Here is a 144,179-nt window from a genome sequence, read left to right as displayed (position 1 = left end):
ATTGGAGTTTCCGGGCCAGGCCAAGTCCAGTGTGTCAGGCGCCACTCGGCGGCCGCCCGCCCGTCCACACAGAACGTCTGGTTGCCTAGCAACCAGACGCATCACTTCCCCTTCCGCCCGGCCGGCCAGCTCAGACCCAGAAGCGTCCCCGTTGCTAGGCAACGGGACGCTGCTTGAAGAGAGCGCTACGGCGCTACAGGATGACTAGCGAAGGAACGGGGGAACCCTCAGCCCGGGACCTTCTCATTCATTTGGCTCAGCGAGTAGAACAGCAAGAAGCAGCCCAAGCACACCTCCTACAATGTGTTCAAGGTATCGCTACACGCTTCGATGCCTTACAAGGCTCCCTGCCTGCTGCTCCTGCCATTACCACTGCCCCAGGGGCGTCCTCTAGTGTGGTTACTGTATCCACTGCAACTTCTGGCATGCGTATCCCCACGCCTGAAAAATACGATGGAGATCCCAAGAAATGCAGGGGTTTCTTGAACCAGTGCTCCATCCAGTTTGAGTGCAATGCAGGAGCATTTCCTTCAGAGCGAACGAAGGTGGCGTTTATGATCTCCCTCCTGAGTGGTCAAGCACTAGCCTGGGCTTCGCCTTTGTGGGAAAATGGAGACCCTCTTCTTAATAACACCGGCTCCTTTATTGAAGCTTTCAGGAGAGTCTTCGATGACCCTGGGAGAGTAGCCTCTGCTGCCACCAGCTTGCTGAACCTGCGTCAAGGCAACTTATCGGTTGGGCAATATGCCATCCAGTTCCGGACCTTAGTGTCAGAGCTGAAATGGAACAACGAGGCGCTGGTCGCAACTTTTTGGCAAGGTCTAATCGACCGTATTAAGGACGAACTAATTTCTCGGGATCTTCCCTCTGATCTTGATACTCTAATTGCGCTATGTATCAAAGTAGACCTACGTTATCAGGAACGCACCCAGGAACGTCCTGTCTCTAAGCGGGTGGTTCCTCGTCTGGCTCCTCAATTTCAAAACCCAGTTTTGCCTATGGATGAACCCATGCAAGTAGGACGTTCCCGTTTATCCCCAGAAGAAAGAGAGAGGCGCTTCAGGCAGCGTCTCTGCCTTTACTGCGGCGATTCCGGACATGTTCTCAAGGTCTGTCCTAAGAGACCGGGAAACCCGTCCTCCTAAACGGTAGCAGGGAGGCCGGTTTAGGAGTATCCACAGTTGCTCCCTACTCAAAAAACACCCCTGAGCTTCTTATGGCAGTCACCCTGAGCACCCCTAGAGGTCCCTTCTCCACCACGGCCTTTGTGGATTCCGGCTCCTCCGGGAAACTTCATTTCTGCCACTCTCATTGCTGGGCTTCAAATTCCAACTCTCCCCTTGCCTCAATCATTATCATTAACAGCAGTGGATGGGAACCGTGTCAGCAGTGGCTCCATCTCCTTCATCACTTCACCTATTCGGTTAATGGTTGGAGCCCTCCATAGCGAGATGATTCAGTTGTTGGTGTTGCCAAAATCCATCAATCCCATTATCTTGGGGCTTCCATGGCTACGAAGACACTCTCCGCAGATGGATTGGGATCGAGCTCAGGTTACTCGTTGGGGTACAGAATGTCATCATAGATGTCTACCTAGTGTTCTGCCTCCTGGTTCCCAAGTTGTTGCTCAGTCCACGGTTACGGAAGTTAGCCTTCCAGCTGCATACACTGACTTCCAAGATGTTTTCAGTAAAACTGAGGCCGAGTTATTACCTCCCCATCGGCCCTGGGATTGTTCCATCACTTTGCTTCCCGATCAACCTATACCCAAGGGGCGAACGTATCCCCTTTCTCGCCCAGAGACCCTGGCAATGTCCCAATATATCAAGGAGAATCTGGAACGTGGTTTTATTCGCAAGTCTACCTCTCCTGCTGGGGCTGGATTCTTCTTTGTCAAGAAAAAAGATGGGTCTCTGCGCCCATGCATTGACTATAGACCCCTGAATCGTATTACCATCAAGAATCGGTACCCGTTACCTCTTATCTCTGACCTATTTGACAGAATCAGCGGGGCTCAAGTGTTTACTAAATTAGACCTACGAGGGGCCTACAACCTCATTCGTATAAAGAAGGGTGACGAGTGGAAGACCGCCTTCAATACGAGGGATGGTCATTTTGAATACCTGGTAATGCCCTTCGGTCTTTGCAATGCCCCTGCCATCTTCCAGAATTTCGTTAATGACATCTTTCAAGATCTGTTGTACACCTCCGTAGTCGTTTATCTAGACGACATCCTAGTGTTTTCTAAAGACTTGAGTTCTCATCAAGAACAAGTGAGGGAGGTCTTACGAAGACTGCGCAAATATCATCTTTATTGCAAATTGGAAAAATGTGTTTTTGAAGTTCTCCAAGTGTCCTTCCTTGGGTTCATTGTGTCCGGCTCCGGGTTACAGATGGATCCCACCAAGGTGTCATCCATCTTGAATTGGCCTCAACCGCAGGGTCTTAAAAGTATCCAAAGATTCATTGGATTCGCCAATTATTATCGACAGTTCATCCAAGATTTCTCTTCCATCATTGCTCCAATTACAGCATTAACTAGGAGATCTGCCAATCCAAAGATATGGTCTCCAGAAGCTGTTTCTGCCTTTACTACTCTGAAGAAAGCCTTTTCCTCGGCCTCTGTGCTCTCTCAGCCAGATCAACAGCGACCTTTCTTTGTGGAGGTAGACGCCTCTTCAATAGGCATTGGAGCCGTGTTATTCCAAAAGACACCTTCAGGTACCCATTCTCCATGCGGGTTCTTCTCCAGATGATTTCTTCCCAACGAGATTAATTACGGAATCGGAGACAAGGAGCTTCTCGCTATTAAAGCAGCTTTGGAGGAATGGCGGCACCTATTAGAGGGAGCCCTACATCCGGTTACCATCTTTACAGACCACCGAAATTTGACATTCATTCGGGAAGCTCGCTGTCTGAATCCTCGGCAGGCCCGCTGGGCATCATTCTTTGCTCGCTTCAACATGATTCTTACCTTCTGTCCAGGTGCTAAGAATGGGCGGGCAGACGCTCTATCTCGTTCTTTTGATGATACAGACCGCCTGAATCCATCGATTCCTCATTGCATTATTGACCCTTCGAACATCATTGCTATTACCAATACTGTGAAGGATGCTCCGCCCACAGGACGATCATTTGTGGAACCACAATTACGACTCAAGGTATTACGTTGGGCCCATTCGTCCTGTATTGCGGGTCACGCCGGCATAAAGAAGACCACATTCCTTCTCTGCCGTCGTTTCTGGTGGCCTACCATACGCGCTGATATACGGGACTTTATTGCAGCATGTACCATTTGTGCCCAACACAAAACTTCCAGGAAGGTTCCTGCTGGGTTGCTCCAGCCCCTACCCACGCCTGATGCTCCCTGGGAGAGTATAGCCATGGATTTTATTACTGACCTTCCCTGCAGTTCTGGATTCAATACCATCTGGGTTGTCATTGACCGATTTTCTAAAATGGTGCATTTTATTCCTCTTTCAGGTCTACCTTCAGCCAGTCACTTAGCCGACACATTTATCAAGGAGATCTTCAGACTTCATGGTTGCCCTAAGGAAATTATCTCTGACAGGGGAGTGCAATTCATCTCCCGGTTCTGGAGGGCTTTCTGTAAAAAACTGGGTACGGAGTTAAAATTCTCATCGGGATATCACCCCCAGACCAATGGTCAGACCGAGCGAATCAACCAGGATTTAGAGACTTTTCTCCGTTGCTTTACCGCTGATAATCAAAGCAGATGGTCACAATTCCTTCCCTGGGCAGAATTCTCACACAATCACCATGTCCATGAATCTACCGGGTTTTCTCCATTCTTTATTGTGACCGGGATGCATCCTATTATCCCAGAGCCATTTCCCAATTCTTCCTCCTCTGTTCCAGCGGTGGACTCACTTTATCGAGAATTCTCTATCATTTGGGCCACAACCAAAGCAGCTCTGCAAAAGGCATCACAGCACCATAAGATCTTTGCAGATCGCCACCGAAGAGCTACTCCCCTATTAAAGGTAGGGGATCAAGTATGGCTTTCCACTAAAGATTTAAAACTCAAAGTACCATCTATGAAAATGGCTCCACGTTTTATTGGTCCTTACATCATCTCACAAGTTATTAATCCAGTGTGTGTTAAACTAAAGCTACCGGCTTCTTTACGATGTCATAATACTTTTCATGTGTCCCTACTCCGGCCATTGGTGCTTAACAGGTTCTTTGTACCTCCATCTCGACCTCCTCCTGTTCAAACCTCCTCTGGAACAGAGTTTGAGATCAGCCGGATTCTGGATGTCCGCATTCGCTACGGGCAACAACAGTTCCTTGTGCACTGGAAGGGATTTGGCCCGGAAGAAAGATCTTGGGTGGATAAACCGGACCTTCACGCTCCTCAGTTACTCAAGAGATTCCTCCAAACAAGGGGAGAAGGAGGAGGGCATACTGTCAGGCGCCGCTCGGCGGCCGCCCGCCCGTCCACACAGAACGTCTGGTTGCCTAGCAACCAGACGCATCACTTCCCCTTCCGCCCGGCCGGCCAGCTCAGACCCAGAAGCGTCCCCGTTGCTAGGCAACGGGACGCTGCTTGAAGAGAGCGCTACGGCGCTACAGGATAACTAGCGCTACGGCGCTACAGCTATGACAGCACTACTAGTGCTGAGGGCATTGGCTAGCAGCACTATTTAAGTCCCTCTGACCTCACCTCCTGTGCCAGAGTTTCAGGTCCTTTCCTGTCCTCCAGCGTTCCAGTGTTCCTGTGTTTATCTGTTTCCTGACCCTTGCTTTCCTCCAGTTTATTGCCGTTTGCCTGTGACCATTGTGACCCGGATTGCCTTGACTACCCCTTTTGGATCTCCCTTTTGTACCTCGCTGTCAGAACGTTATCGACCCGGCTTGATTCACACCCCGCTCGGATTCTCCTTGTGTACCTGCATTGCCCGCACCGTTGCCGAACCTGCCTGTCTGACATTCCTCTCGTGCTTCGCTATCTGACTCGTGGAAGGACCGCGACCTGCGTGTTTCCTGCAGCTAAGCCCATACCTCCTTGCGGGGGTCCCTGGTGAACACCAGGGGCACGTTAGACTCCGCGCCTTCCTCCGAGTAGTGCCAACGATAGCAGGTACGCTATACTAGTCGTGACACAGTGCTATCACCAATGGCACTATGATAAAGAAAAACCGGACAGAGCGCAAGTCGCTGAGCTTTCTAAAATTTTAAAGAAATGGCTGCAGCCTGAGGAGAATTCGCCTTCTCGGATTATTGAAGTTCTGGCGATAGATCACTGCATCCGGGGGCTGAACCGCGATTTGCAAAGGTGGGTGCTGCAATCAGACCCACAAACTTACGAAGAGCTTGCCACCGTGGTAGAAAGGTTTTGTGCGCTACAGCAAATGACTAAAGAACCTGCATTTGTGCCAAAGCCGCTGCCGCGCCAAAAGCCAGGTTTGACAATCCTTGCTACAGGGCCCAATGGCAAAACTGCTACGGACAGAGGGCCAGGTGCAAAGCTGTCTAATCTGAAGTGTTTTGAATGTTGTGAGCCAGGCCACTTTAAGGCAAAGTGTCCTAAACTACCGGAACCCATGGACTGTTCCGTGGCACGTATTGGGCCTGCATTTCCAAGCTGTTTTACCATGAGTCCCACATCAGGAAGTCCTTGTTTGTTCCGGGTGACTGTGCTAATCAACCAAAACCTTGTTCTGGCCTTGGTTGACTCGGGGAGTGAACTCTCATTGGTTTCCAGCTCTGCCTTACCCGAAACCATAACTTCTCGGTTGCCCAAGGTGAAGGTTCTTTGCGTACATTGCACGACAGAGGAGTATGAAAGAACAATACTAACAGTTACAATCAAAGACAAAACTGTTATGGTGGTAGCTGCCATAGCACCTAAACTCCCATATCCACTCATTTTGGGGCGAGACTTCCCACTGTTTAATGATGTCCTTGGTGAGCGGATCCGGCCGGACATGCCGGCAACTGATGCAACGGTCGGAAGCCCGGCCTTAAAGGAACCGCCTAAGAATCCACAACATCTGGACATCGATCTTTGGGAACCGCCAAACCGGAACAGCAGGAGTTCCACAAAAGCATCCAACTGTGGGGAAACATGGACAGTCCAAACTAGCATTGGTCGGTGATGTCGCAGATGAGCCCACCCCGCCTGTCAGTGAGGATACGGACTGGTCCGCAATACCAATTTTGTTTCCTTTGCAGGACTTTGCTCGAGACCAACTTAATGATGTCACTTTGGAACATGCCTTTAAAAGTGTGACTGAGGTAAATGGGGTAGCGAAAGCCGCCCAGCCTGCAGAAGGTATACCATATTTTATTGTTAAAAATAATTTCCTGTATAGAGTTGCTAATGTACAGGGGGAAAAAGTAGAACAATTAATGGTTCCTCAGGTCCATGTAACCCTAGTGTTAAAAGCAGCACATACACATGTCTCTGGGGGACACCTAGGGGAGGATAAAACACGGGAACGAATTCTGCTTAGGTTTTACTGGCTCGGTGTTCACATGGCAGTGAAAAAGTATTGCCGGTCCTGTCCCATTTGTCAGAGAACCTGTCCCAAACCCATGTACAGGGCACCTCTCATTCCAATACCAATAGTACAAGTTCCCTTTGAACGGATAGCTATGGACCTTGTGGGGCCATTGGAAAAATCAGCACGTGGGCACCAATATATACTAGTGGTGCTTGACTATGCAACCAGGTATCCAGAGGCAATTCCCCTACGAAACATAAAGTCCAGCACCATAGCTAAAGAACTGGTATTGATGTTTACACGCTTGGGAATACCCAAAGAAATTCTCACAGACCAGGGTACTCCATTCATGTCTAAACTGATGAATGACATGTGCCAGTTGCTAGGGGTTACGGCGCTTCACACCTCTGTATACCATCCACAAACAGATGGCTTGGTGGAACGCTTTAACCGCACATTAAAGCACATGCTCAGGAAAGCAGTGGCTCAAGAGAAAAAAGATTGGGACACTCTTATTCCCTATTTGATGTTTGCCATCCGTGAGGTACCTCAAGCTTTAACAGGGTTTAGTCCCTTTGAGTTATTGTTTGGGAGACAGCCCAGGGGTATCTTGGATATGTTAAAAGAAGGGTGGGAGCAGCAAGGTCCCAGGGAGCCAAATCTGGTACAATTTGTGTCCCAAATGTATGAGAGGCTAGGAAAGATAGGGCCCATTGTGCAGCAACATGTAAAAGAGGCTCAGGAACGACAGAAGAAAAGTTATGACAAAAGTGCTGTTGTTCGACCTTTCAAGCCTGGGGACAAGGTCCTAGTCCTGGTTCCTACCCAGGAAAGCAAACTTTTCGCCCATTGGCAGGGTCCATATGAAGTTCTAGAGGCTGTCAGTCCTGTCAATTACAGAGTCCGCCAGTTAGGTAGGAGAAGGGAGGAGCAAATATATCATGTGAACCTCCTTAAACACTGGCATGATGAGGAAACCTCTCCTCAGGTAGTGAGTACTGCCATTGAAAAATCTGAAGTGCCCATAGAGCCAGCCTTGTCCATTCAGCAGAGACAACAGACTGAAGAAATGATTCGCCGGAACAGGGATGTCTTCTCTTCCATTCCTGGGCGCACTACCTTAATCGAACACGACATTGTCACTGCGCCAGGAGTCATTGTAAAGCAGAAGCCGTATCGTATTCCAGAAGCCAGACGGGTGGACGTGAGAAAGGAGGTTGAGAAGATGCTCCAGTTAGATGTAATTGAAGAGTCAACTAGTGAATGGAATAGTCCCATTGTGCTTGTCCCGAAACCCAATGGGACAATTAGGTTCTGCAATGACTTTAGGCGCCTAAACAGTATGTCGCAGTTTGATGCCTATCCGATGCCACATGTGGATGAACTAGTGGAAAATCTTGCTGGTAGCAATTATTTAACAACCCTTGATCTAACAAAGGGTTATTGGCAAGTTCCCCTGACTTCCATGGCCAAGCCAAAGTTGAGGCGGTCTTAGCTTCATTAAGGTCAGCAGGGTTAACAGCTAACCCAGAGAAATGTGCCATAGCCATGAGAGAAGCCAAATATTTGGGGTACATTGTTGGTCGAGGGCATGTAAAACCCCAGCTAGACAAAGTGGAGGCAGTCAAAAGTTGGGCAAGACCAGAAAAAAAGTCGCAGTTAAGAACCTTTTTAGGCTTAGTAAGCCACTTTGCCACTAGAGCTGCTCCACTTACGGACAGGTTAAAAAAAAGTTGTCCAGATAGATTAACTTGGTCTGATTCTGCAGAAACCACCTGGTCTGATCTTTGGTTAGCTCTTTGTTCCTCTCCAGTTCTACAAGCACCGGATTTTACCCGGAGGTTATTCCTCCAAACTGATGCTTCTGGTGTTGGCTTAGGTGCAGTCTTGTCACAGGAGAAGAATGGAGTAGAAAATCCTGTCCTGTACCTAAGTTGTAAGTTGCTGCCAAGGGAACAAAAATATGCCACTGTGGAGAAAGAATGTCTCGCCATAAAATGGGCTACAGAAGCTCTGCGCTATTATCTTTTAGGCAGAGAGTTCACCTTAATAACAGACCATGCACCATTGAGATGGATGCAGAGCAACCGGGAGGTAAATGCCAAGGTAACCCGCTGGTTCTTGGCACTGCAACCTTTTAAGTTCTCAGTAGAACATAGATCTGGGATTCTTCACAAGAATGCAGATGCATTGTCACAAAAATATGCGCTCCTCGCGAAGTCCGCGTCCCCCTACTTGGAGACGCTAGGGGGAGGGATATGTAACAAAGGGAGGCATTTTTCTGACAAGAGGCAGATAAAGTATACAAACAGAATAAAACATTGGCACAGTTATGCACCTAGGTGGAGATTAAACCAGGTAAAAACATGTGTAGTTTGGAGTGTGTTAACTTACATGATTTAAAAGCTGCTTCCTCTCAGCAAACAGACAGGGTGTGTCTTAGTCTAAACAGAGCCAGGGATGGGCATTTCCTTTTAAAGGGAAGGTGGGTGTGTCACCTGCCCATCAAGCTAGGCCTGTGGGAGGAGTGTCAGGTATAAAACCCTGCTTGTTTCATTGTTCAGGGAGATCAATGCTGGGATAGCTGGCTGATCTGGACAGAGAGCTGGACTATGTATAGTAAGTGTATAGGGTCTCCATAATTGCTGTGCAAGTATACGGTATCAAAATATTATTACCATCCTGACAATAAAGAACCATAAAAAGGAAGAAGTTATTCGCGTGTACTTCACCAGTAGCGGGCTCTTGCCACAATATATATATATATATTTATATATATATATATATATATATATATATATATATATATATATATATATATATATATATATATTATATATATATCTATATATATATATATTATATATATACACAAACACACACACACACATACATACATACAGAGCTGCATAGAGAAATTCATGGCCCCAGTACAGCAACTCCATGGGTCCTCCCTTATAGTTAAGCATAGTGAAAAAAATGTTGTGCCGCCGCTTTTTTACCATTATTATTATTATTATTAATTTTTATTTATAGGGCGCCACAAGGTAACCGTAGCGCCGTACAAGGACAAACAATGGCACAGTACAAGGTGAAACAGCACAGTACAAGTAACAGTAAGCACTAGAACTCTGGGGGCTCAGGCACAGCATGAAAGAGAGGGAGGGAGGGGAAAAGTGAGTACAGGCAGGTAACTATGGCCCAAGAGGGTGGGCACGGATGACAGGTTGAGAGTCACTGAGGGGAGCGGAGAGAAGCGAGAGGAGACAGAGGGCAGAGGGACTGAGAGAAGGTGAGCTGAGTAGCTGGAGAGCGCAGTTAAAAGTGATGGAAACAGAAGGTAGGAGAGCCCTGCTCAAAGGAGCGAACAATCTAAAGGGAGGGGAAGACAGACAGACACATGGATGAGACGGAGAGACGGGAGGAAGGGGGAGAAGGGAAGAAGGGATGAGAAAGAGAGGTAGCCGACCGGTGGGAGTTTAGGCATGAGACTGAAAGGCTTTAAGGAAAAGGTGGGTTTTTAATGTTCGTTTGAAAGAGGACAGATTAGGGGAAGTTCTGATGGAGCGGGGGAGCTTGTTCCAATGGAGGGGAGCGGCGCAGGAGAAGTCTTGGATACGTGCGTGAGAGGAGGTAATCAGAGGGGAAGAGAGTCGACGATCGTTGGACGATCGCAGTGAGCGGGAGGGAGTGTGAATAGAGATAAGGTTAGAGATGTAGGGAGCAGTGGAGTTGGCGAGGGCCTTGTAAGTCAGAGTGAGGAGCTTGAAAATGATTCTGTAGGGGAAGGGGAGCCAGTGAAGGGCTTGGTAGAGTGGGGATACAGATACCATGCGAGTGGTCGTACAATTGGGGGTGTGGCAGTACATCATTGGGGGCATGTCTAGCAGGTGAAAAGCACCAGGCCACCCTCTTACAGAAAAATGCATTACTCACACATGCCCCCTTGCTCAGCAGCTTTGTTCACATATGTCCCCTCTGCCACATGCTTTAATCACACGTGCCTCCCTCTGCCCACATGCTTTAATCACACTTGCCCCCCCTCTGCCCATCACCTTTAGTGACACATGCCCCTCTCCATCACACCTTCTTCTTACCTTATTCTCCACTGCACAGCATGGGAAGATATCCAGCAGCCCGCCGAGTACCATGTAACCACTGCAGTCACATGACCTGGCGTCTGAAGGTACCTGAGCTGAAGGGGATTTAGCCACTACCGATCCCCCTGCACTCAATAAAAAATGCCACAGTTGCCCCAGAAACACATAATATGCCACAGTTGCCCCCAGAAACACATAGTATGCCACAGTTGCCCCCGAAACACATAGTATGCCACAGTTGCCCCCAGAAACACATAGTATGCCACAGTTGCCTCCAGAAACACATAGTTTTCCACAGTTGCCCCCAGAAACACATAGTTTTCCACAGTTGCCCCCAGAAACACATAGTATGCCACAGTTGCCTCCAGAAACAAATAATATGCCACAGTTGCTCCCAGAAACACATAATATGCCACAGTTGCCCCCAGAAACACATAATATGCCACAGTTGCCCCCAGAAACACATAGTATGCCACAGTTGCCCCCAGAAACACATAGTATGCCACAGTTGCCCCCAGAAACACATAATATTCCACAGTTGCCCCCAGAAACACATAGTTTTCCACAGTTGCCCCCAGAAACACATAGTTTTCCACAGTTGCCCCCAGAAACACATAGTATGCCACAGTTGCCTCCAGAAACAAATAATATGCCACAGTTGCTCCCAGAAACACATAATATGCCACAGTTGCCCCCAGAAACACATAATATGCCACAGTTGCCCCCAGAAACACATAGTATGCCACAGTTGCCCCCAGAAACACATAGTATGCCACAGTTGCCCCCAGAAACACATAATATTCCACAGTTGCCCCCAGAAACACATAGTATGCCACAGTTGCCCCAGAAACACATAATATGCCACAGTTGCCCCCAGAAACACATAGTATGCCACAGTTGCCCCAGAAACACATAATATGCCACAGTTGCCCCCAGAAACACATAGTATGCCACAGTTGCCCCCAATACATTTTATGCCACAGTAATGTCCCCATTGACTCTTATGGCCTCAGAATTGGATAAAAAAAATTTTTAGGACACTAATAAATTAATAAAAAATGATATAATTTTATACTTACCTCTTCTAGCAGTGAAACGGTCCGCAAAGGTGCTTGGGAGGAACTGCGCTGCCGGCACTGCAGTTCAGCTCTTCTCCGGCTGTCATTTTTAATAAATGACAGACGGAGAAGTGCTGAGCTGTTGCGCTTGCGCAGCAGTTCAGTGTTGGGGAAGGAATGACAGCCGGAGAAGAGCTGAACTGCTGCGCTTGCGCAACAGTTCAGCTCTTCTCCGGCTGTCATTTAGAACAGTCGGACGGCGTGCCAGGACTCAAGGGGCTGCGTGCCACCCCCGGCACACGTGGCGGGGGTTGCCGACCCCTGTCATAGTCGGTAACCCTTGGCAACAGCATGAGATGATATACAGTTCAACGCAGTGATGATAAACAAGAACACTAGGATCCAATAGAGAACCACACAGCAGATGAATGTGAATCACTGGTACAGCTTACAGTCCAAACAGAGTAGTATATAGAACTTAGCTGATCCGAGAGTAGAGATGACTCAACATAGCAGGTGGTATTGGAAACACTGTGATTCTTATTAAGTAGAACAGCAAGCGTTAAACATCACCCAAGGATTTGGATGAACACTGACACGTGCAGTAGAATGTTGCCTAGAAGTAGCAGAGACGTGAGTAGTATCTGTACTATGCGTGGAACTACAGGTAGCAGGATTCGTTGTAACTGCAATGGTAAGTTCGCTGTAGTATGAAGCAAATGAACAGAGACACGTAACTTGAGCCCAAGTACGAGCCACCGGCACAGCAAGTAGTTCACAATAACAGTCCAGTAAACAGGTAACAGCAGAGTAAGGATAACCCGTGTCAGATGTGGAACTACAGGTGACAAGTAACTTGATAGTAGGTCTTACAGCGAGATGCAGCAATCTTAGCCAGCCAGACGTAAAGGTGAACCAATAGATAAGGCACAGGTTTAGCAACAACTCACGATACTCGTTCAGCGTGCAGATGAATAGCGGAGAGGAGTTCCAGCTTGCAGGTGAACAGCAGTGAGGAGGTTAGAGATGTAGGGAGCAGTGGAGTTGGCGAGGGCCTTGTAAGTCAGAGTGAGGAGCTTGAAAATGATTCTGTAGGGGAAGGGGAGCCAGTGAAGGGCTTGGTAGAGTGGGGATACAGATACCATGCGAGTGGTCGTACAATTGGGGGTGTGGCAGTACATCATTGGGGGCATGTCTAGCAGGTGAAAAGCACCAGGCCACCCTCTTACAGAAAAATGCATTACTCACACATGCCCCCTTGCTCAGCAGCTTTGTTCACATATGTCCCCTCTGCCACATGCTTTAATCACACGTGCCTCCCTCTGCCCACATGCTTTAATCACACTTGCCCCCCCTCTGCCCATCACCTTTAGTGACACATGCCCCTCTCCATCACACCTTCTTCTTACCTTATTCTCCACTGCACAGCATGGGAAGATATCCAGCAGCCCGCCGAGTACCATGTAACCACTGCAGTCACATGACCTGGCGTCTGAAGGTACCTGAGCTGAAGGGGATTTAGCCACTACCGATCCCCCTGCACTCAATAAAAAATTTTTTAAAATATTATTTCTTTTTTCAAAATTAGGTCTCCAGAGGGGACTCGGGCCACCAAGCAGGCCCAGGCAATTTGTAGCCGCCCCCTCCTCTCTCCGTGCTATATATATATATATATATATATATATATATATATATATATATATATATAAAAGACAAAAAAAGAGAAGCGCCACGCATAGTGTATTAAATGACCAACAATTAGTCTTCTCAATGTGGCAAACAAGTGAATTGGCCTCGTACCAAAAGACAAATAATAAACAGCTTATCTGTAATTAGATTCCCGACATCCTATATAGACTCCTTGATGTCCAGTCCTTATGGCTCCAGAAGTTCAGATCATTCGACTAACACTAATCAGTGTCCTCTTTCCATTAGGATGTCACTTTGCAAAGTGAATGCGATTAAACGGGTTGCACTGATGTCTCCGCCGACTGATCGATGACGGAACCCGGTCTTCCGGTCTGCCTTACCTCAGCTCAGAAGGTCAGTAATTTTCCCGCCATTCTACGGATTCCTTAACCGTTACATCCGGGTGTTGTAGTCACATGATCTCAAAGGCTAGATCCGCGCGGCTAAGAGTGTTCAGCCACGTCTCGCAGCTGTCATCAAAATTTTGACCTTCTGAGCTGAGGTAAGGCAGACCGGAAGACCGGGTTCCGTCATCGATCAGTCGGCGGAGACATCAGTGCAACCCGTTTAATCGCATTCACTTTGCAAAGTGACATCCTAATGGAAAGAGGACACTGATTAGTGTTAGTCGAATGATCTGAACTTCTGGAGCCATAAGGACTGGACATCAAGGAGTCTATATAGGATGTCGGGAATCTAATTACAGATAAGCTGTTTATTATTTGTCTTTTGGTACGAGGCCAATTCACTTGTTTGCCACATTGAGAAGACTAATTGTTGGTCATTTAATACACTATGCGTGGCGCTTCTCTTTTTTTGTCTTTTAGAATTATTTGAGCACTTGCAAATGAGTGCTTGTTTTTGAGGAGCTGCCTGCTGCGTAAATTTGTATGTTTTTATATTTATATTGTGTATGAGGTACACACATATACATAAATATTATTGTCACAAATTTGGTGTTTTTCTAATAATGCACTAAGCGCCTTTTGCTTATTATTTTCTATATATATATATATATATATATATATATATATATATAATTATCTCTCATTTTATGAGGCTAATATCATATTAACAGTAAGGGACCAGCAAAAAAAACTGTATTGCCGCACAGTAGTGCCCCAGTTCACATCATACCTCATAATTGTGCCCCCAATTCATCTTATGCCACATAGTTGTGCCCCCAATTCATACTTTTCCACAGTTGCCCCCATAAATACATAGTATGTCACAGTTCCCCCAGAAATTCATAGTATTTCACAGTTGCCCCCAGAAACACATAATATGCCACAGTTGCCCCCATAAATACATAGTATGTCACAGTTCCCCCAGAAATTCATAGTATTTCACAGTTGCCCCCAGAAACACATAATATGCCACAGTTGCCCCCAGAAACACATAATATGCCACAGCTGCCCCCAGAAACACATAGTATGCCACAGTTGCCCCCAGAAACACATAGTATGCCACAGTTGTCCCCGAAACACATAGTATGCCACAGTTGCCCCCAGAAACACATAATATGCCACAGTTGCCCCCGAAACACATAGTATGCCACAGTTGCCCCCAGAAACACATAGTATGCCACAGTTGCCTCCAGAAACACATAGTTTTCCACAGTTGCCCCCAGAAACACATAGTTTTCCACAGTTGCCCCCAGAAACACATAGTATGCCACAGTTGCCTCCAGAAACAAATAATATGCCACAGTTGCTCCCAGAAACACATAATATGCCACAGTTGCCCCCAGAAACACATAATATGCCACAGTTGCCCCCAGAAACACATAGTATGCCACAGTTGCCCCCAGAAACACATAGTATGCCACAGTTGCCCCCAGAAACACATAATATTCCACAGTTGCCCCCAGAAACACATAGTTTTCCACAGTTGCCCCCAGAAACACATAGTTTTCCACAGTTGCCCCCAGAAACACATAGTATGCCACAGTTGCCTCCAGAAACAAATAATATGCCACAGTTGCTCCCAGAAACACATAATATGCCACAGTTGCCCCCAGAAACACATAATATGCCACAGTTGCCCCCAGAAACACATAGTATGCCACAGTTGCCCCCAGAAACACATAGTATGCCACAGTTGCCCCCAGAAACACATAATATTCCACAGTTGCCCCCAGAAACACATAGTATGCCACAGTTGCCCCAGAAACACATAATATGCCACAGTTGCCCCCAGAAACACATAGTATGCCACAGTTGCCCCAGAAACACATAATATGCCACAGTTGCCCCCAGAAACACATAGTATGCCACAGTTGCCCCCAATACATTTTATGCCACAGTAATGTCCCCATTGACTCTTATGGCCTCAGAATTGGATAAAAAAAATTTTTAGGACACTAATAAATTAATAAAAAATGATATAATTTTATACTTACCTCTTCTAGCAGTGAAACGGTCCGCAAAGGTGCTTGGGAGGAACTGCGCTGCCGGCACTGCAGTTCAGCTCTTCTCCGGCTGTCATTTTTAATAAATGACAGACGGAGAAGTGCTGAGCTGTTGCGCTTGCGCAGCAGTTCAGTGTTGGGGAAGGAATGACAGCCGGAGAAGAGCTGAACTGCTGCGCTTGCGCAACAGTTCAGCTCTTCTCCGGCTGTCATTTAGAACAGTCGGACGGCGTGCCAGGACTCAAGGGGCTGCGTGCCACCCCCGGCACACGTGGCGGGGGTTGCCGACCCCTGTCATAGTCGGTAACCCTTGGCAACAGCATGAGATGATATACAGTTCAACGCAGTGATGATAAACAAGAACACTAGGATCCAATAGAGAACCACACAGCAGATGAATGTGAATCACTGGTACAGCTTACAGTCCAAACAGAGTAGTATATAGAACTTAGCTGATCCGAGAGTAGAGATGACTCAACATAGCAGGTGGTATTGGAAACACTGTGATTCTTATTAAGTAGAACAGCAAGCGTTAAACATCACCCAAGGATTTGGATGAACACTGACACGTGCAGTAGAATGTTGCCTAGAAGTAGCAGAGACGTGAGTAGTATCTGTACTATGCGTGGAACTACAGGTAGCAGGATTCGTTGTAACTGCAATGGTAAGTTCGCTGTAGTATGAAGCAAATGAACAGAGACACGTAACTTGAGCCCAAGTACGAGCCACCGGCACAGCAAGTAGTTCACAATAACAGTCCAGTAAACAGGTAACAGCAGAGTAAGGATAACCCGTGTCAGATGTGGAACTACAGGTGACAAGTAACTTGATAGTAGGTCTTACAGCGAGATGCAGCAATCTTAGCCAGCCAGACGTAAAGGTGAACCAATAGATAAGGCACAGGTTTAGCAACAACTCACGATACTCGTTCAGCGTGCAGATGAATAGCGGAGAGGAGTTCCAGCTTGCAGGTGAACAGCAGTGAGGAGTTTGCAGTGAGGAGTTTGCAGCTTGCAGGTGAACAGCAGTAAGGAGTTCAGTCCAGCGAGCAGGTAACTGACACACGGAAGGAGAGGTATACAGCCAGATCCAAATGCAACCAGAGTAATACGAAGAACAGGCAATGAGCCCATAACCTTGGGAGGTTAATATAGTGCTCCAGGACCAATGAGGTTCAGGAGGAGGTCAAGATCACAGTATCCAGGAACACCTGTGAAAGTAATGTCTCTGAGGCAGAAGCAAGCAGAATCATGGTTCTTAAAGGGAAAGTCACAGCGCCGGCACCTAACAATGGGACCGGCGTGTGACAGTAAGGTTGGCCACCAGAATCGTTGCTGTAGGAACTCATACGTCTTCTTGACTCCAGCATGTCCAGATAGTTTAGAGGAATTTGCCCACTGTAGGGCCTTGAGTCGCAAATTCGGTTCTAGGTAGGAACATCCTCTGGGGAGTGTTTTAGCTGAAGTTTTAGTAAGAGCGATAATGCTGGTGGGTGTAATGATGGGTAGCGGCTCCAGAGATCAGAATTGTCAAAGGAGCGAGAAAGAGCATCCGCCCGCACATTTTTAGACCCGGGATGGTAAGTCAAGATTAAATTAAAGCTGGAAAAGAAAGATGCCCATCGTGCCTGTCGTGGGTTGAGACATCTTGCTTCACTGATGTAGAGCAGATTCTTATGGTCTGTTAAGACCGTCGCAGAGTGACGGGAGCCTTCCAAGAGGTGATGCCACTCCTCCAAGGCTGATTTGATCGCAAGGAGCTGCTTGTCACCGATGCCGTAGTTCTTTTCATGACTCAGGAATCTCTTAGAAAAGAACCCACAAGGGAGGTGCATGCTAAGTTTGGACTTTTGGAACAGAACCGCACCAATACCAACAGCGGAAGCATCGACTTCTAGATAAAAGGGTTGCAGTTGGTCCGGCTGGGAGAGAACCGGGGCAGATATGAAGGCCTGTTTCAGGTGATCGAAAGCCTTTAGGGCGTCAGGAGGCCAGTTCCTAGGATTGGCCGATCAAGGCAGTTATTGGAGCAATTACAGAGGAAATGTTCTTGATGAACTGCCTGTAGTAGTTGGCAAACCCAATAAACCTCTGGATGGCTTTGGTACCCGGGGGACGGGGCCAACTAGTAATGGCTGATACCTTTTGTGGATCCATGCGCAACCCGGAGCCTGATACGGTGTATCCAAGAAAAGGAATCTGTTTGACCTCGAAGATAATTTCTAATTTACAATACAGTCGATGGGTTCGTAAACGGGATAAGACCTCCTTCACGTGAGACCTATGGGAAAGAATATCCTGTGAGAAAATTAGAATATCGTCCAAGTAGACAACGACAAAACGAAATAAAAGATCCTGGAAGACCTTGTTGACAAAGGACTGGAAGACTGTGGGAGCGTTACAAAGCCCAAAGGGCATAACTAGATATTCAAAGTGTCCGTCCCGTGTATTGAATGCGGTCTTCCATTCATCCCCTTGACGAAGACGCACAAGATTATATGCCCCTCGTAGATCCAGTTTGGAGAAGACTTGAGCTCCGCTGATTTTGTCAAAAAGATCAGTGATAAGGGGCAAGGGATAGCGATTCTTGATGGTAATTTTATTCAATTGTCGGTAATCGATACAGGGGCGAAAGCCCCCATCCTTCTTCTTAGCGAAGAAGAATCCTACACTAGCGGGAGAAGAGGACTTTCTGATGAATCCACAGGATAAATTTTTGGAAATATATTGTGACATGGCCTGACTTTCAGGCAAGGATAAGAGATAAGTCCGGCCACGGGGAATCTGCTTACCCGTAATTAAATCGATCGGGCAATCCCAAGGGCGATGGGGAGGCAGAACCTCAGATTTCTTCTTGGAGAAGACATCCTTAAAAGCCTGATAGACCGATGGGAGAGTAGTCTCATCAGGAAGTGTATGAGTAAGTCAGACTCGTGGATGAGATGAGGAGATGCACTGGCGATGACATTGTGGACCCCAGGAGATAACCTCGGCTCTGAACCAGTCGAATTGTGGAGAATGGGCTCGAAGCCAAGGAAAGCCCAGAATTAGAGGATTCACAGATTGTGGTAACACGAGGAATTGGATCCACTTTTGATGTAAGGCTCCTACCAGTAACTGTACCGCGCTCGTGATGCTGGAGATGGTACCGTTGCTGACACGGTTACCATCCACGGCTTTGAGAGTAAGTGGTTGGGGAAGATCCTGGATAGATAATTGGAGCTGTGAGGCAAGAGAGGCCGAGATAAAATTCCCTGCGGCACCAGAATCCACAAAAGCAAAAGTTTGCTGGGGTCCTTTGGTGCTCACAAGCTGAACAGGCATCAGGAACTCAGGGTTGGAGCTGGAGCGGCCTCCCTCTTACCGTCTAGGAGGAGGCGTTTCCCGGTCTCTTAGGACAGAGACTTAAGATATGACCGGCTTCCCCACAGTATAGACATAATTTCTGCTTGAACCGTCTCTCGCATTCTTCTGGTGTTAATCTTGAACGGCCAAGCTGCATAGGCTCTTCCGTGGAAGATATGGGATTTTGGAAGTGGGGTGCCAATTGAGGGGTACGTTTCGTAGAAGATCTCTCCGAAGTTCTCTCCCTGAAGCGGAAATTGATCCTGATACATAAAGAAATAAGAGAATCCATTTCCGAGGGGAGTTCCCTGGTGACAAGTTCGTCCTTGATTCGGTCAGTAAGACCCTGCCAGAGGGTGGCTATAAGGGCCTCATTATTCCATCGAAGCTCTGAAGCAAGAGTGCGGAATTGTACTGCATACTGGCCGACTGACATGGAACCTTGTCGAAGATTTAGGAGACTGGAAGCGGCAGAGGAGACCCGACCAGGTTCATCGAAAACCTTCCGGAACATATCAATAAATGCAGCAGAATTCTCCAGCAAAGGATCATTGCGCTCCCATAACGGTGAAGCCCAGGCCAAGGCTTGCCCACTAAGCAGAGATATCATGAAGGCTACCTTGGTACGTTCAGAGGAGAAGGCTGAAGAGTTGCACTCAAAGTGGATGGCGCACTGATTGAGGAACCCTCTGCATCTTTTCGGATCTCCGTCAAATTTCTCCGGAGGGGGGATCCAGAGCCCAGAAGAGGAAGGAACTGCTGGAGCTGCAGCAGAGGGAGAGGGAGCTGCTGGGCGCTGTTAAGACCCTCTGCAAGGAATCTAATCGAGAGACCATTCCTTGGACACACTGGAGTAATTGAGCCTGATCCGCCTCCTGCTGTTCGACTCGGCGAGCAAGATGGAGAAGGAGCTCCCACACAGAAGGCTCACCTGTTCCATCTGACGTCATGGCCAGAGTATACTGTCACGGAACTTGGAGTGCGTAGCTTACTGGTTTCAGCACTACTCACCAAAGAGGCGCGGAGTCTAACGTGTCCCAGGTCTTCGCCAGGGAACCCCACAAGGGAGTATGGACTTTGCTGTGGGAGACACGCAGGTCGCGGTCCTCAGAGGGAGCAACCAGCGAAGCTTGCGAGATGGAAGAGGAGTCAGGCGGTCTGGGTCAAGCCGTGCGTATCAGAAGGAGCAATAGGGAAATCCGAAGCGTGGTCAGTAACTAGCAGGGTCAGGTACTAGGAGCACGGGAGACAGGAGAGTAGTCCAAAAACGTAGCCGGGTCGATACACGAGAAATGAGAACAGGAGTAGTCAGGAACAAAGCCGGGTCAATACACTGGGAACACAAGAATACAAATAACGCTGGAGATTTCAGGGGACCTAATACTCTGGCACTCATTAGGTGCCAGAGTCTGGAATATATAGAGGAAGAGGGCAGGGCTACCTATCGGCGGTGGTGACGCTGAACACCACCGCCGGAGACTGTGGATAGCCTCCCATTGTTAGGCAACGGGACGCGCGGCTGCCGTGACCCGGAAGTGACGTCTGGTTGCTAAACAGAGACAGGCACCCGTCCCTGTGCGGAGGACACGGCACAGGGACGGCGCCTGACACACAGCAGGGGAGCAGCCCGGGCAAAGTCCTGAAGACGAGAGTGAGAGGAGGTGATCAGTGAAGTAGTGAGGCGGCAGTCACAGGCAGAGCGGAGGGGGCGGGTAGGAGTGTAGGTAGAGATGAGACTGGAGATGTAGGGATGTTTTTTAAATGAACAAATTGTCCCATCTATAACCCAGGTCACCCATAACCTGGGTACACACTTATGCAATTATCATGTAGATCACACGATGAGTGACCGTTTTGGTCACATTGTGTGATCTGCACGATAATTGCATAAGTGTGAACGCTCCCACGAGCATGTATTATTGTAGAAAAGCATGTTGCATCTATTGATTTGGTTTTCTAAATGTCCTAAACATCACGGTCAATGATGGAAAATGTTGGGCAAATGTTAAAGTGTGTATGCACTCACGACCGGCATTGTAGGCAGATATCTGTAGAGTGTGTACGGAGACACAATCTTTTCAGCAGATGGTTATGAGAGATGAAGATCACAGATCTGAAGCTAAATTGTGTAGGCGTGTACATGTGAATCAGCATGCTCATTGGGATTTTCAGTCATTTGTGAAATCGTTACAGTAAATGCATAGGTGTGTATCCAACTATACTCTATGGCACTGGATAATTTTGTATGAGTGTCACATTTTCACCATCAACTTTGTCCATCCACATCGCAACAATGAGAAATTACTTTTTGGCTCCATTTCCAAGAAAAAAAAATTTCCGAAACAGCGCATCAGATAGGAGTCTGTCCCGGCGATGACTTTTCTTACCTTTAAACTGCGGTAGACTGTCTCTCCACATCGGTTACTATCACAAAAAAGCTTTGCGCATGCAGGACTCTACTTTGTGATAGTAACTGGAAGGAAGAGCAGGAAGGCTGCAGGGAGAGATCCAAAAATCCCTTTGCACAATACATTCCCCATAGGGTAGAATTACTACTGTGACAGGATGGACCGCCTATGACATCCTGTCTGTTGTTGCTGGGAACTGGCTGGGCTTACTTTGCCACCGTCCCCTTTCGTTATTACGAATATGCCCCTCCTGCCACAGTGGGAGAGGCCTGCTGCCACCACTGAGCTCCTTCTATGATACTCAGAACCACGTTCCTTCTGGGTAACTGATGCTGTTAGTGTAGCTCGTTGCTGGTGTACCTGGGCTGGTACTCCTGACCTCTTACTATGGATCAGGGTTGCTATGGATGAATCCCCCTGGCCTATCACACTGACCAGGGCTGCATGGGGAGCAGGCAGAGCGGTGGTACTGGAGAGTTGGGTCCAACCTCAGAATCAGCCGTAGAACGGATTAGAGTTTGGATCTAATCTGTAGGTTACAAGATTTTCAGCATGGAAGATATTTTCAAGCAGGTCTATGAAGCAAGTGATGTTTATTTGCTCAAACACTGGTTCAAGGTACCAGCCTTCAGGTCAGATGAAATCAGAAAGATACATTTCAGTGTGCAAGTTAGTGCATTTTATACAGATTTGGACACAGGCTATTTTTAGAATCAGGATGTAACCCCGTTTACGAAAACATAGATTTACATCGCAAAGATAACAATATTTACACTTGTCTGTGATATCTTACAAATTCAGTGATGTCTTGCATCTTGTCTTTAGACACAGGAAATTTAGTAGCAGGGTCTTAATTAACCCTTCCTGCCTTCAAAAGGCTTCACATATCAAAACATCCAATCCACATGAATCCTTTCTTTAGACCGTAGCAGGATACACATTCCCAAAGACAGGAACAACAAAGCATTTCCTTGCACCAAGATATGCAAAAGGATTTCAAAACAAAGACTTATTGTATCAGATATACATCAGAAATAAGGTATTTGCATTTGAAAGGTTAAAACAGAAAAAACAAAGTTTCTACCCTGGTCTCAGAGATAACGATTTCCTATCTGACAATATACACAATATCAAAAATAAATGCACATAAATGGAGCCTACCTAATTCGGAATTTTGGCATTACCTGCAACTCAAACACTTTTTAAGCACTGAAAAGTTGCGGCTGGGGGTTAAAAGGGAATTGACGTCATTTGTAACTATGTGTATCTCCCCTTTGAGCCCTGAGCATACCCTTTCTGGGATCTACACAATCCTAATTGAGAACCGCTTCTCCTCTTTGCCAAAATTTACCAAAGACTGGGAAAAGACTTGGGGAATCAGGTACAAGAGAGACATTGGAGTAATATCTTTCAAGCCACCAATGCTAGCTCTCTTAGTCTAACGGTGTTTGAGACACAGTATAAGGTCTTCTCCAGGTGGTATCGTGTCCTAATATCCTTGCTAAAATGTACCCTGGGAACTCAAACTTATGTTGGAGATGTGGCTCGGGTGTCAGGACGCCGCTGCATACCTGGTGGGAATGCCCATCCTTGAGACCCTTCTGGGATGGTGTTATAGCAACTTCAAAAGAAATCTTAAAAATGGAAGTTCCAGACGATCCAGGTTTTTGGTTATTAAACCAGACAAAGTCTCCGATATCAATATACAAAAAATCCTTGCTAAAGAACTTAAATAGTGCCGCAAAGGCAGTAATTCCAGTTCATTGGAGATTCTCCCCTCCTCCAACCCTGAAGGAATGGCTCACTCGCATCGAATCCTATAGATATATGGATGGCTTGATTCTTAGTTCATCCGATAAGTTTAATGACTATTGTTCCATTTGGTTTAGATGGTTAGAATTCCAAGAGTCCGGAAGATACGCTGCCTTAGCTAAATAGTCCTCCTTCTGTTATTCCATGGAATTGTATCTATTGCTCATTTTTTAATGGATCTTTGCTGTTAGATCCCTTCCCCTCCCTCCCCTTCCCTTTGTCTCCCTCTTTCTTCTTCCACTCTGTTATATAATTTCTCTCTCACTCTCTTCTCTCTCTTTTTTCAGAACATTTAAGTAATACTAATGTTCAACATACAGAGGCAGTTACCTATACAAAGGCGAAACATAGAACTCTGATAGTTACATGCGGGTTAATGCTAAAATGAATAATACCTATTGTGGTTATGTTCTCCATGTACTTTGATAATTGTCATAACATGTGATTACCCTTGTTCTTTACGAATGTATTTCTGCAATTGTATTTAATAAAAAGTATATAAATATTGTATAAAAAAAAAATGCACGTGCAATTATATAAATAAGTGCCCTGCACTATTTCCTTTAAATAAATTTATACCAAAGGTTATTTATTAGTGATCCAGTCACAACTACCCAACAGGCTCAAGCTATAAAAAGCTAGATTAAATTAGCCAAGACAACATTGGAAATTATGGGGACCGTGGTTAAATGTAAAACTTAACCTAATACAGGAGATATCTATGGTATCCGCTACATTAGACTTGTTAGATAGTGAACTAATGCTTAAACCAGTGGATCACAAACTTTTTTAGTTCAAGACACCCTTAGGGTCTCCATAATTTTTTCAAGGCACCCCTAAGCCAAAATAAGTACCAAGTAGTCCCCCGCCTTGCTTACCACTGGCCCTGGCACCTCAGGGAGCCTAGAAACACAGTTTAGGAACCACTAGCTTAAACAATGCAAAAACAGTTATTTCTATGTCTTATCAAATAGGCCTCTATATTACATAAATAGAATCCTAATAATAAAGTTTCCTATTTTTAAACCAATTTATGAAAACATCTAGAATAACAATCACAGACAGTGCCAACAACAAAAATCATGTTACCGATATCTCTTGCTATCAATTCCACACCAGAGTCCCCCAAACTAGAAGACCATGATGTGCCATGCACAGTACAAGCCCTTTTTAACAATATTTCCTGCAGTAAACAGGCCAGCATCAACAGGGCTGTGCTTGCAGTTAGGGCGATACTGTTTTTAGGCGTAAATTAAAAATGTCTTAATTTTTATAATATAGATAAATATGTCTATAAAGACTCAAAGTATGCTATATTTATATTAAATGTAATTTATTGTGTTCTTCATGGCTGAATTAGCTATATGCAAATATATGCAGATTAGCCAAGCATCATGGGAAGTTGTCCAGCACACAGTCAGACTGGAATTTAAATGAATATGTGTAAGGGCTGGGTTTAGTATTGTTTAGTATTATTCACACAGTTCAGATGCTAACACTTATACACCAATCATAAAGTTGCATACATTGTCATCAGATTTATTTGCATTGTCTGAAATAGACATAGTATATAATTATTGAGATGGGAGGGGCGTCAGGAGAAGAGTACTTGTTCCTAGTCTCTTCTCTCAACATTTAATTTTCTTCCTCAGCAGCAGAGGCAGTCTAAACACCCTTGACAGTCCTGAGGAAGGAGGAGGAGGAGGAAGACGGCGACGACGACTATTGATTGTTGTCTCCCTCTTCTCTTTCTCCCCCACTGTGTGTTTTTTTCAATAAAATCTTTGGTTTGTGCTTCCCCTCTCTTACCCCCTCCATCCCATTCCCCCAGCACAGTTTAAAGTATTATTGAATGTCATGTCTATTTATGCACCCTTCCCTGTGTTTTTTGTACTTTATACAAATAAAGCAGTGGCAGTCTATCCTCCTCCACCACCACCACTATCATCATTTATTTATATAGCACCACTAATTCTGCAGCACTTGTAACAGACCTATCAAAATGGCCACTATTTTTGTTGTATTCATACTTTTCTGAGTGTATTGTAAAATGCTTATCTGATCAAAGGCTGGACCGAGACATCTCTACATATAATGCCAAGGCGTTGTCTCAGATGCTTCTGCACATAAACGAGAATATATTATTTCGTATAAGTAATGTAGCAAGTCTGAAAATATGTTTATACCCTTATATGTAAGTTGATTCTAAGACCCTTTGTTCTCTGAGTATAAAACCGGAATGCAGCCAGAGAGACCCTTGCCTCATGACTGGACCTTGATGAAGAAAGGTGCCTACTGTTTTTCCAGCTTTTGTGTGAAAGAGGGGTCCTGGAAAATGACTGTTACTTGAACATATTGGAAATAAAGTTTTTGATTTACTTTTTCTTTTATGTTATGTTTACCGTAAAAATAAAGGTAAATGTCACAATAATCTTGCATTCATGAGTCATTAACTCTTTGAAACCGAAAGAACCTCATTCAACCTGGAATAGCACTGTACAGAGAAAATTTGTCACTCACATCAGTCCGTGCCCCATTGGAGCTTACAGTTTAAATTCCTTAACACACACACAGACTAGGGCCAATTTGATAGCAGCCAATTAACCTACTAGTATGTTTTTGGCTTTTTGACTAACATCAAGTGTAGTCTCTCTTGCTTTTGTGAGATTGTGCTGCATTTTGTTTCTTCTGGCCCCAGTGGCCCTTCTCAGGGCTTAGCAAAATTGCTATAAACATCTGCTGAGAAGCAAGAAGACATTGATGAAGATCAACTTTGGGGAAAGAAACTTAGCTAAATCCTGCCTGCTGGTTCAAACTTCAGGATCAACTCAAGCTTAAGAAGCCTTCTTCTATTTGGGAGATCTTCTCTGCTCAGTGGGAAAAGACTTCAGGATCAACCCCAGCGGAAGAAGCACTCCTTCTCAGCAGTAGATCCTGCTCTTCTCTGCCCAGCATAAAGAAATCTGCATAACACTGCTGCCTCAAAGAAGATCGCCCTCCAGACCAGCTTTTCAAGCCCTTCTGCCCCAGGAAGAAGAGTCAGGAAGATGGCTTCAGCTGCTGCAGCTCCTGCCTCCACCCTGTTCCTGTCCCTAAGAAGAAGGGAGAAAAGAGCCCTGCTTCAAAGCCTCTCTGAGGCTGGAACCTCTGCCTCCACTGGCCCAGCTGCTGCAGGACAAGGGAAGCCCGGCCAGGATGCCCCCCAGAAAACTCTTACCATGGAACCCTGGATGAGGCAGACTGTCTTCCCAAAACTGAAGGAGGTGGATGGAAGAGTTCCAGATCTGACGGCTGAGACATCTGGGAAGAAGATGGTCCTTGAACAAGGCTTCTCAAAGGCTGAAATCCTCAGCATTCAGACCTACATCAAAAACATGTTTTACATTACCTTCGCCTCCATAGCCATTGCAAAAGATACTGGGAGGTGTTGAAGTCTGTGAGACCGTAATCCCCATTTGCTTGATTTGTGGGGAACTGCCCCATTCAGAGAGAGGAAATAAGAGTGACTGTCTCCATGAGGTATCCTCATATACCTGGCAAGGATATCACTGCCTACCTGAACCGCTTCTGCACCGTGGTCAAGAACCCCTCCAAGATCCTGGACAGAAACGATTTCTGGACTGGCAAGTTGTCTATCATTGTCAGGCTAAGGAAGAATGACAACGAAACAGACGGATTTCAGCAGCGGCCATAAAGATTTGCATTGGGTGGCTTTGCAGGTCTTCTTTATTATGCCAATCAGCCTAGAAACTGCAGGTACTGCAGGGGAGCTGATCACATTTGGGGAGTCTGCAAAGCTGCAGCCTACAGCAACTGCAGAGTGGCAGGGCACGAGACCAAGGACTGTCCAATAAAAACATCATGCAACTTCTGGGGCCTGGCCGACCACTTCTACAGGGACTGCCCCCAGAAGGCAAGAACCTATGCTGCTGCAGCCAGGAAAGGCCTGCTGGAAAGTAGACCCTGCCTCGCAGCCCAAGCCAGCACAGAGGAAGGAGCAGAAGCCCCTACCACAACCACGAGTGGATAAGAAACCTTCCACCCCCTCTCTTCCCGTCCCCCTTCCAACGTCCCTCCCCACTCTTTCCTCCCCCTCTCCCATTGTGACAGCATCTCCCTCCATTCCTGCTGTCACAATTTCAATAAAATCTTTGGTTTGTGCTTCCCCTCCCTTACCCCCTCCATGCCATTCCCCCAGCACAGTTTAAAGTATTATTGAATGTCATGTCTATTTATGCACCCTTCCCTTGTGTCTGTCCTCAATAAAACTTTTTGCTCGTGACTCCCCCACCCCACCCCTCTCACCTACCACCCCTCATATCCAATGTTTTTTTTATTGTAATGTGATATGGTTTAAAGTTTGAATGGTTAGTGCAGTACTTGTTGTATATAATGTATGATGTTATATCTTGTACTTTATGCCCTGTATTGTGCTAAAATGTATGCATGATTATGTCTTACGGTGTACTGTGTACACTTGAATGAAACGTATCGCCTGTGTTTTTTGTACTTTATACAAATAAAGCAGAGGCAGTCTATCCTCCTCCACCACCACTACTATCATCATTTATTTATATAGCACCACTAATTCTGCAGCACTTGTAAAAGGCCTATCAAAATGGCCACTACTTTTGTTGTATTCATACTTTTCTGAGTGTATTGTAAAATGCTTATCTGATCAAAGGCTGGACCGAGACATCTCTACATATAATGCCAAGGCGTTGTCTCAGATGCTTCTGCACATGAGCGAGAATATATTATTTCGTATAAGTAATGTACCAATAGCAAGTCTGAAAATATGTTTATACCCTTATATGTATGTTGATTCTAAGACCCTTTGTTCTCTGAGTATAAAACCGGAATGCAGCCAGAGAGACCCTTGCCTCATGACTGGACCTTGATGAAGAAAGGTGCCTACTGTTTTTCCAGCTTTTGTGTGAAAGAGGGGTCCTGGAAAATGCCTTCCTGAACCGCTTCTGCACCGTGGTCAAGAACCCCTCCAAGATCCTGGACAGAAACGATTTCTGGACTGGCAAGTTGTCTATCATTGTCAGGCTAAGGAAGAATGACAACGAAACAGACGGATTTCAGCACCGGCCATAAAGATTTGCATTGGGTGGCTTTGCAGGTCTTCTTTATTATGCCGATCAGCCTAGAAACTGCAGGTACTGCAGGGGAGCTGATCACATTTGGGGAGCCTGCAAAGCTGCAGCCTACAGGAACTGCAGAGTGGCAGGGCACGAGACCAAGGACTGTCCAATAAAAACATCATGCAACTTCTGGGGCCTGGCCGACCACTTCTACAGGGACTGCCCCCAGAAGGCAAGAATCTATGCTGCTGCAGCCAGGAAAGGCCTGCTGGAAAGTAGACCCTGCCCCGCAGCCCAAGCCAGCACAGAGGAAGGAGCAGAAGCCCCTACCACAACCACGAGTGGATAAGAAACCTTCCACCCCCTCTCTTCCCGCCCCCCTTCCAACGTCCCTCCCCACTCTTTCCTCCCCCTCTCCCATTGTGACAGCATCTCCCTCCATTCCTGCTGTCACAATTCCCCCCACCCTCCCCAACCTGTTCCCGCCCTCTGCCAACCTTCACCCCTCCCCGTCGCAATTTTCCCTCCTCTCTCCCCTGCAGTAGCACTAACCCCCTGCCATGCTACTGCAGCTCCCTCTCTTTCCTCATAAGATTTTCCCCTTCTTGTGCCTGCTGCAGTTAAGGAGAGTAAACTATGGAGGAAGAGGAAAGAGCTAAACAGCCCAGCTGGCAGCTCTGAATCTTCAAATAACCCAGTGGTTGAGCTCGCCAAGGACCCCTTTCACAAGAGGGGGCCCTGGAAGAGATGGTGGATGAGCTGCTGGCAGTTCTGGTTTCAGAAACAGAGTTGGAAGTGGACGAATTCCTACAACTGCCCAACATCTTGCCTTTTCAAGCAGCTGGAAGAGTGAGTTCTGCTCCCATCTCAACATGGGGAGACTGGCAGACTGGACCAAGACCCATTTGACAAGGAGTTTGGTACGATTACCCTTACTTATAACAGCGACACTTAGTTTGTCGACATAAATGCCTGATGGTGACATGCCCAACAGTAAATAAATCTAGACTCTCCTCAATAATGACAAGTCAACTGGTGGACACTGGTATGCGTAATTCTGAAGACAAGTAATCACGGCACAGCATTTTTACGGACAGACCGGACCAAGACCCACCTGACAAGGATGGTAACTGATGTATTGTATGTGCTAACCTTCTTTTTTCTCCCAACTAATGGCTAATTGTTCTCTTTTTACCATTAATGTGAGGAGTGTTAAGGATAAGATTAGAAGTCAGTCTGTGTTTACTTTTCTTGACAGTCAGAAATGTGATGTTTACATATTGCAGGAATGTTCTTTGCCTTTTTCTAGCTCTTATAGACACCTGGGCAGGCAGTGGTTTCTTGGGCCCTCCTATTGGTCTGGGGGGAGTGACTGGTTAGAGAAGCCTCTTTACACTAGATTCCCTTCAAGAGTTTGTCTGCGGCAGATTGCTTATCGTAGATGGCTCTTGGGTGGGTGAGCCTATCTGTGTGTATACATCCCCTGGTAAGAATGAGCTTTTGGAGCTTTTCCAGACCGTGTGGGCCCAGCTTGCGACCACCAGGGCAGTAGTGATGGCCGGACATTTTAACTGTCCTATAGAGGAAGGAGGACGTAGTAAATGCCGTACTGCTAAACTGGATGTTACTTCTAGGTTGCTGCAGGAAATGGTAACCTAAGCATTTTTTCGAGATGCAGTGGGATCCATGGGGGCTGGCTCTGTAAACTATAACTGGAGCCGCCCCGATGGCTTAGTGAGTTTTCAGATTGACTTTGTGTTTACCTCGAGAGCAGAAAGGCAGAACAGGCATGTCATGGTTCCCTGCTTCTTCTCAGACCACAGGGCCATTCTCTTTGAGGGGATTCTGGGCCATGGTTTTCCTCCTGGTTCAGGCTCCTGAAAATTGAATTGTGCTCTGTTGGAGTGGGAGGATGAGTTGGAGGAGCTGAGGGATGCCTATATCACATGTAAGAATGATAAATGCTATTTTTATTGCATATCTAACTGCTGGGAATATGTTTAGGTCAAATTTCGCAGTTTCTTTCAGCCTAAGGGAAGACAACAGGTGTGTGAGAAAAAGAGAAACTTCAGGAGGCTGCAAAGACAACTGCAGTCCCTATTGGATCTCCAACTTTGAGGAAGAATCCAGACGAATCGTCTTCCGTTCCAAGGTGGAGAACCTGGAAAAGAGTGAGAAATGTAACTCTTTCTTTTTCAGGAAGCTCCACTCTGGCCACACAAACCTGACTGAGCTGCGAGACGACATCGGCATTCCTAGAAAGGGGAAAGAGGACGTCATGGCAATAGTCACAGACTACTACTCCCCTAAGACTACCGACTGTTATGCTCAGGGGAGTCCCCCAGTTGGTATTAGCACTAGCTTAGCAGGACGCAGAGTCTAACAGCCTCCAGGGTTTTCACCAAGAACTGCTGGCAGGATGTGCTTGGCTGCTGAGAAACTGCAGGTCGCGTCCCCCACTAAGCCTAGAGACGTGGTAGACAGATAGACAAGCGGCAATTTAATACTGGAAAGAGTACATATACCCAAAGTCAGATGTACAGCGAAGATCCCCAAAGAATAGTGAGGTATAGTCGGGTCTGGTACACAGGAGCAGATGACAGTAAAGCCAAAGGGAGATCCAGCAGAGTAGTGAGGTCCGAGCCGGGTCTGGTACACAGGAGCAGATGACAGCCGTGAAAAAGGGAGATCCCATTGGGTAGTCTGGTCCAAACCGGGTCTGGTACACAGTAGTCACATAAGCTGCAAGGAGCAACACAGGGAGCAAATACAGGAAGCCAGGATTCAGGTGAGTAACCTGTTGCTCTGACACAGGGCTTGTGTCAGAGCGCGATTTACATATTGGAGGCAGGGGGAGTTTTGAATTCCCCGCCGGGACTCGTGACCGCCCTGCCGCAACCCGGAAGTGACAGGCGGCTGGCCGTACAAGGATCGTGGAGCGGGTAATTATTACACTGACACAGACGCAGATGATTCATTCCTGTCAGGTATCACTTATAGTATTGATCCTGTAGGTAACGTAGCTAAAATTGGCAGCCCATTTTTTGATTGAAAAAGTAACTTTATTTGTATAAAGTACAAAAAACACAGGTCATACATTTCATTCAAGTGTACACAGTACACCGTAAGACATAATCATACATACATTTTAGTACAATACAAGGTATAAAGTACAAGATATAACATCCTACACTATACATCAAGTACTACACTAACCATTCAAACTTTAAACATTATCACATTACAATAAAAACATTGGATGTGAGGGGGAGGTAGGTGAGAGGGGTAGGGTGGGGGAGTCACAAGCAAAAAGTTTTTATTGAGGACAGACACAAAGGGAAGGGTGCATAAATAGACATGACATTCAATAATACTTCAAGCTGTGAAAGGGGAGTGGGTTGGAGGGGGTAAGGGAGGGGAAGCACAAATCAAAGATTTTATTGATAAAAAAAAGCACACAATGGGGAGGAGAAGAAGGGAGACAACAATCAATAGTCGTCTTCTTCTTCCTCAGGACTGTCAAGGGTGTTATAGTCTCTTAGCAGGCTGTGGATCAGCCTGCGACAGTCCTGGATGGTCATCTTCTCCCGCTTCAAGATTAGGCGATTCCTGGCAAACAACATAGCGTCCTTAAAACAGTTCATAAGGCCTCAGACCTCCTGGATTGCCCTAATGTGTGGGTTCCAGGAAATAATCCATAAAATACTGAATGGTATGAAAGGCAAGTCCTGGGCACACTGTAATTAAGTTCATGTTTCAGGGCATCCAACAGTGCCTGTGCAGTGGGGCAGTCCCAAAAGATATGCTGAGCAGTCTCCCTTTTGGTGATACAAAAGGGGCAGTGAACATATCTGCACAGGTTCTGGGAGTGCATGAATGACCTGAGAGGCAGACCCCCCTGGATAGCCATCCATGCAATGTCCTTATGTCTATTAGTCTCTTAGAGACCACATTCTCCCAGACGTGTTTGGCCGTAGCCACAGGGAGCCCTGGAACAGACTCCATAACGTCTTTAGCTCTGATGAGCTTGTGGATAGTTTTGGCTTCCACAAATCTGGTTTAAGTCCCTCCAGAAGGTGCTCCCTCACAAATTGTCCAACATCCAGGTAAAACCAAGGTGTAGTCCAGTTGTAAGGGAAGGAGCTGTCCAACTTGTCCCAACCAAGGTTCCTCTCTCCTGAATGTGGACTACAAGATCCTCGCCAAGGTACTAGCCAACAGGCTAAAGGTTACCATTGGGCAGATTGTTCACCCAGATCAGACTTGTGGCATTCCTGGTTGCAGGATTGCAGATAGCCTTATGCTGCTGAGGAACATGGCCTATTACATCAAAGATCACCATGCACACAAGGCCCTGGTCAGTCTTGATCAGGAGAAGGCTTTTGATCGTATTTCTCATGATTTTATGCGTAGGGTGTTGTGCAGGATTGACTTGGGAGATATGTTTTGTTCATATGTTAACCTAATGTACCTTGACATTTACAGCTTGATGTTGGTGAACAACTGGAAGACTGACCCCTTTTCAGTCATGTCTGGGGTCAGACAAGGTTGCCCTCTTTCACCTCTGCTTTTTGTTTGTTGTATAGAGCTCTTAGCGATGTGCATCAGGCAGATCTTCAGAGCTAAAGACGTTATGTCGTCTGTTCCAGGGTTCCCTGCTACTAAAGCAAAACACGTGAGAGAGTCTGGCCTCTAAGAGGTTGACTAATAGACATAAAGACATTGCATGGATGGCTACCCAGGGGGTCTACCTCTCAGGACATTCATGCACTCCCGGAACCTGTGCAGATATGTCCACTGCCCCTTCTGTATCACCAGAAAGGAAACAGCACAGCGTATTTTTTGGGACTGCTCCACTGCACAGACACTGTTGGATGCCTTGGAACATGAAATTAAGGACAGTGTGCCCAGGACTTGCCTTTCATACCATTCATTATCTTATGAATTATTTCCTGGGACCCACACTGTTAGGTCAATCCAGGAGGCCTAGCGCCTTATGAACTGCTTTAAGGAAGCTATATAGCTTGCCAGCATTCCCTTGATGTGGAAGAGGAAGAAGATGACCAACCAGGAATGTCGCAGGCTGATCTACACCCTGCTAAAAGACTATAAGACCCTTTTTTTTTTTTATTGAAAGCCTGGGAACGTGCTATCAAAAATCCAAAAGTGCCCAAAAAAGGTGCAAAACCAATAAAAAAGTGCACTAAGGGATGCGAACTTCCTTTAAAAAGAAAAGGCCCTGGTCCCCGACCCCCAGAACCAAAAGGTCCCTTAGGGGGCAAGGGTCTTCAGACCCCCTTCGCCGCAAGGCTAGGGGGGCCCCTTTAGCCCCTAGGATCCGCCAAAGCTTCACCCAGGGCTTGACAACATGTCCAACCCCTGGAAGGGAAGGACCAACGGTGGTTTTTAGGGGGGGGCCGGAGCCTCAGGGCCACACAACCACCCTTAGATCTATCGGGGACGGAGCCCATAAGGGCCTACCCGCAGCCAAACAAATCCAGAAACGTGAAAACATAAAGTGAAAGTGACAAATGTGGAGAAAAAATAAATAGTGCCGAGTGGATACGGCCCCAGCCTAATGGCTGAGCTGGTAGTAAAAATTTTCTCGCCCAGCCATAAGGCCGGGGCAAAGAATGTAGAGAGTGCTAAAAGAAAGTGATCAAAAGTGCATGGGTGCCAACATAATCACGTGATATCTATATTAAGGTCTTTTGACCCATGATTTATGGCACCCCCGGGGTCGACCACTCCCGGAGGCACATTTGTCCCAGGCTTTCAAAGCAGCCTTCCCTGGCCCCTGGCCGGAGGACCAAGTGCAGCTCTGCCAAAAGGCAGAGAAGAGACTATAAGACCCTTGATAGTCCTGTTTTTAAGACACCGATATCGATCTCAGGCAGTCCTGGCAACAAAAAATTATGCTTCCAAAATCTCTTGATCTAGCCCTTTTTAATGCTATGCTTCGCAGTAAACAGACCAGCATCAACAGGACTATGCCTTCAGTTAGGGCAAAATTGTTATCAGTGTAAATTATAAATGTCTTTAATCTTTATATTATACATAGATATAGCAAGTATGTAAATGTTTTCGTTCATATTGAAATATAACAGGGATGTCATCTTTACTTGGAATCAGATCAATGTTCCTGTATGTTTATATAAACTGTCATTTACCTTCCTACATATTCACCTTCATAAGCTTCTAAAAAGAAAATGTATATCCTAGTTTCTGTCAGGTTAGCACACGAAGGAGTGAGTGTGATCCTGCTGTTTTAACTGGGATAACTAGACCCCCCTGGAGGTGCGGAGTCTAACAGAGTGGAAGGTCTTCACCAGGGAATCCCGCAAGGGAATTTGGGCTTAGCAGCTCCCACCCTGCAGGTCGCAGCCCTCCAGGGAAGTTCCCAGTATAACAGTTGGGAAAACAGAACCAAACAGCATACAAGAGGATACGATTTAAGTATAAATTTAATAAAAACTGTCTCCACTAGAAGTGGAACGTAAGTACAAGTTCAAATGAGGAACAGGATACACTGCAATGAAGAACCATGGCAAAGTAGTAGAGTGGCACCAATCACGAAGTTCCACAAATATGAACAGGATATATAATAACTGTAGATAACGACAATACCTCCTAGGGAATGAGATATAAATACAAAATTCACTGAAGTGCTGAGATTACTACAGATAGAAGAGCACAGCTTAATACTATAGAAGAATAGACACAGTCAATAATTCAATTGAACAGTAGCAAGCATCGGCAACAACGAATATTCCAAAAAGTCAGTAGACTGCAAGTTCAACTATATCCATATATCTAGCAACGAAGAAAGGAACCTGGCATCAGTGAGATATGGAACTGGTCAGCAAAGGTAAGTGATCCAAGCAGAGTAGCTAGCCTGTGTTGATAGCAGAAAACAGTGGAATCAATCAGGAATACCGCAAGATGAATCATAGCTTACCACAAGAGTGTAGAGCAAATCAGCAGTAAGCAGCGATACATATAGGAGAGGCAGCAAACGTAGACCACAGCCCCAGTACAGATGACATAAAGCAGGTGAACAAAGCAACGATGACACACAACTTTACCACAAAGATGTGGAAGGAGTCACAGCAGTCAATGGTTTATGCAGAGTAGCTTAACGGGCATTGATCACAGCAATTACCACAGGTGAGTAGACTAGACGAGCAGGGATCAGCGAACTCCGAATATGAAACAATGATGACCCACAGCTTTTCCGTGGAGATGCGGAAGAAGTAGCAGCAGTCAGCGGCATACACAGTGTTGCTTAGCGGGCGTTGATCCCAGCAATTACCACAGGTGAGTGGAACAGACGAACAGGAATCAGCGAACTCCGAACATGCAGCAATGATGACCCACGGCTTTACCACGAAGATGTGGAAGAAGTAGCAGCAGTCAGCGGTATATGTAGAGTAGCTTAGCGGGCGTTGACCCCAGATGAATGGAATGAATAAGCAGACTAGCAATAACAGGAACAGGCAGCTGAACCGGGCCAGGTGTAGACTTGAAGAACCAACAAGGACAGGTAAAAGGAGGAGCCTTATAAAGGAGAACTGGCCAATAGCAGAATGACTAACCACAGGTGGGGATAATCAGAGATGTCAAGCGTGGCTGACAGCCTGTATCAAGAAGGTTAACATGAAATCAGTACTTTGAGGCTCGGATAGAGAAAACCTGGGAGTGGAGTGTGACAGTTTCTTTCCCCTATTGCTATGTTAAACTTGGTATCCTCATACTTGGGAGAACAGCTGATTAAGTATTGGGGGTAGTTTTGTGGTTTCTCTACTTGCCTGAAAGAAGCTTTGATAAGAAAGATTTAAAACGTTTTTTTTCCATGTACAGTCCATAAAATTTGTACATACTGTTCTATAAGGCTACCAAATAAGTAAGCCTAGACGCTCAGGACGTTAAATGAACAAACTAATCTTTCACCCTAGATAAGTTTTCAGAAGTGACTATAACATGTAAACAGAACTAAGCAGCAGAAACAAAACAAACCCAAATTTTCTGTTTTTTTAAGACACTTCATAAGGACGCCCGGAATATCGATCTCAGGCAGTCCTGGTAACAAAAATTATGCTTCCGAAATCTCTTGATATCGATTCCGCACCACAATCCCCAAGCTAGAAGACCATGATGTGCCATGCACAGCACAAGCCCTTTTTAACGCTATGCTTCGCGGTAAACAGACCAGCATCAACAGGACTATGCCTTCACTTAGGGCGAAATTGTGATCAGTGTAAATTATAAATGTCTTTTAGTCTTTATATTATACATAGATATAGCAAGTATATTAAATGTTTTCGTTCCTATTGAAATATAACAGGGACGTCATCTTTACTTGGAACTACCAGATCAATGTTCCTGTATGTTTATATAAACTGACATTCACCTGGCTGTATATTCACCTTTATAAGTTCATACTTACCAACTTGCTGCCATTGCCTTCTGGGAGCTGCTGTGGGGGAGGTGGGCGTGTGGGGGGTGGAGCTCCAAAATTGTGTCATTTTGGACCCGCCCCCCATGACATAATGACGCAAACGCGTCACTTTAGAGTGGGGGGCGGGGCCAAATGCCTCAACTCCCGGAGAATCGCGGTATTTTGGCCCTAATTCTGCAGATGCGGGAGATTGCCATACTCTCCTGGGAGTCCGGGAGACTCACCCAAAATGCGGGAGTCTCCTGGACATTCCGGGAGAGTTGGCAAGTATGCATAAGCTTGTAAAAAGAAAATGTATATCCTAGTTTGTTTCCCCTATTGTTATGTTCAAACTTGGTACAAAGTATACACATTTGGTATCCTCATACTTGGGAGAACAGCCAATAATTTAATATTGGGGGTAGTTTTGTGGTTGCACTAATTGCCTGAAAGAAGCTTTGATAAGAAAGATTTAAAACGTTTTTTTTCCATGTACAGTCCATAAAATTTGTACATACTGTTCTATAAGGCTTCCAAATAAGTAAGCCTAGAAGCTCAGGACGTTAAATGAACAAACTAATCTTTCACCCTAGATAAGTTTTCAGAAGTGACTATAACATGTAAACAGAGCTAAGCAGCAGAAACAAAACAATCCCAAATTTTCTGTTTTTTTAAGACACTTCATAAGGACGCCCGCAATATCGATCTCAGGCAGTCCTGGTAACAAAAATTATGCTTCCGAAATCTCTTGATATCGATTCCGCACCACGATCCCCAAGCTAGGAGACCATGATGTGCCATGCACAGCACAAGCCCTTTTTAACGCTATGCTTCGCGGTAAACAGACCAGCATCAACAGGACTATGCCTTCAGTTAGGGCGAAATTGTGATCAGTGTAAATTATAAATGTCATTTAATCTTTATATTATACATAGATATAGCAAATATATTAAATGTTTTCGTTCCTATTGAAATATAACAGGGACGTCATCTTTACTTGGAACTACCAGATCAATGTTCCTGTATGTTTATATAAACTGACATTCACCTGGCTGTATATTCACCTTTATAAGTTCATACTTACCAACTTGCTGCCATTGCCTTCTGGGAGCTGCTGTGGGGGAGGTGGGCGTGTGGGGGGTGGAGCTCCAAAATTGTGTCATTTTGGACCCGCCCCCCATGACGTAATGACGCAAACACGTCACTTTAGAGTGGGGGGCGGGGCCAAATGCCTCAACTCCCAGAGAATCGCGGTATTTTGGCCCTAATTCTGCAGATGCGGGAGATTTCCACACTCTCCTGGGAGTCCGGGAGACTCACCCAAAATGCGGGAGTCTCCTGGACATTCCGGGAGAGTTGGCAAGTATGCATAAGCTTGTAAAAAGAAAATGTATATCCTAGTTTGTTTCCCCTATTGTTATGTTCAAACTTGGTACAAAGTATACACATTTGGTATCCTCATACTTGGGAGAACAGCCAATAATTTAATATTGGGGGTAGTTTTGTGGTTTCTCTACTTGCCTGAAAGAAGCTTTGATAAGAAAGATTTAAAACGTTTTTTTTCCATGTACAGTCCATAAAATTTGTACATACAGTTCTATAAGGCTACCAAATAAGTAAGCCTAGAAGCTCAGGACATTAAATGAACAAACTAATCTTTCACCCTAGATAAGTTTTCAGATGTGACTATAACATGTAAACAGAACTAAGCAGCAGAAACAAAACAATCCCAAATTTTCTGTTTTTTTAAGACACTTCATAAGGACGCCCGCAATATCGATCTCAGGCAGTCCTGGTAACAAAAATTATGCTTCCGAAATCTCTTGATATCGATTCCGCACCACGATCCCCAAGCTGGGAGACCATGATGTGCCATGCACAGCACAAGCCCTTTTTAACACTATGCTTCGCGGTAAACAGACCAGCATCAACAGGACTATGCCTTCAGTTAGGGCGAAATTGTGATCAGTGTAAATTATAAATGTCATTTAATCTTTATATTATACATAGATATAGCAAATATATTAAATGTTTTCGTTCCTATTGAAATATAACAGGGACGTCATCTTTACTTGGAACTACCAGATCAATGTTCCTGTATGTTTATATAAACTGACATTCACCTGGCTGTATATTCACCTTTATAAGTTCATACTTACCAACTTGCTGCCATTGCCTTCTGGGAGCTGCTGTGGGGGAGGTGGGCGTGTGGGGGGTGGAGCTCCAAAATTGTGTCATTTTGGACCCGCCCCATGACGTAATGACGCAAACACGTCACTTTAGAGTGGGGGGCGGGGCCAAATGCCTCAACTCCCGGAGAATCGCGGTATTTTGGCCCTAATTCTGCAGATGCGGGAGATTGCCATACTCTCCTAGGAGTCCGGGAGACTCACCCAAAATGCGGGAGTCTCCTGGACATTCCGGGAGAGTTGTCAAGTATGCATAAGCTTGTAAAAAGAAAATGTATATCCTAGTTTGTTTCCCCTATTGTTATGTTCAAACTTGGTACAAAGTATACACATTTGGTATCCTCATACTTGGGAGAACAGCCAATAATTTAATATTGGGGGTAGTTTTGTGGTTGCACTAATTGCCTGAAAGAAGCTTTGATAAGAAAGATTTAAAACGTTTTTTTTCCATGTACAGTCCATAAAATTTGTACATACTGTTCTATAAGGCTACCAAATAAGTAAGCCTAGAAGCTCAGGACGTTAAATGAACAAACTAATCTTTCACCCTAGATAAGTTTTCAGAAGTGACTATAACATGTAAACAGAGCTAAGCAGCAGAAACAAAACAATCCCAAATTTTCTGTTTTTTTAAGACACTTCATAAGGACGCCCGCAATATCGATCTCAGGCAGTCCTGGTAACAAAAATTATGCTTCCGAAATCTCTTGATATCGATTCCGCACCACGATCCCCAAGCTAGGAGACCATGATGTGCCATGCACAGCACAAGCCCTTTTTAACGCTATGCTTCGCGGTAAACAGACCAGCATCAACAGGACTATGCCTTCAGTTAGGGCGAAATTGTGATCAGTGTAAATTATAAATGTCATTTAATCTTTATATTATACATAGATATAGCAAATATATTAAATGTTTTCGTTCCTATTGAAATATAACAGGGACGTCATCTTTACTTGGAACTACCAGATCAATGTTCCTGTATGTTTATATAAACTGACATTCACCTGGCTGTATATTCACCTTTATAAGTTCATACTTACCAACTTGCTGCCATTGCCTTCTGGGAGCTGCTGTGGGGGAGGTGGGCGTGTGGGGGGTGGAGCTCCAAAATTGTGTCATTTTGGACCCGCCCCCCATGACGTAATGACGCAAACACGTCACTTTAGAGTGGGGGGCGGGGCCAAATGCCTCAACTCCCGGAGAATCGCGGTATTTTGGCCCTAATTCTGCAGATGCGGGAGATTGCCATACTCTCCTAGGAGTCCGGGAGACTCACCCAAAATGCGGGAGTCTCCTGGACATTCCGGGAGAGTTGGCAAGTATGCATAAGCTTGTAAAAAGAAAATGTATATCCTAGTTTGTTTCCCCTATTGTTATGTTCAAACTTGGTACAAAGTATACACATTTGGTATCCTCATACTTGGGAGAACAGCCAATAATTTAATATTGGGGGTAGTTTTGTGGTTGCACTAATTGCCTGAAAGAAGCTTTGATAAGAAAGATTTAAAACGTTTTTTTTCCATGTACAGTCCATAAAATTTGTACATACTGTTCTATAAGGCTACCAAATAAGTAAGCCTAGAAGCTCAGGACGTTAAATGAACAAACTAATCTTTCACCCTAGATAAGTTTTCAGAAGTGACTATAACAGAACTAAGCAGCAGAAACAAAACAATCCCAAATTTTCTGTTTTTTTAAGACACTTCATAAGGACGCCCGGAATATCGATCTCAGGCAGTCCTGGTAACAAAAATTATGCTTCCGAAATCTCTTGATATCGATTCCGCACCACGATCCCCAAGCTAGGAGACCATGATGTGCCATGCACAGCACAAGCCCTTTTTAACGCTATGCTTCGCGGTAAACAGACCAGCATCAACAGGACTATGCCTTCAGTTAGGGCGACATTGTGATCAGTGTAAATTATAAATGTCTTTTAATCTTTATATTATACATAGATATAGCAAATATATTAAATGTTTTCGTTCCTATTGAAATATAACAGGGACGTCATCTTTAGGGCCGAGTTGGCTATACGCAAATATATGCAGATTAGCCGAGCATCATGGGAAAATGTCCAGCACACACGGTCACACTCGGGTTTAAATAAATATGTATAAAATCTGAGTTTAGTATGGATTAGTATTACTGATACGGCTCAGATACTAACACTAGTACACCAATCATACAGGGGCATACAGTATCACCTGGTAAATTCGCATAGTCTGTAATAACCGTAGTATATAATGATTGAGATAGGAGGGTCGTTAGGGGGACCTATACTAGGAAACTCACCTTGAATGCAGTGCGCATGCGCGAAAGCTGGGCGTACGTGACGTATTTCCGGCGGGTGAGAAAGCAGAGTAGGTGAGACCGTAGCGAGCCGTGTATTGTGGTATATATGACTAGTGTCTCTCCCGTGTACCCGAGCACCCCCCATTCCCATCCACCCCGTGTGCCGCTCCTCCAACCGCCTGGGCACCCTGTCCTCCTCCGCTCCCAGTATACTCGCCGCTGCTGGCTGCAGTACTGCGCTCTATTAGGGCATGTGCTACTTAGTACTCTCTGTGGAAGTAGCTGAGTGGACTTTTGTAAACATTGGGTAACTCTCTAGTGGTCTGCAGTGTTGGGAGCTGTGTTTACAGTTATTATTATTTGTAAATAACGGTAAATATCAAAACATAAGGTTACCATGAAGCAAATATCCTGTATGTTGTAGTCCTGGATCTAGTGGGGCAGCCCCTGGTGCTTATGTAGACAGAAAGCGGCGAGGTTAGAAGATAAGGAGTTCGCTTGATGTATATAGGACGTTGGGGGAGGTAAGGCTGTTCCCCAAGTGCAGGAGCTGAGAAACAATGGGCAACATTTGTAGAAATATTTGCTATTTTTTTAAGACACAGACTCGTCTGAGTAATTACAAAAATGGTCTCGCTTCATGCTCCTTAGCATAGGTTGTTGTGGGTGTTTGTTTTTTGTAGTGTAAAAAATATACACATATAGGCAAAAAGAACCAACACTCAAGGGGACTTGAAAATATATATATAGAGATATAGGAGCCTATTTATTTAGCTTGTTTTCATTAAATTCGGTAGACCACTGCATAAACTTATTTAAGTAATGTGTGCAGATTTAATTAACAGTATTGCAGCAGCAGATATTCTGTGCCTTGCATTTTTTTATTTTTTTTTTAAAATACAAAGCAGATGTGTATGGTACTGTTATTTACCGCTATTTAAGAAGCAATGAAAAGTCATTTATGCATACGGTAATGTAAGCCAGCTCAGGCTGTGTTATGTGTAAATTTTCAGGTCTGTTGTATGGGAAGAGCATTACGATAGAGGGATCTTTGTATCCCTCACCGCATCTTACTGCTGTTCCCTCCGGTCACTATCGCAAAGGTGGTCAATTTGCAATGGTGACCATAGAACATTTAGGAGAGGTGTCTTCGCAGGAACAACGGTCTTTTGTAACTGCTGTTCCTGTTGAAATGTTTTATAATAATTTCACACAATCTTTCAATCTTTATCTTTGCGACAAGCATTGAAAGGGCTCTTGTTAAAGATGCCCTCTTTAATAAATATGCCCAATAGTGTCTGCGTGACTTGTCAATTCTCATCCTGTTCTCTTATAACAGCTGAGTTTAGAAAGTGTTGGGAATATTTCCAAAAAATTAACTTTCTCTGTTCTTAATATATTGAATGCATTTATTGTTGTTTTTTTGTGTGATTTGAGTTAATTCAAGCACTGATTTCTATAAATGTTGCCCAGTGTGTTTTGTTGTATATCTCTTGCACACCCACACATTCACATAGTTATGTACAGAACTTATGCTGTTATTGTCCGCAGAAGGCCGGTGACCATGACGTGTGTGCTCAGCGGTCCCACCGCCGTGTGCGATGTCATTACAGAGCTAGATACTCAGCTGGCTGTAAGTAAGAAGCGTGTGAGCATGAGCCACTGTATAGTGATACTTAGTATCTCTATGCTGTACAGCCTTATTAACCATCCGCAGTGCAATAATGTGTGTATACTAAAATGAACATGCTTCACTGTTTAATTATGCTGAGTATCTGCAATAGTGCACCATGCAGTATAGTTACAATACACACAGCTTCACCATTGCCTTAAGGTGAACTTTAAAACAATAAAGTTGAATTCATTCAGTAGAGAATTCTTCAGTGTTATCTATAGTGATATTCAACCAATGTACAAAACCATTTTATTTTAAACATGTATACAAATACTTTTGTTTATATTTTTATAAGGCGCTAACAAATAGGCTTGCTTAAATACACAGTAAAATGTATAAGTTCTTAATGATAAATCTGCTGATCTGTGCAATGGCAGTTGCTAGTTGTACCAATTGTACACCTGCTGTACTACATAATGGTATTTGTAATAAAGCTGCTGCATGAGAATTATTGAGTGAACATTCCATGTACTGTAGGAGCAATGCTCACTGTGCTTACCAGGAAGCTTTCTGTAAAATCAGACTCTAGAAATTGACCAACTTTTGCTGTAGCATCATTGGTTTCACAGCATTTTCAGGTCATAGGATAGACCACAGCGACATCTAAAACAAAGGTTAGGTGCACAGTTTTATAACCAACTTTCTCAAATGTGTAGATTGTGTTAATGGATTAGGATTTTGCTGAGGCTGTACTATTAATTTTAGATTTTTCAAGACCGCATGATAAGTATACGAAGTCTAAAAAGAATCACAAAGTGGGACATGACCTTTAATCTGGCTGGTGCTATCAAACAACATCAATTATTAATGGAATTGATCTGCTCGGATTGTCGATTTTTTGCATGTGTTACATAAGTTAGAGATTTAAAGAAAAAAAAATAACAAACCGTCCCACAGACTCTCTGCCCTATAATCCCCAGTCCTTGAGCAGCTACTGCCCTCAACAGTACTTTCGAGCTGTAATGTCTAAAGCATTCCCTTATGCTATTAGGAACATGCAGAATGAGATGCTGTAACTGAGTAGTTGCTGTGAGGTGTTTCACCCTGTTCTATGAACAAAGGCTCCAGGAACCACTAATAATTAATTATCAGGGTGAGTGCAGAGGAATCTGCTTCTTGTCAATGGTAGAAGTCTCACTATTAACCGGGCAAAAGGATGGGAGTATTGCTCCTTTTTCATACTGAAGAAACTCTGTACAAACAATCTACTGCACCATACATTACTGCTAATCAGGCAGTTTATTAATTAACATAGGCTCCTAGGGGTGTTGGAAGGACTTTCACATATGCATGGCATAATTCAAAGAGTATCTTCCAAATAGATATTTGGTTAATCACAGCCATTTTCATATTTTAGGAAAGACAGATATTACACTTCTCTTCTCTTTACAGTAACAAACTATTTGAATACCAACTTACCTATGAACAGTTTATTAAACAGTCAGTCTGGAGTGACCACGTTACCTAATGGCCATACATAAGTAGACAGAAACAACAGCTACTGTGCTCTCCCTAGCTTGTCACTACTGCTAGACTCGCACATCTGTGATAACCAGGGGTCAAATGCATGGGACAAGGAATCCTTTAGTTTGCTGTTTATAACTTGTGCGAAATGCGTGGCAAAGGGGAATTCTGTGATGTCACTAGGATATCTCCCTTATTGTTGTACAGGCAAGGGAAAGGTAGCAGACTTAATTCAGGTTTCCAGCATATATCAGTAAAGCCTGGCAAGTGGATCTAATCGTAGCTGGCAGTTGCTATTAGATCCAGTTTACATTGAAGTTGCTGCAAGTAGGGGAAACAAACTTTTGTCTCCTTAGTTATCCCTAGTTAAACAATGAAATAAAAAAATAATGTAATATATTCTATCCTATTGTATTACTCCGATACAACTACATCAAATATTTTAAAAACCTACTCTCATTGGGTATCGCTCAAATCAGAAAGCTAGCTCATTTAGATTTGTGCTAAATTAATGGAGTTGGCCTATTTGTAGAAGTAACCTTTAGTAGTATTTGGTGGTCCCCTTCAGTTATGTCTGTTTTCCTGTATATTACAATTAAATGTAAAAGTATGTATATGAAACATTGAAATATAAATATATACATCTACAATATGTTTCCAAAATAAATTCTTATCTGTCCTGAAAAAAAAAATATTAAGGGTTTAATGCATGCTTTAAAAGGAATTCCCACACTTCATTGCTTGTTCTTATTGGATCTTTGTTCAGTTGATATAAACTGCAAAATGGGCTTATGAAATGCTGTAGATTTCAAAACCAGACTGCATCAAATCATTGCAGAGTTGCAAATGGGTACCTGGGTATAAGTCAGTTTTTCAGTTGGTTCAAAGTGTTACAAAAAAAAAATTTGACTGTTGCCATGTCTGTTTTAACAGTGGCAGGCATATCACTATGCATTGACATCAAGTTATGTAAAATATAGAGGCAAAACAATGAATGTATAAATATACAATTCTTGTTGGAGTGCTACCATATTTTATTCATTAAAAAAAAGTTGCTCTTGGGTAAGAGTAACCATTCTTGTCACAATAATAACTTTGTACACCAACTACAGCTTCTTGGGCCTGGGCCCCACACCCCAAAGCAACGTTCCGACGTATCCCGATTGGGTGAGCTACGGGGAAAAGCGCTCCAGATTATGAACCAGTTCGGAGCATCCACACTAATCAACCTGTCTAGCTTCTCTTCTTCCACCTCCATGTCTACCTCAACCCCTGTAAAACAGGAGCAAACCATGGCCAACAGTACTGCAGGTACCAAAGTGTCTGGGACAGTGTCAGGAGGAGGTCGTGCAAGCCCAGATGCTAACCAGGTAAGGGTGCCTCTAATCTAAGGATACTTAGGTGCTGGGGGAAGAATCTGTTATCCAAAAATGTACTTTCATCTATTTCTTCAAAAACTTACTTTCTAATTATCATTACAATACAAGGTAATATTACTTTCATTCCATTTTATATTTCCCATTTCCTGACTTCTCAAAATATACTGCTCGTTTCCAATATACTAGTATATCTGTAATAACTGTAGTTTATCTACAATAGGTTGTTTTGCAAAAATCATCTTTTTGCCCTTGCCCGGGGCATCTGGTTTCCTTATATACTTAAACGGTACAATCTTATGATTCATTATACAAGTGTGCAATTTTATAGAGTATAACGGGTTGAAAGAAAAACTGATTATGTTGTGACAAAGCTTTTTGTTCAGCATTGCACACACTCTGTATGCATGATGTATATCAATGGTTTTCAAACCTGTTTTTAGGCCTTGCCAATGGTACAAATTTAATTGATCTTCTTAGAAGAATACATGCTTAATAATTAATCTCAACAATCTGATATATGAACTTGTGTTCTTGTGAGATCATGAAACATACACAAGATAAACAATAGGTTCTCCTATGTCTGCTACAAGGATTTACCCGGAATGTTGAGGCATGCTATTCAAGTTATTCATGTTTGTTCCTGCCAGGTTCTAACAAAGAAGAAGCTTCATGATTTGGTCAGAGAAGTGGACCCAAATGAACAGCTGGATGAAGATGTGGAGGAGGTGAGGCAGAAAACCTAAACAAAAGGCACATGTTCTATTTCTGTTTATTGTTTTGGTGCTTTATTAATAATTTTATTTACCCCAGATGCTCCTGCAAATAGCAGATGACTTCATTGAGAGTGTGGTCTCTGCAGCCTGCCAGCTAGCACGACATCGCAAATCAAACACGCTGGAAGTTAAAGATGTTCAGCTTCATCTAGGTACATGTTCTGTATTTTGCCTAACAGCTCCATTTTTTATTTCACAAATATCTTTTAAATTTAACAATTTTTTTTAATTTACAAATTATTTTATCAATTAAATTACTCCAAACAAAATCTTATTTTGCGAATGTAAATTTTATTGTAATTATTATTACTCTTGCATTTGTGTTGTCAGACACTTAATTACACCAGTGGCTTCATGTCTCATTTCTATTGATATAGCATGATTTGATCTTGTCATGTTTGGTCTTTCACTGTCTGCAATCTATGTCCCTCCATACATCTATGCTATATATTGACTAGCTACTATATTTAAGGATATTAACAATATATATAACTGAAGTGAATCACATTCAGGAATGGTAGCTAATAAATACAGAAACACATTTCTATAGTATATCGTAAGTGTGAGTAGCAATATAATTTATATATGTATAGATTATGTAATGCATATGTGTTGTGAATACATTTAAATAAGTTTACTAAACAAAACTTAATACAATATTAATAAACGGTACAGGTTTCCTTGCCACTCCTGTGCCTAGATTAATGTACCTACTGCTGTGAAATATGATTGGTTCCCTTGGTATTCAGTGAATTGTATGAAAGCACAAGTCATGGAATGCTGTGGTTGCATCTTTTAGATTTTACAAGGGGTGCATTATTCCATGTATGATAGATTCTTCAGGTTGTGCATGTTCCTGACATCAGATGGTAGACTGTCTTCTATAAAATAACCCTGCAACTGTATTTTACAATGTAACTTTTTATTCTGTCTGTCTAGCAATTATGTCCAGGGGAAATTGTCCTTGGCTCCTTTGATTGTTAACCAGCAAAAGGTGCAAATTAGCAGAGAGGCAGACAAAATCTTGATGCTATTTATGAGGTTGGGTTGCTTGCAGTTGCATTTTTCCCCTACAATACTATCCCATTAGACATTTTAATGTAGCTTTAACAAAAACTACAAGTAATGAAAAGATTAAATAAAGCAAGCTAATCAACTTGTACATTTCATTGTTTCCATATACACTAATGCTTGGTACACCACACTGTAAGTGTTCTAGTTGCCTAACAAGTGTAACCGTTTCTTATACGTGGGTAGTATGCACCAGAAAGAGTAGGACTGTAAGGATAGTTCAAGAGTTTATTGTGAGTCAGAGCTGTGCAAGTACAATGTGACTGTATGTGCTGCCTGGTGTGTGTCCTGTGACAATCCAGATCATACAGGTACCAGTATTTCTTGTGCTCTCTGAAGCTGTGATTTTACTATCTTTGATTTCAGGTGACCATTTTTTTATAAAATATTTCATTTTAAACATTTGCAAGGTACATTGTGTTGGAGCTGCTGATATAGGTTTTAATGTTATGAATGTGTGCAGACATGACTTTACCACTTCTTCTCATCTCAGAGCGACAGTGGAATATGTGGATTCCTGGATTTGGATCAGAAGAGATCAGGCCATATAAAAAGGCGTGTACAACTGAGGCTCACAAACAGGTAACAAGATTGTCACTGACCCCTTTCAATCTTAGTCTTTACCAAGTTTATAACCTTTTCTAAGGCAATTATGCTCAGTGATTTTACATTATACACAAAACCCCAAAAAAGGTAATTTGATTACATCTGTGAATTGTGGCATGCAGAGACCTCAGTGTCTGATTTATCATCCTGTACAAAACTAGAATAGCAGTTGCTTGATCTCAGGCACGACCCAATATTGACGGAATCTAGAAAAATCTATCATAAAGAAAAACTATTTTTGCATACCAGGTGACATAATATATTTGAATGTGCCTAAATTGGACTTTTATATTAATGGAGAAATAACCGTTTCATAAGTTAATATCTTGTTTCTGTCATTAAAAGACATTGTGTCCAATTTATGTCTTATCTCCTCAACCCAGGCGTTTCTGTGTTTAAGCAATTGCCATTATTCAGATTTGTCTTGGTGTTAGGACATCATATCTTGCACTGTTCCCAGGATGAACTGTTCTTCTTTAATACCTCCAAAGGATTTAACCATAAAGAACATATATTCGTTGGAAGCCAGATGATTCCATTCGTTGCTAGGTTTACAATCACAAAAATTCAGCCATTGTTTAACCTTCAGATGTGACGTCATTCTGTTGAAGGACATAATTATGGTCATATACGGGTTACATTGCTACTTTTATATGCAAGGTTCTAAATTGGAATGCAGTAACTTTTTTGTTAATTTTTTGGGTTAAGGAAAATATTAGTGCATTCACTATCAATACGTTCTAAAAGCGCATATTTTCCAGCCTAACATAAATGGGCATGGTCATCTAATATATAAAAGCCTAGCTGTGTGTGTGTGTGTAAAAAACTATTTTCTCAGAAAGGGCTCATCCAATTGACCTGAAATTTGTTATACTGACATTATTTGACAAAAAAATTATAATAGTGAAGTCAGTTAACTTCCATCATCCCCCCTTCCCCCCGTGGGAGGGGTAGTAAAGGCTAAATTTACGAGTTGAGGGCTCAAACTCATTTTCGTGAGGTAATTTTACCTCATGAACACACATGCTGTGTTAGTGTGTGTGGAAAAAACTACCGGGTGACAGAGTGCTCAAGCTGCAGCGCCACCTGCTGGGCGGAGTTATATACTACGCTGACCTACTAAATTCTTAGCATTATCTAATATATAAAGGCCTAGCGGCGTGTGGCGATGAAGATGACAAGAACCTTTTTAACACCTTAAGTAGCTTGATTTGACTAGAATGCATGAGTATCATGCACGGGTTAACTTGTATATATGCAGGTGATTGAATTAATCCATATTTGCTAATATACTTTTGTCTCCCACAGAGAATGGCTTTAATTAAGAAAACACAGAAGAAGTAGATTTCCTGACTGATGTACCCATGCTCGGCACTCCCATCGAGACTCCTTCCTTCTGCAGTAAACTAGTGCAGATAACACCTCTTCAGAGAAGAGCCTAATGTTGGGACAGAAACCACACATCTAGTAATGGGGACTTTGTTTTATTAGTCCTGCATTACAGAACCCTCTTGGCAGGGAAAGTGTTAAACTGTCTTTACCATTTGTGTATATATATATGAAAGAAAGGGACTTGTTGATTAATGATTTTTAATGTAATGAATGCTTTTGCTGGGACTTGAGGTGGTTTTATCACAGAATTACCATGGCTGTGAGTCAGGAGAAGAAGTTGGAAAGCTGTTTGGGAACTATGCATAATAGTTATAAGTGTGCTTACTGTAATGCTGTACTGGGTCCTGCAGGCTCCACTTGTATTCTCAACATGTGCATAGTATCTTCTTCGTTTCCGGTCTCTTGTCTCCTACTGAGCATCCCCCACTGCTGTGCTCCACCACTGACTGTCTCTCCTCCCTGGCAGCTCTGAGCAGCTCTCGGCATAGAAGGGAGAGTGCTGCAGAAACATTGCTGCCAGTTCGTGCAGAAGTCTCCAGATATGGAGCCTTTATGGAGTCTGCCAAAGTCTGTGCCTCCTCCCGAGTTATATTTCGCTTCTGCTGCATGTCACTTTTAGTTCCCAGTAGCAGGAAAAGTAGAGGCTGAGGTTGAGTACGCTCTGTTACTTCCTTATACCAATTTTGTATATGCTCAAAAGATTTATGTTCAGTGAGGTCAAACAAAAGGATAACACAAGCAGCATTTCTATAATAGGAGCGCGTCACTGCCCTAGGAACAAAAGAGGAGAAGGTTGACTGGTGGATAGACTGTAGTAGAATATCATTCCATCTCTGCATATTGGTACTGCAACAAATTGATGTTTGTTATCACAGATGGTTACATAGTGTCAGTGCACTGCAGTTTCTATTTAAAAGGGTAAAATGCCAGAAGAATTTAATTTATTAGCTTGTTACATGTCTTTCTGTGACTTATTAAATACATTGTATTTTTCTGGCTTCTTTACTATTTTGTTTTGGGATAAGCTGCTGTGAGCATACAATTGTATCCAATACACAGAGCACAATAGAGCTGTGCTACAAACAGATCCTATACAACAATATATAACTGCACATGCAGAGCACATGATTCATGCTGCAATATATTTAAAGACATCGCATTATAAAGTAGACTGGCATTTATGTACTCCATGCACCATTGCACAAATAACACGCAAATACAATTTGAAAACTATATTACAATACAAATAAAGTAGTGTGTATATACAGCACAGCACAGGGCACTGCAGATGCATAGTATGTGTGCCTCATTGCCAAGTGTTCACTGCAACCTAGCCTTAGGCAATGATGTCTGAAAATGTACAGTTATTACCTCAATCACATACTGACCCTGGTACACAAACACCATTCACCACAGGTATACCTGATCACTACACTGTGGAGGGCCCTATCTGATAAGTATACCAGTGGTTCCCAATCTACTTCATGTTGTGACTTTTGCCGACTTACCTGTATCATCATGTTTTTGTGATGCACCTGTATAAAAATATTGTGACAAAAATACTGAAATAAAGAAAAACAAATCAAATATTTGCTATTTATTTTAATTTCCAATTAACATGTTTCATTTTCATTCCATATGTATAACGTAAATTTTGCCTTTTTAAGACTTTTCACCACTTGTGTGAAAAATTACACATCCAGCCTAGCACTGTGACACACAAATGGTATGTGGTTGGGAATCATTAAAATGTAAAATGTCATGATTAGCAGCTATTGACATGAACTTACAGAAAGGGAGACATTGGTCTTCACCTATCGCAGCTGCCTTTCCTGTAGAGCTTTATGTGCTCACAGGTCCTTGGATGCCCCCAGCTCTAACAGTGGAAGCTCATATGCAATACCGTAGCAGGTGATAGGAGGCGGTGGCCAAAGCAGGAGTGGATGGTCAAGAGCAGACAGGGGTCCGTAGCAAATAGAAAAAAAGACAGGCCAAAAGGTCAATGCTGGCAGGGAGCAGGAATATCCAGAGACGAGGCCAAATGTCAGGGCAATCAGAATGTAATCAGGGTCCAGAGTAAGCCAAGGGTCAGTAACAGAAAATCATCAGAAGTCAGCAGATACTAGCAGGTTAGCAATTCACAGAAATGAGTGCTTTAACCGGCAGGGAGGCTAAGCCCTTAAATACAGGAATTGACCAATCAGGGGTTAGGGGTTTGGTGTCATAATTGCCCCCAACCCCTTCCCCCAAGATATGCTTAATTACACTGATTTGGGCATGCGCACAGATGCCGGGATCTGCCTTTAATAATGTCATGGCCGTTGCCCTGGTAGTGGCTGGGGCAGGGCACCTGGAAGTAATGTCCCAGATGTTGTCATGACAGCTGGGACGAACGTGAGAGCCAGCGGTGGCGAGCCATCACCAACATAGAATACAAAACAGGAGTCCTGAAGAGATCAGCATGTAAAACATACTCTTCTATGACTAGCATGCAATACAGACCAGCATACACAAAGCTCCCATGTGTCCTGGTTTTTCTTGTTATATGAAACTGAGAATTTGGTGCTATAAGTGTCATTATGCATTTAGATTTATCTGAATTAATTGCAGTGCATTCATATAACTTACAGTATTTGTATGACACCATAAATTGGCTTTTATGTAGTAATCTAAAGTCAGGTCACAAGGGTGTTCTGCACCCTTTCTGGTGATCATTCTTGGTATGGAACCCCCTAATATGAAATTCTTAGGTGAATCTACAGTGCAGAACCCCATATCTGGTGTCCAATATGAACTGAAGTCTAATGATCTCAGATAACTGAACATTACCAGAGTCTGGTGGATTTAGCAGGGGTATTAAAGAATTAATAGAGTGCAAAACTAAATTAATGACTGCCAGGGGGTTCTGGGACTTTTACTTTCACAAACTAAAATGATTTTAAAATTGTTGCCCAAGGAGTTGGACATAGCTCCAGTGCCGTCTGCAATGAGGATGGAACTTTTTATTCTTTCCTTGTGGAAGTTGGGTCCAAACATTATTACGTGAGGACAACACACTGCAGGTTTCATTGCTGTAGTGGGACCAACACAGCCTATCATAACTGGTTGTGGCATTGGCTGAAACCAGGCCAGGTTATGAGCGCTGGTGTGTATTTCACATTTCTTTTCTTATTGATGCAGCTGCATTGTTGCAAATTTTTATGCATTATACAACTCAAAATATTCACTTTTGCAGCCCGCATTTTGTGTACATTCTGGTTGCAAAATTGTGCTAAAAACTACAGTTAATATCGCTTGAGTCTCTTATATGTGAATAAATATGCAGACTAGAATCATAAATGCTCCTTCATTAACTGGAATATAGAAATGGAAAATTAAGCTGTTACATTAAAAATAAAATGATTTTACCTTCAACAATTACTTCACAAGCTATTAAATGATTTTTGACTTAAAAATCAGTTTACAAATGTACAATATATTATAGAAAAGTATACCATCTTTAAATGTGTTTAAACAAAATTTTTGCACAAAAATTTAGTTCTGTCTCACCATTAGGAGGGTTAATGCTTTCATATACAATCCAATAAATGAGTCTCACCGGTAACGCTCTTGCCCAGCTGTGTCCCAGAACTGCAGCCTAACTTTAACACCAGCTTCAGGCTCTTCTATTCGGGAACAGAAATCTACCCCTACAGTTGGCCCAGTGGTGTCTGTGAAGTCTTCATCTGTGTACCTCCTCAGGAGGGAGGTCTTCCCCACACCAGAGTCCCCTAGTAACAGCACACGAAACTGAAAGTCCCATACACAGGCCATCCTAGGGAAGATTAACAAATCTTTAACAGGCTGTGCTGCCCAAATCTTTTATTTTCAGTTTTCTTGCTCTGTGTTCCTCCCCCCAATCTTTTTTTTTTTTTTTCTCTTTTCTTTCTTTAGTAGTTCGCTCAGTTTCAAGTTTCCACTTGTCTCCAACATTCCATTGTCTCTCTCAACCAGGTTCGGCCAGGTGACTTGCAATATAACATTCCTCTTTTCAATGCTTATCCAACGCTGTTTCAGTTGGATTTCATGTAGTGGTCAAAGTGGGAATTTAGAAGTGCAGCTATGGGAATTTGAAGTGAATGGCCAGGGGTCTGGGGGATCAACCATGTCCCTTTTGTGCACTTAAATTTCCCCCCATATCTGTTGTGTACCTTTGATCACTTAGAATGTGATCATGTACTAATAGTGATCTGAACAGATAAAATAACCCTTAAGGCACTGAAGATTGAAATTAGCTAAGCTAGAATAACTCAACAACCACAAATTGTTACGGTTACCAAGTGTATAATAACTAAATCTCTGTAACACACTTGTGACACAAAAGTATATACTGTGAGTCTAGCACAGTGGTCAGAGAACAGGGGTAAATTACCCCAAATGGGGTAAAAATAAAATTCATGCTGCCAATTCACATGCTGGCAATTGTATTGTAGACTCCTTTTAAATGTGAAATTGCTGTTGCACCAGAAGAGCCTCAAGGGTTGGCAGAGGCACTTCTTGAGCTTCGATGCAATAATGAAAAACGTATTGCATTTGAAAACAAAGCAGATCTGTCATATTTTTGGATGTCAACAGCTGCAAAGGCATTCAAAATTGCACATGAGGAGGCATTTAAAAAGTTGCTGCCTTTTGCAACAACCTACCTTTGCGAACAAGGATTTTCCACTCTAACGAACATAAAAACAAAGCAGAGAAATTGATTGGATGCTGAAGAATGTATCCAAATTGCTCTGACATCAAAATGCCCCAATATTGATGCTCTCGTATCAAAAATGAAGCAACATCATTTCTCCAAAACCTGAAGTTTTGAAGTTGAAGCTTTCAAAGAAATTTTGAATAGATTCAATAACATTTTGAATTTCAATAATTAATAATATAGAATTTTCTTCCTTTCAAATCAAAGGGGTATAGTCGGCGTATCTAAATATATTTGGGGGTAAAAGGTAGAAAAGTTCCCTGACCCCTGGTCTAGCACATTCACATATGATTGAATATTTTATTAATGAATGGTGTGAATGAATACATTATAAACATCTTATTTATGCTAGAGAGGACACCTCAGAATTAAATTATACATGGAATTGGACTGAATGTCAGCTATCGTTATAATAGTCATCTGGCACAATATTAGTAAGAATTATAGTTGTTACAATGTGGACATATATTAAAATCACTATAAGATATACAAATAGTATACAGTATGTCTGTTCAACTGAGAGATTACATAATGAGACAAGGAAATAAAAAAGTATTCTATTCCATGATTATGGCAAAATAATTAAAAGCAATGAACATGTGGTATTTGTGATTAGGTGACAAAGGATAGTGCAATAATAGGAACAATTCAGTGTGTGAACAGACACTGCTATCTTTACATAAGTTCTAACTTTCTGCTTGCCTGTTGCCATTCCAAAATCTTACTTAAATCAGCTGGGAATGCTTTTTCTCTCTACAGGCTCTACTGAGTGACTGGGGAGAAGTAGTGGTATATTATAGCGGCCCACTGATTTCATGTCTCCATATCTCTTTCAAATAAAAATAGCACAGACCCATGTCTGAGGGATAGTGTTTTAAAAGGTTATTATTCATGCATTTACCTTAAGAAAGTGGTCATTTATGTTCTGTAGACAATAGATAATATTTAAGTATTTATTTAATCATTTACATAAGGAATTTACTAGAAACTAGATGCATAAGACTCCAAACAACACTGGACAGCAGGACCGTCATGAGGATTTCAAGCCCTGAAACAGCAACTTCTTGGGGAACATGTTATAGCCACTGGCTCTTCCCACCAGTCAGGCCAGGCCAGGTTTCCAATCAGGCCAGGCTTTGTACTTCCTCCCTCTTTCCCCCTTGGGGCCTCTGCTCCTGCTAAAGGCAGGTCAGATACTTTGTATCTGCTGCCCACTTCTCTCGGCACCCCTGTTGGACAGTAATGTGATAACAAATTAGGAGTTGGTAACTTTATATTTATTTAACTTTGTAACTTTCTTTTCTGAACATATGGCTGAAATAGAAAGAAAGTGAAATTCTAGTAATATGTGCAATTTGAAGTTTTGTTGTAGAACAGATGCTGAACTAATCTATAAATGAAGTTAAGCTAATCATCCCTCCCACCATCATCATCATTTATTTATATAGCGCCACTGAATCCGCAGCGCTGTACAGCAATTAGTAAAACTCCAGGGGTCCTCTCACTGGTGACCAAATTCCATAAGGGTTCTTCTTAATGTATTTTCTAGGCTGCAGCGCCTGGAGAATTGTGCATTTGAACATGATGGAAGTTAGGCTCTGGGAATGCAATATTCAGAAGCCGTTGCTCAACTACAAGTAAGGTTTACATTTTGGAGTCAAGTGGTCTCCATTCTGTCTGCAGTTCTTTTTTTCTTCTGTTCACCGTGACACATTAGTGGTATACCTCCTTCCACTGCAGGAGAAAATTGCTACCTAAAATTGTAACGAACAGCCAGGCAGATGATCTTGTCTCGCGCTGATAAAGCGCACACAGTAATGTAGTCTTATTTGTCTATTGATTCAGTGACACCTGGCTTGATATAAGTTTCCAGTTATCTTTGCAGGGACTGCAATGTAAAGATTAATATATATACATTTCTCCATCTCTTGGGCTGAATTCGTAACAGTAGCAGCTGTAAAGGAATTTTAAATGGTGTTTATTGTATGCAAGCTTATGAACAACATTTTTTGAAAATTTTACTGGATAGTACTTAATTTTAAGACCATAAAAACAAAATTGTTGTTTCTTTAAAGGAATTAAACTTGCTTTACTATCTTCTTTTTTTAAAAATAATTATTATGACCCCACTCATTTATCGTCCTTTCTTAATAGTAGTCTATTCCATTGCTTATAGTTACTGCACACCACTGAACTCAGTGCTCCCATCCTGCACAGACTGATGCTTCCCTGTGGAATTCCTGTCTCCATCCTACAACTTGAGAAAAGAGAGAAGGGAAAACTATGGACTAATATCCATACAATTATTATAAAAATTACTATCATGGGTAAATGCCTTTATTAATTATATTTTATTAAAAACCATATCTCTATGAGTAATGGTTATGCCCTCTTTCGTTTAGAAGTGAAATATAAAATCAGAAAAAAGGAAAATAGTGAAATGAAAATAAAGTGTGTATTAAAAGGATCAACCACAGAATGAGTAGCAAGCAAAAATCAGGGATCTATAAATGGGCCAAATATAGTCAAATCCTAGGATTTCACTAGATATAAATGGGCCAGATATGAACTGCTTTAAGATCGCTATGTGGCTTGCCAGGAATTGCCTTATCTTGAAGCGGGAGAAGATGACCATCCAGGACTGTCGCAGGCTGATCCACAGCCTGCTAAGAGCCTATAACACCCTTGATAGTTCTGAGGAAGAAGATGACGATTGATTGTTATTGATTGTCTCCCTCTTCTCCTTCTCCCCCTATGTATATTTCTCATCACTAAAATGTTGGTTTGTGCTTCCCCTCCCCCCCCCCCTTGCAACCATTCCCCCATCACTGTTCGAAGTTTTATTGAAATGTCTTGCCTTCATTTATGCACCTTTCTTTTTCTGTGTCTGTCCTCAATAAAGCTTCAGACTCCTGACTTCCTCACCCTACCCCTCTCACCTACCTTCTCTTCTCATCCACTGTTTTTAGGAAATGTTATGATGTTTAAATTTGAATGGTTACTGCAGTACTTGTGTAGGATGTTATATCTTGTACTTTATGCCTGGTATTGTACTAAAATGTATGCATGATTATGTTTTATGGTGTATTGTATACACTTAAATGTAATGTATTGTATGTGTTTTTTATACTTTAATAAAGCTACTTTTTCAATGATCATAAAACTCACTTTTCAGAATTGGTGATGCTCATCCTAACCTTCTGCTTTCTTCATCGGCTCCTGCTGTTCATACTAGCATCTCCGGTCTCCCAATACACCTGGAAGGAAACTCATGACTCTTTCCTGGAGACCTCAACTCAAAGCATACAATAATAGATATAATCTATCAGCAACTTCCTGATGTTCAAGAGGAAAGGTTGGCTCTACCAAGAACATCAAAATCAAGGTGCCATCTATTAACATTGCTCCTTGTTTTAATGGGTCATACAAGTTATTAGAACGGTGAACCTATTAACAGTCTAATTTTGGTTTAAGTAACCCCTGGTTTATACTCCTAATGTTTTTTTTTATATTTCTTGTTTCAAACCAGTAGTAATCAATCATGATGTGCCCTAAGTAAAAATGAATAAATGATATTACAAGATATTCCATAGATTATATATTGCAAAGGTTTTGAAGCGTGGGTTAGAGTTTCTGACAGAGATCCTACTTGCCAACTTGTGAGTTCTCCCTTCCAGGACGAGAGATCTCACTGTGCAATTTCTGGGGTGTGGCCAAGCAGAACATATCATTTGGCCCCACCCTCTAAATGGACACAACCATTATAGCCTATCACAGCAGGGGGTGGGGCCAAGATTACATTAATTGTTGACTAATCCCTTCCCCTTACACTTAACTAACCGAACTGGCCAGGATCCGTGAGGTTGTCTTGCTTTCCCGAGGGTCCTCCCAGAAATTTTGGGAGTCTCCTGGACATTCCAGGAAAGTAAGCAATTATGAATACACTATATTAACAAAAGTATTCGAACACTTGTCCATTACTCCAATAGGTACTATAATGAAATTTTATGCAAATACATATACTGTAATATGGAGTTGGTCCTCCTTTTGCAACGATAACAGCTGCCACTCTTCTTGGAAGGATTTCCTCAAGATGTTGGGAGTGTTTTTGTGAGAATTAGTGCCCATTCATTTTGAAGAGCATTTATGAGGTCAGGCACTGATGTTGAACGAGAATACCTGGCTCACAATCTCCGTTCCAGTTCATCCCAAAGATGTTTGATGGGCTTGAGGTCAGGGCTCAGTGCGGGCCAGTCAAGTTCATGTCTTTGAAGTCCTTGTTTTTTCCACTGGGGCACAGTCACGTTGGAAATGAGAAGGGCCTTCCCCAGACTGTTGGCCACAAAGTTGGAACCATAACATTGTCCAAAATGACTTGGTATGCTGAAGCATTAGAATTGCCCTTCACTGAAGATAAGGGGCCTAGCCCAAACCTCATACAATTATCTCTCCTCCACCAAACTTCACAGTTGGCATAATGCAGTCAGGCAGGTAAAGTTCTCGCGGCATCCACCAAACCCAGACTCGTCCATCTGCCTGCCAACAGAGAAGCATGATTCGTCACTCCACAGAACACATTTCCACTGCTCCACCATCCAGTGTTATTGTGCTTTACGCCCCTTCATCTGACACTTGGCATTAGTCTTGTTGATGGACGGCTTGCATGCAGCAGTTCGACCATGGAAACCCATTCCATTAAACTCCCGCCGCACAGTTTTTGTGCGTACATTAATACCAGTGGTAGTTCGGAACTCTTCAGCTATGGAATCAGCAGAGCGTTGGCGATTTTTACGCACCATGCGCCATAGCAGCCATTGACCCCGTTCTGTTTTATGTTGTAATCTGCTTCATGGCTGAGTTGCTTAACGGTTCTACTTTCTAATAATATCACTTACAGATGACGGTGGAATATCCAGAATGGATGAATTTTTACGAACTGTCTTATTATAAAGGTGGCATCCTATCACAGTACCAAGTTTGAAGGCACTGAGTTCTTCAGTACGACACATTTTGTATCACAAATGTTTGCAAATGGAGACTGCATGACTTGGTGCTTGATTTTATAAACATATGGCAACGGGTCTGATTGAAATACCTCAATTCAATAATTAACAGGTGTGGCCAAATACTTTTATCCATATAGTGTAAATTCCTCCTTAACACTAAGAAGTTCCATATACATTATTCACTAAAACAAGGTAAAAAATCCATGGAGGTCATCCAAAAGAAGGGGGGGGTAATGTAACATGGTGCTTTTGGTGAAAATTTTTTAAGGCCATCCTCACTCCTGGTTCTTCATAGGTGTGTGTCGCTGCCTTTTATCCCCCCTTATCACAAGTGTCTGCTCATTGGTGTTGAATCCCGGAATATTGGATCCTAATTCCCCTGCCTTTATAGCGATTACTCAAAATGAAAAATATTTTGTGCCTATAGTACTAATCTCTGCTCCGTGACATAATAGCTCCCTCATCTATCTGCTCTCCTCAGTGGCAGGTTCTCCTCCAAGATATTCTATGCTTAGTTCGCTCTCTGTACTTGTAATTATCTGTATTGCCGTTAGCCAATAATAGCTTGGGACGAGTTTTAATTTGCTCCGCACCTACCACCGAAGAGGGCGGGGGTACTAGGCATCGGGGCCCACTGGGGAATTCACCGCGCCCCTGGCGGACCAGTCCAACACTGATAGCATCCTAATAAATGTATTTTTATTTTTTATTTCATGACTTTGTTGGCATACATATTAAAATTTGTAGCTTTTAGATTTTGTTAAAACAGCAAAATAAAATTAAAAATATGTAAAAAAAAAGAAAAGGGAGACAATATTGTGAAAAAAGAAACGTCTGCAATTGATAATCCAATTGTAATACGTTTATCTAAGAGAATCTAATAATCATCTAATATTACCTATAAGGTTTTATTCTCCAAGGATCATTGCAACTTAATATGTGTGCTTACACCATAAAAGATTTATGCATACAGTTATCAGTATGATTGTGTCTTATTGTCAGGACTCCTAACTAAATATTTCATTAGCAGGAAAGCACTTTAAAAGGAAGAAAGCCGTTTGTTTTCCTATTTAGTGCCTCTGTTCTACTGCATATTAGTAACAAAAGTAACTTCTTTTTTTTTTTGGTTACTTTTAGAAAACTGCTACTTTACATCCTTAAGTTTTTACAAATGTTAAGAGAGCACAGCCATATTTGTTAGCAAGGAAGCATTGAGGGTATGTCATTGAACAGATTAAAATTTTGAAGAATATACAAGTGAAATTGGATTCTTAATCACCCACCCTTATATTGATGAATGTTTATATTGTTCCTAGGAATTTAATTGCGCATATCGATGAACCTATCTGTTGAATATTTTGTGTCCAAAGGATTCAAATTTAGTCAGAGGCGCCTGTTGATATATTAAATCATCAGCAAGGCATTACTAATGCAAGTTATTTCATATGTAGCTCATTGCTTTAATTAGCAATACTCTTTGCTAATCAAGGCAATAACATTATATTTCTTCCACATAAGCGTGTTTAGGGGGATATGACTGAAAAATTACAATTATATTCTTAGACACCTGTCTTCATATCAATGTGTATGCTATTCATACTTGTTTCACCAATGAGTTTGTGTGGTTCACCAGACCTCTATTGCCTAATATTCAGAGCAGTTATCTTCAAACTTTTTACCTGCCAGCAAGACTTGTAACAGGGTAAATGATGACCTCATGTGCTCACTCAGAAAATGGGTCAAGGTCCCTGCTGATAAATTTCAAACCCATTCAAGTATGCCAGTAACGCAGCCTTATATAACTTAAATTGGAAAGTGCTAGACCCCCCTGAAGCTTTAGATATGCAGTGTATTCATTTTAATTTTTCTCCTAAACCAGAGGAAATATATATAATATTTATGTTCTGGGAGACATGTGACAGGATGGACCGCCTATGCCACCCTGGCTGTTGTTGCTGGGAACCGGCTGGGCTTACTTTGCCACCGTCCCCTTTTGTTATTTCAAATACGCTCCTCCTGCCGCAGTGGGAGGGGCCTGCTGCCACCACTGAGCTCCTTCTATGGCACTCAGAATCACATTCCTTCTGGGTAACTGATGCTGCTAATGTACCCGGGCTGATACCCCTGACCTCTCACTATAGATCAGGGTTGCTGTGGATGGATCCCCCTGGCCTATCACACTAACCAGGGCTGCATGGGTAGCAGGCAGAGCGGTGGTACTGGAAAAGCTTGGGTCCAAACCTCAGACAGCCAGAGAATGGATTAGATTTAGGGTCTAATCTACAGGTCACAGGATTACAGCAATATTGAAGATGTTTTCAAGCAGGTCTTGAAGCAAGATTTTTATTTGCTCTCACTGGTTAAACGTCCCAGTGATCAGGTCAGTTGAAATTAAAAAAATACATTACATGCTCACACAGCTCACCTTTTATACAGTTCTGACATAACTCCTAGCAGAGGTAAGCCAGCCCCCTTGAACCTAGCTGGCTCCAAACCGTCTAGAATATTCCCTCAGATCTCAGGATGTAATCTAATTTTGCATCTAAAACAATTTAACTTCCACATCCCCCCCTTGAGATGTTCTGTCTCCATTGTTTAGAGTTCCTGTCTGTCTAACAGGACCTGCATTCAGGTAACAAATGAACAGGGGGCCAAGTGTTGGTCACTCACATTGAATAGACTTAATTAGCCTTAATGAGGACACATCCTCTAGACTATACAACAGACTTACAAATGCTTATCAGAAATCAAACATATACCTTAGACATGAATGCACCAAGATATGCAAAAGGCTTTCAAAACAGACTTATTATCGTATCAGGTATACATCAGAAATAAGACAGAAAAAAAACTGATTTTCTAACCTGGTCTCAGAAATAACGATTTCCTATCTCACAATATCAAAAATAAGTGCACATGCAATTATATAGATAAGTGCCCTGCGCTATGTCCTTTAAATAAATTTATACCAAAATTTATCACTGATCCAGTCACGATATATATATCAGTATGTGTGATGTATATATCAGTATGTGTTGTAAAGGGTATAGGAAGTTAGGCTGAATTATCATCTAAATTAATTTGACCTTCCTAGACATGGTAAGAAGAAGTCTATTGCAGGTGTGAGTCTTCGATTTTAAATAGACAAAAACCATCAACATCCTGCAACAAATTATCAAGCTGGTCATTCGCATTGCCAGAGAGGTGCATATTAGCAGCATATGAGGCAATAGTATCAACAATATGTGATCTTCAAAGGCAAGCTAAGGGTTCAATTACCAGTGTGAATGACACATATGACACATCTGGGACCCAGTCCAAAACTCCTCATGACCTCCCCACAAGTATGTCCACTCCACTAAGTCAAAGGCCCCCGCTGCATCAAGAGTTACCTCATCATCCATGTTGTGCGACATCTGAAGACTGGAATATAGGCATTTTAAGGTAAAAGTTGTGAATCTACTGGGTATAAATTCCATCTGCACTAGGTGGAACACACTTTTATTTTACATTTACCTGGGTGAGGTGCATTTGTACTGCATATAATTGGAAACACAGATTTGTAAAGCGGTATAGAGTACTGATCTTAACCTAACTGAAAAACTGCAAGTAGTTCATTAAAAAAAAAATAAAAAAAATTAAAGTTGAAGTAGCTCTACAATAATGAATGGGTAAAATGATCTTCAAGATGATTTGCAGAATTAACAATATTTTTTGTTGAAATCACATGGCTACCAGTTAATAAGTTTTAAATTCTACATTATTTTTCAAGCAAAAATACAGAAGTTGGATCCATGTGTTTATTGAAACATAGCTTGCCTATTAGGAGGACAAATTTGGTGTTGGTGCTCTTATTCACTTTTTCTGGTCTGTAGTCCCAAATATTGTCTCTACTATGGCATGTTTATGAGATTTCATGTGAAATGCCTTCTGAGGAAAGTGTGAGACACACAGAAACACGTCAAGGATTTAAGAGTGAAAATGTATCTATACAAAGATTTAATCTAAATCATAGTGAATACGTTTGGCTCTGATCCACCTCTGGTTGATAATTCAGTGTGTGAAGATATTGTAGAAGAATTATTTGAGATCCATTTATCCAGCAGCTGAGACTCTGCTGGTAAATATAGCTCAAATATCCCATCCGCACGGCTGAGCGCTGCAGTCTTTGAATCAACACTGTGCCGGCTGACTCTGTATGGATAGTAGTGTGCCAGATATGAAGAGACTGAGTAACTTCTGTTTAAGGTTATTTCTACAGTATATCATCTTTTTGCCTTGCATAGGCTAAGATACATCTAACATTCGGTTAGAGTGATTATCGTGTGATGGAGAGACTGTCTGCTGGCTATCCTTTACCTGCACCTAGTTAGTGTGCTTATATACTTTTACATTCACACTTGCATTTCTTTGAGCCCAATTTATATCTGTGCTTCCAAAAAACAGACTGTTTGTAACAGGTGGATGTAAGAAAGCTTCCTAACCAAAAATACCCCCAAAAAACATTTGCTATACAAAACAATCTATTGTTGATAACTACATTAAAAACTTTCATATATATCCACAACAATAGATTGTGTATTAGACTGATTTATTTTATTTTTTTGGTTCATTTCAATAGTGACCAGATGCTGATGTTTTAATCGTGATCGCAATTGCATTTCTTGTTATGTGTTTAGTGCACAATTTTTTTTAGATGTTTTTATAATAAATTCTTAAACTTTTTTTGTGTGTATCAAATACAATTTTTATGTTAGGTAATCAGCTGTTGTCTTGCAGGCCTGTGTAAACTTACTTCTTCAATCACTGAGTGGCGCTCCGGTGTATTATTGATACAACTGTTTTTTCTGTTATATTATATTTCAATTTAGCCATGGGTGTAGAACATTATTTGAAGATTTCATGTGATCATGCGTTTTCTTCTCCATTTACCGTCATCCAATGCCAAAGTGAAGAAATCTCTGCTTATACATATTTTTTTTCTTAGTGAATAAGTTAATTCTCAATCTGTTGGGAGTCTCCCAACAGGCCTTCTTTCAATGACTGAATAAGCAAGATTAAATGGCAAGGTAGAAATGGAAGAACTTGCAATATGCCTCCTCCTTTCACTGCCATTACATTAGGTACTCATTACAGGCTTGTTTTCTACACTACAGGTTAGCTATGCTTTACTACTCTGGAACAACCACTTATCAAAATCTCTGCTTTATATATCCACCATGGCTGCAAATGACCCATTTGTCCAGTATTCCTTTTTTATAGTCTACTTATTCACTTAATATTTCTTCCCTTTTCTGTCTCTGCACTTCTCCTTGTTCAGCTTATATCCTCATTTCTTCAGGTAGTCCTTTCTTACCTTCCTGATTTGTAGTTCTGTTATCAGTTTCATCTATGTCTAAAAAAAAACAAGGACACTGAAATGCTGATTTTCTTTGCCTAAAATATTTTTTTTTAATTTTCATTATTAAAATTCAGTTCCAGACAAACTGATATACAGACATTGATCCAATCCAAGTATACATATATATACAAAACATACACATTCAGAAAAAAAAAAAAAGTTCCAGTTGCAAGTTCTCTATTGCAGAGACATTATGGTACATATATATACATAAAATATCCCTCTGAAAACATTACCAAAGCACATGAACAGATAACATTAAGGCATATAGTGTTTTATTTGTATTAACCCCCGTGAATCATCATCCTACTTTCCACCAATTTAATGCGCCTCTAACCTGAGAAGTCAATCATGATGTTTAAAAAATATAGGCAAGTAGTATGATAGGGTAATAAGAAGTGGTTATCGTTACTTTGTGAGAAGAATAAAAACAAAAACAAAACTTAAGTGATTATGTGAAATACTGGCTCAAAAGTCATGTCCAAATTTAGAAAACAGTAGTCTCATCTAAACCTATACATGGAACAAATGATCCAGCAGATACAGGGGACAGTATTAGGTCAGTAGCCATATAATGTTCTGTGTATTAAAGATAAAACACACACTATCTACCAATCATCCCTGAGAGACACTGACAATACAATGGAAGACCTTCGCACACACATAATGAAAACTATTCAGTGGAAGAGAAAGCACTGCATGGGTCCCCAGATTCAAAATATAACAGGAGAAAAATAAAAAAGAAAGAAGGAAAAAACAAAACAGGGCCAGCCCGAGACTCATGTACAGCTGCATTAAGGCACCTTGTGCTGACAGTGGTTAGTGGTGGTTCAGCACTAAATGAAGGAGAATTTCTTGCTCGACCCCACCATGCAAGTAGTGATAGCTTGTGATCCCTATTTTCATCACAACTGCCTATCTGGTATTACCCTTCAATGCCATCACAACCATTGCAGTTGTAGATGTGAGGGTAGGCTTGTGATTGGCACAACGTGTATGCAGGTAAGTGCTTCTTGCGCTGACAATTCTCCCTTAAGTGATCGATTAAGGTCGATGAAATCTGTGAATAAAAATTATTTTAGGTTACATATCACTTCGTAGCAGGTTAGATTTAGTTTGCTGAAGGTCACATCAGAAAATCAGCATATAGGATATAATGCATGAGGGTTGGACTCAATAGACGACTGACCGTGTGTAGTGCTTGCTTTCGTCATGTACAGCCATCTCTGTGCTCTTGAAGTCATTAAGTTCTTTGCGGATTGCCGCCTACAAGCACAACAAAAGAAGAAATGACTGCCAGTCGCTCACATGGTCATTGGAGAAGCAGAACAGTACTAATAAGGAGTAAAATGACTGTACAGTGATCCAGGAGACTGTGCAATCTAACAGTATAACATACCTAGAAATGTGACCTATTTAGCCTGGAACACATTGTTCAGCTCACACCATCCCCCCCACCAATATCCAAATTGTATTTTCCTTATGGAATTAGAGTGAACCAGTATAGACTCATGTTGCAAAGAAGCAGCGACAAGACTGGGGCATTACCCGATTAATATTTATAAGATATTGAGTTACTGGTGATTAATAGCTGCATATAACAAGGGTAAGCTTGTATTACAGATATATGTGCAATGTTTACTTCTATGCTGCTACCCCTGTATCCGCACAGAAAAGCAGTGGACCAGGAAAGGCAGTATTTCTAGTGCTGGGTGAGTAGAAAGCAATGACTTTTTATTCCCTACCCATCTATAATGTAAAAAGATGGCACTCAGGAGGAGGAATAGTTAAATTCTGGCACTGCCACCCACAGCACCTGGTTCCTGTGCACCAGGCAGGAATGGTACAAGTGAGGCAGAACAAGGAGTTTAGTCCTTCCCCACTTTCTCTGGAAGTCTTGGTGTTATCCTCATTGAAAGGTCTATAAAGTGGGAGAGACTGTGTCTACTAAGACCCCAAAGTGTCTACACAGTGCCCCTGTGTTAGAGCATGCACTAACATGAGATTAGATATTGTAGATATTTATTGTTATTGCATGTAAAAATATGCTATACAATATATGTGTTAAAAAAGAGCTACAACAAAAACATTTTTAAATAAAACTATATATTTGTAATAAAATATACATATTTTGTAACATTTGTAAAATACATTTAGGGATATATTTGAGAGGTTGCAATAACTGCATAATGTAAAATGAGCCACAATGTCACTACTAGTTTTCTCTTATTTTTTCTAATTTTGTGTTTATTAGAACAGGTATTTTGCAGAAATCTCACTATAGAGACTGGTCATTTACTGTTTTGCAAAGTTAAAAATATATATCAAAACATGAAAATGAATGCCAAGCATTTGGGTAAAATGTAATAATGGAAACAAATGTTATCTTGCACACTCATCAGGCATATCTGCTGCTATGTGCTGCTGGTGATTATCAGCATGAACTTTACAAAACGAAAAACAGCATCCAACCCAAAACTTGTGTCTAATGTGTTTGAAGTGATCATCTTCATTGACAAATATTGCATTGGTACAAATGACATGGTTAGAGAAATATATACTGGGTATCATCTCACTAATCTAAACATAGCTGAATTATTTATTAAAACAAAAACATCACAAAACAAATTGTGTGAAGCTCAACTTCAGCTTAATTAGCGCAAGTCATGTATTTGTCTACCCTTCGTTGTCTACGCTTCTCGACCTTTTGGATAAGATCAAGTGTAGTATCTGTTCTTATCAGTTTACCAACTACCCGGTGGAGGTTATGGTGATTGTGGCTCATCCGATAGCGCAATCTAACATCGGTGAGGGGCTGATGTAGACTTTGCTGCATGGTGCACTTGTCTCTCTCCTGCCCAAAACCCAGAGGACAGAACCTGATTGGGGCTCATCAATGGCACAATCTAACCCTGGTGAGGAACTGTTTGAGACTTGTGTTACCCGATCAAAGCCGGCCAGGAGCAAGAAGACGACTACGAGGAAGATTGACTCCGGGTAAGAAGCGCTGCTGATCTCTGCCTGCCGGGAAGACGACGCCAGGAGCAACTCCAGCTGAAGAAGCCTTCCTCTCCTCGGGATCTGCTCCAGCGGAAGAAGCGCCTCCTCTTCAGCGGAAGCCCCTGCTCCTCTCTGCCCAGCGGGAGGATACCTGCACTGCTCCTTCCACCCCGGAAGATCGCCCTCCAGACCAGCCTCTCTGCCCCAGGAAGATGGCCTCAGCTGCTGCAGCTCCTGCCTCCACCCCTGCTCCTGCCCCTGGGAAGAAGGGAGGAAAGACCACCGCACCAAAGCCTCTCCCCGTGGCCAGAACCTCTGCCTCCACTGCCCCTGCTACTGCTGGACAAGGGAAGCCCAGCCAGGACACCCCCCAGAAGACTCCCACTCTGGAACCCTGGATGAGGCAGACAGTCGTCCTGAAGTTGAAGGAGGTGGAATGAAGGGTCCCGGACATGACGGCAGAGACTTTCGGGAAGATGATCCTCGACCAGGGCTTCTAAAAGGCTGAAACTCTCTGCGTGCAGAACTACCTGAAGAGGATCTGGTACATCACCTTCGCCTCCATTGCCATCTGTAAGAGGTACTGGGAGGCAGTGAAGACTGCGAGACCGGAGTCTCCCTTCTCCCGCTTCGTGGGGAACTGCCCCATCCAGAGAGAGGAGAGAAGAGTCACGGTCTCCATGAGAAATCCTCACACCCCTGGTAAAGAAATCGCTACCTTCCTGAGCCGCTTCTGCTCCGTGGTCAAGGACACCTCCAAGATCCTGGATGCCAACGGTTTCTGGACAGGCAAGTGGTCCATCATTATCAGACTGAGGAAAGACAACTCTACAACCGACGGTCTCCAACACCTGCCATCATGCTTCGCCCTGGGAGGCTCTGCCGGCCTTCTCCACTATACCGATCAGCCGAGGAACTGCAGGAAGTGCGGGGAAGCTGACCACATGGCGAGAAGCTGCAAAGTCTCAGCCTGCAGGAACTGCAAGGTGGCGGGGCACGAGACCAAGAACTGCCCACGACAACGGTCCTGCATCCTCTGTGGCCTGGCCAGCCACGTCTACAGGGACTGCCCCCAGAGAGCAAGATCCTATGCTGCAGCTGCCGGGAATGGACTGTCGGAAGGCGGACCTGCCCCTGCCCTGCAGCCCAAGCCAGCCCAGAGGAAGCAACAGAAGCCCATACCGCAGCCACGAGTGTGTAAGAACGCTTCCACCCCTTCTCTTCCCACCCCCCTTCCAACCTCCCTCCCCCCTCCTACCCTCCCTACCCCTGTTGTGACAGCACCTCCCTCCTGTCCCGCTGTCACAACACCCCCTTCCTCCCCATCCTGCTCCCGCCCTCTTCCTACCTTCACCCCTCCCCCTGTCGCCACCCTCCCCCCTCTCTCTCCTGTAGTAGCACTAACCCTCTCCACCGCTACTGCAGATCCCTCCCTTTCCCTGAAAGATTTTCCCCCTCTTGTCTCTGCAGGTAAAGAGAACAAGCTAAGAAGGAAGCGGAAAGAGCTAGACAGCCCAGCTGGCAACTCTGACCCTTCCAAGAAAAAGGTGGTCGAGCTCGAAGAGGACCCCCTCCCGGCAGAGGAGGCCCTGGAAGAGATGGTGGATGAGTTGCTGGATTTCGAGCAGGAGGAGGAAGGGGAGGAATTCCTGCAGCTGCCGCACATATGCCTCTTCGACCAGCTTGAAGAGCGAGGTCTGCTCCCACCCCAGGGGGACACGGGCAGACCGGACCAAGTCCCACCGAACGAGGAGGGTAACTAATGGGTAACTAATGTATTGACTGTGCTAACTCTCTTTTCTCCCAACTAATGGCTCATTTTTCTCTTTTTACCATTAATGTGAGGAGTGTGAATGATAAGATTAGACGTCAGTCTGTGTTTACCTTTCTTGACAGTCAGAAATGTGATGTTTACATGTTGCAGGAATGTTCTTTGCCTTTCTCTAGTTCCTACAGGCATCTGGGTAGGCAGTGGTCTCACGGGCCTTCCTATTGGTCTGGGGGGGGGGGTGCCTGTAAGTCTGCAGGGGTCGCTATTCTTATCAGGGGAAGCCTCTTCACACTAGATTCCGTTCAGGAGTTTGTCTGCGGCAGGTTGCTCATCGTAGATGGCTCCTGGGCGGGTGAGCCTATCCGGCTTATCTGTGTGTATGCATCCCCGGGTAAGAATGAGCTTTTGGAGCTTTTCCAGACCCTGCGGGCCCAGCTCGCAACCACCAGGGCGGTAGTGATGGCTGGGGACTTTAACTGTCCTATAGAGCAAAACGGAAGGAGTTCTAACAATAATGCTAAACTTGATGTTTCTTCCAGGTTGTTGCAGGAGATGGTAGCCGAAGCATCCTTGCGGGATGCAGTGGGATCCATGGGGGCCGGCTCTGTGAATTATACTTGGAGCCGCCCCAATGGCTCAGTGCGTTCCCGGATTGACTTTGTGTTTACCTCGAGAGCGGTAAGACAAAACAGGCATGTCATGGTTCCCTGCTTCTTTTCTGATCATAGGGCCATTCTCTTTGAGGGTGTTCTGGGCCACGGTTTTCCTCCCGGTCCGGGCTCCTGGAAGTTGAACTGTGCTCTGCTGGAACGAGAGGAGGTGATGGTTGAGCTGAGGGATGCCTATGTAATGTGGAAAAATGACAAAATGTATTTTGATTGTATGTATAACTGATGGGAGTACGTGAAGTGCAAGTTTCGCAGTTTCTTTCAGGCTAAGGGCCGACAACAGGCGTGTGAGAGGAAGAGAAACTTCAGGAGGCTTCAGAGTCAGCTGCAGTCCCTGCTGGATCTCCAACTTTGCGGCTGGGACGTGAAGGATGATCTGGCTGAGGCCAAGGGGGGCCTGAAAAGGCACTTCGAGGAGGAGTCCAGACGCATCGTCTTCCGTTCCAAGGTTTTCAGAAAACTCCACTCCGGCCACACGCCCCTGACTGAACTGCGGGACGAGACTGGCACCCCCAGGAAGGGGAATGAGGGCGTCATGGGAGTCGTCACAGACTACTACAGCAAACTCTACTCCCCTAAGACTACAGACGACAACGCGGCTGAATCGTTCCTGTCAGGTATCACTAACCCTATTGATCCTACAGGTAGATCAGCCATGGACGCCCCCCTCACCTTGGGGGAGCTGCACTCTGCCGCTAAATCCTTTAGGCCGGTCAGGACCCCAGGCAGTGATGGCCTCCCAGCGGAGCTCTATGTAGCGCTGTGGGACCTCATTGGCCCGGACCTGCTAGAGCTGTATGAGGAGATGGTGGTGGAGGGCAGAGAGGGCTCGATTATGATTTTGTATAAGCGCAAGGGAGAGAGATGCAACCTCAAAAATTGGAGGCCCATCTCCCTCCTGAACGTGGACTACAAGATCCTGGCCAAGGTACTAGCCAACAGGCTAAAGGTTGTCATTGGGCGAATTGTTCATCCTGACCAGACTTGTGACATTCCAGGACGCAGGATTGCAGACAGCCTTGCGCTGCTGAGGGACACGGTTCATTACATCAAAGACCACCATGCACATGTGGCCCTGGTCAGTCTTGATTAGGAGAAGGCCTTTGATCGTGTTTCTCATGGTTTTATGCGTAAAGGTCTGTGCAGGTTTGGATTTGGTGATATGTTTTGTTCTTATGTTAACCTGATGTACCTTGATATTTACAGCTCGGTGTTGGTGAACGGCTGGAAGACTGACCCCTTTTCTGTGCTGTCTGGGGTCAGAGAAGGCTGCCCTCTTTCACCTCTTCTTTTTGTCTGTTGTATAGAGCTCTTCGCGATGTCCATCAGGCGGAATCCAGAGATCAGAGGCATCGCCGCACCGGGTCCAGACCGTCTAGAGGCCAAGTGTTCGCTCTACATGGACGACGTCACACTCTTCTGCGCTGATCAGCGTTCGGTGGCAGCACTCGTCCAGACCTGCGAGAACTTCGGCCGAGCTTCAGGGGCAAAGGTCAACTGCAGGAAGTCAGAGGCGATGCTGTTCGGTCAGTGGCACCTGTCATCCCCCGCTGCATTCCCCTTCACAATCAAGCCGGAATTAATCAAAATCCTTGGAGTTTGGTTTGGTGGAGAGGAGGCGGCCCTGAAGTGCTGGGAAGAGAGACTGGCGACAGTCAGACAAAAGATTGGATTGTGGAGCCTCAGAGACCTTACCATCGAATGGAAAGCACTGGTGCTGCACAACGGGATTCTTTCCGTTCTGCAGTACACGGCCCAAGCTTGGCCACCTCTTGCTGCCGTCTTTAAGACCATCACGAGGACAGTCTTTCACTTCATCTGGGGCTCCAAAATGGACAGAGTGAAGCAGTCAGTGATGTACAAGGAGCCCCACAAAGGTGGGAAAGGGATCCCCGATATCCCCACTATGCTGCGGGCCTTCTTTGTTTGCAACTGCATCCGCAGAACACTCCTTGAAAAGAACATTTGCTCTGCTGGGAAGTCCATGTCCCGCTTTTTCCTTCTGCCTCTTTGGAGGAACCTTGGTTGGGACAAGTGGGACAGCTCCTTCCCTTACAACTGGACTACACCTTGGTTTTACCTGGATGTTGGACAATTTGTGAGGGAGCACCATTTGGAGGGACTTAAACCAGACTTGTGGAAACCCAAAACTATCCACAAGCTCATGAGAGCAAAGGACGTTATGGAGTCTGTTCCAGGGCTACCTGTGGCTACGGCCAAACACGTCTGGGAGAATGTGGCCTCTAAGAGGTTGACTAATAGACATAAGTACATTGCATGGATAGCCATACAGGGTGGTCTGCCTCTCAGGACATTCATGCACTCCCTGAACCTGTGCAGATATGTTCACTGCCCCTTTTGTATCACCAGAAGGGAGACTGCTCAGCATGTCTTTTGGGACTACCCCACTGCACAGGCATTGTTGGATGCCCTGGAACATGAACTTAAGGACAATGTGCCCAGGACTTGCCTTTCATACTATTCGGTATTTTATGGATTATTTCCTGGGACACATCGTTGGGGCAATCCAGGAGGTCTGGCGCCTTATGAACTGTTTTAAGGACGCTATGTTGTTTGCCAGGAATCGCCTCATCTTGAAGCGGGAGAAGATGACCATCCAGGACTGTCGCAGGCTGATCCACAGCCTGCTAAGAGACTGTAACACCCTTGACAGTCCTGAGGAAGATGAAGACGACGATTAATTGTAATCGATTGTTGTCTCCCTCTTCTCCTTCTCCCCATTGTGTCTATTTTTCAATAAAAACTTTGGTTTGTGCTTCCCCTCCTTTCCCCCCTCCAACTCAGTCCCCTTTCACAGCTTGAAGTATTATTGAATGGCATGTCTATTTATGCACCCTTCCCTTTGTGTCTATCCTCAATAAAAACTTTTTACTTGTGACTCCCCCCACCCTACCCCTCTCACATCCAATGTAATTTTATTGTACTGTGATATGGTTTAAAGTTTGAATGGTTAGTGCAGTACTTGATGTATATAGTGTAGGATGTTATGTGTTGTACTTTATGCCCTGTATTGTACTAAAATGTATGCATGATTAGGTCTTATGGTGTACTGTGTACACTTGAATGAAACGTATGACCTGTGTTTTTTGTACTTTATACATAATAAAGCTACATTTTCAATCAAAAAATTTATCTACCCATTCTTCTCGGCCTTTTGGCTAAGATCAAGTGTAGTTCCTGTCCTAGAAGGGGTGAGCGGAAACGCCCTGGAAGGGATGGGTCTCCTTGGTCTGATGCCAGAAGGCCGGTGGTGACTTGGCGGCTCGAGGTGTCTGTGCCTCTGGGGGACAGGGTCTGGAGGTGACCTGAAAATGCACGGGTGGCGGTGGCCCCACGATCACGTGTAGAGAGTAAGGCACAGAGCACAATACACAAAGAGCGAACCCTGCACCACATTTTATTTCATGGTCCCGGCCTTATGGCTGGGCCAGAATAATTTTTACACCCTCCGGCCATCAGGCTGGGGCTTATGGGCACTTTTTTATTTTTCTTCTAGAACATATAGCACTTATGCACTTTTTTGCACGAATTTCATTTGAGTGATTTTCGTTTGCACGTTTTGGGTTTGGGTTTGACCCTAAGTGGAACCCCTCTCCCTCAGTTATCTGAGACTCTCTCCTTATGGGGAGAGTTGAAGAACCAGTCCCCCAGGGAAAGCGTCGGCCAACCTCGGGGTAAAGGGGACTGCTTGAGTCTTGCGGCGGAGGCAGCCCTGAAGTCCCTTGCTCCCAAAGGGGCCTTTTGGCTCAGAGAGTCGGGGGATGTAAAGTGGCACCCTCTAGCGTCGGCGAAGGGGTGTCCGAAGAATCTTTGTCCTCCAAAGAGGCCTTTTGGCTTCGGGGGATAGGGAGCAACGTGGCCCTTTCCTTTTTGGGAAGGGTCTAAAGTCCCAAGACCCCAGCACTGTTTTTGCACGGCACTGGGTGATTGGAGCAAGCTTCAATAAAAAAAAAAAAAATTTGTTTACACATTCTATCCCCAATCATGGATTACCCAAAGGCTAGAGACAATTAGAATTAGTTAAAGAGGAAGGAAGAGGGGTGGGGAGGGAGTCTGATCCCAATTAAATTCTACAAGGAAGAAATTATTCACAATTTCTCCAACTGAGTGTACCCTTATCATACCCTCTCCACCAATCGCATTCAAACAATTTTATGATGTTCACTTTTGCCATTGCTGTCAAAAAATTTGCAACATTTCAAAAGTCAAGTTCATTGATGCACAGGATTGTCTTGTTCCTAAACAAAGTGGGCATATGGGACACAGTATGTGCTTTAAAACTTATTTATTGTGCATATCTGTTATGATTCAGGATTTATGGGACTTATTTCCTTAATCATACACACATTCATAATTATTACTTTTGTGCTTAAGTAGTATCTCCACCCTTTCTTTGGTACTTCCATGTTCCTAATAATACAATATATCTCAACTATAATTGTTATTACTTAATCAGTTGTGACATCTTAGCGCTGCAATATTTCTATGTCTATTAGGTTGGACGCTGACTTTTCATGCTTTCTTACCTTGTCAGCAGGGGTGAGCTTGGTCCAGGGTTTATCGGCCCTTCTGTCATAATCGTGAGCATCGGTCACTTCTACATACTCATTAAACCGAAGTATTTTTCTCTCTAGCAACTCCGCCACTGTAGGTCTTTGACTGAGCTATGGATACAAGTGAAAGACAAGCGAGATGCTTTCTTAGAGAGTACAGGGACTATCATATCACACACAGATAGACAGAACCAATATGATCAGTTTATAAATATAGATTCCTAAATACAACTGCGACATCAAAACGATACAATTACATTTATCCTAGACTTTTTAGTCCTTCAATTATCTAACATGAGCACTAGACACAGTAACACACTGTGCTAACAACATTGTGCAAGCAAACATACCATAACCCCCAACAGCCAGACAACTGTTTTTACTAGTTCAACATCTACACCTCTTGTTGGTCTGAATTACATCTGGGATCTGAGGCTTGGTCTGCACCATGTAGAGGCTATTGCAGCCACTAGTGCATCTGTCCTATCATATACACAGCAGGCCTTTTGTTGGTCTGAATTAAAACTATGATATAGGCTGTGACTTGGACCTGCACAATCTGGAGGCCTCAGACAGCGGGTGTGGTTGTAATTTTATCTGTCAGCGCATCTGAGCCCCATCATACATGGAAAAGGCCCCTAGCACTGCTCTGTCTAAAGGCATCTTTCCTTCCACCTTCAAAGATGCGCTCATCGCTCCCACTGGCAAAAAAAACCCACAGCACTCAACCACCCCCATAGCTACTTTAATTAATTTCCAGAATTCTCAAACAGCTAGACTACACTCATTTAACACACTTGCTCACCATTCACTATCCCCTTGACCAATTACAATCTGTCTTCCACCCTCTCTACCGAGACTGCCCTCACAATGGTGACTCATGACTTACCATTTGCTTTTAGGTCTACTTCTCTCTGCTCTTGCTCCTTGACCTCTATGCTGCTTTTGACACAGTTGACCATGCACTCCTCCTTGACACACTTCATTCCCCTGGCCTTTGCTACACTGTCCTTTCCTGGTCTACCTTCTACCTCTCGAATTGTTTCTTCAATGTTTCTCCCTCTATTTGTCAGGATCCCCCAAGGCTCTGTTCTTAGCCTATTATTTTTCTCTCGTTACACCTCCTCCTGTCTTGGTCATCTCATCCTATCCTTCAGCCACCAACATCCCCTCCATGCCAATGACAATCTAGTCTACCTTTCCTTCCCTGACAATTCTCCATGCCCAGGTGTCCAACTGCCTCTCTGGACATTACGTCAGCTCAACATATCCTTATTGTCTTTCCATCGCCCAGTGTTACATCCATTTCTCTCTTAAGGTTGATGGTCACCATCTCCAGTAGATTGTAAACTTGCAAGCAGGGCCCTCTTATCTGTATGACCTAGAATTGTTTTTTTTTTTACTGTGTTTGTTCCCAATTGTAAAGCGCTACGAAATTTGCTGGCACTATATAAATAAATATTGATGGTCCCAATATGCACTCCCTGGGAATCATCACTGACTCCGTCCTCAATTTCACTTCCCACATCCAGTCACTTGCTCAATCCTGTTGCCTCCACCCTTGTAACATTGCCAAGATACGCCCTCTTTTCCTCTCCTTGGATGCCACAAAGCCAATAATCCACACTTTTAGTCTCAAATATTGCTTATTGCAATCTCCTTTTCTCTGGTCTGCCACATGTCTGTTCCCCTGCATACTATCCTTAATACAGCATCATGACTAATCTCCCACATCCACCATTGTTCACCAACTATGCCATGCTGCAAAGTCCGCCACTGGCTCCCCATTCGCTTCCGAATACAATTCAAGCTGCTTACTCCAGCCTATAAAGCCCTCTAACTTATTCCTGTCCTATATCTCAGACCTATTTAAGAAATAATCCCCTACTCACCCACTTTATTCTACCAATAACCTTCTCCTGTCCTGTTCTCTTTTTACCACCTAAACATTTCTACCTTTGGAGCATGGTGAACCTGAGTTGTCCACAACTTCCATCCTTTCAAGTGATCCCTTAAAACATAACTTTTCAAGCTCGCCCAACCCTGCCCCATCAGAAGATAATTTCTTCCTCATGCTTCATCTGTTCCTTCCATTCATTTTCCTCCACCCTATACAATTTATTAGCCTGCCCCATCCTAAACAACACCTACCTCTTCTCTCCAACCCTGTCTCAATTTGCTTCCCTGGCCCTATGGAATTTTAATTATTGCACACTTGGGCCTCTTTACCTCATATCTTCTTTGCCTCCTTTGCTCTAGTTTGGTCTTTTAATGTAGTTGCTTTATTTATTGTCTCTATTGGTTTTCCTTCCCCTTACTTATTTGTACATTGTTCCGTTTATATTTTCTTGATTGTATGATACTGTTGATTCTATGGTACCTTATAAGTTAACTATGAGGACAACTGCCCCTGTGGCGAAGCATCCCTAAATTATACGACTGGCTTATCTCATTTAAGCACTGCATGACTACGGTATCCAAATAGGGGAAACAAAGAAAAGTGCATTAAAGGTTACAACCCATATGAGGGTCTCTCATAGCACTGCTTGGATCCTTGCCAGAAATGTATCAGAAACTAAAATGGTAAATCAATTGAACTTACGCAAAAGCGGAATCAAGGTATTTGCAAAGTATAAGCAACAGGAAGAATAATGAAAACAAAGGAGTACAATCATAAAATACAGGGGAATTGAGTAAGAATTTAAGGAACCTGAAGTAAGCCAACAAAAAAAAACCTAAATATCTTGAATGAAGCTCAAGAACTTCAGGGACAACTAAACCCATAATACAAAGTGCCTTATAGAGAAATAACTACCAATAACGCTCAAAAAACATGTACAAGTTCCCATGGCATGATAGAAGTTTTACATTTGCAATGTAGCTGGGTGCAAGCAATTGTTCTCTGTTATCATTCATTTATTTCAAAAGGTGGCTATAAAGAGGATTGGTGCAGTATCTATCCATTTTGATTATTGACAGGAAGTTTGCATATGTTCATTTTTAATAAGGTCCTGAAATGTTCAAATCTATTTATAAAAGCTACTAGAGTTCTCTTACATGACATCTTTGTCAATGTTTGTCACATGATGGGAAGCTCACGTTTGACAGGCATCAATATCCACTTGGCAGGCTGAGAACTAAGAGCTGTGCGACCATTACAGCCTTTATGGACACAGTGATCTGGTGAACAGCACAACCAGGATACGTAGTACTTTTTCTTTTTTTTTTTTTCACTTAACTTAATCATCACCTTAACATCATCCAAAAGCGTGGACTTGTTCAAGCCCAACAAATCATGCTTTTATTACTTATCAGTTTCTTAGAAAAAGGGGCAGGTACCTTGCGTGTCAACCGTCTCTTGATTTCACGTTTTTCTGCTAGCCGGTCAGCTTCATTCTTTTCTGTAAAAGAAAAAAAGTTTTAAGATCATTGAATCCTTACAGTTCTCTTGATACCTTTAAGGTCTCCTACTCCAGCAATAGTGTTCATGGTAAAAACTGATCGCACTTACATCTACTCATTCCAAACTGGACTGTTTATGAAGAAGGAAATAGACAAATCCTCAGTCTCCCTTAAAATATCACAGCTACATTAGTCTAATCTTACCTTTCTTTGTTCATTTCTTGTAACATGTTTTCCCACAAATACATTTACCAGCTACCAACCCCTACTGTTTTATGTCACTTTCTGTGCCCACCACTTTCTTAGTCATCTCAATTTTCTGCATACTTATATATATTACTATGAAGACAGTCTATAAATCAATTGTTGCACCCCTCTGTTCTCACGTAGCAAGATGTTCCTCTGCTCCAGTTCCTCTGCAGTAGGTCTCTGGCTCAATCTCCGGTTCAGCTGTGAGCCAATCTGCTGCCGGATTTGATTCCATTCTTCCCGACTGCGGTGAGGTAGCTCCATGTTTTGTTCTTGAGAATCCATCTTTCCACCAAGCTTCATGGCCAGAGTATCCTTTCTTTTCACCTTATTCGCAAGGGAGCCTGGAAAAGATGAAATGCTCTAAATATATAGCAATTAAAACTGTGTGGCTAAAAAACAAAACAAAAAACAAAACAAACAAAGGGCATACAGGTTATTCAAACGCATTAAAGACACATTTACGGTTACTTTGTAACTCCCTAATCTTACTTTCATTTTGTCTGTTGCGTTTTGTAATGTATTTTATGTGCTGTCTCTAAAAACCTCAATAAACACACTTTTTATTTTAATTTTATTTTTAAAGACACATTTATGGTGAAAGCACTTAAAGATTAAAAATACGTTAAAGTAGATTTCCTGTAAGAACATTCTTATATTTCCTAGACTTCATCAATTCCCACCCAGACTACTTGAGTGAGCATTTCCTGGCAAAACTGCCTGTTCATGAGATGAACAACAAGCAGGGCTGTTGTGTCTTGAGCATTATCGGTGATACACTGTTGAACTAGAACAATTCCAGAGGTTCTAAGTAATGTGACATTCACTAATGGCTGTCTTCACTGTGTGTATGCAAGAGATTACTTTACTACACACTGCACCAAAGGAGCAGTCTAAAAGGAGTAGAAAAAACATTTTTGTGGACACCAATGTTTTAAGGATTGTCCTAGTGATTCAATAGAGTACAAAATCATCCTACAACAAATAAAACTGTCAAATTGACTGTGTATGCAGTGGAGCCTTAATTTAGGTGTAACTATTGCTACAGCTGTCTATCTTGCCAAATACTCTTCATTTACAGCAAATGCAAAAATGACATATGTTGGTTAGAAGATAATCATACTAAAAGGTCAGGGACATCAAGGTATACAGTACAAAAACTAATGTAATACAATGCACATTTTACTTGGAATACACTAAAGCAGGCCTGTCTAACCTGCAGCCCTCCAGATGTTGTGAAACTACAAGTCCCAGCATGCCCTTCCAGCTATCAACAGGTTGTCTACTGGCAAAGCATGCTGGGGCTTGTAGTTTCACAACACCTGGAGGGCCGCAGGTTGGACAGGCCTGCATTAAAGACACATTTAACCATACAATTTATAAATCAGAGCTGGACAAATTCCAGTCGCCAAAATGGCCACAAAAATGCATCCTTTGAACCAGAGTGTCCCTCCCTCCATTTCGGAGCGCGAGATCTGAACAGTTCTATCACCTGTGGAAATTACACATGCTATTTAACTTTTAGTGCTTCCACACATAGTGTTAAGTGTTTCAGAATGCTATTACTATAACCATAGCCAGATGTGCTCTTGTCAGAAACTCTGTGACATCACCACCAGTATTTCATGTAGGACAAAGTGAATTCTGCAAAGGTGAATCCTATATGTAGAACATGTAGCCTGCAAGTGGGATAGAGGGGGAGTTGGTATCTATTCAAATGGGCCCAAAGTTGCTAAATTTAACAATTTTTTCCCCTAAAAATGTACACAAGCCACTTAACGGATAATGTGAGGTTATCAGCAGATCATACATCAGGTCACATTTGTGTAACTGAACTTCCCCACTATGAACCAGTTGGAACATTCTCTTATCGCATTATCAGCTGGAGTTAAAATCTTTACTTACAATGGGGCCATTGATCACAGTGAGCAGCCTCCCGCCCGTGTAGCACTTTGTCTTCACAGTTACCATTATACTGTTCAGACTTTAAAACGTTCAAACTGTGAAGATGCTTAGTCCCCGGAACACCGAAGTAATCTGCAGCCTCTCAACGTAGAAATGTTGATCCAAACCAATGCGCTACAAGTCTCCCATTACAAACTGCATCTCTTCCATATGATTGATTCTTATGCTAAATCCTTTTCTCCAAGTCCATTGGGGACAGTGGAAACACTGCTATAGAGGCTGCAGTGCAGCATGGGCACTTTAAACTCGACTCCAAAAGTACAGGCTCCGCCCCCTCAATACCCCTGCAGCTTGCCGAGACCTTCAGTAAAACCCCAAGGACAGATCCAAGACGAATTGAACGAGACAGAGCAAGAATAATGAGGCTAGATCACATAGCAATAACTTATTGTAGATATTTAAATTAGTGGTGCAGTGCGCCATTGTATATTACTGCAAATGGACTGTTTTTTGATATTGTGTTGTATTTTTGTACTAGAAATATGCAATGTTGGAAGAAATTAGTTTTTTTGTAACTTTCTAAAGGAAGCCCCTTGCCAATTAGGCCTTTTCATTTGTGAGTGACCAACACATCCTTAAGCCTGAATGCACAGGAGGAGGCTGTTAGATTTTCATCAAACTGATGTATTGTTAAATTTAAATTGCATTAAATCCAAGTTTAGAGAAATTTTACTTCCTGATAGTAAACACTGATTGTAATAGATCAGACTTTGTGGTGCCAGCTAGAATCAGGGGGCTGGCTACCCCTGTCAATATGCATCAGAAACAGTATATAAGAGCTGTATTTTAAATGTATTATACCATTTGTACTTCTGGATGATCACTAGTACCTCCAACTAGTGTGTGATGGTCCTTGTAAAGTCTCTGAGCAAATAAACATCACTACTTTAAGATTGCCTGCTGTATCCTGTGACCAACAAATAAGACCTTACACTCTAATCAGTTCCCAGCTGTCCTGTGTTGAACACAGCGTCTCTGTGTCAATGCTCTGCTTGGTACCCAGAAGTGCTGATCCATAATAAGCAGTCAGGAGGTACCAGTCAACCCATAGCTGTTACAGCGTCTCTTTGCTATACCAACTACCCCACAAGTAAGCAGTTCTAGGTGCCGCAAAGGAGTCTAGTGGTGGCAGTGAGATTAACCTACAAGTATTGCGCAGAAGCAATCGCAGTCAGCGAGTGTCTGCTGGTCAGGTGACACCAGTAGGAGTGGTCAGTAACAGCTGGTTACTGACAGTGAGAAAGAAACCCAGATAAACTGTGCAAGAAGAACATCTCTTTATCCCTCTTCCCCCAAAAGACCAGGTGGAAAAGTTAGCCCATCCGATCACAAACAAGAGGAAAATAGATCCTTAACAAGAACAGGAGAGAACAAAAAAAATAAAAAAAAGAGCATCCAGTGTCTCCAATGAACTCAAAGAAAAGGATTTTACGCAAGTGTGGGGGACAGTGGAAGCACTGGAAAAGACTCAAAGCTGTCCCTACATGAGGGTAGACTCAGATAAAAAAAAACACTGAGTTCAGTAAAACTTTGTGACTGAAGACCAGATGGACGCTCAACAGAGCTGCTCAGCTACAGCCACATGCTGCACCGCCCAAGAGGCACTCAAAGAACTGGTAGAAAGTGTCATCACATTGTCAAAAACAGGCTTTTCTACTCCAATCAAAGCATCATATATTACAGCAGTAATCGAAATAGCAATGGTCTGCTTTGTCAATGACCAACTTCTCTTGTGGGCATCACAGCAGACAAAGGGTCCAGTGCACTTCATAGGAACCAAGAACATAGATCCTCAAAACCATGACCACCAAAGAAGAGCACTATTATTATTATCCTTTATTTGTTAGGTGCCACAAGGTTTCTGCAGCGCCGTACACAGTACAAACAGTAGACTAAACAGGGTAAAACAGTACAAAACAAACAAAAATACCAATACTTCAGAAACTCCAGGTCATCTACCGCTCCAAGGCACAGACGTTTACTAGTTATTGCATTGGTGACCTGAAGAGATGCAATAATGGGACCAGTAGGCAAGATCATATAGCACAATGCCTCCTTTGGAAGGCCTGATTTCTCAATGGACACCAACAGTGCAGAGGACTGTTTCTAGGGGAACACCACCAATATTCAAATAAGTTGGCAGGGAGGGGTGTGCTTTTTTTAAAGAACTTGCAAAAAAAGGTATTATTCTTTAAACTCCTAAAAATGCATGTACCTAGAAACTTTATATTGTAGTTGTTTCTAGATTAATTTAGTAGTATTCACTCTAACTTACTTGTTTCTTCTTCATCATCATCATCATCATCTTCCTCTTTGTAGAGTATGGGTCCCTCTGAGTCACTATCACTAATACATTCATCTTCCTCCTCATCCTCCTCCAGGCATGGAGGAATGTAGCTCGGTATTACAGTAACTGAGGGAACATCACCAATGTAGACCCTTGAGACATGCAAATCTGGAGACAAATCTTCCTCTTCCAGGCTCACTTCTTCCTCGTCATCATCAGGCCTGGAGAGTGACAAAGATCAAAAAGTGTAAATACATTAACAATTACAAGATGTGTGTTTATGGATATGTTTTATGCTCATATAGCCTGGAAAAACAGGAAAGAGGAAGGATGGAATGTGCACAGGTAAAATGTAGACAGTCAGACTGATGGAAAGGGACGAAAGACACTCACACTTTGAGCAGCTCTATAGTGACAGGCAGGGATCTTACTCGCTTTCTCTCCTCACCCGACCCCACTTCATTGGAAACAAATAATAGGGAGTGTGCTCGTTGGGTGTTATCCAAGGAGGGCACAGGCTGAGGGCTGCTGAGAGCCTGCTGAATGCGAATATGAAGTGGCAGCATAGGCACATTTGGTGGTATTTCTTCTTTTTCCTCTTCCGTGCTAGGGAGAGGGACTTCCAAACGTGGGTGTTCTTCAGGGAGCATGGGGGGCAAGGTGGGGACTTGAGGCAGAATTGTGGGAGATGGTGGAGAAAGTGCAGGGGCTTCACTTGAAATTGGAGGAGGGAGGGACACAGTACGAGTGGTCTTCTCTTTGTTGCTCATGGCATCTGCAGAGGGGGGAGCTCCACGTTTAGAAGGGAGAGGAGGGGATGGGCGAGAACCAGCAGGTGTCAGTGTAGTTCCTCCAAGTGCCTGGCAAAGCTCCGCTACAATAAAACAAAGGGTGTGTTTTTGAAAGACATACTTTGTAGAACTCTATTAGACAAAATGCTATAGGGCTCTTTTTTTGCATGGTAAGAACACCACTAGAATGCTTAATATTACAATATAGAGCATCTGCAAGCAAGCATTGGACTGCAAAGAAACATTGAAACTACACTTAAATATTTCATGCACCCTTTTTAGCATCATAACAGACATGGTTAAATACAAAACTGGAGGTGACAAGAGGAGTGAAAACGTTTAACACAGATGAATCACGTCCAAAATGATATCCATACAAATGTGCCAAAAATATACAGCAAAAAAAAAAAAAAACCCCCAAAAAACCCCACAAGTTCTGTAATTGATGGACCACCATTTCTTAAAATTATGGAAGCCCTCATAAAGGGGTCAATGTCAGAAGACTGGCATAAAGCAAACAACCAATAGGTCATAGATCTGCAAGCCTTCTATCATGAGTACATTATTTGAAAGGCTAAAATTCTAAAAAAAAAAAAACAGTGTATAAAATATGATAACAGAGGCAGCATGGTTTCACAAGTCTTTTTTTACTCTTATGGTCTATATTGACAAAGTGATACAAATCAACATCTGACACTCAATGTAGGAAATCTACGGTATCATTGAAACCTTAACCTTTTTCCAAGTAACCACAAAAAGGAAACTCCAATTCGGCAATGGAAAACACAGTACTTAGATTGTCTTGGTCCATTGGAACTTAGACAAATGTTTTAGAGACATACTGATAGCAGCAAAAGCTGTCAATGATTGCCTAGTTCTAGCCTAGCAGCATATTTGTCATCATTTGTTAACAGGTTGAATAATTTCTTAACCATACTTAGTATTCCTTACCCATTAATGGATTGCTATTTCGGTTTATAGGCTTAGGAGGTGGCACAGGTGGTTGTTTAGGGGCTGAAGGCGGATGATACATGGTTCTAGGTGCAGGTGAAGGGGCAGAGTTTGGCAAGCGTGTCACAAAGGGGGGTTGTTCTGGTCTGTGACCCTCATTGTGATCCTGGGACGCAGAGATGGAGGCAGAGACTGGTCTTTTAGGAGGAAAAAGGGGCTGTTTTGAAGATTCCTGTAAAACTTCCTGTGCAGGTTCCACATGAGAATTAGGACGGGGCTGTGTGGAATCTAGAAAAACAAGATACAAGTTTATATGGGAAAGGGCAGCTTAAAATCGGTGGTAGTCTTTATCACAATGCTCCAAATGTCGACATGGAAGAGCCCAACATTATTACACCGAAGGTGTTATGCACGACAACGTGGTAATAGCGACAGCTTAAAAAGGAGATTTCAAACAGTTCCGAGGAATGAACATTTCAGCAGCCTTCTAAGATGTCCGTTTCAAGCTCCCCACTATGATTCGTGCTGTTCAGCTGCTAATTTACTGTACTGGCTGTACAATGTTCTTTAGAAAGCCTAGAACATTGTACAGCAGGCGCCTCCTTAAATTATCAGCTGAACAGCACGAATCATAGTGGGGAAACAGACGTTATTGTAGGCTGCCGTGATGTTCATTCCTCGGAATGGTTTCAAGTCTTCTTTTCAAGTGATCACTATTACCACGCTGTCATGCATGACACTTTCGTTCTAATCATGTCGGGCTCTTCCATGACTGCTTTTGGAGCATCGTGATAAGGTACCCAACCCCTTAAACTGTTAGTCACTCGTCACAAAAATCTGCATATACAGTGCTGTGGAACCCTTACCTGGTCGACTGTTTCTTTTTAAACTCTTGTCATCCTCTTGTGGCTCTGAGGGCCCTTGGCTCATGTGGCCATTTCTTAGAGGAGGGGAATCCGATATTACAGGAGTATCTGAGGGGGTATAAATATGTGAAGTCAAGAAGTCATAAAATACACATCGAGAAAAAGATAAATGAACTTGGTACTTGCCTTCCTCAGGTAGCTCCACTAAGACTCCTCTCTTTATAAGCTCTTCCCTGGGCTTTCTCATGGAGATCTTCCTTTCCAAGACTACAGTTAAAGGAGAGATAATGCACACCATATTAAAACGGAAGTATGTTTGTGATGAGCTCTGAAAATGTAGCAAACTTTTCTAGTCTCTCCATGAACACTATTTTAAATTTACCTTCTGAAGTTTCACGAAAGTTGTCGCTGGGCTTCCTCTTCCTCCATTTCCAAGGTTTGAAGAACTTGCCTATCCCAGAGAACTTGCTCTTCCTCTTAGTAGGTGGAGTCGAGGACATCGTGGGAGGATTCCCCTCCTCTGCTGGAGTGAGACAAAATGCAGGGGTTACTTTTTTAATCTCAGGTGGAGGCAACATGTGTTGTGAAGCATTCTGTACTAACATGATAGCTTGGCAGTATCACTGCTCGTAAATAACCTTCAAATTACATATCCAGCGTACAAAAGTGCAAATGTACAGTATCCCCTAGAAACTTAGTAATCTGACATGCTTTCATTGTCTAACTCGGCGGTTCCCAAAGTGTGCGCCGCGGCTCCTAGGGATGCCTCGGGCCAGTCATAGAAAAAAGAAAGAACACAAAAACTTACCAATCCGCGCAACGCCGGGACCCAGCATCAACCTCTCTCACGCAGCCGTCACTGAATATCGACATCAGTGACAGCTGCGGGAGAGAGGTGGATGCTGGGTCCCGGCACCGCGAGGATTGGTAAGTTCTTGTGTTCTTTTTTTTTTTTTTTTATGGCTGGCGCGGGGCAGAGTGAGAAGGAGGAGGGCAGCGTGACTGGGGGCAGCGGGGGCATTTTTGCATACAACTAAATAAGTATTTCTGTCCTGACCTAAATACTTATTACAATTTTTTGACCCAACTACTTCTAAAACAGGACTGCTCAATAATTATTTTGGAGGGGTGCCTTGAAAAAATTTGGAGATTCTAAGGGTGCCGCGAACTGCAAAAGTTTGGGAACCACTGGTCTAACTTGTACTAAATCGACCAAAGGGAAACATCTACTGTTGCTAGGGGGTTACTGTACTAAATGCAATTTCTTTCCTTTAATACAGCAGTAACAATTGCAATAGCGCTGTGCATATGCTGCGCCTTCCAGCTGTGTGTATAATATACAAATAGACACAACCACTGTTCATGCTCTGCTATGTATTTGCATTACTTATGTGTGTGGGAGCTGCCAAACTGCATTCTTGGAAAAGCCTGTTTGAAATATTCAACCAGACATGGCTTACCACTTTAGCCCAGAAGTAACTATGTGCACACTGCCACATTAGGCAGCAGCTGCTGCTATATTAGCATGCCGTGACCACCAGTATGGTAATGCAGACTTGCTAAACCACGTGTCCATACTCTCATCAAGTTGCTATAGGAGGAGGTATCCGAGTCAGCCATCATGGCCAACACTACCTCCATACTCCTAGACCAGGGGTAGGCAACCCATGGCACGTGTGCCAGACGTGGCAATTGGACCACTTCTTTCTGGCACTCGGGAGCTCTGCAGCTGCCTTACTAAAGCAGCCAAAGATAGCCGAAACGCAAAGTTCCATTTTGATAATCTTCGGCTGTTTTAATGACGCAGCTCCATGGTTCCTTTGTGGAACAAATGATGTGTGGATGTGCGTGCTGAGTCAGTATGAGGCATAATATAAACTACTTGAGGCACATCTATGCTGCATAACATTAATGTTTATTTGTTGGTCTCTTTACTATTAACATTTCCATGATATTAGCATGATAAAATAAGAAAATATATATTATACACACACATACATATATACACACACACACACACACACACACACACACACACAAACTGGCACTCCTGGGCTTGAAAATATTTTTTCTGGCACACTGATAGAAAAAGGTTGCCAAGCCCTGTCCTAGACGGTACTTGCTCACCTCATTACCTGCTTGATAGGACAGCTTGGCACTGCAATGTATTAGCACTAGGGAAGCACTGAGGATGCATTATGTTGGTCATTATGGATGGGTGCAAAGTGTGGGATATAATACGGAGAGAACTTTTGTGCCATTTTAGGCTGGTCATTGGTGGCTATAATTTGCTGGCCATTGCAAATTTTGATATGCTAACAATTGCAGGAATATTTTTCTTGAGTTTGTATCCTGTGCAGAGAATGGATTGTTTACAAAAACACAACCAAAAGTTTCTGTAACTCTATAATCAAAAACCCGTTACAACACAATCCTCTAAAACACAAGTCGATTCAATAGGAAAAGGCATCTTGCAACATTCCTAATATATATGTTAAAAGTTGGCGCACATCAATTTCAGCCTTATGTACTGTATAGAAAATGCTTGCCTGAAAATTACACTTTTATGTCAATTCTTTGTAACTCTTGGAAAATTCCTGCAGCTGTACTTGTGAATTTTACTAGTGGCCCTTTCACATAAAGCATCCTACAGTTTAGGTTTAATACTACATGCTAGAAAAAATCTGCAGCCTGCATAAGGTCTAATTTGTGCATCTTCATAATAAAAACACAAATGCAATTAGCGATTTCAAATTTTTTGCTAAATAGTATACTTGTATCCATTTAAGAATTTGGGCAGCTCTACTTATTGTAAAGCTGCCTAACTACTTATTTTGCTCATATTATTGGACAATCAAGACTGAGTAAGAAGTTGGAATTGGGGAATCCAGAATGCAGGAGGGCTGTTCTATAAAAAACAAAACCCCAGAGAAGTAGGCCAGATCGGGAAAAGGGCATTGGAAAATGGTTGGCCCTGGTCAGGGACTTAAAGATTCAAAGATTAGAACTTTTGACCCCCAAATCTTGCCTCTAGCCAGAAGACAATCCTCCCCGTTCCACCTCCCTGAAGGTCTGCTGGGTAAGATCATTTACAGGCACCCTTTTAGAAATTAAGGTTGCTACTTAGACTTAGAAGAGTTGTTACATAGAAAGTAAAAAGGAAGTGTTTGTTTTGAAATATTGGAGCTGAACTCTTTAGAGTAGGTCTTGTGTACAAAAGAAACATCCACGTATGAGGACTTTAGGATACGGAGTCTTTTCCAGGAAGTTTAGCCCTCTTGCATCAATAGAGGGGATGTTAAATTTGTCTCTTACAGGCATTGGCAAGACATTGCTAATATATAACCAAAGAGGCCCAAACCACATTCATTTCTCAATTTTTGAGCAAAGCAGTTCTAGGCGCAGCTGAATTCCGCATCATGAAGGGGACATGGGGAGAATGATAGAGGAAGCAGACATGATTGGGAGGGAGGACAGCACATCTTTCATATAACTAAAGCATAGCAATAGCAAAAACAAACAAATTTGTGAAGCCCGATGCAGATCTGCCTTCACAAACAAACACCATGGTTTACATTGGGGGTGGCCAACACGCGACTCCTGAGCCGCATGCGGCTCTTTTGACTTGGAAATGCGGCTCCGATGCTGGCAGGGCAGATCAGACCCCTGAGAGTGCAGCTCCAATTTTCCATCGCCGACAGGGGCAGTTCGTTCCCCAGCCAGCACTTACTACCGGGTCATGTGACCTCTGCACAACACTGGGAGGTCAGTGTATAAGCACTCCATACAGGGAAGGAGGAGACAGTGGAGCGTGTTCTCCCTCCTTTCTTTTTCGTGGGTACAGCAGCTGTGTGAAAAGTAATGGGCATTGTGGCTGGATCACTTACAAATAACTTATGGTATAAATGTATTTAAAGGAAATGGCGCAGGACGCTTATTTATATAGTTGCAATGTACTGATTTTACTATATCGTGTGGCACTTTGTATAGGAAATGCATTAATTTCTGAGATTTTGAGTTCTGATGCAACAAGCATTTATTAAGGAAGTCTGTTGTGTAGCTTCGTGAGGAAGTCCTCATAAAGGCTAATTATATATTCATGTGAGTAACCAACAGGTCCTTTTTAGTCTAAATGCACCACAGGAGGTCATTACGGTTGTTCCCGAGTAGCCTTTTGTCCAGTGTGTGAACCTTTCTGAACATTGTAAACAGCAGATAAGTGTAATTTTTGTTAAGTATAAATTTCATTTAAATCCATGTTCTGGGAAACATATTGCATCCTGATACTATAAATAACTCAGACTTCTTGGGGCCAGCAAAGAGTTCAGGGGCTGGCTTACCCCCTGCGAGGCTGTGTCCAAAACTGTATAAAACAGCACTGGTTTGTACTGAAATGTAGCACTATTGTTCCTTCTGACTTTCTGATCACTACTAGTACCTTCAACCAGTGTGACCTGTCCTTATCAGAACACTGGAGCTAATAAACATCACTTGCTTCAAGAACCTGCAGCAGGTAAGAAGTTGTCAAAGCATTTCCTGTGACCTACACCCAAATTTAATTTGTTTCTGGCTGTTCTGAGGTTTGGACCCAGCTTTCCTAGTACCACCGCTCTGCCCACTATCCAGCAGCTCTGGCCAGTGTGATAGGCCAGTAAGTGATCAATCCACAAAAAACCTGATCTATAGGAAAAAGGTCAGTGGTACCATCCCAGGTGCATAAGCAAGGGGGTACACTAGCAGCGACAGTTACTCAGAAGGAACGCGGTTCTGGATGCCATTAAGGAGTCCAGTGGTGGCAGTATTGTAAGCCCCTCCTACAACAGCAAGGGCACAATTTGGATAAAGAAAGGGAATGGTGGCAAAGTAAGCCCAGCCGGTTCCAATATATAATGGTTTAAAAATGGTGAAATTAAACATGTACATTAAAAGAGTAATCTGATAAGTCTATGTCCAAGTGCATTAATTAAATATTGGACTGTAAACTATTAAGCTCAATATGGTTGGAAGCGGATGCCTGGTACCAGGCTCGGTATGAACAGAATAATATGGAGTGAATTTGCAGCGTGTACAAAGTTACACAATAGGACTGTTGGAATGCAAGGGAGTAATACGAAATAAACTAGCCTAATGCTATCTATATATGGTAGCGCTATACAAACAAACAACTATCCAGAGAACATTGAATAATTCACATTAGCCCCTGCACGATTGGCACTTACAGACTACCTATGATATTTACAGCAGTCAATGGCACAAACCAAAGATTCCAAAAGTTACATATCCCATTGGTACTTCCCAACAGACCCCTGTGACATATACATCAGCCAAAACATTAAAAACACCTGCCTAATATTGTGTAGTTCCCCCACGTGATGCCAAAACAACTCTGACCCATTGATGTATGGACTCCACAATACCTCTGAAGGTGTTCTGTGTTATTGGCACTAAACACATTAATAAGTTGCGAGGTGGGGTCTCCATGGCTTGGACTTGTTTTTCCAGCACATCCCACAGATGCTCAATCAGATTGACATCTGGGGAATTGGGTGGCCAAGTCAATACACACTGAAATATTTGTCATGTTCCTCAAACCATTCCTGAACAATTATTGCATTGTGACAGGGTACATTATTTTGCTGAAAGAGGCTACTGCTATCAGGGAATACTGTTGCCATGAAGGGATGTACTTGGTCTGCAACAATGCTAAGTTAGGTGGTACGTGTCAAAGTAACATCCATATGAATGCCAGAACCCAAGGCTTCCCAGCAGAACATTGCCCAGAGCACCACACTGCACTCACCGACTTGCCTTCTTACCACAGTGCATCCTGGTGCCATCTCTTCCCCAGGTAAATGACGCACACACCCGGCCAGACACACTATGTAAAACAAAAACGCGATCAGACCAGGTGACCATCTTCCATTGCTTCATGGTTCAGTTCTGGTGCACACGTGCCCATTGTAGGCACTTTGGGCGAGGGTCCAGCATGGGCATTCTGACCGGACTGCAGCTATGTAGCCCCATACGCAGCAAGCTGTGATGCACTGTGTGTTCTGACACTTTTATATCAGAGCCAGCATTTTGTGGTACAGTACCTCTTCTGTGGGATTGAACCAGGCTAGCCCATCTCTTTCCACACTCATCCATGAGCCTTCAACGCCCATGACCCCATCATCGGTTCACCGGTTGTCCTTCCTTGGACCACTTTTGGTAGGTACTAACCACTGCATAACAGGAGCACCCCACAAGACTGACGCTCTAACCCAGTGGTCTAGACTTCACAAATTGGCACTTGTTAAAGTAGTTCAGATCCTTATGCTTGCCGACTTTTACTGCTTCCAACACATCAACTTCAAGAACTGACTGTTCACTTACTGCCTGATATATCCCACCCCTTGACAGGTGCCATTTTAGTGAGATAATCAATGTTATTCACTTCACTTGTCAATGGTTTTAATGTTGTGGCTGATTGGTATGTAATATACCCCACAGTTATATATTTTGCCTTTAAAGTACTTGCAACAGTGAGGATATAGTGATCAGAGAAAATTATTTGCAATTTGGTATCTTTAACGCATGCAAAACAACATTGCTGTGGAGTGTAAATCACAGCAGGCAGTTTTTACCATTTTCTGCCAATGTGTTCAATAGGGTATGCTTGCAATGGCACTGTTGCCTTCCTGTGTAGTGGAAGCCTGTCACTATGCATTGCACAATACAGGGAGTGTACAGCACTTAATTAAGGGATTTAACCATGCAAGAGGGAGTCAATAGAGGAATATAATAGAATTAAATCGGGAAGACATAATCTATGGGTGTATATGTTGGGGATTGGCAATGCTGGTATCAAAAAGAGGGGGGGGGGATGACAATTTTCATTAAGACATAGGGAGATCAGAGAATTTGTGGAGCTCTTGGACATTTTAGAGTATTCTGGCCAGGAAAAGCTAACTTCAGGAACCATTCTTGTTTTTTTACTTTACTATTGACTGCATGTTAAGTATATTACTAAAATGTAATTAAGGGAACATAAAATATGCATAGTGAGCTAATTAAATTGATTCTACATAGTAGCTACACAAGAAGCACATTTTGTGTCATGACACAGGGAAAAAAAATCCAAAAACAAACCCTAACCTAATCCATCATCTACTAGCAAGCTGCAAGTTCTACAGGTTGGTAGATTTATGGATTAAAAAACAAAACAAATACAAAAAACAGAAAAACAAAAACTAAGCCTGCTGAGCACACTATATGAGCAATAACACACTAATTACCACTTTAAAAGCCACAGAAAGAGGAGCGAGTTATGCATGTGAACAGATGGTAATATATACATGAAAAATTTTAAACCTATTCAAATGACCAGAAGTACAAACTTTACAATGTATCCTTAATAGACACTGACCATTAATACACAATGCTAAAAACATATGCAAACACACATGTCGATGCTAACAATGTTACACATACAAGTGTAAGTTTCCTGCAACCTGCGAGAAATAGGACATGAATATTTTGTCTAGAATACATAACAGAAGTAGTTCTGTTCCACAGGATTAATCGTCCCCCATTTTTTATACTTACCCCTCAGGGCCGGGATCACAGGCCGAGAGAAAAACGTCTGCCCCATTGACACCCACAGTACACGCTCTTAAGTGTGCCAAAGGATCTCACTGTATATTAAATGCCCCCTGGAGGAAGGGGGCAGATAGAGACACACAAGTGGGGCTTCTTTTATACAGAGTAAAGCACTCAACCGAGACACACATACACTGGGAATATAACACCACTGCCGCCCTCTTAACTCTTTCCACACCCTTTCCCTGCAAACAAACAGGATTAACAGGATCCCGGACGTAATGATCACTTATGCCTTCAACAGAAACAATAACAGCTAGATTGCTAGAGGAGATTCTACAATCTGAGGGAGGACTTACATTCTTATAAAACATCTGGGGAGTTGCTAAATTTAAAGAATGACTTTAACGCCTCCATGTGAAACCTGCATATATTTTCTGCATTCTTACAGACACTCCCCACAATGCTCTCTATTTCCTTTAACTCCTCCAGTCTGTGTTCTGCTCCTTAGGACATATAACTGCTTGCTTTAAATCATCCTCTTTCGATATAACGGCTCACTAGAACTCTTCCTTTCTCCTTACTGCTCCCTACAACTTAACTCCTACACCTCCACCTGTCTCTCCATTTAGATGTTCCATATAACTCTTTCTCTAACTCCAGGTATGGTAAGGTAACAGGAAAAGAATGATATAGTCCATCGGTTCCCAAAGTATGTGCCGCGGCTCCCAGGGGTGCCGTGGCCAGGGGACAAAAACAAACAAACAAAAAAAAACACTTACCAATCCGCACGGCGCCTGGGACCCAGCATCCTCCTCCCTCCTAGCGTGACGTCATCATGCCTGACATTCAGTGAGAAGCGGCAGGAGAGAGGAGGATGTTGGGTCTGTGCGGATTGGTAAGAAGATAGAAGCGTGGACGAAGAGGGGCAGGCAGACAGTGCGTGGACGAAGAGGGGCAGTGCGAAAGTGAAGGGGCGCAGTGCAAAAGTGAAGGGGCGCAGTGTGATGATTTTTGGACATGCTCTTTTATTTTGTTTGATCTTAATCCTTTTATTAGCTGTAAATTATTCTTTGACATAAATATAATTGAAAAAAAATATATAAAAATATTATTTTCCCTTGTATTTATGTATATTATATTTGGAAACAACTTACTAAGTATTTCTGTCATGACCTAAATAATACTTATGTCATTTTAACTCAAATACTTCAAAATAATTACCGAGCAGTCCCGTTTTTTGAGGGGTGCCTTGAAAAAATTATGGAGACTAAGGGTGCCACGAACTGAAAAAGTTTGGGAACCGCTGATATAGCCTATAGCACAGCAGTACTACCATAAACTATTTGACAAGAAATGCAGAGGCAGCAACTCATCAGTTGGTGTAAAACGCTGTATTTTAAATACACATCTTCTACCAGCACATGATAGTTAAGGGAAATACTACCTGGCAAAAGGGGTTCCCAATGACTCAACAAGTGATTCAGTGCTTACCCCTCCCTCAGTGACAACATCCTATGTTCTCATGGTATGAGCCATTCTTCCCAAGTACTACACCTTATTTTTCCTATAATACACATGTAAAGACAAAAATCTCTGCTCACACAGTGTACATGCAACATGGGAACCTTCCCATTTCCTCACTGTGATTTTCAGTGGAAGCCTATAAACAAAAGAATAAAAAAGCAACAACATAACTTATATAGTTTAACTCAAATAGACAGCTGTGTGTAACATTTATGTTTAGTGATATACTTCTTGTATGAATTTTTACTTACTAATTATGACTGCCTATTAATCATTTTCAGTCTTTAGTAACCTGTAGCCTCATTTCAGGGCTGCTGAAAAATTAGAATAAATCCACTTCATTTACTTTCACTTGTGGTTATATTAGAGAGGTTTGTGGAGAACAGGTTGCTAATAATCGTAAAACGGTTAAGGATACACAGTTTTACACATTGACACGGAACTGAACAGATCCCGAGAATATGCAGTGATATAACTGGTGCCCGATCCAGCGTGCCCTCTTTCTCCCCCTGCACTAGTGTTGAGCCCCTTAACCACTGGCATCAAAATACATGCCTGCTCCATTAACTTAAGGGTATGGAGTCATTAAGTTATGAGAAAAGTTTAAGCCAGTTTAGACATGTTTACTTTAGAAAAGAGGCGTCTAAGAGGAGATATGATTACTATGTACAAATACATTAGGGGGTCAATACAGAGATCTTTCATGGGAACTTTTTATTCCAAGGACTATAACACAGGACATGTGGTCACTCCCTAAGGTTAGAGGAGAGGAAGTTTCACAACCAGCAAAGGAAGGCGTTCTTTACAGTAAGGGCAGCCAAGATATGAAATTCACTGCCAGGGAAGCATGTGATGGCAGATTCAATAGATATGTTTAAACATTTTTATTTTTTTACACTATTTTTTTTGCGGAAAACTGTATCCAGGGATATGACCATTAATACAATGAAGGATAGTAGTGGATATAGGGGGAAAAAAAATAAAAATAGGACTGCAATATTGGGTCTGGAGGGATTTGTCCTGATTAAAACAGACTGGCGGTTGCTTACTCTGGATCAATTTCAAATATACCGTAATTGAGGGATCACAGGAGATCCAAAATAGGTTGAACTTGATGGACTGGTGTCTTTTTTCAACCTCCTTAACTATGCTACACATTGTGAACACATTGGGATTAATTGAGTATCTTCTACAGACTCCCTCTCAGCCAGCCATAGGTGTAGGCACTCATTAACCACCATAAGTTTAATGCAAAGTGTTTTTGGCATGCAGTGCCACGGGAGTTTAATGCAACACTAGTGGATAATGAGCATTATGTGCATCAAATATAGGGCTTAAATTCTTGAGTTCTTCAACCAAAGTCCCTGATAGGGAGAGTTCTCACGGTGGTAGAAATGTAAAGTTACTAGTGAATGCTACAGGGCTGCAAAATCCGCAACATAGCATACACACATGTACAGATAGCTGCAAAAATACATCAGTGCCACAGAGAATGGATTACATAATTTTAAGAGGGTGGAAAGAGAATCTTTTTGTAAACACCTTTAAATTCTGGGTGGGCAGGCGTGCGATCCATATCCGGCATGCCTCTCTGCAGTAACAGATTATGTGAAATAGTGAGCTAATGCTAGCGGTCATGTGAGAATGCAATAAATCTCTATCATTCAGTCAAGTTCTAGTTATGGCAATGAGTTCACCTGAAGCTTATATGCAGAAATACAGTTCATGCATTGTGTAAAATACTGATATTGAACTTAACTATGTTAATAATCATAACTATCATAGTAATAACCTTTATGCTTTATGTTCAGTTTCATGATTCCTCCCTTATAAATATGTTAAAAAGGTCATTTTAGACAGTCAGAGACCCTCAAACTATTCTTTTGGGCATGTTCAGATCACAGACACCCCTTGTGAACTAGGTGTCACGTCATAAAATTACTATATAATATAGCTGTGTCAAAACAGTACAAAAGTCATGTGAAAACTGCAATGAAATTGCGCATTTGCACAAGTAGGACAGTTGCTATTGATAGTTACTGACAACACACTTAATGGATAATCCCTGCATACATTGAGAAAAAAACGTTTCTGTGAGAGGGGAGCCTCAGTGTACCTGTTCCATCAGCACAGGCATATACCTGCAACTACTAAATTGCTCAAAAGTTCTTCCCAAAACAAATTCTTATTCTCTGGTAGAGAGAGAACTTATGCAGTTAAGTACGACATAGTTTTTATATATCTATTTCCCCAGCGGTTGAAGTGAATATTTAGAAGTGGTGGTATGGAATGCCCACATTTTTAGGGAAAGCAAAAGAGACTATTAAACATGTCCTAAGAAAACAACAAAGTTTATCTGCACTCCCTACTAATCCATTAAATTAACCATCAAGATAATTTGAATTCATTTTAAATGAATTGTTCAACAGAATAGCAAAGTCCAGTCTCAAAATAACAGAAAATGTATTACGTAAATACACGCAAGAATTGAGAAAATGCAAACAAAATCATCAGACTCAGCTACACTAGTAATACCATAAATATTATAAGCTGCTGTATAAATAGACAAAATTAATATATCCTTAAGAAGTAAAGATAAGACACCTAAATAACAATTACTTACTAAAGTGTTCTATGACAACATAAATTATAAAATGTTCTGATAACAGTATTTAGTTCAGGCCTAGTTCATGTATCAGTACTTCACCAAATAATAAGGTTCAGAGAAGAATCCCCCATATATAGACTTGTAACAGTGCAATATGCAAATCATTCAGAGGGATCAGACATATCCCCAGTGCAGGGGCAACAGAAGCAGAGTAGCAATCCAGTCATTAGCTCGTTCCCCATATTCAGCTGCACAATCAAGCAGTCAGAACTATTGCCGAATTTCAAGGACTGTGAACAAAATCCTGGTGCAGAATTGTAATAGTGTGCAATATGCACAAATTACTACAGCTGGATAAAACACACTGGGCCCGAGTCATTAAGACAAAAAAGGAGTAAATGTTCTCTGGGACAAACCATGTTACAATTTAAGGGGTGCAAATAAGTTTATTATTTTGCACATAAGTTAGATACTGGCTGTTTTTTCATCTATCACACACATACTTTATAGCTTTATTATTAAACTGAAAATGAAAGTTGATCTAGGACATGAATAAATCTGTCCTAACATTTTAAATTTACCTCCCCCTCCAATGCAACATGGTTTTGCCCAAGTGCAAATGTTACTCATTTTTATGCTTTGCGCTCCTTAATGACTCAGACCCACTGACAGAGCAGAATGTTTGTTCTTGGTAGTTTATACCCCATTCATACTTCCTGCAAAACCCGGGTTTATGCTAGGGAAAGCCCAGACGACTCTGGTTTAGGCAAAGTATGAATGGTGCTAGTGAAAAAATCACGGGTCTGAAAACCCGGGATTTAGACCCGAGAATTTTTGTGGGGTAATTACCGTGTCGGCCCTGGTTAGCCTGCGGTATGAATGGTGAGACCTGGGTTTTTCAACCTGGTTCTCACATAAAGCAGCTGATTGGGTGTCTGGGACACTGGCCCTGAGAAAAACTCTCCTCCTGTGCATATACAGATGCTGAGTATTCTCCCTTCTCCTCCTGAAATGACACTGTGCAGCTGCATCAAGCTCTCATTTGCTGTATAAAACAGCAAATAAAACGCAATAAAACAGGAACGCTGGGCTACCCAATAGTGACATGTCGGCCACGATTAAAGCAATGCTGTGGAGCAGTCACCACCCACTTTGACCTCATCTTTGTGTGCACAAATAGTATTCCCCTTTAAATGACCTCAGTATTTTTCAGTCAATGAAAGCTCCTCTTGTGATGACTCACACTTATTCACTTATATACCAGGGCATACCTGTGTTCAGTATGAATGGGGTTGACCCGGGAAATTTCCAGGTCCAAGGTGCAGTGTGAACGGGTTCTCTGAGCTGGGACGCTCTGTGCCTCAGCAAAAACTCTGCTTGAAAAACCCGGGAAATTGCAGGGGCGGCAGTATGAAAGCCGTATTATTCAATTAATAGTGTGCTCTCTTGCACACTACCTACTACTGATCTAAGACCATTTAAGAGTTTGCTTTGTAACAGTTGCAAATTTTACTCTTTTGAAAAAGGATACTTAATGATCGAAATATTTCCCTAGGATCATAATGCCATTAAACTGTATAAATAACATTTAATAAAATGTAAACAATGTACTTTAGTTCTACTTTAAATACAGAATTCTATATAAGGCAGTTAAAGATGGAGGCTCTTAGAAGTTACTGGAGAAAATGAAAGAACACAATGACTTGCATGTAATTAGCAAACACTTACGCTGGGTACACTACAGAAAATTGCTGCAGATGCTATTTCTGTACGATTTTACCAACGACTGAAGGTCCCAATGAGCGTGCAGATTTATGTGTACACACCTACACAATTAACCTTCAGATCTGTGATCTTCATCTGTCATAATCTGCTGAAAAGATCATGACTCTGTACTCACAACCAGCGGTGTAGGCAGATCTCCATAGAGTGTACATAGACACTTCCACATTTGCCCAACATCGCTACATCATTGATCTTGATTTTTAGGAAGTTTATAAAACCAATCAATACGATATGCTTTGGTGAGATAAAACATTATCATCATGGGAGCATTCACACTAATGCAATATAAGCCCAAACAGTCGTTTATCGTGAGATTGGCACGAAAATAGTTTGAAAAACCTGTAATGTGTACCCAGCTTTACTCCACATTTTTAAACCCATTCAGTGCAAAGACAAGTGTGACTCGTCCTCATCATATACCTCAAAAATTCAAGCCAAAGTCCCACTTTGCAGGAGTTCAAACGAGGGGGGGAGGAAAGTTTAAAAAAACAAACAAAACCTTGCAAAACCCCCCAAAGCTAGTTACTGTTGGCGGAGTGGAGAAGGAGGTGGGAATGGACGACATCATCAAGTCCTGCCCCTCCTAGCCACTACACTGCACAGCCAGGGGGGTGGCTTATGTCCCCAATCCTGGCACCAACAGACTGGGCAGCCCCCTCTTTCAAATGATGTGGCCCCTGAGAAGTGTGATCACCAGAGAATAATCCTACACTGCAGAAATCATTAAGTCCAGGAATGGAGATGGACCTGGCTTCAATAAATTCAGGGGCATCATTTGAAAGAGTGGCCCCTCTTGCAGTTATTCTTTGGTGATCCCCAGAAAATTACCCTTTACACTGCAGTAAACATTAAGGAGCCTAGGAAATGGGAGGGGGTTTGTAACACCTACTGGCTCCAAGATACTATGAAGATCCCTCATTTGAAATAAGATAGTTCCCAGTCCCCTCTTTCAAATGATGTGACCTCTTAGTAGTTACTGTCTAGTGATCACCAGATAACAACTGAACACTACAGAATGCGTTAAGGAATTTAGAGATTTAAAGAAATGGAAGGGGGACGACAATCGTACGCCCAGATCTCATTTATCCTGGCTTCAATAAACACAGTAATATCCTCATTTCATGCAGCAGGTTTTACAGTTTTCAAAATAGTGTGCCTTGTTAGGCTACCATATTATTCCTGCACACTGCATTTCATTAAAGATGGTGCAAACTAGCAATAAAACAAAATTCAAAACAAGGTCTAATTTGTGGGAGTACTGCATAAACAAATTACCGATACGGATGTTGGAATGCAACATCCAGGGTCAGAAGAATGAGTGGATGTTAGCAAAGTGAAACAGGATTGCTTGGCAAGTGAAAGGGCAATGTTACAAGAGAAAAAGATGAATGTATAGTGAAGGTAGTAGTTGGAGTGAGATTTCCTCCAGCAGCGCTAAGCAGCATGGAAGCAATTTTGCAGGAAGCAAGTCTGTTTGGTGTGCCATGGCGGAGGTTTGGATCTTTGGAAACTGAATCTGCCTTGCCTATAGTTGCAAGGAGTGTGCTGTTGTTGAAAGAGGCATCCAGATCACAGTATAGCAGTTATAGGAGAAAAGGAGTAGTTTGAGTGAACATGAGAAGTGGATTGAATCAAGAGCATTTAGGTGTCACTGTGTGGATTTGACTGCAGGGAGTAGTATGAGGTAAGGTGAGGCAGAAGGAAAGTGGCAAGGAGGAGGTGAAGAAGCTAGTCATGGAGAAGCCACGATCAAGCAAGTGTCCATCATGTGGGTGGGAAATTAAGTCCATGGGGAGAGTCCAAAGGAGGAAGTGAAAGAAGCTTTGTGGTAGCAGAGACCATGGGAATGTTAAAATCACATAGTAGAGTAGGTAGGTGACAGGGTAGGAAATATGTGAGCAGGGCAGCAAAGTGGTCAAGAAATTGGAAGTCTGAACCTGGGAAGTGATAAATGACAGCAACACAAAGGTGACTTTAGACAGACATCTAAAATGTATCCTAAAATAAAAGGCCAATACTTACACAGAACACATATTCCAAGAGATCAAACTACCTTGTCTCACTCTCTCCGGCATTAACATTTTGCAATTATTAAAAGATTAACAAGGGCTTCTGTAAGGGATCATATCCACTTGTGCTTTCAAGACAAGTAAATGGATCTGACACTAGAAACAATTGTAAGCTTTACTATACCCAGTGCCGTTCTCACTTGCACTGCTTATCCTATGGTTTGTATTTACTGTGGGTAAATGCATCGGGAATGCCTACAATAGTCTTTTAATGCTAGTAAAAACATGTTAAACGCAGAATAATTTGATATTCACTTTTTGTAGCATTAAACAGGAAGTGAAACACCAATTGGTATGTGTTCTTTAAGTTATCTGTCAAAGAGTTATGTGACAGTGCCATATCTGAGGGACCACAAAAGCATTTCCAGATTCTCAAACATGCTATATACACATATCACAATGTTATACTTTACCCATATACAGCATGTACAGTACATTCTACCATAATCTATCAGCATGTCACAGCCACACCACTTAGAAAAAAAACCCAAGACATTTATATTAATATAAAATTGAAATGAACTACTGGACAGTGAGGGAATTAATTTCATTGCAGAAGAAGCGTAAGAAAAGAATCAAGAAGGGATTCTTAATTTAGCCCTGCATAACCAGGGCTTTGTCACAGCAGCAGAGGCAGTGGTGAGATATGTCCGCAGTTGTGGTGCTCTACATTGCAGGAAGGCATGAATGGCAAGAAAGAAACAGTAAACAGTGGTAACAGTAAACAGGGGTGCAACTCAGCATTTTACAAGGGAAGATGGAAAGGGCTGGATGAGGATTAACACTTGTTAAGTATGACCCCTCTGCATTCATACATTTGATTTGGCTTTGCTATCAAGCATTCAGCTGCCTGTCCTGTACGCTAGCTTGTTTTTTGATGCTTCTGCTGCCCTACAGGTTTCCTTGGCTTACCAGGTTTACAATAAAAAAAAAACAAAAAACAAAAAAAAAAACCAGACAGACCTTTTTAGGATACATTCCTAGCTAGAAATGTTGTCTCTCTTTTTAAGTACTATACAATATGTGAATGGTTGGCAATTGAGAATATTGTTTCAGAAAGCTTTGAAATCAAGTGCTTCACTTTGGCATGGCACACCTAGAACTCACCGCTCCTGTCTTCCATCACAGGGGCGCGAGGGGGGAAGAGGCACTGTAAGGGACTGCTCCGTGGGGGTCCTGAGAAAAGAAAAGGACAGTGAGTAATGCACAATACGGCACTATACACTACTCCATAGAAAGCCCGGCAACATGGAAGGCAGCAACCTGCGAGTAGACAAAAAATATGTAAACAAATAATGACAGAAGTCAATAATTAAGTGCAATTATAGAGGTCTAAAGAAAATTACCCTATAAAACTGTAAATGTTAATAACATTGTCAGTCTCCAGGCATTTCTTAAGACATACTAGACAGCAATATACAGAAAGCTGCAAGTGAAAGTGTCATTGTTAATGTGATTTCATCCTTTAAAAATGGGCTATAAATTTTCACTAAAATGAAACGATTACAATAATGTCCCAGACAGTGCAATCCACGATATTGTTGCCCACCAAATCCACATGCAAACTACAATCTCTCAGACACAGCCTTATTAAAAAACATATAATTGTTATGTATGTTTTCAATAAGGTTGGGGGTCAATAAAGAAACCTTGGAGGTCAACATTCGGCTGCTAACTGCAAGCAGATTGCTGAGAATAATTATGTATATTTGGTATTACTTTGCTTTTACAACTAGTCATCATCATTTGCTGCTAGTACATGAGCATCATACTGCAGTCCTGCAACCATTAAAGCAAAACCTTTCTACTTAGACCGAGGATAGGCCTTTATCTTTTAAGTGCATTTCATAAAGAAAAAGGGAGAACTACAGGGAAGGCGTGTTATACTAGCCAACAAGAAATTCAGTTAAATATTTAGAATATTGAGTGCAAGTCTAGGCCTGCATACAGATAAGTAAATCACTGCACTCCGCTCTCCACCAACTAATCCAGATGTTGACAAAACCAGCAAAATATGAGGCAACATAACCTATATAAAATATTTTAAAAACTGCAAAATGTTCCTTCATCCAGATATACTGTTCCGTTTCTTGATATTTTGTCTTCTTTTCAAAAAGCATTTAAAATATGCAGGTGTATTTTTGTTACTTCTATGGAGCCATTCAATGTAAGCAACATTAACCTGATTACATACAAGTGTGATTTAAATAAATATACTGGAAGTTACAGAAAATATTCAAAGATGCACTAAGGTATTGTTTAAAGCATAGTGGCAAATTCATGTTTACAGTTTTCTATATAGAATTTATCAGATGGCATTATCCTGGATCTAGCAGAGCTGAAGAGATGGTGCGCTTTAATAACTGCAGCAGTGCTCTACTGCAACTTCCTGATCATGAAGAAATGATTAAGCATGTCTCTCTCATTTGAATTTCTGTTTTTAAATACATTGTATGCATAGTGACATCACAGCACCAATATAAAATGCTCACACAGGTCAGGAAACAGGTTAACGCACAACTGACTGTTCCCTCTGGTCATTTACAATAGGACATTCCCAATCATCCTGGACTACTCGGACAATAAGGGAGAATAAGGCACAACTCTGAGTTTCCTTGTTACAGTTGCATCCACTCTTAAAAGTGAAAGCTGAATTTCCCTACATGTATCAGTTATTAAACAATGCTTAGAGCTTTGTAAATAGTAGTGATCTTCTTGTGGAAACTGCACATCCCTGATCTTCAAAAACATTGAAAAAGAATCACAAAACTATCAACTGCTAGTCCAGCAGGATCACCACCAATCCTGTTACCATACCACAGAGAACCAGCTATGTATGTTACTCCCCCCAAAAAAAAATTTATATATATATATATATATATATTTATATTGATTCAAAAGTCGCAGTACACCCTTTTATTTTAAAAACTCTACAGGAAATTGAGAAACCTGAATACTCCAGTAAGGTATGGGTGACGTGGTCTATCTTTTACGGTATGTACCAAACATTGGCGCCATCTTGAAATCGGCCAATCGGCCTAATTCCTGTAGAGTTTTTGAAATAAAAGGGTGTACTGCGACTTTTGAATCACCCTGTATATATTTCCCATTGGGACTGAAAGTCACTGTTCACATCATAAAGTAAAATAAATTGATCAGGTGAGTGAAGTGGAAAGGAAACAAGCAAACTGCTCTGCACATCACGCAGACATCAGGATGGTTATCTGTATTTATTATTATTAATTTTTATTTATAGGGCGCCACAAAGTATCCGTAGCGCCGTACAAACAATGGCACAGTACAAGGTGAAACAGCACAGTACAAGTAACAGTAAGCACTATAACTCTGGGGGCTCAGGCACAGCATGAAATAGAGGGAGGGAGGGGAAAAGTGAGTATAGGCAGGTAACTATGGCCCAAGAGGGTGTGCACAGATGACAGGTTGAGAGTCACTGAGGGGAGCGGAGAGAAGCGAGAGGAGACAGAGGGCAGAGGGACCGAGAGGAGGTGAGCAGAGTAGCTGGAGAGCGCAGTTAAAAGTGATGGAAACAGGAGGTAGGAGAGCCCTGCTCAAAGGAGCGAACAATCTAAAGGGAGGGGAAGACAGACAGACACATGGATGAGACGGAGAGACGGGAGAAACGGAGACGGAGTCAAGGAAGGGGGAGAAGGGAAGAAGGGATGAGAAAGAGAGGTAGCCGACCGGTGAGAGTTTAGGCATGAGACTGGAAGGCTTTAAGGAAAAGGTGGGTTTTTAATGTTCGTTTGAAAGAGGACAGATTAGGGGAAGTTCTGATGGAGCGGGGGAGCTTGTTCCAATGGAGGGGAGCGGCGCGGCGCGGGAGAAGTCTTGGATACGTGCGTGAGAGGAGGTAATCAGAGGGGAAGAGAGGCGACGATCATTGGACGATCGCAGTGGGCGGGAGGGAGTGTGAATAGAGATAAGGTTAGAGATGTAGGAAGCAGTGGAGTTGGCGAGGGCCTTGTAAGTCAGAGTGAGGAGCTTGAAAAGGATTCTGTAGGGGAAGGGGAGCCAGTGAAGGGCTTGGTAGAGTGGGGATACAGAGGTGGAACGGCGAGAGAGGAAAATAAGCCTAGCAGCGGCGTTAAGTACAGATCTAAGGGGAGCGAGATTAGAGAGGGGGAGGCCGATAAGGAGAAGGTTGCAGTAGTCCAAGCGGGAGATGATCAGAGAGTGGACGAGAGATTTGGTGGCATCCTGGGAGAGGAAGGGCCGAATGGGGGGCAATGTTGCGAAGCTGGAAACGGCAGGATTTGGCGAGAGAGTGAATGTGAGGGGCAAAGGAGAGAGAGGAGTCGAGGATGACACCTAGGCAGCGGAGTTGGGGAACAGGGGAGATAGATGAGTCAACATTGATAGAGAGGTCAGAGGGGAAGGAGATACGAGGGAGGAAAGACAATGAGTTCAGTTTTAGCAAGATTGAGTTTAAGAAATCTAGAGGACATCCAGGAGGAGATGGCAGAGAGGCATGCGGAAACCCTGGAGAGAAGGGAGGGAGAGAGATCAGGAGAGGAAAGGTAGAGTTGAGTGTCATCAGCATAAAGGTGGTACTTGAGGCCGAAGGAGCTGATGAGTGCACCCAGAGAAGAGGTGTATAGTGAGAATAGTAAGGGTCCAAGGACAGAGCCCTGAGGGACCCCGACTGGAAGGGAGGAAGATGGGGAGAGAGAATCAGAGGTGGAAACAGAGAAGGAACGGTCGGCAAGGTAAGAGGTGAACCAGGAGAGGACGGTACCGGAGAGGCCAATGGACTGAAGGGTGTGAAGCAGGAGGGGGTGGTCAACGGTGTCAAAGGCCGCTGAGGGGTCGAGGAGAATCAGGAGGGAGTAGTGGCCCAGGGCTTTAGCCGAGAGGAGATCGTTCGTAACTTGAGCCAGGGCAGTTTCAGTGGAATGGAGGGGGCGGAAGCCTGATTGGAGAGGGTCAAGGAGGGAGTGTTCAGAGAGGTAGGTGGAGAGACGGTTGCAGACAAGTCTCTCGAGTATTTTGGAAGCAAATGGGAGAAGGAAAATGGGGCGGTAATTAGAGAGTGAGGTGGGGTCAAGGTTGGGTTTCTTGAGAATGGGTGAGACGAGAGCATGTTTAAAGGCGGAGGGGAAAATGCTGGTGGAGAAGGACAGATTAAAGAGGTGAGCGAGGTGGGAGCAGGTGGAGGCGGAAAGGGAGCGAAGAAGGTGAGAAGGGATGGGGTCCTGGGGGCAGGTAGAAGGGGGGGGAAAGAAGAAATGAGAGAGTGGACTTCCTCACCCGATGTGGGGCGGAAGGAGAGAGGGAGTTGGTGGCTGGGGGAGGAAGGGCGAGAGGGGGGGTGGCGGAAGAGTGGGTGGAGGAGGATATTTCAAGTCTGATGGCCGCGATTTTAGAGGAGAAAAAGGTGAAGTCAGTGGCAGATAAGGAGGAAGGGAGGGGGGGAGGGGGGGGAGGGGGGAAGACAGGAGTGTTAAAGGTAGCGAAGAGGCGGCGAGGGTTGGAGGACTGGGAGGAGATGAGGGATTTAAAGAAGGATTGCTTAGCGAGCGAGAGGGCAGAGCTGTAGGAGGAGAGGATAAACTTGAAGTGGAGGAAATCAGCCAGGGAGCGAGATTTTCTCTAGTGGCGTTCGGCAGTACGAGAGCATTTTTGGAGGAAGCGGGTAAGTTTGGAGTGCCAGGGTTGGGGATTGGAGCAGCGAAGGCGGATGGGCTGGGCAGGGGCGACCGCATCAAGGGCGGAGGAGAGGGTTTGGTTATAGAGGGAGGCCGCCTGATTAGGGCAGGACAGGGTGGAAAGGGGAGAGAGGAGAGTTTTGAGAGAAGAGGATAGAATAGCAGGATCAAGGGTGTCGAGATCGCGCCTGGACCGGGTAGATTTGGGTGGGGGGGAGGGGTTCAGGAGTAGAGGAGAGAGAGAATGAGAGGAGATGGTGGTCCGAGAGTGGAAAGAGGGAGATAGAGAAGTCGGACAGACTGCAACGGTGGGAGAAGACAAGGTCAAGGGAGTGACCAAGGCAGTGGGTAGAAGAGGAGATCCATTGGGAGAGGCCAAGGGAGGAAGAAAGGGCAAGGAGTTTGACGGAAGCAGGGTCGGTGGGGTTGTCAATAGGGATATTGAAGTCGCCGAGGATAATGGAGGGGATGTCAGAGGAGAGGTGGTGTGGGAGCCAGGCAGCAAAGTTGTCAAGGAAAAGGGAGGAGGGCCCAGGGGGACGGTATATGACAGAGACGCGGAGATGGATGGGGTAGAAGAGACGGATAGAGTGGACTTCAAAAGAGGAGAAGGAGAGGGAGGGTTCAGGAGGAATGAGTCTGAAAGTACAGGTGGAGGATAGGAGAATGCCCACTCCACCGCCTGGGCGGTCTCCAGGTCTGGCGGAGTGGGTGAAGGAGAGGCCGCCATAGGAGAGAGTGGCAGGGGAGGCAGTGTCGGAATCAGTGAGCCAGGTTTCGGTAATGGCAAGAAGGTTAAGAGAGTTAGATAAGAAGAGGTCATGGATAGAGGGGAGTTTGTTGCGGATCTAGCATTGGAGAGGGCACAGGAGAAAGGGAGGGAGGGGAGATGAGGATAAGGTTGGCAAGGTTAGCGGTGCGCAGGGGAGTGCGGGGACAGGAGCGTGAAGTTGGGCGAGGTGAGAGTATGGGTATGGCAAGTGAACAGGGAGGCATAGTGAGGTGAGGGAGGGGCGTGGGAGGAGTGGAAGAAGTAGAGGGTACAGAAGAATCGTCTGAAGCAGAGGGGCGGGAGAGGAGGACAGGGGGAGTCAGAAGGTAGACAAGAGGAATTGAGACAAGTGAGTTAAATAAAGTAATAGCCAACAATGACAATGGACAGGGGGAGTCAGAAGGTAGACAAGAGGAAATGAGACAAGCGAGTTAAATAAAGTAATAGCCAACAATGACAATGACGGTGGGGAGAGGTGTGGCATGCTTCTGCTGTTCAAACAAGCAGTTGTGAGATTGTGGCTGAAGCCCCAAATGCTGCAAAATCAAGTGTGCTTGATATGCTTCTGCTTGGGGCTGACCCCCGGTTGTACCGCTCCTCATCTGAAATATAGTGGCGTACAAGCACAATATCCCTGATGCCTGCACATTATCCAGAAAGAAAGCTTGCATCACATTCTGCTTGGAATAAGCATGAGTAAATTTTGACTAAGCACTCACCTAAACAAGCCCTAAATCTTTGTTAAAGATTGCCATTAGAAGATTTGTTTCTCAAAAACTGTTAAACAATGTAATCCATTCTATTTGTGCATTCTCTGCCACTATTCAGGAGTATTTAATATACAAAAAATTATAATCAAGTTCAGTTAACATTTCATGACGGAGATCGCAGTTCAACAAGACCCATCTAGACGTACAGCATGTGACATGCTTATACACCTGCCCAGCAGCAAAGCGTTTCTGGAAACTATATTTAAAAACTTGGTAGCTACACACAGTGGTGTATAGAATACTCAGTTTCCCAGCCACAATAGCCTACACATCTTAGTCTGGCTGAAAACCTTTTAATATAATACACAAATTATGAAAAAGTCCTGGAACATCAAACAAATTTGCCTTTAATTATAATCTAGCTTCCTCAATTTAGTGCAAAAGTATGTTTTTCTATATCATTTCAAACTGTGGTCCACAGAATAACATTTTCAATCCCTTATCCCAAGAAGTAGAGCCACCTTTTGCAAGTACAATTTATCTCTGACTTTAAGGTAAGCAGTTGTGCCCAAGGTCTAGTACCCACTGGCATTTCTTTAGTGTTTGGCATGCGGTTGTTACTACCGTTTTTACTGTCGGTTGGTTATTCAGCTAGTGTGTCCCAATTCATGTACGTCACATGCAAATGAATGAAGCAAGCAGCCTTAGGGAAACTGCAACACATGGGAACGCAAGTAACAATGTGAGTAGCTGTAAGGTCATTGGAAACAATGGGCTTCATTTTCAGACCATTTACATGTATTGCATTAGCATTAAAACCATTAGTTCAATGCATGAAATTAACATAAGTGGGTAAAGGGCCTAATCAATGCAGAATGTAGACCACCCTACCTCCCCTGACTTTCAAGCCTGGCGATATTACTGATAAAATGCAACAGAGTTGCCCGACTATGATCAATGTAGAAGATTAAACATTGTGTGCTCATCAATAAAACCCATCAAGCAACATTATCTCTCATTTCCAAGGTTGAATATCTACTGTGATTAATCAGTTAGACCTTGTAAAAAATAGCAACAAAGTGACTAAGACATTGCGATATGAAGTAGTAGGAAAGTCATTCAAAACCTCCTGTGCTGTAAACAAACAAGACAATTAATAAACGCTACCATTTTAATCCTCTCTTAGGGGTATAGTTACTAAACTGCGGGTTTGAAAAAGTGAAGATGTTGCCTATAGCACCAGATTCTAGCTGGTTTTTTTTTCGTACATTCTACAAAAAGACAGCTAGAATCTGATTGGTTGCTATAGGCAACATCTCCACATTTTCAAAACTGCAGTTTAGTAAATATACCCCTAGTCTGGTTTGATTAATTGTTACTTTCTGGTCATGAGTAGAACAGAGAGAAATGGTGGTTCTGAAACTCATGTCACCACTCACAGACATCATTATGAACAGCCAAGCTCCTGTCATATCACAAATCTCTGCAAATAATAGGGAGAACATTTCATATGTGACAGATACAGCTGTATGTACTTGGCACATAAATAACTTAATGCTCAACACTGTGCATAAAGACAGAATGGCATGCTCACACAATACTTAGGACATATTACATATTTTTTCCTCTACATTTTACTTTGTACTATATTTTCATATTTAACAGTGTTGCTCAAGAATTGTGCAAATCATGCTATGCATGACTAACTAAAGTCACTGGCATCAACTAAAGTTAAAGGGGATGCCCACGTTTTTCTTCTCGACTCAATAAATTAACCCATTTACTAACACTAGCATTTCAAATATTTGCCTATTTTCATCCATAGCTGCTTACAGCTATTCCTTTTTCTGTAAATGTCATGACACCTGCTGTCAGCTAGTGACATCAGACCTATCATTTGAAGAAGATACTTTCATATGAACAATGGAAATGTATGTGTATTTATAATGTCATTCTATTAGTAAGGAAACAGAAGTCAGTCTGCCCACCAATGTCTGAGAATAAAATCAACGTCAAAACAATGCAAAGATTGCCAACCACGCACAGTTCTGATCAGCCAAAGTGATCAGGTTTTAGCTAAGTCACCACATATTGTTTTGTGTGTGGACAATAAAACATCAAAAATGATCTAACACAATTGTTATAAAGCTGCTTTTAGAGCCCTCCAAAATTTTGTAATTTGCAATCATTAAAAAATTTGGACCAACATGTTATACTTGCAAACAGGTTTTTTTTAAAAACAATCGCTACGATTACACATGCTTAGAATCTTCATAGGAAATAAGTATTGGTCAGGTCTGCAATTTTGAGATCAGATCTGTACTGTGTGTATTGCTAGCTTGAAAGGGAAAATGTACTTCTAGCTGCTTTTAACAGACAAATAATAGCATGGGTTTTGAAGCACAGTGCCTTTATGTTCACAGTTTATGTAAACAGGAAATTAAAATAGGAGGCATATACAAACACTGGCGCTGAGACATAGGTGTAAATAAAAAAAAAGAAAAAAAAAAGTGCAGTAACTTATAGCAACCACATTCTGTGCTTTTATAGTTCAGCCTATGAAAGTAAATGTCCAACTGTAACATTGGGTCACAGAGCCTTTTATGCAGTTACCTGTGCACTAGCTTTGCTTAAATGCCCCCATGCGTTTACTCTCACAGCAAATAAAAAATATTACAACAGTAATAAAATTATTGACATGAATTTAAGGCATAGTGCATGGATAATTTTGGCACCATTTACACACACATACTATTCAATGCATGATGAGCATCGTGGGTTCATGAAATTAATTGCACACATCAGCATTTGGCGCGTATAACAGTCAAGCAACGCACTTCGCTCAGACTTAACTCTCCCTCTAGGAATCCATTTTCAGGTGGCTATGGCCTTCCAAAAATAACTATGAAACAGAGAAAAAGTTGAGGGTGTGCCTTCCCAATCATAAGGACTCATTCCCCATCATCTGGAGTTTGTATGGAGATATTCCTTGAATTGTACCTATTTGGATAAATGATTGTGTCATTTGTGTTTTTCCGTTTCATAATGTGTGTATATATTTCCTCCCCAAACACTTTTCTCCTCATTACCTAGTTTCAATAAAATGTAAGTATATGTAAAACACTAGAGGGTGTTTGGAAAGATCAGAGTATAAGATTTCAAGTTTGCCAGAAAACATTAGCTCCAAAGATTGAAGAGATCATACATACAGGTATTCTTTATTGACATAGGAGAACAAAAAAATGTGATTGAGGATCAATTGCATAAACATCTACACAAGGCGTGATTAATTTGGTTGCCTAGTCCTGGCACACACTGGCAGTTAATGTTTACCTACTATTCACTGACCCACAAAAGAGCTCAGTACGTGTACATACAGATCCATACTTTGCTATATAGGTCTATGTGATCCTGCTTTACAAATACTGTACACTCATACAAGGTCTATGTACACCTACATAAGTATGAACCCACCAAGAGACTTGACCATCACTTTCACAGAAAAACCTAATATTTACAAATATGTTTGTATTGAATAAAAATATTGCATATGTTGGAGAGAGATCACAGCACTTATAAAACAAATAAAATAAAAAAAAGCATTATACATATATCACATCAAATAGTACAGACACATAGTACAGATCTGACTCATGTTTTTTGCTAAATTTTAGCATATTGCTAAAAGAAAAATAATGGGTACAATGCTGCAGGCACACATAGCACAAACACAGCTATGCATTGCATTTGTACCTTGCCCATCAAAGGAAACATTAACCTGAAACTGTACAGTCTGCATGTGTGAATGATCTAGGGAAACAGCACTAAAAGCTGCACTAACAATTAAATAATATATTTCAAAAAGATGCATCTCCCCAAATCAGATTTCCAGGGGCTGCTACACGCAGACATTTTTTTCCCAGGGTCTATATAGTACAGAACCAGCAAATTTATTTTGTTAACCAAGTTTAAATGGCAACAGAGGGTTGGGTGTGAGCAGGAGGCCCAATCACAAGCCACAATACCCACATGCCTCAGGACAGGATGAGGGGCACCTAGTAAAAATCTTTTATTAGGTGGTAGTGTAGTTTTAATGCTATATCTCCAGCCTGTTTCAAAGGATATACCGTAGTCAGAGATTTGACTTTGCAAGATAAAGGTAATCACAAAACTCGTCGTGTGTCTCTATAAATGTCCTATGAACTGTATGCACTGTTGTGTGATTGGCTCATTAAAGTATATTGTGTTCAAGGAGAGTAATTCAATTTGTTGAGATGTTCGGCTCATGGAGTTTCCTGCGCCCCTCTATGGGGTGCAAGGGAAAATTAGTGATGTCAAACAGTCAAGGATGCGCTTTCCAGAAGCGCACTCAGTACATCACAAGAAACTGAATTCCTCAAACACTTGTATTGAAAAAGTAATTTGGAATCTCATTTAAGAATTAGCGATCAATTTGGAACATTTATTAAATTCATGGTAAAAAAAAAAAAGACAAAGACTTTAATGATTACAAATGGCAGTAAATGTAGTAAGACCTTATAATAAATAGGGCTAATCTCTTATCTTTTCACACGTTTATTATGCAATGTCAGAAATGTAGGCACATTTGCCTTAAAAGAAAAATAAATCTATAAAGGTTTATTTTGAAAGGACCACTAGACCTAATCGCGTGTGTGAATGTTACTACCAGCTATATTATATTGTTAAACTTATGGAAACTTACAGAAGTGAAAATGCTTTACAAAATAGTTGAAGTAGTTTCTTCTGCACTACAGACCCTTATAAGGATTTCTACTTAAATCTGCACTACCACCCACTCTATAAATTTTACTTTCCATCTTCCAGTTCTTCTCACAATGTTAGCCAAATCTCAGTGCTGTATGATGGGCACAGGGGAAGGCTGGTGAGTGGAAAGACCAAACAGGCCACAATCCAGAGCTGGTGATTGGCCCTCTACCCCAAATGAATCTATTTACCAAAGGTGAACAAGTTCACCAGTCTTGGCAGGTGTGGGCAATCACCTCCAGCATTTTTCATTATTATTGCAAAATATTACAAATGCCCCAATCCGGCTGCTTCTTAATGCCAGCTAGCTGGCAAACTTTTCTGGGGAGAACACGGAGGTTAGTAAATATGTATTAAGTGTTAGTGCGGCTTTAAAAGGACCACTAAACACCAAAACTGAAATTTAAAATATAAAAAAGGTACATATAACCAATATGACTAATACATTGGTCAGTATTAACTTGACTTTCCGCTGCAGCTCTGTTAAAAAGTACAGTATTACCACCCACTAGCTAACAGACAGCTAAGGCTCTTAACACATCTTTAAAACTGACTTCTAATTGGAACGAATGACGGTCAAAAAGTTAACACTGCATGTATTTAAGTTGCTGCGATATCACTGGTTCTGCATTTTTAAGTAACTCAACAAATCCAATGCATCCCTTCAAAGCAAATGTGTCTAGCTGTCAGGCTCTGTCTGCTTGTTTAGTGAAGCACCTCCTTTATAAAATGACAGGCTGTTGCACTGGAATAAGAAAGAACACACTGCACATAGTTAAGTATAAACCCTTCAGCTATTACATGCATATTAATCAGTTCAGTAATACACACCATTTTGGTATATATTTATATCAAATATTGGCTTTAATTACTCTTTAAGGGCAATTATTGAACCAGACTGCACCATCAGTACTAACAGTATTGCCTGCACACTCCTGAAAGTGCTTTGGCCGCAGCGTGTAGCATTTTCGGTCTGACCAGCATTTGAAGCCTACAGTCCAGCCCTCGTAGTGATTAGATCACTAGTCTGATAACGGTCATTGTACATTCAATTCCCAATGAATGTAACTCTGCCCTGTATGTACTCTTTATAGTGCCTGTACAAAGGCAAATCCTCACTTGACCCAAACTGCCAGATGCACATCCACATGTGCACAGCTCTGTCAAGGTATAGGAAATATTTGTGAATACTACAGTGTTACAAGGTCTTTATTAAACATGAAGTTTAGTAAAAAATTATTCCAACACCTCGGACAGCGTTGATTCCATCTGTAATATGCATCAGCCATCCACAATATCTACAATTTGTTCAAATAATCTATGACTAGATGTCACAATTACAAGAACTTTTATATAAAGCAACATATATTTTCAGTTTACGGGCAGTTTAAAGCAACATGTACTTATGGTGCGCAATATATATATACACACATATACATGTGTGCTTTGTCACTGGGAATTCTAGCTCAGTCAGTTCAGGTGCATCTACAGTAATATCTGAATTAGAAGTGTCTACACGTCCTTGCCTTTGCCATCCTAGAGATACCCGCCTTGGGAATTCTAGCTCAGTCTTTCAGTAAAACATTTATATTTTATGTAGGAGTACATTCTATTAACTGAACATCATGAAGTCTACAAAATACACTGCCCTGTAAATATGAAGCAGTTCAGGTACATCTACAGTACTACCTGGATTAGAAGTGTCTACACAGTACTACCTGGATTAGAAGTGTCTACACAGTACTATCTGGATTAGAAGTGTCTACACAGTACTATCTGGATTAGAAGTGTCTACACAGTACTATCTGCATTAGAAGTGTCTACACGTCCTTGCCTTTGCTACCCTACAGATACCCGCCCTGCCGCATAGGAGACGGAGATGCAAATCTCTACGCAGGAATGTGTGGCCCTGAGGTCAAACAAATCGTACTAATTACTCTGGTGTGATCTCACATAATGATCGCCCTGCCCGAGCGTCCCTCCACACCGCTCACATAGCAGCAGTAGCACATCCCTGGCAGGATGCCAGTCTCCGGTGCGGGGAGGTGCTAGAGTGACCCGTTGCGGCTGGCTACAGGCAGGGAGGGTAGGCGAGGTAGACGAACCTAGGCAGGTAACGTGTGAGACTGGCAGCATGGATTAAACAGATGATGTCTTAGGCCGGTCCCGTCTCACCTGGTTGGAGGTCCCGGCTCACCTCACCGCTATCTTCTCTGTTACCCTCTCGCTGCTCACTGCGTGCTTAAACTCTGTCTCTCTCGCTCTGACATCACAGGAAGTCCTACCTGTCCGTAGTAGACCGAACCGGAAGCTCAGGTTGAATTGAAAGTACAGACTCACGGGAGATGTAGTCTCTTCCATAAAATGGTCTTTTGTTTGGTTAACTTCTCTAATGCAGATTACAGCCCATCTGGTATATAATTATTATTGTCTTTTGTGGGTGTTTAATTTGTAAAGTATTCCGTATTTACATTTGAATTATCGGAAGATGTGATTGCATGTGCTTGCCGTCTCATATGTAATACTTAGAGAACTGCAACTAGTTATATAATAAAAAACATTCATTGGGTAATTTTAATCCAGTTAATTCCCACCAATAAACGTTAGCAAGTAGAAACATGGAAGCTATAATTTAAAGTAACAATCCCATTAAATAAAATGAGGTGTGCTTTTGTTTACATAAATCATTGGGACAGATTATAAAAAGGATATTAATGATTTATAATTCTGCAGGGATTGACGGTTTCATGTGACTACCATGACAACCACAGCCACATGTTATATGATGTACTGAGAATTGACACTTTGGAACACCTCTCTGTGCTAAATCTGCACTGCACACTGTAAAATCCCGGTTCTTTTTCCCCTTCTGTCATCACATGACATGCTGACAGCTGTGAGCCTGTGTGTATTACTGGCAGCCCTCCAGAGAGATTTTATAAACGAGACCATGCTTTAAAAAATAGATGCATGATTTAAAGGTATTTAACTGACCATTTAAATAAAAAAGGCTGTGTGAGGCTACTTCTTTAAGTTTTGTTATTATATCAAATATATATTTAAACTATATGGCAATTCAGCCTTTGTGGTAATGTATTTGGACTGTATCTTTCACTGCATAGACATGTCTCCTTAGTGGTTTTAGCATCTCGTTATTAGCCTTAAGCACTTTCTACATTTCAGTTATATTAATATAGATCTTAAAGATAGATTATCCCCAGGGAAGGCTGTGGGCCTGATTCATTAAGGAAAGGAAAGCAAAATAAAGGAGTAAATTTGCACCTTGGCAATACCATGTTGTGTTGGAGGGGGAGGTGATTTGTAAATGTGGGGACAGATTTATATTTGGGGGTAGGCCATGTCCTAGATCAACTTTAAATTTCAGTGCAACAATAAAGCTATTAAGTATGTGTGTGGTACATGAAAAACATCCAGTATTTTCCTTATGTGCAAAATAATAAACTAATTTGCACCCGTTGCATTGGTTTTGTCCAAGAGTAAATTTACTTCATTTCTTGCTTTGCTCTCCTTAATGAATCAGGCTCTGTGTGTATATTTTATCAGCTACATTGCACTGTACATTGTGGTCTCAAAACTGATGGGAATGTGCTAGTAAAAATAGTATTTTAGGACTGACTATTAATTCCTTATTGTAGGATTGGTAATTTTCATGTGGATTTAAAACTAAATTATGGGAGATATTTATGTTCATTATAGATTTTCTATACATTGTGTTATTTTGATTTGGAAAATAGTTATGATCAAATTGTAATATTAATATATATTATATTTGTATTGTTTTGCAGACATATGGGATATTTCATATGTTTAAAAAATGTATTTTTGTTTATTATAAAATTACCTACTGGCTTTTATGTACAATATATTGTATTTTGTGGATTGCAGTCTGTATCAGGTCTCTCCTGCTTGCTAGCACTACTGGATCCATGTATGCTGAATTTAAGTATAAGAGAGGCCATTAAGCCGAAGGAGTTTAAAAACATGTGTCGTGAGCTGATAATTATACTTACCATTAGGGGGTTAAGTCTGTGATGAAATCAGCCAACTGGGATAAGGTGGGAGTGGTCGTGGAAAGAATGTATCCAGCAGTGGAGGAGGAGAGAGCTTCCTGTTTCCTGGATCCGGATTCCAAGCAGCATCAGGCTTAGTATCTCCCCCCTGAATTGTATTTATCTGTGTATCCTGTTTTTTCCTTCTCCCCTGTTTTTGTCTTCTTTTGCCTGCTCCTGCAGGCTCAGTATCTCTCTCCTGAAGTGTATTATCTCTCTCCTGAAGTGTATTATCTGCTTTTCCTTCTCCCCTGTCTTTTATTTTCTTTTGCCTGCTCCTGCTTCTCTTTTTCTTTTTCTTGTCCTGCCTGGTGCTTTCCCTTTGTTATGGCCTCCTCCCGTCCCCGGCGTTCTAGGTCCATCCCGGCTAGGTTCTCCCCTCCCCCTCCTCATCGTGCGGCAGTCGCCGCTGATTCCCCCCTCAGTGTTCCTGTGGTCTCCTCCCCTCTTCCCTATCAAGTCCAGCGGGTAGCTCTGGGCACACAACAAGGGTCTTCAGGGCTTATTACCCCCCCTTACCTGCCCTGCAAGTTATGTCCCCCATTACCACCCCTTCCTTCCTTTGCCCCAGCTCAAGTATCCCCCCGCCTCTGGGGTCTCCCCCCTCCTCTTCTCATGGGAATCCAGTGATCAGGCCGGGTCAGGCATAGCATCCAATCAGGCCCCAGCTAGTTTTTCCCCTGGGATCAGGGGAGCGCATCAACAGCAGACCCCTGCCCCTGGTCCTCAGTTTAGTCGGGCCCTGGGCTCGTCAGACATAACGGGCAGCTGTCCTTACCGTCCGCCGCTGCTCAATCAGCCCGGGGTAGGCGACCCGCAAACCTATGGGTCCCTGCCATACCCCCCCAGGGAGTATAGGACCTCGCCAGAGGGTGATGGTATTTGGTTGGCCCCTTACCCTTCCTTATCAGGCCAATATATGCACGCCCATCCCAGACCTTCCGTTTATAATGCGACTGGTAAGGATTCCCAGCCCCCACCCCCCTTGTTAGAGCAGCAAGGTGATAGGAGCCGGGGTGTCCCCCCACCTCCTGGTCTCAGGGGACATCACGGGGTGGCATCCTTGGTGGGTGCCTCAGCGGGGGTCCAGCATCAGACCCTGTACGATCTGCCTCCCGCAAACGCTAACGTGTTTTCTCATCCAGTTCCGCAAGTGCGTTTGTCTTCATCAGCAGAAGCAGCAGACAAAGGCGGCCCGGCGCTTCTCGAGCAGCGGGGGGAAGAGTTGGAGCACGCAGGGACGCAGCAAGGTGCTCAGCAGATCGGAACGGACGATGAGGGAGGAACGGGAGCGGTTCGACTGGAGGCACAGGGAGCGGCTGGTGAGTATGAGGTTTACACTGTATGTGATTCTCCTTTGTCGAGTCCAACCATTGAAACTACGAGTGATGAGTCCACTTCGTCTTCCCCTAGACAGGGGCAGCACAAGCTAGTAAAAATACTTAACGAGCATTTTGGGGGGAGTAAGAGGAAACATAGAGATCGGTTAGGGTCTGCTCCCCCAGCACCGTCAGGAGGCCCGCTGGTTAAGTGTGAGAATACAGCGCTGATGATAGGAGTTAGGCACAGCATGAGGGATAAGATCAAACGGGGCTACTATGTGGATATATTCGAGTTAACGAAGGACACGGAAAAGGAGTTGGCGGCTGCAAGTGCACGGGGGGGAGTTGGTGAGGACGTGTATAGAAATTTTTCCAACTGGTTAACGGGATATTGTGTTTTTTAGGCCTGTTATTTGGAAACGAGACCAGATGCAATTACAGATGTCTGGAAGTATCTCCATTTGATTAATGAGATGCATAGTTGTGAGCATCCAGGGACATGGAGGTTGTATGATAAGCTTTTTCGCGAGAAGGTGCATGGCCAGCGTTATATGCCCCTAGCCTTTAAAGACGTTGAAATCTGGATGAGGTTGAATAGAGCCCAAATGCGGGGTGTGCAAATGGGATATGGTCCTCCGCAGTTAACTAGGTTTCAGTTCGGGGGGAGATGAGGTGCTCCCCAGTCCTCAAGGAACCGGTGCTTTGCATTTAAAAATTCCTCCTGCGGGAGGGGTGCAGATACAAACATGTTTGCTCCAATTGTAGGGGAAGTCACCCACTCAAAGATTGCCCTAGGGGCACCGTTGGCATCGGTAGGGGGCGGGGAGGGCCGGGGGGTGCTGTCTAAGGCCGATTCTCCCATTAACTTCCCAATCCTCTGTAGATGGCTGGCACTTTACCCGGATGCGGCGCTGGCCTCTTTCCTTAGGGAGGGTTTTCGCCACGGTTTTCGAGTCCCCATTGATAGTGGGGTGGCGGGTTCCGCTGTCAGGAACCTTCGCTCCGCGTATGTACACCTGCTTAGCGTTTTTAGGCATAGAAGAAATAGAGGAGCGCGGTACCCCCTATATAGTCGTGATTCATTTGGGGGGGGGTGACGTGGGTAGAGGTAAATCTCTGGATCTAATAATAAACATTCCTGAGGGTCTGGCGCACATACATGACCGATGGCCTTCAATGAAGGTTTGTTGGTCCAACATAATACCGCGTTTGTCCTGGAGGTCATCTATTCCCCCGACCGCGTTGAGAAGGGTGGTTAAAAAGATAAATGGATACGCGAGACAGAACGTTAAAAGCATGCAAGGGGTAATTATAAGTCATCCCGGGTCAACAGTAGACAAGAGACATCTTTTCAGAGCGGATGGGGTTCATTTGTCGGAGGAAGGAACGGTTTTGTTCATAGAAAGTATTGTTTCAGAGTTGAGGGGGTTAGTTTTTCTTTAGGTGGCGGGCCGCGCGGTCCATAGAACACACGGTGGTGGTGGGAGAGCGTGGCAGTCAGATGGTTGTTAAACATACGGTACGTAAGTGTTGGTTCCCTCGTTGTTAGCAGACTCGTTGATGCTCTAGTAAGGAGTATCAGGTTTTGCCTTGAAAGGGCTTAACCAGTTTGAGTCCAGAGGGTATTGAGTTAAATTATAGTCGATAGTACGGGCCAATAGATAAGGTTGTAACATGGTTTGGTGGAAAGGAGACGATCTTCCACCTGATTGGTTTATGTTGTTTTTAGCTGGCTGCCCTGCTCTTCGCCACCTTTATAAAGAAAAAGGTCCAAATTGTTGATAGAAACTTTTGATAGTTTTTGATAGAAATAAAATAAAATAGAAAATGAAATAAAATAATTAAAAAAAATAATAATAATAATAACAAAAATAAAAGGACCTTTTCATTCCAAACTTAAGTCGGTGTCCGTGTCTTTATTTTATGGTTCGCAAGGGTTGGACATTATTACCAGTAAGGGGAAAGCTACATGAGAAGGGAAATCGACACTATGCTTTTTATAGAAGCAGCTCTATCAGATGCAGTTTACACCAAATCTTTTAATGCTGGCAAAAGGAAAGATCCAGAAAACAAACCGGGTTATCTCTAAGTAAAAGATTAGAATAATACCCTACATTGTCTGTGAAACACAATATCAAATTTACTTTGATAAGAGGGTTATTTTCAACAAATGAATGCATCACTCACTTAAAAAATTGGTTTGGAAAACATGGGTTGAAATTGAAAAAGTCCTCCTTGGACAAGACCATTTTGTCACGGGCACTAGGAGTCTTGCCCAGGTTTTCACCAGTTGACTATGCTTACCAGAGAGGCGGAGTTTGCACAGCTGTCCTCTGGCAGCAGGGTGAATAGTGGAACGTATATAACAGCAGATGGAGAGAGGATGCCAATGGAATTGATGATAGTCAGTGACTTGCAGTTATACTGGTAAATGAGTCAGCGACTTGCAGCTATATTGGTAGATGAGTCAGCGACTTGCATCTATAGTGGAAAGGCAGGTTTGAACCACGGAGACCAGGGTGGACGTGAGCAGGTGAAGGAAGGTAACAGGGGAGTCAGTGGTCTGCGGATAGCAAGTTGTACCACTGCTGTGATGAGAAGACTTGTCCAGGTGCAGGTAGGTAGCGGGGAAGTCAGTGGTCTGCGTACAGCAAGTTGTACCACTGCTGTGATGAGAAGACTTGTCCAGGTGCAGGTAGGTAGCGTGGAAGTCGATGTTGATGATGAGTGGGCAGATCCTGGGAAAAGATTATTATGTCGTCCAGGTAGACGACGACACAGACATACAACAAGTCCCGGAATATCTCATTCACAAAACCCTGGAAGACAGCGGGGGCGTTACACAACCCGAAGGGCATAACTAGATATTCATAATGGCCATCCCTCGTGTTAAAAGCTGTCTTCCATTCGTCTCCAGACTTGATCTGGATTAAGTTATAAGCGCCTCGAAGATCAAGCTTGGTAAAGATCCGGGCTCCCTTAATGCGATCAAAGAGCTCGGTAATTCGTGGAATAGGATACCGATTTTTGATAGTAATGGCATTGAGTCCACGATAATCTATACAGGGTCGTAATGATCCATCCTTCTTCTTCACAAAAAAGAACCCCGCTCCAGCGGGAGAGGTGGAAGGTCAGATAAATCCTCGCTGGAGGTTCTCCTTGATATACTCAGATGTTGCTTGAGTTTCTGGTAGCGAGAGTGGATACACACGACCCCTAGGAGAGTTCTTGCCAGGTTGTAAGTCAATCGGACAATCCCACGCCCGATGGGGAGGAAGGCGTTCAGACTGAACCTTATCGAATACATCCGCGAAGGAAGCATACTGTGGAGGGAGACCCGGCGGGCAAGGTGAAATGGAAGACTGATGTATTTTCAGTGGAACAACTTGAGAGAGACATCTATGATGACAATCGGGACCCCAGGAAGTGACTGGAGGAGTGTTCCAATCAATCTGAGGGGAATGAAGTTGAAGCCATGGAAGGCCAAGTACGATGGGACTGGTGGTAACAGGAAGGACCAGTAATGAAATTTTCTCTTGGTGTAAGGCTCCAATTTGAAGAGTCAATGGAGACGTACTTTGAGTAATGAGTCTATTAATTATACGTAATCCATCGATAGCAGTAACAGCTATAGGTGCTTTTAAAGGAATCACTGGTAGGGACCATTGATTCACTAGGGAACTAGAGATAAAATTTCCAGCAGCTCCAGAATCTAGAAGTGCTTGAGACATAAATGATTTGGTAGCAAAGGAAACGGTAACATCAAAAGCACAGACTTTAGCATCAGTAGAACATGGAGAGGACTCCAGGGACCCTAACCTTACCTCTCCAGAACTGGTTAGGGCCTGGCATTTCCCGACCTTCTAGGGCATGAGTTCAGCATGTGAGTAGAGTCAGCGCAATAGATACAGAGTCTATTCTTCACTCGTCGCTCTCTCTCTTCAGATGTTAATTTAGAGCGACCTACCTCCATGGGTTCTACTAGAGGTGGAAGATGACGAACTTGGGATACTGAGCGAACAGGCGCTTTGTAAGAAGTTACTCTTTCGGAATCTCTCTCACGAAACCTCATCTCTACACGATGGCATAGAGAAATCAAATCGTCCAAGGAGGAGGGTAACTCTTGTGAGGTGAGTGCGTCTTTGATCTTGTCGGCAAGCCCCTGCCAGAAGGCGGCTATCAGCGCCTCAGTGTTCCACTGAAGCTCAGAGGCAAGAATCCGAAATTGTATGACGTACTGAGCTACAGACCGAGATCCTTGGCGTAGTCGGAGAATACTGGAAGCTGCAAAGATACCACGACCAGGTTCGTCAAAAATTCTTCGAAACGTAGAAAGAAAACATGGCACTATCTTCCAATAAGGGGTCATTTCTTTCCCACAGAGGGGAGGCCCATGCGAGAGCCTGTCCGGAAAACAAAGAGATGAGATAGGCCACTTTGGAACAATGAGTAGAAAAGTTATGAGGTTGGAGTTCGAAATGAATGGAACATTGGTTAAGAAAACCCCTACAGGTTTTGGGGTCTCCATCATACTTAGAAGGAGTGGGCAGGTGTAGCGTGGAAGCGGTAGACACCTGGGATGGCACTGGGGAAGAAGATGGAGGTACTGGAGGATCAACAGTAGCTGCTACATTTTGCTCAGGGATTCCTCGGGCGGCTAAAGCCTGACAACATTGAAACAACTGTTGCTGTCGAACATCTTGTTGTTCAATCCGAGTAACCAGGTACTGCAGCATCTCTTTAGCTGTTAATTCCGATCCTGGGTCTGTCATGGCCTGATCTTACTGTCACGGGCACTAGGAGTCTTGCCCAGGATTTCACCAGTTGACTATGCTTACCAGAGAGGCGGAGTTTGCACAGCGGTCCTCTGGCAGCAGGGTGAATAGTGGAACGTATATAACAGCAGATGGAGAGAGGATGCCAATGGAATTGATGATAGTCAGTGACTTGCAGTTATACTGGTAAATGAGTCAGCGACTTGCAGCTATATTGGTAGATGAGTCAGCGACTTGCATCTATAGTGGAAAGGCAGGTTTGAACCACGGAGACCAGGGTGGACGTGAGCAGGTGAAGGAAGGTAACAGGGAAGTCAGTGGTCTGCGGATAGCAAGTTGTACCACTGCTATGATGAGAAGACTTGTCCAGGTGCAGGTAGGTAGCGGGGAAGTCAGTGGTCTGCGTACAGCAAGTTGTACCACTGCTGTGATGAGAAGACTTGTCCAGGTGCAGGTAGGTAGCGTGGAAGTCGATGTTGATGATGAGTGGGCAGATCCTGGGAAAAGATTATTATGTCGTCCAGGTAGACGACGACACAGACATACAACAAGTCCCGGAATATCTCATTCACAAAACCCTGGAAGACAGCGGGGGCGTTACACAACCCGAAGGGCATAACTAGATATTCATAATGGCCATCCCTCGTGTTAAAAGCTGTCTTCCATTCGTCTCCAGACTTGATCTGGATTAAGTTATAAGCGCCTCGAAGATCAAGCTTGGTAAAGATCCGGGCTCCCTTAATGCGATCAAAGAGCTCGGTAATTCGTGGAATAGGATACCGATTTTTGATAGTAATGGCATTGAGTCCACGATAATCTATACAGGGTCGTAATGATCCATCCTTCTTCTTCACAAAAAAGAACCCCGCTCCAGCGGGAGAGGTGGAAGGTCAGATAAATCCTCGCTGGAGGTTCTCCTTGATATACTCAGATGTTGCTTGAGTTTCTGGTAGCGAGAGTGGATACACACGACCCCTAGGAGAGTTCTTGCCAGGTTGTAAGTCAATCGGACAATCCCACGCCCGATGGGGAGGAAGGCGTTCAGACTGAACCTTATCGAATACATCCGCGAAGGAAGCATACTGTGGAGGGAGACCCGGCGGGCAAGGTGAAATGGAAGACTGATGTATTTTCAGTGGAACAACTTGAGAGAGACATCTATGATGACAATCGGGACCCCAGGAAGTGACTTGAGGAGTGTTCCAATCAATCTGAGGGGAATGAAGTTGAAGCCATGGAAGGCCAAGTACGATGGGACTGGTGGTAACAGGAAGGACCAGTAATGAAATTTTCTCTTGGTGTAAGGCTCCAATTTGAAGAGTCAATGGAGACGTACTTTGAGTAATGAGTCTATTAATTATACGTGATCCATCGATAGCAGTAACAGCTATAGGTGCTTTTAAAGGAATCACTGGTAGGGACCATTGATTCACTAGGGAACTAGAGATAAAATTTCCAGCAGCTCCAGAATCTAGAAGTGCTTGAGACATAAATGATTTGGTAGCAAAGGAAATGGTAACATCAAAAGCACAGACTTTAGCATCAGTAGAACATGGAGAGGACTCCAGGGACCCTAACCTTACCTCTCCAGAACTGGTTAGGGCCTGGCATTTCCCGACCTTCTAGGGCATGAGTTCAGCATGTGAGTAGAGTCAGCGCAATAGATACAGAGTCTATTCTTCACTCGTCGCTCTCTCTCTTCAGATGTTAATTTAGAGCGACCTACCTCCATGGGTTCTACTAGAGGTGGAAGATGACGAACTTGGGATACTGAGCGAACAGGCGCTTTGTAAGAAGTTACTCTTTCGGAATCTCTCTCACGAAACCTCATCTCTACACGATGGCATAGAGAAATCAAATCGTCCAAGGAGGAGGGTAACTCTTGTGAGGTGAGTGCGTCTTTGATCTTGTCGGCAAGCCCCTGCCAGAAGGCGGCTATCAGCGCCTCAGTGTTCCACTGAAGCTCAGAGGCAAGAATCCGAAATTGTATGACGTACTGAGCTACAGACCGAGATCCTTGGCGTAGTCGGAGAATACTGGAAGCTGCAAAGATACCACGACCAGGTTCGTCAAAAATTCTTCGAAACGTAGAAAGAAAACATGGCACTATCTTCCAATAAGGGGTCATTTCTTTCCCACAGAGGGGAGGCCCATGCGAGAGCCTGTCCGGAAAACAAAGAGATGAGATAGGCCACTTTGGAACAATGAGTAGAAAAGTTATGAGGTTGGAGTTCGAAATGAATGGAACATTGGTTAAGAAAACCCCTACAGGTTTTGGGGTCTCCATCATACTTAGAAGGAGTGGGCAGGTGTAGCGTGGAAGCGGTAGACACCTGGGATGGCACTGGGGAAGAAGATGGAGGTACTGGAGGATCAACAGTAGCTGCTACATTTTGCTCAGGGATTCCTCGGGCGGCTAAAGCCTGACAACATTGAAACAACTGTTGCTGTCGAACATCTTGTTGTTCAATCCGAGTAACCAGGTACTGCAGCATCTCTTTAGCTGTTAATTCCGATCCTGGGTCTGTCATGGCCTGATCTTACTGTCACGGGCACTAGGAGTCTTGCCCAGGATTTCACCAGTTGACTATGCTTACCAGAGAGGCGGAGTTTGCACAGCGGTCCTCTGGCAGCAGGGTGAATAGTGGAACGTATATAACAGCAGATGGAGAGAGGATGCCAATGGAATTGATGATAGTCAGTGACTTGCAGTTATACTGGTAAATGAGTCAGCGACTTGCAGCTATATTGGTAGATGAGTCAGCGACTTGCATCTATAGTGGAAAGGCAGGTTTGAACCACGGAGACCAGGGTGGACGTGAGCAGGTGAAGGAAGGTAACAGGGAAGTCAGTGGTCTGCGGATAGCAAGTTGTACCACTGCTATGATGAGAAGACTTGTCCAGGTGCAGGTAGGTAGCGGGGAAGTCAGTGGTCTGCGTACAGCAAGTTGTACCACTGCTGTGATGAGAAGACTTGTCCAGGTGCAGGTAGGTAGCGTGGAAGTCAGTGGTCTGCGTACAGCAAGTTGTACCACTGCTAGTAAGTGAGGAGTTGTTCAGGTGCGGATGAGTGGAGGCATGCAAAGAGTCAATAACGGTATGAAGACACTGAGAGCACAGAGGAACTTGTTCCAAACAGATATGCAGCGTTTACAGCTAATAGTCTATAACGGTATGTATACCGCTGCTGAGTAGAGAGGCTTGCACAGAGCGGATATGTGGGATAATAACTTATAGTCAATCACGAGTATGCATATCACTGCTGAGTAGAGGAGCTTGTTCCAAACAGATATGCAGCGTAACAACAAATAGTCTATAGCGGGTATGGATACCGCTGCTGAGTAAAGAAGCTTGTCCTGAGCGGATATGCAAGGTAACAGTTGATAATCAATAACAAGTAAGCATACCGCTGATGAGTAGAGAAGTTTGTCCACAAGGATATGCAGACACAGCAGGGGCGCTGAACGACTATAGCGGGTATGGGAACCGCAGGTGAGCAGAGCAGGTAATCAGAAGCCAGCTGAGGACACGAGCAGGATACAGGAATCAGTAGCGGGTATGGAAACCACCGATGAGTAGAACAGGTAATCAGCAGAAAGCTGAAGACACTAGCAGGACACAGGAGACACCTTCAGAGACTCACAGGGAATGAGACTCAAGATCAGGCAACGAGGTAATGAGCACAGGTGCCTTAAATAGGGACAGGTGCCTGATCCTCCAATTAGATTAAAAGCAAAGGTCATAAGTTCTTGGATGCTGCGCATGCGCAGTCCATCAAGATGGCGGACAGCCGCGGCTCAGGACAGGCGCCGACAGGAAGGCTAGAGAACCACGCACCAGCGCAGAGGCACTCACGGTCCGGTGAGTGACACATTTGGACTTGGCTCCTTGGCTTTCAAAGGGTTTAGACTGACTGCAGCCTATTAAATCCTAATGATGAAACTAAAATGCATTATAAACTATCAGCATACCCTTCTCCCCCATTCCACATTGGCATCTTCTTTGTTCCATGACTCTAACTAAGCAGGTATTAAACATTTTCTCGATATCTGTGGAGAATTTCCCTACCCACCTTTGGCCTCAGGGGAGGTATAGACTCATGCAAACAACCTTTTGTCAATATTTACCTATATAAAATTTAATTCAAAAGCAGATCAAATGACGTTAATTAAGACAACTAACTCATATTGAGCGCATCTGTACTTCTTCAGTAAACCGCAAAGGATTGATCTCTATATTTCAGTACTTTGCTCTGAGCAGCAATGAGCCATATGAAGTTGACTGGGAAAGAAACCGAAACATCAAACTAGATGAGGAGGAATGGGAACACATCAGACAGAGTAGCCAAAGCTCCAATCAATGTAGCTCTGCAGGAAAATACTTATAAAAACAGGCTTATAAATTATATATCCAAGGGCAGATTGGTTATAGGCCTTACTGGGAGATTTCCTGGTAAGCCACTGGCATTTTTGGGCTGCGTGAGGCATTTTCATAATACCTCTGGTAACCTGGGTGGTGTTCAATCCTGCTGCAGGCAGCCTATCAGTGGCCATGTCATTCCCTGACAAAGCATTGGTCCTATGGGGCTCCCATTGCCTATGTGTTTTGTATAGGACAAATATTGTAATTGGAGCTGAAAGTGAGCTGGGTGAGCACCTTAACGCTACTATGGAGCTAATAACAGGGAGGTTTCTTCAAGGCTGTTTCTGTGGCAGTTCTTGTGAAGCTTCTGAAGGGAGAGGACTAAACAGGGAATTGTGGGACCGGGACAGTGTACTAATAGTGCAGTGCATTGGAAGGAGGGAAAAGAAAAAGATAAATGGTGAAACAAAGGCAAGTAGTACAAAATGGCAGCGCAAAGAGTTATCTGTCAGAGTGAGAGTTGTGCATAGTAGAACCAAGGCGCAAGTCTAATATGAAACTACAGGATAGGAACCAATAAAATAATATTGCCACAAACGGAACATAATGGTGAAGCTATTGTTAATTAGACAGCGAACCTGTGTGGAGATTGTATGTTCTCCCTGTGTTTGTGTGGGTTTCCTCCGGGTGCTCTGGTTTCCTCCCACTCTCCAAAAACATATTGGTAGGTTAATTGGCTGCTATTAAATTGCCGTTAGTCTCTCTCGGTCTGTGTGTGTGTGTGGGTGTGTGTATGTTAGATTGTAAGCTCCAATGGGGGCAGGCACTGATGGGAATGAGTTCTCTGTACAACGCTGCGGAATTAGTGGTGCTATAGAAATAGATGCTGATGATCTGTTTTAGGTAGCAAGTTTGACATATATGTATGGTTATATATATATATATATATATATATATATGGGAGAGAGATCGAAGTGGGCCCGTATGACATACCGCGACTTCTACTAAGTCATTCAGTAGAAGTCCACAACAAATATAGCAGCAGTATATATCTATCCTGCCGGGACTGAGAAGAGAGACTGACGATTCTCATTGCTAGGAACTACCAGTAACACTGCTGTGAGGACCTGACTGTTAGTAAGTTACTTCTGTGCTACAATGTATCTATCTAATGGCAGTTTAGAGCAGAGAAGAAATACAATCACTGTGAATGAGAGACAAAATACATTGTTTCAATGTGTGAAGACTCTCTGAGGCCACCGGGTGATTTTAATGTAAGAAGACAAGCTTGTAATTCAATACTATGGAGATTTTTGAAAAGCAACAGGCAAGCAGAAAGTTAGAACTTATGTTAAGATAGCAGTCTCGGTTCACACACTAAATGGTTCTGTTATTGCACTATTCATGGTCACACTCAGAAATACCACATGTTCACGGTTTTAAATATTTTGCCATAATCAGTCAGTACAAATATTATTTTTACTAAATGAATTAATAAAATGTACATTTTAATGCAGAAGTATATATGAGCTACAAGTCTTTATGTAATCACTCAATAGAACAGACATACATCATCATTATCATTTATTTATATAAAGCCAGCAAATTCTGTAGTGCTGTACAATTGGGAGCAGACATTAATAAAACTATACAGGGTAATACATACAAACAGAGGTAAGAGGACCCTACTCACAAGCTTACAATCTATGGGACATACTTTTAGTATCTCTCAGTGATTTTAAGATAAGTCAACAGGACCCCTAAAAACATTACATAAATCATCCCGATCATATGTACCTGCTATAATTCTTACTGATATTGTGCCAGATGACTATTGTAGTCATAGCCAATATCATTCCTGACTGATTTGATGTATAATTTGATGTAGAGTCTGAGGTGCCCTATCTAGCATAAATATAATGTTTTTAGAGTATTAATTCACACTATTCATTAATTAAAATATTCAATCATATCTGGACATGCTAGACTCACAGTATATACTTATGCCTCACAAAAATGTAACTGACATTTAGTGACTATACTCTTGGCAACAGTAACAATTTGTGGACGTTGAGTAATTCTAGCTTTTGCTAATTGTAATCATAAGTCCCTTAAGGGTTAATTATGCTATTCAGATCAGTATTAGTACATGACCACATTCTAGATGGTCAAGAGGCTAGATAAAAAAGGTTCATTGAGACAGTGACAATCTCCATCTTGTCTGTTGCGGGTAATCAGGAAGAATAGGAGTAGGGATAAATAGAGAGGATTAGAGTGTGAGGGAGGAGTGAGAGAAGCAGGCAGTGAGGCATAAGGGAGAGGGGGAGAGGGGGCAATGAAGATAGGTGCACATGGACAGGCTCGGACTGGCCTGCAGGGCAGCCGGACTATCCACCGGTAGGCCCCGCCACGTTATAGCTACGCCCCCTCCATTGTTAGGGAGGAGCTAAGAAAACAGCTGACTCCCGACTTGCATACAATTCATCTATTGGACATACGCGAGAACAGGAAGGGACAGATGCGTTCCACAGTGGAACGCAGGCGCCTTCCTCTCCAACAGTAACAAGCACGGACCACGAGAAACATCCTCTGATTTCAGCACACTGGGTACCCGGCCACCATCTCTATACACATCGAAACTGCAAGTAAACAAAGTTAAATTTGAAAGAATCGCAGCAATAACCATGTGATATATGTGGACAGTGATCTGAATATTTATATTGCACTAGCAGAGACTTAAAGAAATACCAATTCCCATCTACTGGACTTGTATGCTATGAACATTATTTTATTGAGATATCAGTGACTGTGTTATATCTAGATCAATGCAGCATTTATACCCACTGCCATTTGCCTCCCAGTAGCTAGACTAGTCCAGGGGGTAAATGTATTAATGTCCGGATTCTTCAACTCCGGCGTGTTCAGCGTCTTCGGAGATTAAATTTAAAGCGGCGCTACATTGTAAAGGAAAACTTCCCTTTACAATTCAGCGCCGCTTTAAATTTAATCACCGAAGACGCTGAACATGCCGGAGTTGAAGAATCCGGACATTAATACATTTACCCCCAGGTCTATATACCTAGGGTTGTCTGATTTTTTATGTATGTTCAATTGATGCCATACCATATGTATATATATATATATATAGAAATTAATACCTCATAATATAAATACTGTGGTTTAATGGGAGTATTTTATTTGTGTATATTAATGCATTTTTATGTATTTTAACCAGGATTCAATAAATTGTGATAAAGCTAACATTAAATGTTATCCCACTAATTGAACCGAGCCTCTTGCTCACAGCCTAATACAAGATATAGAAAAATACGAATTGTATTCAAGATAAAAGAATACAAATTTTATTATTAGTATTACACTTGGAATAATACATAAGTCAATGAGCGCTTAACTTTCAGTATATTATTAGTTCGTAGGGAGGGATACCCTGTGTTAATGCTGCTCTTGCAACAGTAGGAGTAGAGCGCAACTCTTCCCCCCCCCCTCCATTTTTGCCAAACACTCCCGTTAAACACACTGCCACACATGTGCAGAGAGCCGCGTCTGGGCTCTCTGAACCTGTGCGGTAGTGTGTTTTTCACTTTGAGCAGGGCAGATGAGAGTAGGAGTTCCGGATATCCAAATGCCCAGAGGAGCATGAGCAGGTTAGTAACTAAGTGCGCAGTCAGCCTGCCATTTTAAAAGAGAAGGATGAGCACACTGCATTCTTTATATACTACACTATGGTGCTAGCTGTCCTTCGTGGGCTGACCACTCTCCCTTTAGTGTCTGGTCTCACCTCTATGATGGCTGGCCACACCCCCTCTGGTGGGCCCCTAGCATTGCAGTCCCCCGGTGGGCCCTTCATGCCCCAGTCCGACACTGCACATGGAGAGAGTAGAGAGATAAAGGAAATGAGAAAGGATACATGCAAGACATAAGGGAGAGGTAAAGAAACACAAGGGAGACATAATGGAAAGTTGATGTTACACAAGAGATATGAGGGAAAATATAAGTGCACAAAGGAGACATGAGCGATGTGGGAGCACAGGAGACATTAGGGAAAGATGAAGTGACACAGGGTGGATAGCCTTGCATCATTTAATATGTTTCATATTATACTATATAGGATTAAAATGCATCTAAAATTAATTATTCAATACTGAAATACCTAAAGCCCCAGGCCCTGGCCATTGACTTTAAATTTCTGTATATTATATTCAGGGCCTGAATTAACCCGAAGTCTAACTGGGCTACAGCCCAGGGTCCTCGGGCATCCAGGGGGCCCTTGAAAGTGCTCAGCAGCATTATCGATTGGTCGGGGGTGGGAGTGCAATGCCAGGAAAAGGAGGTAAGTGCCTTACGAGCTGGGGGCGCCTTGACTCACAGGGGTGGGCCTCACCGGGGGGGGGGAGGGGGGGGGCGGTTTGGATCATGGGGGGGGCCTCTCTGGGGGGGAGGGCGGCTCGGATCACGGGGGGGGGGAGCCTCTCCGGGGGGCTCACAGGCGAATAGAGGCCCTCTTAGCCCAGGGGGCTAATCCGGCCCTGATTATATATACACACATATATATATATATATATATATATATATATATATATATATATATATATATATATATATATATTGTAGGAATTACCAAAGAAGTGACTGTTTACTGGTCTTCTTAAGTTTTATTTCATCACAACAACTCTGTAGCAGAATCATCAAATTGTCCATGGCTTCCTGATACTAGCTTAGCTAGTATTGTCTGGCTGCTATTCAGCATCGGAAGCCCCGTCTACCAGATCCTACAATCCTGCTATTCACAAAAAACACACCACAGCAAAAACACCCATGTGGTGCACCTCTGTGCCCGTGTGCTGTGGGGAAGACTGAGTATCGTGCAGCTGTGTGTTTGTGTGCTGTGGGAAATACTGATTGGGAATCAAACCCTGTCTACATCCTGCAGCACTAGTCATGAAATCATTGCACCTTCTCAGGCCCCATCACACCTATCTGCGTCAAAATTGCGGCCTTTAGTTGCCAAAAGTCCACTGATCCTTGGACACATCCATTTAGGCCCGCTGGGCTTTGCCCCGTCACATAAGAAGCCAGGTTCTCCACGCATTTATCTGTTTAGGATGTCATCTTTTGCCAGACAGCAGGTTCAGGCTTACTCTGTCGGGGTCGACTGAGCTCTGCCCTTGACAGTCTGTTACTTTCCACCTGTGTCTCGGCGATGGCTAGATATTGGCCCTGCTGGGCATTTGTGTGACTGTCACATTTGTTAAAACTTGGAGGATTTTCTCCATCGTGCTAACCAAGCCAGTGGAATAGCAAAACTGCATCTCCCTTAACATACAAATGAAAAGGAAAAGCAGGAGGGAAAAACACACTTAGCTTTGTTGTCTGAATGGGTGGACAGCTGTGTTTTGGCTGTCCTTTCAGATCCCACGATAATACCACTTTGTAGAAATTACCAAATATGTGACTCCTTAATCCGGTCTTCTTAATAAGTTGCTGTTTTATTTCATCACAAAAACTCTGTAGCAACATTATCAAATGTTCCAAGGCTACCTGGCACTAGCTAAGCCCACCAGCCCTAGCTCTCGTCTGGTTGCTATTCCACGTCAGCAGCTCCGCACACCAGATCCCACAATCCTATTATTCACAACAAATACACCACAGCAATGCCTGCAAACTCTTTGGGATTTGACCTACCCCTATTTAGGAGAGGTGTGGAAAATAACCCTCTTTATGATATACATATACACACACACACACACACCCATATATATATATATATATATATATATATATATATATATATATATATATATATATATACACATATACATACATTTCATCGTCATCATTTATATAGTGCCACTAATTCTGCAGCACTGTACAGAGAACTCACATCAGTCCCTGCCTACAGTCTAAATAGTTAAATAGATGATTGCAGCAGAGTGCATGAGCTGCTTCCAGTTCAGGAGTCTGACAAGAAGAACCAGCACTGGGAGGAGCCTTATAAACGAGAGGTAACCAATGGATGAGCGGGACAGGTGAACACAGGTGAGATGATCACCTGCGCATGTGCAGAGCCGATTGCCGGGCTGACAGTCGGGGAAGAAGTAGGGAATGAAGAATGAATGATATTTAGGCTACCGGGTGGCAGCCATGGTTGAGCGGCGTGTGACACCTATATACATATATATATATACAAGTTAACCCGTGCATGATACTCATGCATTCTAGTCAAATCAAGCTACTTAAGGTGTTAAAAAGGTTCTTGTCATGCATTTGGGGCATAGCCCAGGCCTCCTCAGGGGAAGAGCGTTACTTCCCGACGTAAGCGCCCTTTTTTAACGTGGGTTTGTCCACATGTCACCACCTCATCATTCTTCTCCATCACCTCATCCTTCATTTTCATCGCCACATCTATCCAGATGTCTATCCAGACACAGGGGTCTCTCTCAGCGGTCCTGAGTATCACACTCCTCTCACTCTGTCACCCCCGGCAACCACCAACCACTCCCCACTGTCACCCCCGGCAACCACCAACCACTCCCAACTGTCACTTCTCCTTCAAGAAATATATATATATTTTTAAAATCTTTATAAACACTTTTAACAATTAACAAATTAAATTAACAAATTAAAAACATCTTAGTATACCAAATTTCAGCCCTTTCTGAATTTTTTTTTTCACACACTAAGAATTTAGTAGGTCAGTGTATAACTCCGCCCAGCAGGTGGCGCTGCAGCTTGGTTTTATTTTTTACACACACAGACAGACTAACACACGCCACTAAGCATTTATATTATAGATATATACATACATATATATGTGGCTAAGTGGTTAGCACTTCTGCCTCACAGCGCTGGGGTCATGAGTTCAATTCCTGACCGTGGCCTTATCTGTGTGGAGTTTGAATGGTCTTCCCGTGTTTGCATGGGTTTTCTCCGGGTGCTGCGGTTTCCTCCCACACTCCAAAAAACATACTAGTAGGGTAATCGGATGCTATCAAAATTGATCCTAGTATCTTTCTCTGTGTGTATGTTAGGGAATTTAGACTGTAAGTTACAATGGGGCAGGGACTGATGTGAATGAGTTGTACAGCGCTGCGGAATCAGTGGCGCTATATAAATAAATGGTGATGATGATGATGATATATATACACACATATATATACATGTATACATAAACATATACATATATTCCATAGACAAAATACCTTACGGTTTAAAATGTCCAATTAAGGTTCCTTATACATAATCTACAATGTAAGAAAACGATTGAAACTCTTCAACTCAAACTGCAAAAAGCAATGAAATTACGACGATTAAGGCAGAAACCTTAATGGACGTGTTACTTGCGCAATACAGACATAGTATGTGATCACATCCTGTGGTTAGCTGCAGATTCAGCACTATCATGAAGCAAGATTGCTGTCACTCACAAAATGGTGGAGCTGCTAATTCACAGATTTGTGTGTTCACTGGAATACACACATACAATAGTAGTACATTATATAAAAATATATTACAATTACTGCGTTTCGAATATTATCTTTATCAACATACCTTGATAAAGATGTAATATTCGAAACGCATTGGTTTGAGTAGGTGACGTCAGCAGTTTTTAAGTGGGAGTTCCCTTCTGTTTGATTGCAGCGGGATCTGTGTTTGATAACACTAGCGGGATTTATGTATGGTGTTACCCGGTAATTGTAATATATTTTCCGGACACAATATCATCTTATGTACAGGGCATTTGTCAATTGAAGGTGAAGTCAGAAATCTCGGAGTGAAAACTTTCCTCTATAAGACAACAGCGGGACTTATATTATGTAAAATTCCGGACGTGTTCTTTGGAAAGGGATTATACTCCATGTGCTTATTACTTCTAACCGGAGTGAAATCGGAGATCGCAAAGTGTAATCTCTCCTCCATAAAGACGGCGGAGGGACTTGTATACCATCTGGGAGTCCAAACCGTGGATAACGATTATATTCTATGTGCCTGTTTCCTTCAGACTGGGCGTAAGAGTCGACCCTGACTACACACTCCAATCTCACATTTTTTTTATACATGTTTTTTTATATGTGGTTATATTTTTGCAAGTGCAAATTAAATGTTTTAGGATTTTACACTATAAGAGATCTTTTCTTTATATGTACCTCCTGAATTGATCCAAGTGGATCACCATCATGAAAGAGGAGGATTGACAGTTATGTGATTATCTATATTCAATTCTCATCTTTTATTTGTGTGTGTACCCGAAGGGGGAATAAGAAGTGTGCCACGAGGTGTTTAAGTATAACATTAACCAACACATTGGTCATAGTGGATTCTTTTGTATATGAAATACAGTCATCCATATGGGTTGCACTATGATATATCTTTGTTTTTTTCTTCCTTTCTATATATCGATTTGAGGATTGGATCGTTGACAAATTGAGAAAGGAAAAAAGTATCTGCTGAATAGATTCTTTAGATTGGACTTGTATGAGACTTTCCTGGTTGTTTGTCTTTATATAAGTATTACCCATAGCACCAAGTAGTTCTTTTCTTTTTGTGCAATATTTTGTTGTTGCACAAAGGGTGCTGAATAGAACTATAGGCAGCTTTTGGTTTTTATGTGCAGGTGTATTCATTCATGGTTGCTTACCTACACTAGCAACCATTTCCCATACCCACTCCCACAGAGAACCATTTTACAGGGTTCAACCATGAGAACCAGTGCCGTAACTAGACATTTTAGTGCCCTAGGCGAGACAGGGCACCAGCGCCCCCCATCTAAGTGGGAGTGACATTTGCCAAGTGGGTGTGGCCAACCTAATGTGGGAGTGTGGCTAGCACTTTACTGAATGAATTCTTTTGTATTGCTGTGTAGTTGGTAGCCTCAAAAATACAGGTGTAACCAATACAAATTTCTCTCACTATAGGGAAGAAATATAAGAGCCCTTGACTACACCTGTATTTTTTGCAATAGACACTATGTGGAGGAAAATAGAAATCATAGATTATGAATATGAAAATGACAAATTTTCTATTTCCTGTACTTTACACGACATACACTATATAAATTTGGATTTTTAAATACATATAAACCCAGTGCTGGAAGTGGGCTGCAGGATGACAAGTAAGAGGAATAGGGGAGAAGATGGTGCAAGGGGGTAGATGAGAGGGACAGGGGAGAAGGTGGGCCTGGGGACAAGGTGGCACAGAGGGGGTAGTAGATGAGAGGGCCTGGGGACAAGGTGGCACAGAGGGGGTAGTAGATGAGAGGGCCTGGGGACAAGGTGGCACAGAGGGGGTAGTAGATGAGAGGGCCTGGGGACAAGGTGGCACATGGGGGGGAGTAGATGAGAGGAACTGGGGAGAAGGTGGCACAGGGGGGTAGATGAGAGGGTCTGTGGAGAAGGTGGGACAGGGGGGTAGATGAGAGGGACTGAGGAGAAGGTGGGACAGGGGGGTAGATGAGAGGGACTGAGGAGAAGGTGGCACAGGGGGGTAGATGAGAGGGACTGTGGAGAAGGTGGCACAAGGGGGTAGATGAGAGGGACTGGGGAGAAGGTGGCACAAGGGGGTAGATGAGAGGGACTGGGGAGAAGGTGGCACAAGGGGGTAGATGAGAGGGACTGGGGAGAAGGTGGCACAGGTGGGGTAGATGAGAGGGACAGGGGAGAATACATAAATGCAAAATACAAAAAAATACAATACCAAAAAATAATCATTATACATTTTCATGTCCCCTGCCCCCATAGCTTTTGCTTCCCCACTACACTCCCTCAGTTTTTGCTCCTGGATGGAGCACCCTATTTCCTATTTTTTTTTTAAATATATATTTTAATTACAATATAACATTTACTTACCTATTTTTCTTCCCTCCTGGATGGTCAGCATAGCAGTCAGCAGTAGATGCAGGGGACTCACTCTCTCTGCTCAGCAATGGCCGCTCCTCACTTTCTTTTCAGAGGGGGGGGGGTGGAGCGGAGCACAGCATCCTGGAAGGGGAGGGGGCGGGTCCTGACAAATAACTTTATACACACTGCCTGACAGACAGTGTGATCATTGTTTGACCAGCCACCACACTAGCCCCTCCCCCGACTTGCGGCAACCGACCCCCCCTCCCCCGACTCGCAGCAACCGACCCCTCTCTTTTGTTTTTTTTACTTTGTGCCACAGAGGGGAAGGTAGCGGGCGGCTGCTGCTCCCACTCGGGCTTGCGCTCAGGGCGACGGCACCGCCTGCACCACCCTAGTTACGGCTCTGATGAGAACCAACCTGCCACCTTTTCCCCGACCTCATATAACGAAGAATTATGGTTCCTTTAAAATTCCCTTTTAAGTTGCAGAATTTCATCTATCTTCCGGTCTATAACTTCCTTGGGGTCATATGTATTATTGGTGATGTACGTGCAACATTTGACACCAAACTGGAAGGCCAAAGTCACACAGTATCCACCAGTAATTGAGGTGAGATAATTCAGTACCAGCCTATGTTGCACCAACTCCTTCTTGTACGCTTGTAGCTCCCTTCCCGTATACCTGAAAGTGTCATCATACATTTTGGTGATATTGTCTATCAATTTAGCTAGGTCTTGAATATACTTAAAATGTATAGTTCCCCGAGCGGTCCTGGTGAGATCTAGAGCAACCATAACTTGAAAACCAGAGTTTTCACTAATCATTTTTGTAGCTTAGGGTTCCTCACCAGGAATCATATTTCTCTTGCCACGGTGTTCATACTGTGTGTATGTATGGTGGGGATGTAGTCTTGTGAATACCAACCATTTCTTCATGCGTAATAGTTATGATTTCAGGAACCAGTTTACCTAGGAAACACAGACCCTTGGAACTCGGAGTCACCCAGGAATAAGCTTTTCTCCCACAAACAAAGTACACATCATCAGGGAGAACATAAGGAACAGTATGCACATTAATTATTTCACATAAGGTTTTGATAAAACTACCCATGCCTAGTGTCTTCATTTGTTCAAGACACGTGTCAGCATGGATAACATTCTTACAATTACCTATGGAGACCTTCCCAATGGATACTTTCTTATGTTTGGTTACACGTCCTAATTTATGGTGTCCATCAACATTCCTGCCTATTGGTGATCTTGTAAGTCTCCCTCCAAAATGAGTGTGGCGAGCCATTGTCTGATCTGATAGGTCAGCTTCCCAATTCTCCAGACGTTTTGCATGAGAGATATTTAGGCACAGTAAAGATCTGTCGAAGGAGTATTGTCGAAGTTTCAGACTAGGGGACCTAGTGTTATTGTAGTTCCCTTCTATGGACCTCCCTCCCCTTAATTCAAGCACCTCAGAGATGTTTAGTGGGAACGGCACTAGTCCTATGTTATGCTGTCCCTGAGGCACATGAGAGCACAGCCAGCACTCAGTTTGGTTTAGAACCTTACCCACTAAGGAGTGATAATCCTCCAGAGGATGTCTGCCCACGTACAGATTACCAGTGGACTGGCATCGCTGGATGCATTTCTCTTCAACTAGGTAATCGCAGTACTTACAAATACAATATTCATCAGACAATAGCCCCTCACACTGTCTCCGAGTTCCAGGGCTAACAGACCTTTTCATAACCCCTGGACCAAGCTTGGTAATGGGCTGCTCTGGGTATTCTAATAACTTTTCCTCGACATCCATCTCATCGGTATCACTACCAGATCCTGCCTCTGTCTTCCATCCTTCTTCACAAAAATAGAGTGTCCTATAAAAAGTAAAAACAAGAGAAATCCTAGAACAAAAGAAAAACAAAAATCGCCACTCCATCGCTGGAAAGATAGTTTTGGGGCAATGTCTCTGGCTCAGGTGTCTTGACTGCAGGCTTTAGGTCTCCCGGAACAGGTTTACGAGTGACAGATCAGTGTCGTCAGTCTCAGTATCTCGCACTTTCTCCGGGTTACTGACTTTCCTGCAGTGGGTGGAATGGACCCAAGTATCTCTCTCTGCAACCTTCAGCGATGTGGTGCTGGTCAGCAGCACTTGGTACGGGCCTTCCCAACGGTCTGTTAAACAACCTGAGCATAAGAAATTGCGGATCATAACATAGTCCCCAGGTTCAACATCATGACAGTTAGTGTCTGGCATACCAGGTGACAGCATTTTTAGTTTTTGTTGTTGTTTCTTTAGCTGTCTGCTCATTTTTATAAGATATTGTACAGTCACTTCATTATTACACTTCAAGTCGTCTTGTGGACTCACGATCAAATGAGATTGTCGGCCGAACAGTATCTCAAAGGGGGACAGATTAAGAGGAGGTCTGGGAGTGGTTCGGATGCTATGGAGGACTAGTGGCAAAGCTTCAGGCCACGCCAACCCAGTTTCAGCCATTATCTTACCAAGCTTGTTCTTAATAGTACCGTTTACTCTTTCCACCTTACCACTGACTTGTGGTCAGTAAGGGGTGTGAAGTCTGGTACTGATTCCCATGAGCTTACACATGTTCTGGAAGATATCACCAGTAAAGTGGGTACCCCTATCACTTTCGATGATTCTAGGGATACCGAACCTACACACAAACTCTTGTACAATTTTCTTTGCAGTGAACACAGCAGTATTAGTGGCTGCCGGATATGCTTCTACCCAACCGGAAAACACATTAATTCATACTAACACATACTTTAGATTCCTGCACGGTGGTAATTGGATATAGTCAATTTGTATTACCTGAAAAGGTCCGTCTGTAGGAGGGATGTGGGATGGCTCAGTTGGAATAGTTTTCCCGACATTTTTCCTCAAACAAGTAAGACATGACATTGACTTCTTACCAGCCTGAGAGGAAAATCCAGGTGCACACCAGTATGCTCTCACCAGTTTGCACATACCTTCTTTACCCAGGTGAGTCAGACTGTGTGCTGCTTCAGCCAGGCTTGGATAGTATGTTCTGGGAGCTACAGGCTTACTCTCCAGAGTCCTGAGGACTCTTGACCACATCCCTTCGCCTTCCAGACCGCCTTTTCCTGCAGGGTACACAGATCTTGCATTTCAATTAATTTCTGCATGTCTAATGTCTAAAAAAACATCATAGTCTCAGTCGACACAATCATAGGTTGCCCTGCTGCCCATTTAGCATCCTCGTCCGCCCTATTGTTGCCCAATGACACTGGGTCTTCTTCAGAGGTATGGGCTTTACATTTTATGATGGCTACTGTCCTGGGTAACTGTATCACTGTCAAAAGTCCTTTTATGTGTTGTGAGTGTGCCACTGGCGTACCTGCTGCTTTCGTAAAGTTTCTAAGACGCCAATGGGCCCCAAAATCGTGCATTACCCCAAAGGTGTACCTAAAATCAGTATATATATTAGCTGACTTACCCTTTGCCAACTCACAAGATTTCATTAATGCTACTAGTTTGGCCACTTGAGCTGAGTGAGGTGGGCCAGGGGGTCCAGCTTCTACAACGTCCTGATCGTCTACAACAGCATAACCAGTACATAGTTCTCCCATCTCTGTCTGTTTATGACAATTCCCGTCTGTATGTAAAATCTACATTTTCTAAGGGAGTGTCACGTATGTCGGGCTTTGTAGTAAAGGTCTGGTTCAGGTATTCCATACAGTCATGCGTATCAGTACTCTTGCCAAACTCATCACCACCCAGGGTCTCCTCACCTCCCACCCTTTGTGTCTCTCAAGACACATATGGAAGGTATGTAGCTGGATTTAAGGTGCTACATCGTTTGATCGTGATGTTTGAGGGTGCCATCAGAGCTAGTTCCCATTTTGTGAATCTAGCTGAAGAGACATGTCTGGTTTGAGCTGAATTCAACAGACCTGATACAGCATGGGGTGTATAGACAGTTGAATCATGTCCTAATACTACGTCCTCGCTCTTACTTACCAGAAGAGCAGTTGCTGCTACACTTCTGAGACATGTTGGGAGTGATCTTGACACAGTGTCCAATTGTGCACTGCAGTATGCTACCGGTCTGTTAGTGTCACCATGTTTCTGAGTGAGGACACCTGCTGCACAGCCATCAGCTTTCGTACAGTATAGCTCAAAAGGCTTTTCATAATCAGGTATTCCCAATGCAGGTGCTTTATTCAAACTATCTTTAATATTAAAGAACGCTTGCTCTGACTCTTCTGTGTGTACAACACGTTCTGGTTTTGAGGATGAGACTAGCTCCTGCAATGGTAATGCCAGAATAGAACAACCTGGGATCCAGAATATACAGTATCCACACATCCCCAAGAAGGTACGGATTTGCTTCTGGCTCTGCGGCAGAGTCATGTGTTGTATGGCCTCAATTCTGTCGGTCGTCAAGTGTCTAAGCCCCTGGGTGAGACAGTGTCCTAAGTATTTGACCTTAGTCTAACATTGCTGTAACTTGTCCTTTGCCACCTTGTGCCCTGTTTGTGAGAGATGGAGCAACAGCAATTTAGTATCATGTAAACATGACACAAAAGAATCAGAGCACAACAACAAATCGTCCACATATTGAATCAGAACAGACCCATTGCTTGGTTGAAAGGATTGTAAACAGTCATGTAAGGCTTGGGAGAAAATACTGGGGCTGTCAATGAACCCCTGGGGAGGTCTGGTCCATTTATATTGCACCCCCCGGTAAGAGAATGCAAAGAGGTATTGGCAGTCAGGGCGAAGAGGGACTGAGAAGAAGGCAGAACACAGGTCAATGACAGTTAAATGACTAGCAGACGGTGGAATCTGCATGATGATGACAGCTGGATTGGGCACTACGGGGAATTGGCTCTCAACAACTTTATTAATTCCCCTTAAGTCCTGGACTAATCTATAGCTCCTCCCAACACTCTTCTTCACAGGGAAAATGGGACTATTTGCTGTGCTGGATGTACTAATTAAAATCCCTTGTTGCAACAGCCTCTCAATAACAGGATATACCCCTAATTCCACCTCCAGTTTTAATGGATAATGTGGGCTTTTTGGAGCTATCCTACCACTTTTTAGATTTACCATCACAGGAGCTACATTTGCCATCAATCCAGTGTCCTGTCCATCTTTGGTCCATAGGAACCCGGTATCTCCAGCAACATCCCCTTTACTTGAGATGGACTTTGTTCTATAACAGTAAAGTGTAACATTAACCTTTGTGGGGTGTCCAATATATCCTGTACCTCATGCGCAACCTTCTCTGGTATATCTAGGAATACACCATCAGGGGTACAGTATATGACACATCCCATTTTACATAACAAGTCCCTTCCCAGCAAGTTAGTAGGAGCTGCTGCAGCCAAGAGAAAAGAGTGTTTGGTATGCAGTGGCCCGATAGTAACTTCTGTGGGTTTAGTTAACGGATAATGCAACACTCTTCCCGTTACCCCCATAGCTGGAATAGTTTTACTGGTCACCTGTAGATTGAAAGGAGAGGTTATCACAGATCTGTCCGCCCCTGTATCTACAAGAAAAGTTTGTTTCCTACCAACTATGTCAACTATCATGTTGGTTTTTCCCTCAGACTCTCTGTTAACCTCACTGGTTGTAGACTGCAGGTTTGACCTGACCCCTAGCACTGACTATCGCTTTCCAGTGCAGCATTTGCTGCTATAACATGCGCGGGCAGGTGTGAGTCCTCTAGTCTATGTGAATTCCTCCTTGGAGGATATCTATGTGACCCACCCCTATGTGTATTGTGTCTTTCCTTTTTACAATTTTTATTGATATGTCCTTCTTCATTACAGTTGTAACACCTGACTGTTCTATGTTTCTTGTTATGTGGGTTGTATGCTGGTGGTCTTGTATGCATTCCCTCTAGAGCTTGTATACTCACCGTCATTAACCTATCACTCTTCTCTTCCTTCTTTCTAAAAAGGTTTTTGTCATGCTCCACAGCAGATTCCCTAAGGGAATCTACTGAGATGCCTCTCCAGTTAGGTAATGAGGTTTGTACCCTTGTCTTTAAGTTTTCCCTGAGTCCATCCATTAATACCCCTACAGCCACCTCCCTGTGATGTGGATCCTCACTTATGTTTGATATTCCAGTGAACCGTGTTATAGCTGCCAGACCTCTAGTGAAGTAATCCGATGCAGTTTCACTATCTTTCTGTTTAATGGTGAAAATTTTACTCCAATTTACTACCACTGGAAAATAGATGGCTAAATGTGAGACAATTTGCTCAATATTCTCTTGATTAACCTCATCTGTCAAGGTGTTGTCTTCCTCCAACAAACAATCTATAATACATTTTTGTGTGTTAGTATTGGGAGGAAGACATGCCCTCAACACTAACCGCCAATCCTTATTGGTTGGTTCGTGTGCGTTTCCTAAGTCTTTAACAAACTCCTGACACTTAGCCAACTCTTTTCTAGGATCTGGGAATTTAGTCATAATGGAACGTAATTCTGACCTAGTCCAAGGACAATGCATTGTAACATTTCTTACAAGAACTATGCTATCCTTATCCGCCTTCCCATTGGGAATTGCTATTGTGCGGACAGGATATGTACCCACCAGTTTACTACCTTCAGGATTAATTGCAGGAATTGCTGCTTCAGTCCTTGGATGTTATCCCTCCTAGTGGTCACTCCACTACTCTCACCTATCTCAGCCACTGCCCCCTTTTCATACTTACGCTGAACCTCTAGCATATTAACAGCATGGGCAATGGCTGAAATTACAGTGGGTTCATCCTCTTCTTCAGAAATAATTTATTTAAACTGACTTAAAACAGGATATAACTTAGCAATTTCCTTTTTTCATTTTTAATAACGGCTGTACTTACGCCCCCTGCCACATAAGGTGGCGGGGAAGTGCTTGCGCATAGTTCTCCACGCTTCTTAATGGCTACTTCCGTTGTGCGCGCGCTTTTCGCCATGCCTAATTC

The 144,179-nt window shown here is 43.1% G+C and overlaps 3 protein-coding genes, 6 non-coding genes and 2 pseudogenes across 21 annotated transcripts; 3 read left to right on the top strand and 8 right to left on the bottom strand.

Moving 5' to 3' along the window:
* Positions 1-24,326: 24,326 nt before the first annotated feature.
* On the bottom strand, positions 24,327-24,463 carry LOC142141886 (U11 spliceosomal RNA). The gene has a single exon (XR_012688918.1). It is a non-coding gene; the product is annotated as a U11 spliceosomal RNA (small nuclear RNA).
* Positions 24,464-36,428: 11,965 nt separating this feature from the next.
* LOC142141881 (U11 spliceosomal RNA) lies at positions 36,429-36,564 on the bottom strand. The gene has a single exon (XR_012688914.1). It is a non-coding gene; the product is annotated as a U11 spliceosomal RNA (small nuclear RNA).
* Positions 36,565-37,503: 939 nt separating this feature from the next.
* LOC142141884 (U11 spliceosomal RNA) lies at positions 37,504-37,639 on the bottom strand. Its single transcript, XR_012688916.1, has one exon. It is a non-coding gene; the product is annotated as a U11 spliceosomal RNA (small nuclear RNA).
* Positions 37,640-38,578: 939 nt separating this feature from the next.
* Positions 38,579-38,714, bottom strand: LOC142141885 (U11 spliceosomal RNA). Its single transcript, XR_012688917.1, has one exon. It is a non-coding gene; the product is annotated as a U11 spliceosomal RNA (small nuclear RNA).
* A 937-nt stretch (positions 38,715-39,651) lies between these two features.
* On the bottom strand, positions 39,652-39,787 carry LOC142141882 (U11 spliceosomal RNA). The gene has a single exon (XR_012688915.1). It is a non-coding gene; the product is annotated as a U11 spliceosomal RNA (small nuclear RNA).
* Positions 39,788-40,718: 931 nt separating this feature from the next.
* On the bottom strand, positions 40,719-40,854 carry LOC142141880 (U11 spliceosomal RNA). The gene has a single exon (XR_012688913.1). It is a non-coding gene; the product is annotated as a U11 spliceosomal RNA (small nuclear RNA).
* Positions 40,855-41,295: 441 nt separating this feature from the next.
* On the top strand, positions 41,296-51,252 carry TAF12 (TATA-box binding protein associated factor 12). 5 transcript variants are annotated; one of them, XM_075195817.1, is made up of 7 exons: positions 41,307-41,377; positions 42,857-42,938; positions 45,557-45,814; positions 46,471-46,548; positions 46,634-46,748; positions 48,161-48,249; positions 49,582-51,252. In XM_075195817.1, exons 1-7 carry the CDS (start codon positions 41,322-41,324, stop codon positions 49,615-49,617), a joined length of 714 nt encoding a protein of 237 aa, XP_075051918.1. In that variant the 5' UTR covers positions 41,307-41,321; the 3' UTR covers positions 49,618-51,252. The 5 variants fall into 5 exon arrangements, with proteins under 5 accessions (XP_075051921.1, XP_075051920.1, XP_075051918.1 ...); XM_075195818.1 differs by lacking the exon at positions 41,307-41,377 and adding an exon at positions 41,684-41,829; XM_075195820.1 differs by lacking the exon at positions 42,857-42,938 and having other exon boundaries at positions 41,296-41,373.
* On the bottom strand, positions 50,031-53,514 carry RAB42 (RAB42, member RAS oncogene family). Its single transcript, XM_075195823.1, has 2 exons — positions 53,264-53,514; positions 50,031-50,436 (listed from the first exon to the last, which is right to left on the bottom strand). The coding sequence occupies exons 1-2, from the start codon at positions 53,476-53,478 to the stop codon at positions 50,031-50,033; spliced, it is 621 nt and encodes a 206-aa protein (XP_075051924.1). The 5' UTR covers positions 53,479-53,514.
* Positions 53,515-64,829: 11,315 nt separating this feature from the next.
* PHACTR4 (phosphatase and actin regulator 4) lies at positions 64,830-115,118 on the bottom strand. Of its 9 annotated transcripts, none has more exons than XM_075195826.1 (12): positions 115,010-115,118; positions 102,009-102,077; positions 85,714-85,854; positions 85,332-85,598; positions 84,466-84,753; positions 83,117-83,597; positions 82,712-82,944; positions 78,609-78,815; positions 78,160-78,221; positions 74,794-74,931; positions 65,997-66,073; positions 64,830-65,867 (listed from the first exon to the last, which is right to left on the bottom strand). In XM_075195826.1, the coding sequence occupies exons 2-12, from the start codon at positions 102,022-102,024 to the stop codon at positions 65,852-65,854; spliced, it is 1,926 nt and encodes a 641-aa protein (XP_075051927.1). In that variant the 5' UTR covers positions 102,025-102,077; positions 115,010-115,118; the 3' UTR covers positions 64,830-65,851. The 9 variants fall into 9 exon arrangements, with proteins under 9 accessions (XP_075051927.1, XP_075051928.1, XP_075051930.1 ...); XM_075195827.1 differs by having other exon boundaries at positions 85,714-85,851; XM_075195829.1 differs by lacking the exon at positions 102,009-102,077 and having other exon boundaries at positions 85,332-85,439; positions 85,518-85,598; positions 115,010-115,114.
* On the top strand, positions 67,247-69,570 carry LOC142140596 (uncharacterized; annotated as a pseudogene).
* On the top strand, positions 67,499-67,597 carry LOC142142030 (U2 spliceosomal RNA; annotated as a pseudogene).
* Positions 115,119-144,179: the final 29,061 nt, after the last annotated feature.

This window comes from Mixophyes fleayi, chromosome 2 (assembly GCF_038048845.1).
Source record: "Mixophyes fleayi isolate aMixFle1 chromosome 2, aMixFle1.hap1, whole genome shotgun sequence".
NCBI classification, from domain to species: Eukaryota; Metazoa; Chordata; class Amphibia; order Anura; family Limnodynastidae; genus Mixophyes; species Mixophyes fleayi.
The sequence above is the reverse complement of the archived record's forward strand: the minus strand, read 5'-3'. Positions and strand labels throughout refer to the sequence as shown.

What these genes read in the sequence shown, in the direction of transcription:
- RAB42 (XM_075195823.1), bottom strand. Translation starts at nt 53,478, where the DNA reads ATGGCCTGTGTATGGGACTTTCAGTTTCGTGTGCTGTTACTAGGGGAC. An exon ending in GCTGGGCAAGAGCGTTACCG is followed by an intron (nt 50,437 to 53,263) that starts GTGAGACTCATT and finishes TTTTGTTCCTAG; the next exon opens with GGCAGTGACGCGCTCCTATT.
- PHACTR4 (XM_075195824.1), bottom strand. Translation starts at nt 92,964, where the DNA reads ATGGGGCAGACGTTTTTCTCTCGGCCTGTGATCCCGGCCCTGAGGG. An exon ending in CTTTCGTGAAACTTCAGAAG is followed by an intron (nt 85,599 to 85,713) that starts GTAAATTTAAAA and finishes CTTTAACTGTAG; the next exon opens with TCTTGGAAAGGAAGATCTCC. An exon ending in AGAGACGGTTGACACGCAAG is followed by an intron (nt 74,932 to 78,159) that starts GTACCTGCCCCT and finishes TTGTATCCATAG; the next exon opens with CTCAGTCAAAGACCTACAGT.
- TAF12 (XM_075195817.1), top strand. Translation starts at nt 41,322, where the DNA reads ATGCGCGAAAGCTGGGCGTACGTGACGTATTTCCGGCGGGTGAGAAAG. An exon ending in CAAGCCCAGATGCTAACCAG is followed by an intron (nt 45,815 to 46,470) that starts GTAAGGGTGCCT and finishes TGTTCCTGCCAG; the next exon opens with GTTCTAACAAAGAAGAAGCT. An exon ending in AGATGTTCAGCTTCATCTAG is followed by an intron (nt 46,749 to 48,160) that starts GTACATGTTCTG and finishes TTCTCATCTCAG; the next exon opens with AGCGACAGTGGAATATGTGG.